Source organism: Canis lupus, chromosome 10 (assembly GCF_048164855.1).
Source record: "Canis lupus baileyi chromosome 10, mCanLup2.hap1, whole genome shotgun sequence".
NCBI lineage: Eukaryota > Metazoa > Chordata > Mammalia > Carnivora > Canidae > Canis > Canis lupus.
This window is the reverse complement of record NC_132847.1, coordinates 44662675-44806853: the sequence shown is the minus strand read 5'-3', so window position 1 is coordinate 44806853 and position 144179 is coordinate 44662675. Positions and strand designations below refer to the sequence as shown.

Below are 144179 nucleotides of genomic sequence, written 5' to 3'. Positions count from 1 at the left end.
GGCATGGATCTCATACTTTGCTCACTGTTATTTTCCTACCACCCACAACAACGCCTGATAAGTGGAAGCTCTTCGAGATTTGCTGAATTTAAGATAAATCAAGACAGGAGGGTGAACCTTAGGGAGCTGAGGAAGGAGAAATGAGGTTAGATTTGTGCTCACTCATAGCCTTCTCTGTCTGGCTACTGATTAAAAAAGAAAGATCAAATTTTGGCATTTCTAGCAAAGCTAACTCTGGATGCTATTTCCAAGACAAATATGAATTTGCTCCTAGGTGGAGAACCGTGCATTTCACTAAGTCCTAAATCTTATTCCTGCTTCTTTACTTTGGGCAAATCTCAAACTCAAACTCAGGAGCACCCCCACTGATCTACTCCTAAGTGTTGCCTTAGAATGGACTGTTGCAAGTTCCACATTGTGCTGGTTTAATACCAAGTCAGTCTTTGATGAATATTATTTTTTTAATTCTTTGTAAAAAGATATTTAAGGTTTCTAATACTTAAAAATACTAAGCTCTGAGACTGGCAGTGGCTAACTACAGGCCTTGGACTTGGAATTCTGTTTTCTCTTATTTCTGAAAATAATATTTCAATGTTGTGGCTTTCTGTAGACTTTAGATTTAGATTTCCTCAGTCTTCATCCTAGATCTGGCATTTACTAGCCTTGTAATTTCAAGTAGTATATTAAAGCCTTAATTCTCTCACCTCTATAATAGCCATGATAACATTACCTCCCAAAAATAAACTGCCGTTAGGGTAAAATTAGATAATGCACATGAGATTCAGTATGATTGGCAATTGTGTGTGTTCAAAAAGTATTACTGTTGTCATCAAAATTTTAACATATGAAAGATAATTTATATTTTCTTCAGGTCAAATAAACAATAAAAAGAATGCAGTGACAAATGTATGCATTAACTGTCCAACTCTGATTGCTGGCAGTCTCCTGATAATCTTGGTCAGCAAGCCTATAATTTAATAATGGAATAAATTGAACTAATATTAAATTTGCTGCAAGTTAAAGGAGTCCTGAGATAGTGTGAAGTTTATTTTTTAATGCCTTTTCTTGAAATTTCTGCATACATGTGAAATCATTTTCTTTTCATTTTCTCTAAACTCCTAGGTGTGAAGAGTAAGGTAAGCAAAGCCAGAGAGTAATCAGGAAATGATGGCATTGGTCAGGGGGAAACTTCCCTGAGGAAGGTCATGCCATGCCGAATTCTATAAAGAATGATGGCCATATCCACCATGGGGGAGAGGGGAAAAGGAAACTAGGGAATGGGCAAAGGAGTAGAGGTTAAAATTTCTCAAGGACCCACAAAGCATTATTGTTCCTAAGCTCAATTGGGTAATAGCTAAATCTTTCTGCCATTCTTCAATCATGTGAATTATTGTGAAGTTTGATTATTCTGAAACCAATTGTTGCCTTTGTCTGATACGACAATGAACTGGTGATAGATTTCCATGTTCAAGGCTCCATCTCTCAAAGCTATACCATATTGGATAGATGAGAAAAAGATGTCACATTATATCACTTTGTAAAATGGCATTCTATTATTTGAAAAGGAATAGAGGTTATCCATTTCCATAATCAAGGTCTAGTCCTCCACATAAGCCAATGGTAAATATTTAGCATCAAGCTCTTTGCCTCTAAAGCCACCTGAGTTCCCATCACCACATATAAAATGGTAGCTCCATCTCCCACAATTCCCTATCCCCACATCCTGCTTATGTTCCTTCATGGCATCTATTACCACCAGACATACAATAATTCGGCTGTATTTTCCATCTTCCCACACTAAGAGGTAGGCTTCATAAGGGCATGATTTTATCTATTTGTTCACTGCCCCCCTATCAGTACCTAGAAGTACACCTGGTACACAGTAGGCATTTAAAAGACATATAGACATGCATGAGTGAATAATTTCATGAAATAGCAGAATATTACTTCAATCTTTGTTTTAAGAAGGTAATAATCCATTAGCTGTCTCAATGTTTTATCTGAAGCTAGATAGTTGTATTTTTTTTTTTTTTTTTTTTTTGTTTATGATAGTCACACAGAGAGAGAGAGAGAGAGAGGCAGAGACACAGGCAGAGGGAGAAGCAGGCTCCATGCACCGGGAGCCGGACGTGGGATTCGATCCCGGGTCTCCAGGATCGCGCCCTGGGCCAAAGGCAGGCGCTAAACCACTGCGCCACCCAGGGATCCCCAGATAGTTGTATTAAAGAATTATTCTAGTATAAACTAGAATAGAGCCAAGAGTAATAAAAATACTTAGGAAATTTGCTTAAATAATACAAAACTCTAAACTAGAATGCAGGCTCCCTATCATTACCATCACTCAAATCACACATGGATATAATCAATTTCAAAAATTTCAGAGATGCCTGGGTGGCTCAGCGGTTGAGCATCTGCCTTTGGCTCAAGTTGTGATCCCGGAGTCCTGGGATCGAGTCCCACATTGGGCTCCCCACAGGGAGCCTGCTTCTCCCTCTGCCTATGTCTCTGCCTCTCTCTGTGTCTCTCATGAATAAATAAATAAAATCTCTTTTTTAAATTTCAAAAGTAAAGATCTGAACACCTTGTTTGATTTCTTATAAGAACTAGAATACCCAGATATTTAGAAATATCTGGAGTTTATGAAATCTCTAATTTTTATTCAATTAATGAGATTATTCAGAGAAAATGACTAGGACAACTGTTATAATACTTTTTACATTTAAAAAATGCATCTTTCTAAAATTGGTTACAGCAGTATATCACCACCAAAACACATCTACCTTTTTCTACATTTTTTCTTTTCCAAGAAATACCAAGTGGGAAAAAAAAAAAAAAAAAAGGCAATTTGTCTTGAGAAATGTTCTGGATTTGCAGAAAGAACAGTTATTTTAGCAAGATCAGTTCCAACTTGCTTTCCACAGAAGGCTCACACTCAACACCTAAATCTGTCCTTTATCAGTATAGTAGGATTTAACATGCACAACTGCATTAGAACTAATGGTTGTCATGCACACGTCAATCCCCAGGCTGTCAATGACTGAGTAGACCCAATAGGAGACACTTGTTGAATAGCTGAGAGGATCATGCCAAAGTTATCCTCTACAGCATGATTGATACCCTTTCATTTTTCTCTTTTGTGCTTAGAAAAGTCAATGGATATAATAGAGTCTTATTGCAACAAACATAGAGCAATAGGATCTGAGCCCATCTGACCTCTCCCAAGACAAATCTTCCAGAACATTTGGAAGAACTCTGTTAATACTTTTATAAACAATATGTTCCCAAATTGTTTAAGTATTTGGCTACTTGGAGAATAATGGACTTTTTCAAATGAGTCTCCAAGACCCAGATTTGTCTTTGATATTCTCTTTGTTTAATAAATATTAAATATTTCCATCACAGATTTTACCTCCATTCCTTTATTCAAAGAAACAAAAATACCACCTGCCACTCAGGAGACCTACATCTCAAAGGGATGATATACAGAAAAGCACTAAATCCTATTTTCCAGTAGCTACTAACAATAGTAAGAAAACCAAAACAAGGCTTTAAAATTATGTTTCTATTCAGATCTTTTGAGGCTAAACCTAAAATATGAATGTGAGCCATATAAATGAGACCAACTCTAAGAGATGTACACTAAAAAAACAAGCCCGTATTAAAAATCAGCCAAACAAAATAATTCATTAAAGAAATGTTCAGCATGCAAAATTTGAGCATATGTATACATCATATTTATTTTGTAGCACAGATTGAAATATACTTCAAACATTTACCTTGAAATATATATTCAACAAGAGAAGGTACATGACAGTATTCAAAGACTTATGATCTAGGTTAAATTCCTGGCTCTGTCATTTACGAGCTTTATAACCTTGGAAAATTACCTAACCTCTCTGAATCAGCTTTCTAACTAATAAAATGGGGATAATAGTATTATCAAAACTTCAAGTTCCAATTGCTGTCAGAGAGGACATTCCACACATGAAAGGCTTTAACATTCATTAGTCTTCATTAAAGTCATTATAAGTAAAATTTAAGTGTTTTAGAGAGAATAGTACATAAACAAAGGGTGAGTTTTTGCATATATGTCTATATACATGAAATAAAGACGTGTGTACATATACAAAGATATGCATAATCATGTAGCATGAGAAAATTGTTTTTAAAATATTTTAAGATCTCTTTTATAGGAACAATTAAATAAAATATGAGGAAATTATAAATATGTAAGTAAAAACTTCAAACTTGGACTCCTCCAAATATTAATCAAAATATTGAAAAAAAATTTACATTTAAATACTTTTTACATTAATTTGAAATAATTCTTCATTCCCCATGACTAGGAAAATAATATAGAGTCATTAATTATATTTTTATCTACATTTATTTCTATTCAACCTAAGAGACATCAAATTTGCCTTCTAACAGCAAGTTTCAGGGATTTGGGGAGTGTCTACTAAAACACCACACCAGGTAATTTCTCACATTGTAAGTCAGCCATTGAGCTTTCATAATTCTTTGCCCTAAAACTATTTCCCCATGTCAACCCCCATCCTGGTAGGTGTTTCATTCAAAACCATGCTCTCAGAATGGATCTCACAGAAAGCAATCTCATGAAAACCATGATTCCCCAGCGTAGCTGAAGGTCTGAGTACCAAAGTGCAAAATATACTGGTGCATTTAAGCCCATGACTGAAGCCTAGAATCCTATGATACTGGCCATCCTTCTGTAATTAACTCAGTGTTGGTTGATTTCCTGTGTTTGTCTTTCAACAGAAGGGGATATAATGCAATAGCTTGAAAAATGAAAGACCTTCTCATTTACACATGAAAAAACATCTTATGTGGTAGCTCCATGGGGCTGTCTGCAGAGCTCTGTGTATACATTGCATTTAAGGGCTTAGATCTCACTGCACCTGCTGTGTCACTACAGACCCCCACTAGTTTGAAGCCTGTTAGAGCAGGAGACTTTTCAGGCTGTGTCTACAGGACGCCAATACAGCTGGTCAATTCAATTTATTTGATGAGAAAAAAAAATATTTTACTCCAGTAGTGGAAAGTTCATCAAGCTATTTCTTTGGTGTTGCGTAGACAAACGGGTTACCTTCATTTTCCATTTTGCCACCTGTTCTGTGGGGCTGTAGAGACCCAGCTCCAGGCTCATCATTTGTTTTAATCACCCTAAATGCAGCACTGAATCAAGTTTCCAATCTGAAAGCTGCCATCTGCTCAACTCCAGAGAAAAGATTTAGAAGATGCTACCCAGTGGCAGCCCCACAGAGGCCTGAGGCAGCTTTTTCCAGTGAAAAATGCAATACTGGTTACTGTTTCTGTAAGACTGCCCTTAAGAGACAAAGTATTTTGTGTATTACTATATAAAGAGATTTATGTCACTGACCAGTTGTTTATAATGGGGATGTAGTGTTACTGAGCTGATAAAAGGACAGTAACCATTATCCAGTTAATAGAGTTATTAACTAGAGCCAAATTGTTTCAATAATCTGAAAGCAACAGGGAGTAGCTCAGAAATTCTTTGACCACCCACACACTGTGAAGGACTTTAAGGGTTGTCACAAAAATGGTCTACAGAAATGCAGGGAACATTAATAATACAATACACATTGTATTTACATCTTATGTGTTGGCTCATCTACAAGCCACTTGGAGAATATATCTCAGATTTCTTCTCAGCAGCCTCATTACTGGTATCAGCCCCTAGGAATAGGGAATTTATCCCTGGGTGCCAACACTTTAAAAAAGCAGAATACTTTTTTAAATTATATCTTTATAAATGTATATGATTACCTATGCTTCATAAATTACACAGAAGTATTTAATATTTGTGTAATAAAAGGTACTTTAGTATATATCTAAATTTTCTACTACTCTTATTTTCTACAAGAACCTATGTCCAATATCTAATCATTTGTTTTCAGTAAATCAGATCTTATAAGCATCCCTAAGTATGCTATTGTTTATGATATAATAGAAGGAAGAAATCAGTAGTAATTTATAGTAATTTATAGCATTACACTTATAGTGTGATTGAACAGATAACAATATAGTCCCATAGTCACAGCAATGAACCAAAATAGGAATTTCCAAGAAACTATATAGTCTATTCCCAAGAGTAGAAGGCTAACCTAGTACAATATTCAAGTTCAGTAAATGATCAAATTCTCTTCACATCCTTTACAGGATCCAAAGAGCCGTTATACTGCAGAATTTCCACCTCAGAAGACCAAAGTTGGCTAAAGTTATGAGTTGTCTGAAGTTAATTTTGAAATTACGGTCTCCTTTATTTTGCTTTCAAGATACCATGCTACATTAAGAAAAAAAACTTGTTTTCACTTCCAATTTGGAGCAACATAGAAAAAAGAAAAAAGAGAAGGACAGGGGAATAGAAAGAGAGAGAACACTGCCCAGTTGGTATAACAAAGCACCAAAAAGAAAAAAAATGGACTAAATCAAGGGATTTTACTCGGACATGAAGAAATTCATAATCGTGGGGGAATTGTTAAGTGTTGCAATGGGTCACATAGGGAAGAATAAATTTTCTTGTAAAAAAAAAAACAAATTTTAATTTGTCTAGAATATTTAAGTACAATCCTGTCAGAAGGTAAGAAGATGAAATCTCAGGGTCTTGCTGGCTATTTAACAATTTAACAAAAATGGCAAGAAACTCAGCAATATTACCCCTAAAATTTATTAAACATGAGGTATCCTGGATTTTTTAAATGGATAATCTAAAGGCAGAGTCCCTAGTTTCAATAAGCATGTACCCTTTAAATTGGGGGCAGGGCATAGAGTGAGGAGGGGAAGGCAATGACATTACAGCATTAGTGTTTTGTGATAGTCTAAAACAGTGACTACTTAAAATGAATGAATGCTTTATTCAATAAAAACATTCTACGAATTTGTTAAGTATAAAGATCCTGGTGAAATACCAAATAGAAATGAAGTATTTAAGAGGAAAGAACTAAAGGACTATAACCAAATATATGAATCAAGATCTTTTGGTGGACAATGAACTGAGCCATATATACTGATATCAACTGGCACTGCAATAATGAATGGAGAAAGGAATAGTGGATGAGATTAATGATGGTCGGTTTATTCAGTCCTTCATTTTTCTCAGGACCTATCAATAACCCCTCCGAACCTCTTCAAAAAAAACAAAAAACAAAAAAGCTCTCCACAATATTTCACCTACCAACATAAATTTCCTGGGAAATCTGTCGATTCTATTGTTTCTCAGCATTCTCCTCCCCATTATCTTCTGTCTGGTATTCTGGATGGATCCCTCTCTATGTGAGCTGCACACCTCTCCTACTGGAATGTCCTCTTTTATGTATAACTATAGCTTCTGTTTTCTCAATCTTATCTGTCATTCTTGTTTACTTTCAACTTTAGTAGATCTTATGCACAGTAGTTTTCTAAGAAAGGATACATAGGAAGTACATTTTTGTAATCATGTATGTCTAGAAATGTCTTGATTCTAGCCTCACATTAATTGAAAACTTAGCTGAACATAGAACTATTCATGGTGTTTTATTTCAAATTTTAAAGAATCATCCGTTTCCAATATTGCTACTAAAAAGTTCTATGCCAGTCTGATTGTGATACATCATATGTAACTCACATTTTTTCTCTTTAAGTTTAATTTGAAAGAACTTTTCTTCATTCCTTGAGTGTTTGATTAATATCATTTATTGCTGTTTTTAAATACATTTTCTCTCAGCTCTTTGAGAATATTAGTTACAGTTTTATGATGCATTCTACCATTTACTGCATAGACTGTTTTCACTGAGCTTTTGTCATATTGACATTTTTTAATCTAATTTCTAGTAACCTTGACTATTCACTAACAGTGAAATTTAAAAACTAATCTAGAACTCTGTGTATAGGATAGGCTCATGATTTCATGGGCTGTCTTTTAAGTTAATAGGGTTTCAAATCAAATTTATTTTTACTTCCATCATTTTATTTATTTATTTATTTATTTATTTATTTATTTATTTATTTATTTATTATTTTTTGGAGAGAGAATACACAAGCAGGAGGGGCAGAGGGAGAGAATAGAGAGAACTTCTAGCAGACACTGGGCTCAACATTAAACTTGATATTGGTGCTGTATCTTACAACCCTGCAATCATTACCAGAGATAAAACCAAGAGTTGGATATTTAATCAAGTGCACCACCCAGGAGCCCCTTATTTAATTTTATTTTTAAGTTTTAGCCAACATATAGTGCAATATTGGCTTCTGGAATAGAAACAGTGACTCATCACTTACATGCAACAATCAGTGCTCATCATGACAAGTGCCCTCTTTAATACCCATCACTCATCTAGCCCATCCCCCACCCACTTCCCTCCTTCAACCCTCAGTTTTTTCTCTCATTAAGGGTCTTTTATGGCTTGATTCCCTCTCTCCATTTTTTTCTTTTCCTCCTCCCATATGTTCATCTGTTTTTCTTAATTTCCACTTATTAGTGAGATCATATGGTATTTGTTTCCCTGACTTTTTTCACTTAGCACAATATACTCTGGCTCCATCCACATCATTGCTAATGGCAAACTTTCATTTTTGATGGCTGAGTAATATTCCATTGTGTATATGCACACTATATATATACACTATATATAGTATATATAGTGACTGATACACTATATATACACTATATAGTGTGTGTATACATATATATACATATATATATATATAGTATAAGTATACACACACACACACACACACACTACATTGTATATATTATGTATACTACATCGTCTTTTCCATTCATCAGTCAGTGGACATTTGGACTCTCTTGTAGTTGCGCTATTGTTAATACTGCTAAACATCAGGGTGCATGTGCCCCTTCAAATCTGTACTTTGGTATCCTTTGTCAAACCAGATTTTTTAAGAAGATCCTCCAAAGTTTGATTCTGGCAGTACACCACTTCTACTATAGGAGTTAGACAAAGTAAAGAGATGGGTATCATTCTCACCATTAAATACACAGACATTAGCTTAAGCCCCTTATTTTCAGAAAGGAAGCTCATACTTTCTCTGCTTTGCTCAGTATCCCTCATCCAAAATGCCTTCCAAGTCAGATTCTCTGGAAAATAGACTTAATTTCTCCTTCAAAGCTGGAAAAGAAGTAGCTGCCTGGCTGTCAGAGGTGAGAAAAACATTTGATGTTTCTATTTGCTTCTTGTTTACAAAAATAAACCAATGCCCCTTATTTTGTCTCCCCCAAATTTTGCTTTTCACAGAACCTGGTGCATCTAATGCCTTAGAACCTGAGGGACTTTCCAAGGTCCAGTGGGGCTAAAATGACCTTCTCCTCTCAGGTATCCTTCTCTATACTTACCTTGAGTTCCATATCTACCCTGTCAAATCATTCATTATACATCCATATGCTTTCCCCTAAAGTTTGATGTCCTCTCTCAGCTGCTATTGTCTTTGCTCTTGCTTGTCCCTGTAGCCTTTTACCCCGCTAATTCCTTTCTGTTATCTTAGCTGAGCTTCAGGAGGCAGTACATGCTTTTAATGCACCAAATTTAACCAGACTTCAACTCTGTTTGCTCAACTGTGAAATGAAGAGAGATGATGTCTACAGACTTTCAGATGCCAAAGTATAAATCTCAGAGGTAAGAGAACCTTATATGTAAGGAAAGCTTGAGTAGTGGTTATGAATGGGAACTGACGGGGGTAGGGGGAATCTAGAGAATTGATCACTGTTGTCCTACCGCTAAGAAAGGAGTAGCCAAAGTCAAGGAAGTTTGACCTCCAGGAATGTAAGTTACTCACAAAGAGGCAGGGTGCCAGCAGGGAGAAAGCAAGGGGAAAGATTCAAAGAAAGCCAAGAAGACAACACTGAATGCATTAGCATTTACAGTGTTCTGTCTAGCCCAGATTCAAGGACAAGGGAAGATCGAGGAGCAAAGGAAACACGTGATCTGACTAAAGAAAATAATAGAAATGAAGAGGTCAGGTGCATAAACAGTAGTGGCAGGGTGCTGGGACGATGGAAAAAAACAAAAAAACAAACAAAACTAAAGGAGACATCAATAAAGATCAGGAACAATCAATTCTAACTATCTTAAAGCCCAAAGGTTGCAGAGGTGGCCATTCAATTTTTAAGAGAAAGTCAAAGGATATTTTTTATTCTAAAATCTAAACAGCTAGTGAAAAGTAGATTTGACAACACTCCAAGGGCCTGCACTGGAAGAGTTCCATGTACTTATTTTAATTATATTTTCTCTTATTTTACATTACAAAGCATGCTCAATTTTGAAAACTCTAGTTGGAAGCATAAAATATTTCATGTAGTCCATTTTTTTGGCAACACACATAATAATTAACAAAACTCTGGAGAGGCAGCATTGTGTTATAAAAGTGTTATTGCTGCAGATTTGGGACCATTTTATTTACTGATGCATTCATTTTATCACACAACTAATATTTCTCAGTGCCTGCTATGTGCCAGGTACTGGGGATTAAAACATGAACAGAAAAAAATTTAAAAGAACTCACTGTAACTTTTGCAAGAGGAAAAAAACCCCCACAAAATAAGGATGTCTATAAAATGAGAGGTTAATTTCAAGAAAACCTAAAACTTGAAATATAACATTTCTTGTACCTAAAAATCAGGTATTGCTATGAAACTCCTTTATAGCACAGCTATAGGCAGTTCATTATAAGGAGATATTTTGCAGGAATCCTTTGCAAACATTTTCAAAATGCATACAATGGGCACTTTTGCATTTGAAAAGAGCCATGATTTTAGCAGATCCGATATAGACACAAGTTTATACAACAGCAAATTGAAAAAAGAGAAATAGCTAGAGAAAAACAAACTCAAGAGATGAAATTGTATATCAGATCAAAGAGCTATGGGCTTTAAATATGGAATATCTGGCAACTGCAAACAGAGTGATTCTCCATAATTAGTACCTTATCTCTGATACAGAAAGTGACCAGCACCTAGATATCTGAATCAAGTATTTGTAGAGTGAGTAAATTAAATACCAATGCAATAGAAATCTGTGTGGACCACTATGGGACAAATAAACACTTCAAGGAATCCTTCAAATCCAGAAACATAAAAAATCACAGGGGCTTCCATAGCTAGTTTTCTCTGATTTATTACCATAACCTGGTAGCTAACATTGAACCCACATCATTTGTAGTTGCTGCATATGTACTTATGTTTAACCAACTATGCAAATAATATATTTGTTCTATGATATGAGTTCCCTTTTTAATAAATTCTCTTATATTTATAAATATCCAAGTTAAAAATATCCTTTCAGTTACTGTTAACAGGGGCCATCTAACTGAGGAGGACTGCAGGGATTTGCGGTCAGGATTGAATGCACTGGAAATTTTTATTCAGATGGACTGTGATGGTGTCTAGAAATGTGCCGTTTACAACAAGGGAAGTCCGAGGACTAATTTTGTAGAACAATACCATATTGCAGGGATAATCCATTCCAGTGACCCTCTTTTTAAACTTACAAACTCCCTAAAATTTCTAATAAACACCAGCTCAGCCAAAATGCAAATAAGATGGTTTTAAGAATGAATTTAGTTTCGAGTTTTGTGTATACAAACACAGAGGTACAATTGGTAGACAGGGCATATACAACTCAGTAGGATCAAAATTGCTGGTTGAGTTAGAGCAGTATTTAATCTTAATGGTGCAAAAGTACTTTAGTATCAGTCTTTCATCTATCATGTGATGTCATTTCTATTTGTAGAGACAGGGATGAGGCACTCCTAGTGAGAAGGCATAGAAGAAAGTATAAGATAGTAATTTGAGCATAGAATCTGATACCAGTTTGTTTCCAGTTTTGACATTCTGACCAATGTAACCTCATTTTTCTTCTCTGTAAAGAAAATATAGTGTGAACTAAAGGAATATATATGTAAAATATTTAGCACAGTGCTAATACAGTGTAGCTAAAAATACTTCATCTTCTATGTACTTTTACTAGTCATAGTAATACTGTTTATCTTTTATAAATCAGATGGCAATTAATTTGTCAGAAAGAGGAAAACAAGGCCAGTCTATGAACTCCTAGTAAACAAAGTAGCAATCACATAGAATGTGAAGAAGGAAAATGGGCCTTCTTGAAATCAAATTATCAAAGAGAACAATGGATAAAGGCCAAAAAGTAGATCAGACTAGGCAATGAAGATTTAGCATTCTTTGTTAAGAGATAAACATAATGCTGACATGACCAAACAGTGTCAAGAACCTGTTAATCTCCAGAAATCCCAGAGTGCAGACCAGTTAAAAAAAATAAGTTTATCAAAATAACCTAAACTGCTGCATTCCCATAATATAATACATCACTGCTTACCACATCTCTGTAAATATTAAATCAGGCTTCATTCACTAACTTTTTTTCTAAAATATTACATATGAAATTCCCAAGCATTTTGCTGTTAACTCAGATACAACGAAGAAACACATCTCTGCCTTCCTGGGAGTTTAATTTTAGCAAGCAATTACACATGATTATCAAAATATTGCAAATTACAAGTAGAAATATAAGGATCCAGGATAGTGAGACAAGATACTATGGCTGGAGGTGGAGAGTGAGGATGAACAATGAAGTCCTTTCCAAGAAAATACTTTTGAGAGGAGAACTCAGTAAGGAGATCTTACCACATACATTAAGAACAGGGAGAGCAGAGCATTCCAGGACAAGGCCTGCAGGCTAGAAAGGGCAAGGACAAAAGGAAGCCATAATGCTTGGAGTATAGGAGAAGCAGAGTGACCATGAGATATGGTTGGAGAGAGAAGCTAGAGCCAGAATGGGGCCACAGAGATGTTATTACACAATTCAGATTTTATTCTAACCACAAACGGAAGCCACAAGTGATATTGATATATGCGTGTGTTATGTGCTAGTGGTGGTTACCATCTTAATTAACCTTCTGAAATAAAATTGCTAAGTGCTATAGGGTGATGAACAGGAGCAGTGCACTAGAAGAAGTAAGACCAGCTGGAAACTACCTGAATTAGTTCAGATAAGACATGGTTGTTTAAACCTAAGTAGAAGAGTGGAGATTAATATGAATAAATTCAAGGTAAATACTAGAGATAGATTGAGTAAAAATTGTTGTTAAACTCTATCAGGATTAAAAACAAGCAATAATCAAGAATACTTCCTACAATTTTGGTTTCATTAGGCAAATTGTTGTGACATTCACTGACATGTAAAAGACTGGGAAAAATAGTTTTGGGGAGATAGTAACCAAACACCATTTTGGACCCATAAAATTTTAAGTGCCTCTTAATGAAGATATCAAATTAAAAGTGAGATTTAGGAGAGTGGATCTCAGGGGAAAGCTCTGGGCTAGAGGTATATAATTAAGGTTCATGAGTATTTAAAGCCATATGAGTAGTTTAAATCTACCAGCGAATAAAAGAGGAGAGAGGAACCAAGACAGGCCTAGGACAAGCCAATCTTTGGAGGAGGAAGAGCCATCAAAGGGAGGAACAAGGAGTCATCAGTGCAAGCAAAAAACACCTCACAAAAACAAAAACAAAAGAGTATACCGTTGATTTTGTGATTACAAATCTTCCCTGGGACTTTCCATAACTTTGTATGACTTAGACTTTCAAGTTCATTATTTCCATTCCTTACCATCTAAAATACAGTCTGTTAGATGGAAAAAGCATAAATTTTAATTGAATTTTAAGACTGCAGTAGAAAAAGGCGCTTAAGTACCATCTTCCTTCCACTATAACTCTCCTTTAGCAATCTATTTAAATTCTCTGAAGTCCAAGTCTTCATCTATAGATTGAAGGTGAAAAAAATGGTTGGTTGTGAGAATCGAAGTGGAAAATATATGAAAATCACTTCAGGCAGTACTGAAGTGCTTATATGATAAGCACTCACTAAATAACACTCATGTGAATTTTTATTATTTCTCAAAATCTGTCTCCTATATTGATGACCATAACTAATCCAAATTTGTCACAGAAAAAAATACTTATATAATGACAAGATAAAATAATCTACTGAAATGAAGGACCAAGAAGTACAAATAAGAGAGGTATACATAAAGGTCCTATAAAAAAAATATGAAGGGCACTTACTTATGGCCTCTGCATAAACCTATTAATATGTTTCCAAAATAAAAGAAAGAAGAAAAAAAGGAGGAGAAAGAAGACAAGGGGTGGGGGAAGTATACCAGTTTTGTAGGGAAAATAGGACTGTGTCTCAAAAAAACTTATAAATGAAAACTTTTATTTGTTCTGCAAAAAAAATATTACTTTTAATAATTTTAAAAATATATAAAAAGTATACCTTTGAAATTCTAGACAAAGAAATTTTTTGAGGTATAGTATAAATAAGTGCCAATCTAATTCTAGCAAGACTGAAGAAAGATGGTACTCAAGGAATATGACTATTACTGGCACAAAGGAATTTATCCCAGAACTTTAGGTCTTAAAGAAAGACTTCAGCAATAATTATCAATGCAATTCTATTAAAAAAAAAAAAAAAGATTGCTCAATGACACAGGGTCTATTGATTATTGCGTTTAAAAAAGAGCAGGGCAAGACTTCAGAAATTGAAAGCTTTTAACACTATCAAATTCTGACCATAAAATATTTGTGGGGTTTTACTGCAATGTAAATGGTTATATTCACCAGAAAAATAATGTGGTATCCAAATTTCTGCAATAAAAAGAAAATGGCTGTCTAGTCTCTTCCATAGAATTGGAACTCATTAAAAGGGTAAGACAGTTCACTGTCCATTAACTCTACATTAGGAAAACACTTCTGACTAGAGACAACATCCTATATGTTAAGTGACAATATACAGATATGGGTAGCTATTCAAAGGGGTCAGACATATGAGAATAATATATAGCAAAGTAATGAATAACCTAATAAACAGGGGTGGAATTTATAGGAAATAAATAGCATACCTGTGGCAGGTACAAATGCATGGATATAGGCTTTCACTGTATATACTGGCAACAGATGAAGATGAACCTAACTTTTTAAAAAATTTTATTTATTTATTCATGAGAGACCCAGAGAGAGGGAGAGAGAGAGAGAGGCAGAGACATAGGCAGAGGGAGAAGCAGGCTCCATGCAGGGAGCCTGACATGGGACTCAATCCCAGGTCTCCAGGACAACACCCTGGGCCAAAGGCAGCACTAAACCACTGAGCCACCTGGGCTGCCCGATGAACCTTTTTATGCTGCATCAACCTTAAATGATTACAGAATACCACAAAGACATCAAAGCCCTGGAATCTTTGATAGAAATATGGTTGCCACTATTCCCTCCACATTGTAGACATTTTCTTTAATTTCCATTGCTTATCCAAGGGTGGATTTATAACCATTAGTCACATTTTTAGATGCCCAGATGAATACCAAGCATCATCCTTGGTCTATAGTATATATTCAAATATTTTTCTACAGTCACAAAGACTCTGGAAATTACAGCATCTTCTCTACATCTCTGGATTCCAGGCAGAGGCTTTGAAAGAGAGATACATGCTTCAGAGGTCTCTTCTAACTCAGAACTTTATCAGGTGAATTAAGGAGCCCCAAATATAGATTCTAGCACAGGACACAAGAAAACATCAGCAGTCTCTGACTCTTACAAAATACCTGAATCCAAAGAAGACCTGAGCAACAACAAAGCCTCTCAGGCCAACTCACTTCTAATACAAACAACCAGAATCCATTTAACAAACGGCTATTAGACATTTCATATCCATAATATGTTTTGTTTGAGAAACATCGTGAACAAGACAGCTGTTGCCTATAGCTTAGTTTTTAGTCTTGTGAGGTAAATGGACACCAGGGAGGAATTCTCAATGCAGTGTAAAACATTTCATAATACAGGTGATCAGAGACTGCTTTGGGTGCACAGAGGAAGAATCCTAACCCCAGTTTTGAGGGTCACAGAAGACTGTTCTTGGAAAAAAACAAAACAAAACAAAAAACCTAAGCTAGAACCAAAAGGTTGAAGAGTGAAGCAAATGAGACAGTAGAAGGAAGAGAAGAGCACCTTAAGAGCCTGTGCAAAGACCTGGAAGCAAGGAAAAGTGAGGTATATAAAGAGAACTGTAGTTAGTTTAGGATTACTTAAGCACAGTCTCAGAGGGGAGCTGAAGTAACTGAAGGGCTATGAGGAGTCATGGAACATCTTGAAATTCAAGTGAGAAATACTGTATTTCATAAATTTAAATATAAATACACAGACACACACATACACATCCTGATAGTAAATCAGCTTTTGCCTTCTGCCTCCAAATATCTATCACCTCACAGCATCTTGAAATTGTCATGTAGACTCTTTCTCTTGAGAGAGAAACATGACATCAAATAAACATCAAACTGAAAGACAAAATAGTTTTAAGTTCAATTTATTAAGTCATGGCTAAGACGGTCCTCTGAAGTAAATTATTTTAAAATCTTTTGGGATACATATACCAACTATTAAGTATCATATATGTTTTGAGTCTGTTTTTAGGGTTTGTGAAATTCAATTTAGCAGTTTCATTGACCAACATGGCACAGTTGCAGTATGAGAGAGGAAGAATACATACAAATATGAGGAAAGTTGAACTGTTATCACCCTTGTTCCACACAATTAGGAAATTGAGAATTAGAACCATAGATGACAGGTTCAAAACAGATGCAAAAAGCACACCCCCAAGATTCAAAGGAGACGTATAAATCATAGAACCAAGAAAAGATTCATGAAAGAGGGAACATTAGAAATGAACCAAAGGAAGGACAGATTTTGACAGTTTTAGAAATAACTGCACTTATAGAGTGACCAACTATCCAAGTTTTGTGTTTTATTTTGTTTTTATGTCAGAGATTCTTAAAGTTGTTAGTATATTTATATGTACCATGAAGCTTCTAGGTGAAGTCATAGCCTGATTTGGTCATGAAACCATGGATGCTTTCTCTCCTAATCATTTGTGAGGCTAGCATTTGGTAAAGTTGTTCTAGAGCTTTATTTCTCAAAGTATGGTCTATAGTCCAAGAGCATTTGCATCATAAGTGCTTGTTAGAAATTCAGAATCATAGGCCTAAACCAATTAAATTATTAAATCTTAGGTCTAGAGAAAGCATCAGCAAAAAAAATTTTTCTTTTTTGGTAGAGGGACAGATAAGTATTTGTGGCTTTGCCAGTCACACAATCTCTGTTTCAACTACTCAACTCTGCCATGTTAGCAGAAGGCAGCAAAGACAAGATGAAAATAAGTAAACTATGTTCCAATAAGATTTTATTAATAGAAACAGGTAGTAGCACAAATTTGGCCCTAGGTAGTTTGGCAACCCTTGCCTTAGAGCATAGGACATGCACAGTTGCAAAGCAAGAGCCATAAATGCGGAATCTATGAGGAATCTATTTAAGAAGTCATAGAAAGCAGGAGCATGACAAGTACTTCTCTCGAATGTTGCAGCAGTTAGGATAGAAAGAGAATAGAAATGGGGTGCCAGTTTTAGGGCCACTATGTAATGTGGGTGTTAAGGATCATGGGTCTTAGTAAGAATGATGGCAGGGAAAATATAAACCTGTGAATGAATAAGAAATACCAAGGTCAAATATGATTTGATATAGAGTTTATTTAAGGTTTTTGCATGCAAAAGGTCAAAGTTCTTTTTTTAACATGGGAAAATAGGAGTACCATTCCCAAGGGCAAATGCTGGCACTGTAGGACAAAAATGATGTTTCATATGTTGAATATAATTTGCTGATATTTTATCTTAAAAAAGATGTCTGGGAGGTAGTTTGAAAACTGAGTCAAGAAAGATATGTCAAATAGAGCTGGAAATTATCCATGTAAAAAAAGAAAATGCCCACTGAACAAGAGGAGGTCTACAAAAGAGCTTGGGGCAGAAGGAACTGGAGGCGGGGGGGCAGGTAAAGGAAACTTAATGAACCTTGCGGAAGGCCTACAGGAGAGGACAAAAAAGGCAGAAAACTAGATGTGGTTCAGGAAGAGCACACAAGCCAACAGAGAAGCTAAGTTCCAGAAAAATTGGGAAAATTAATATAGTAGATAATGTAGTAGATAATATAGTAGATAATATAGTAGATAAGTGCAATCTTAAGGTTCTTACATACATTTAAATACTGAAAAATAGCCATCAAAAAGGATGAAATCTTGCCACTTGCAATGACATATATGGAGCCAGGGAATATTATGCTAAGCAAAAGAAGTCAGTCAGAGAATGACAAATATTATAGGATTTCACTCATAAGTGGAATATAAGAAAGAAAACAAACATACAGGAAGGAAAAAAAGGAGAGAGAGAAGAAACCATTAGAGACCCTTAATTATAGAGAACAAACTGAGGCCTGATGGAGGGAGTGGTTGGGGGATGAGTTAGATGGGTGATAGGCATGAAGGAGGGCACCTGTGATGACATGTTAACTAACTAGAATTTAAATAAAAATTTAAAACAAAATAAGTAAGTAAATAAATAAATAAATAAATAAACTATTGAAAAAGAAGCGATGTCTGGGTTTTCCTATATATTGCTGCAGGAGTAAAAATGTTCTAACACTACCTCCCAAAGCAAGGGCCAGATAACACGGCTTTATATTTCTGGAAAAAAAAAAAAAAAAAAAGCCTAATTCTCATTTGCACTCTCACAATGCATTTTTTTTTTTAAACAAATCCTTGCCATTAATGGCTTTTCTATTTTGTTTCATTTTATTGACAGACTTCAGAATATTCAAAGGGGGAAAAGTTTGAGCAAGGGCCAGAGATGATATGATAGATACTGGAAGAAACCACTTAGGTCCATTTAGGAATGAGCTGTAAACATTGCTGAATAAACTTCTGGAAACCCCTTCCTATCTCTAGGATCAACAAATTTTCCTTCTGCAATACCATCTAGGAATTAAAAAGAATTGGAAGAAAGATTATCTTTACTGTATTTTCAATTTTGAGTTTATACTGAAAATGTGCATTTTAAGCAGTTAAGCTAACAGACATCAATTTATAAATGACAGTCAATTTATTCCACTAAATACTCTCTACTTTTTTCTTAGCAATATAATGTATCAACTAGTAAGCTGTGGTAGCTAGTCAATACTAAGTTACTCAAGTCAGGGCATGAGCATTCTTGCTTGGGATTTTCTATCAGATATCATAAAAAGCTGAATTCATCTTTATTTTTTACATTAATATATCTAGTTGACAACTGTATCTTAGTTTTAACCATATCAACAGCAAAAGGAATACAGTAAAAATATCTAACATTAATTAAGAGCTTATTATATGTGGAAGGAGCTCTTAGAAGAACTGTATGAGTATTAACTCATTTAAACCTTATTAGTTTTACAGATAGCAAGTGTTATCTGGAAGGAATCATAAAAATCTTCAAGTCCCTGACTCTCCTATTTTTGTTTTCCATGCTATATTGGCACTGTTTAGGAGATTCAGCCCAAGCAGTTTGAAGTCAGGGGCATGGCATTTGCTCAGCAGGATCTGACCAGCAATCTGAATGTTCTGCTATATATACGCTGATCAACTCAAGCTCTTGGGGTACAAATGCCATTAGCCAGACCAGCTTAAGATGTAATCCATTCACTTAACTAGTCTGGCTTGATTCAGGAGCAGCATCACACCTTTTACAAGTAGGGAAAGATACCTAGAAATAGTCAGCAAACGATAGTGAATGCATGGAACTTAATTTTTGTTTCTTAACCTTGCACAGTTAACAGTGTTAGTAAGTGCTAATAAACTTTAGAAGTCTCTACAATAGAAAGTTACTCTGAGGTTAACAAAGATAGCTAACTCTTCTTATGAATGGAATTTTACAACTCTACCCTAAGCATCAATCATTACTTTAAAACCATTTAAAAGATTTATTCTAGTTTGTATTTCACATTAACTAGCACCCCAACCCTTCTCTGTTTTTTTCTTACTGAGAGAATGAGCTTTATTGCCTCTGTTCCTCAGTCAGATAGTGTACACACCACAGACACTTGTTTCCTTTGCTTCTTTCTGCATACATATCAAAACCTGTAGTTGACAGAAACAGACTTTTGAAAAACATCACTGATCCCAAAATAAAATGCAGGTGATTTCTGCCCCTATATGACCCATTACACCTGTGATCTATTATTTCCCAGGTGTCAGTTACTGAATAAAGAACTAAAAATAATAACATTAAATGATGCCTTTCAGACTTAATTAATTCATAGTGCAAGGGAAAGATATTGGGTTAAAAGATCAGTTTCAATTTATATAGAACTTTGCTTCTCAACCACATTAAAGATACAAAAACAAAAACAAATGGCCTATGTATAATAAATGCAATTTTGATCGTCCTAGATACTAAACTGTCAGGGAAATTCAACTCGCTCCATAAATCATGACACAGTATGCAATACCTATAATTTCTAGTTTTCTTTAAAGATTAAAATAAGAGAAGCCAGCATCAAAATGCTGGGTGCTACACCAGGGGTATTTGCATTATTAGTTCACTTGACGCTTCAATAAACCATGAAAGGTTGACATTATAATCCTCATGTTACAAATAAGGAGAGAGAGTTTCAAAGAAGTGAAATAACTTGCTCAAAACCATAAAGTTGGAAAACAGCATGGACAGAATCTGAACCTAGATCTCCTGGTTTCATCTTTCCCCTTTACCATTCCTCCCATAGGAAACCACTCTCTCTGTGATGCACCTGAGCAAGCAAGGAAAGGATGGAAGAGGGGAGAGTGCCAATAAGTTAGAAATGGAGAGGAGAGGGAGACAGAAATGAGACTTGTGTCCTTGAACAAACAATACTTTCATTTTCCATTTTCTGCACTATTTAAATACAAACTCATCTCACTGGTTTCATGGGCAAAATTTAGTTTGGATGATTATAAAAACGCTTCTGTGGGGACTATGTAGGACAGCTGCTTTCACTCTAAACTCTTCCCTACTTGGTGGCAGATATCAGAGAAAAGTTAAGTATACGGCAGTCACTGACTCCAAATTAAGTGGTAATGAATGCAGATTTCCATGAAGATTCCACGAGTTAGTAATTACAGTTTTATTGCAATTTGAAATGGTGAAATAAACTCAGTCTCCACTGTCCCATACATGTAATTGATGAGTTAATTTGTCTTCAGCACTCTCGCTGTTCTAATATTTCTCCATCGATGCCATGAAAATTAATAGGATGCAAAATGTATAAAATTATACCCACTAAAAAAACCATTGTACAGTACCAGAGCGGCATATTTATTTCATCTGTGGATGGTACAGGGTCACCATCTTTTTCTTCCCCTTTCCCAGTGACATTTTCAGATTTGACATTCTGTGACATTTTCAGTTTAATATTGCTAATACCCTGGCTGCAGAATTAAAAGTACACCCTGAGGAAGGGTTGAATGCAGAAACATTCTGTGTGTCTAACTGCCCCCCCCCACAAGTGTTTATATGTAAACAACATATATATTAAGAACCACAAAACAACTCTCAACTTTTTGCTTTTGCAGGGTGGTGGGAGGGGTAGGGGAGAGTAGGTTGTCAGTTCTGGCTGCCCAGGGGTTGACTCTACATTGGAATCTTGATGTGCAATGAACCAAATGTGAGATCCTACCTGTGTATTGCCCAGGGACTGTATGATAAATGTCTGAAGTAGAGATTGAATGAAAGGTGCTCAACATACAGCAGGTGAGGCATCCTCACCTAAAGAGAGCCAAAGAAAGATCTCTACAATTATGATTTAGGAGCCACAGGAGTCCCTACACTCTATATCCCTAACTGATGAATAAGTCACAATGTTAATTGAATGTTGATGCTCACTGACATTTATATAGGGTTCTGTTTGATGAATGAAAGGTTAGATTCATTTTTTTTAAGTGTAGTTGATAAGCTCCACCTGACTTTCCCTTGGCAATACCTGTGGATTCCTATTACATTCCAAATAGGCTGCTCATCTCTCCTCCCTAACCCAGTCACTGCATACTTCCCTTCAACCATAAGCAATGCAATTTTTCGCTGGGAAGGGGAATATCCTTACAAGAGTCAACCATTACTATTGAGTAAAAGAAATATGGGAAATATCTGAGCTAAGGTATTTGGTTCAGTTTATCATCTTCCAAAGCCATATAAGACACTCCTCTCCAACTGATCCAGTCTTTCTCTTCCTAGCACTAGTCCATGATCTGTTTGAAGAACTGAACCTACCCCAACCTCTAAATATGAACACTTGATATTTGAACTTAGATGGAAACAAGGACCTGGGGTGAACACAAAGAATAACTGGATCTTCAAGATTAAGTGACAAAATGACAGCTTTTATGTTTGTCTTTTTGCAGCTTTCATGAGGTATAACTGACAAAATTGTACATATGAAAGGTATACCACGTGATTTGATATATGCATGTATTGTGGAATTATCACAATCAATCTAAATCACACAGGCATTACCTCACATAGGGGTGTGTGTCTGTCATGAAAACATTAAGTCACAGTCTTAACAAATTTCAAATATATAATATGGTATTAATAACTTTAGTCACCATGCTGTACATTAGATCCACAGAATTTGCCTTGTAACTGAAAGTTTATACCCTTTAATCAACTTTGGAAATAAGAGCTTGTACCTAATCTGCTTTGATGGTAGTTCTAGGCATCCCTGGCTTGCCTGAGAAGCTCTGCTCTAGGGTTCTCAAACCATACCTTGGTGCAGACCTAAGGTCCACTCAGGCAAAGTCAATATATGCCAAATGCTAAGCACCATCTCACAGAACTGCTGAGAGGCAAATAATACCACAAAAAGACTGCAGCCCTGGAGGGACTCAAGGCTGTTGTGGGATTTATTCTGTTGAAATTTTAGATCATAAGAGTCCTATAAACAAAGTAGTGACCTTTCAGTTTGCTAGAGGATGTGCCCTCTGGTCATAGAATTGTAACCAAAGATTCGTGGAGAAGAGTTGTAAGGATATAGATGAGAGTACGCAGCTCTTTGCCACTGTTAGTAAGCTGAAGTTTAGCATTACAGATTTTTTTTTAATAAATAATATCAAGCATGAGGCTCACTGTTATATTCCTTTGCTGTGTAGTTTCTATTTGTTGTAGTTGTTTTTTAATGGTTAAGCTATGTGCTTTGCTGAGAATAGGTTTGAAAAGTTCTCCTTTCCTATGTGATTTTTTTCCAGCATCACCAAGTAAATGATAGCTGGATTGTTCCCCTCAGCATTGGTCTTCTGTTTTCTTTTTTATGTGTGGTTCATATAACCTAACAACACATACACTTCCATATAATTTCATTATTTTGCTATTATTCTTTTGCACCTATTTAAGATGTATTTAGTGTTAAATTGCATAGAAAATGCATTCCTTAGAGATGTTTTATAAGAAAATAATTTTCAGGGTTCCTTTTCTCCTAAGTGCTCTGATATGCAGGAGTCAACTGGTAGATTTACATGTAAAAGTTAGAAGTGACCACCTTAGGCCATAATATCTTTCTCCTTTTCGTCTCACATTGTGTCACAGAGGTGGCTGCTATTAAGATTTACCTCAATTTACACTCCAGTCATATTGCTACAGTATACCTGTGGCTTATATGAAGAAAATGCATATTCATTTAAACATAAGCACAATATTGTCATTGATACAGTGGATACAAGAATTAACAGTTATGTAATCCAGGGAAGGATGATCTATCAAATAAGTAAATTGGTGACAATTATTCATAACCTGGTTTTAAAAATGCATCCTTTTTGTTTAGAGCACAAAGTTGCAAAAAAGAAAATAACATTTGTTGAAATAAGAGTAGGAATAGAGTAAACAGATGTTGGAAAAGTAAATGAAAGGAACATTTATGGAGTGTCTTCTATACAGCAATGTGCTCTGTTTGGCCTTCCAACATACATTACATGATGAAACTACATGTTTGTTTTTAAGCACCTTGATATGCTAAAGACAGTGAGGTATTAGAAGCCAAGTATGTAGGAGCTTTGTAGACCTAAGAGAAATATATTTGTAGCTTTCAATACTACATAAATGCACACACAGATAATTGTTTTATAAAACATACTATATATGTGATAGGATCATGTCTTAAACACTAAAATTAAGTTGACAAGGACATGAAGATTTCCAGGACCTCCTCTTTCAAGCTTTTCTCTCTCTTTTATGTCCTCTGGCTCTAGTTGGGCAATTCTATATGCTTATAAAGGGTTCATTATTATGAGGCACTGAGGAATAATAGATGCTTAAAATGTGATTCTTCACCCTAAGACATTTTTAATCTAGAGGGAATATCCAAAATAAAACCCTATACAGTATGTAGAAATTTAACAGAGAGTCACAGACAGCTAAGGAGGGAATGACTGAGAAGACAGATGGCATATAATAGCAATGATTAAGATTTCTGTAGGTGGAAGGTTAAATCAAGAAAAAAAGGAAAAGGAAAACCATAAATATCCAATGTCTATAATTTGAAGAGATAAGTAACTCTGTGTAAGCTGCCTCGAAATCTTTTTGTATACAAATATCATATAAGTTTAAAAAAGGAATAAAATGTAAATGATGACTACAAACTGAATTTGGCCGTGGATATAGAAAGCAAGAAAATAGGGACACCTGGGTGGCTCAGTGGTTGAGCACCTGCCTTTGGCTCAGAGCGTGATCCCAGAGTCCCAGGATCAAGTTCCACATCAGGTTTCCACCATGGAACCTGCTTTTCCCTCTGTCTATGCCTCTGCATCTCTCTCTCTCTCTCTCTCTCTCTCTCTCTGTGTGTCTCTCATGAATGAATAAATAAAATCTTCTTTAAAAAAAAAGGAAACAAGAATAATATCAAGGTTTTCCTTGGGGAAAGAACAAAAACTTAATGAGGTAGGTGACGAAGAGCTCAAACAGGAAGAAATTGATAAAAGTGAAAGGTGGTAGGCAGGTGGTAAGAGAGAGTAAGAACATAAACAGAATATGGTGCACATTAGAACAATTTAGCATCTTTGCATTCTCTCCTTTATTCCCATGCTTGGAAATAACTTAGTTCCAAAATTATTCTATCAGCAAAATCTATAATTAAAAAAAATCCCAATAAAGAGAAATCTAGCCTAAGAAATTATGAAAGTAAGAAGTGCATAAACAACTTTATTTTAGGAATAAAAAGAAATTGCCATAGATAAAAAATGCCCACTAGGGTACATTGCTTCAAGAAGAAATAATAAAATTAGAAAATATTTTAAAATTAATATATTTTAACATTCTACATATTAAAACTTACGGGACATAAATAAAATATTTTCAGAAATAATTTTACCATTTCAAATGTGTATTTTAGAAAAATGACTAAAAATCAGCTATTCACATATCCAAGTAAAAAAATTAGGAAAGGAATATCAAATTAAACCCAAGGACAGTAAAAAAGAAAAAAAAAAAAAAAGAAGAAAAGAACTAGGTGAAATACGTACAATAGAAAGGATTGATGAAGCTTAACACCGGTTTGCTAGAAAAAAAACTAATAGAATTGGTAAATCATGGTGAAAATACTAAAGAAAATAGAAAGAAAATATGAGATCCAAGACTAAAGATCCAACAGATATTAAGATAATCATAATAGAGTATCATTATACTAAAATTGGAAAATGTACATGAAGTGGACAAAGTCCAAGCAAAACACAACTCAGCAGATGAAAGTTAAAACAGAAATCCTGAGTAGCCTTATATTTTAAATATATATTTAATTCAAAATTAAGAATCATCCACAAAATAGCCTCAGACCAGCTTTCCCAGCATGTTCTACCACATATTTAAGACTAAAAAGAAAGTATGTCAATCTTTCACAAACTCTCTCAGAGAACAGAAAAAGAAGGTTATGTTGCCCAAATGATTTTATGAGAGCAGCATGATTTTGATATAAAAATACAATTAGAAGGAACAATTTATAAGCAAGTTTCTTTCATACACATAAATGCCAAAACATTAAACAAAACATTAGAAATTCAAGCCAATAATATATAAATAGCTAAAATGTCATGAATAATTTGTGTTCCAGAAAGGTAAAATGGATTAATTTAAAAAAAAATCAATCAATGTAATTTACCACATCAACAGAACAAAATGAAAAGTAGCACAGGATCATCATAACAGATGCTGAAAAGACCTTTGGTAAAATTGCACATCAATTCTTAATCTAATAAAAATGCTTAGTGGCAAAGATGTGAAGAAATTAGAACCCTTTTACACTGTTGGTAGGAATGTAAAAATGGTGCAGCCGCCATGTGAAATAGTATGGTGGTTCCTTAAAAAATTAAAAACAGAATTACCATATGATCCAGCAATCCTACTTCTGGGTATATACAAAAGAATTGAAAGCAGGGACAGAAACAGATGTTTGTATACTCAGGTTCATAGCAGTGTTATTTACAATATCTAAAAGATGGAAGCAATCCGAGTGTCCATAAATGGTAAATGAAATGTGGTATATACCTCCAATGGAATATTATTCAGCCTTAAATAGGAAGGAAATTCTGACACATGCTACAAATGGATGAACCTTAAGGACATTATGTTAAATGGAATGAACCAGTCACAAAAGGATTTCAAATACTGTAGGATTCCACTTCTATGAGGTTCCTAGAGTAGACAAATTCATGGACACCTATATTAGAAAGATGGCTGCCAAAGTTGTCGGGGGGAAAGGAAGCATTGGGAGTTATTGTTTAGTCAATACAGTGTTTCAGTTTTAAAAGATGAAGAGTTCTACAGATGGATGATGGTTATGGTTCTATAATATACCAATATAACTTAACTGTGCACTTAAAATAGCTTTTATGCTGTATTTTACAATATTTACAATTGCTTGTACAATTGTAAACAATTGTGTTGTATTGTAATGACAACATCTTACAATAAAAAGATTTGATGAATGAACAAATGCTTAGAAAATAGAATTCAAAGAATTTGATTTAATTTATAAAGGATATACAAAACCAAAAATTTTATATTTAATAGTGAAGTGTTCAAAGTTTCACAAAGAAAGACAAGTCAAAGGTATTGTTTGAATTGGAAAGGAAAAAATAAAACTCTTGTTCACATATAACTTAACTGTGTTTAAAGAAAAACATGCACATTCTACAACTGAATTACTAGTATAAATTACTGAGTTTACAAAAGTTGTACGATATAATGTCAATATATAAAAACTGATTGTATTTCTATGTGTCAACATCAAATATTTAAAAAAACATAAAAAGAGGTCATTTATAATAGAATAAAAATTCAAATAACTAGAAATTATTCTTTTAAAAGATATGTCATACCTCTACCCAGAGAATTATCAAATATTATTGAAAAATAAGACCTAGTAAACAGAATGAAGAACTACTACAAAGATTCAATGCTGCCAAAATATAAAACCTCCTGATAATCTATAGATTTGATCCCAATTAAATTCTCAATAGGTTGTGTGTCTGTGTAAAGTTTACATATTGGCAAGTGAATTCTAAAATATTTAGAAATGCCATTACCCGGAATATCCAAGATAATCTTTAGGAAGTTACTTACTGCACTAGATATTGCACTTATTTTAAAGCCACAGAACAAAGAAAACGTATTTGGGAAGAAATTTACAAACAGAAATAAGACGAGAGTACTGAAAAACAAATCTATGAAAATACAGCTATCCAGTACTAATAATGAAAACTGGTATAACCACTTTGAAAAATGATTTGATCTAATAAAGTTGAAGATATGCAGACTATATCACCTAGCAATTTTATGCCTGGTTATACACCCAAGGGAAAACTGTTCAACAGCGTATCTCAGGACATGAACAAGAATGTTCATTGCTGCATTGTTTCTAAGGGTCCAAAAGAGAAAATATTCCAAATGCTAATCCAATGGCATAAAGGACTTTTTAAATGCAGTATCGTCATATTAAAGAATATTACACATCCAGGCACTAGGTAGCTCAATCAGTTAAGCATCTGCTTTAGGCTGAGGTCATGATCTCAGGGTCCTGGGATCAAGTCCCACATCATCAGGTTCCCTGCCCGGTGGGACGTCTGCCTCTCTCTATGCCCCTCCCCTGCTTGTGAGTGCTCTCACGCTCTCTCTCTCTCCAATAAATAAAATCTTTAAAGAAAGAAAAAGAAAATTACACATCAGTGAAAATAAACTAATAGCTACAAGCAACATCATGGACAATCTCGTAAAGATAACCTATAGCAAAATAAGCTAGACACAAAAGCATACTGTATGAGTTCATTTAAATAAAGTTCGAAAAAATTGGCAAAGCTAAACTGTAGTGTTTAGTATTATGCACTTAGATGATAAAGTATAAAGAAAAGGGAGTCATTATTGGGGGGGGGAGACATAAGCTAATGATGGGGAAAAATTGTGAGTTCTGCTATCTTGGTAGTGTTCTACTACTTTTCATTGTTGATGTAAAAGGTGATGGCTTTGTATCAAACAAGGAGCTACATATCTGTTTAATTAATTTTGCTTTTACCATAAAACAGCTAAAAAATAATTGTAGAAATATATGGGTTATTCAAGTCAAATGAATGTCAAAAGAATGCTTAAAATGTGTCTGCAAAATATTGGGGAATGTTAGCTTCTTTTACTAAAACCTTTTGTTAGATTTTATTACTGGCCTTGCTGGCTATAAGAGAGGCTGAGAGACACTAGCAGAAATTTATTGATACCTGAAAAACACTAAAATCCTAAAATGCCATCAATTTTGCTCCAGGAATGGAGTTAGATTTCACAGCAAATGACTGGGCAGGAAGATTCAAATGTCTGCTGCTGCTTCCTTTTCAACTTCTTAATTATGAACAAACATTCCTTTCTCAAGGTCCAAACAGGTGATTTTGACAACTCCTGACTCCTCTTAAGTATTAAATAACATTTATCCCCATTATCACTTGAAGTGGGAGACACCATTCTTGGTTTGCTGAGTACAGTATTCAGAGGTGCACAGTGTTAGACATCTTAGCTTACAGAGAAGCATGCCAGTTCCACACACTAGTAACAGGGATGGGACAAGCCAGGCACCCCAGAAAAGTAGTCATAAACATGGAGCATTATGCTACCACTCCACACATATCCACTTTATCACACATCTCCCCTGCCAAGGTTAAAAAAAAATAGTTTGGATTATAAAGCAGATACTCTGCCCCACTATCCCTCTCTGGCCTCATCACTTCTGATACAGCTTGTATGAGTCATGCTCTGTTTAGCCCAAGTCCGATTTATCCTTCGCATCACAAATCTGCTAAAATAGATGTTCAGATATCATCATTCTGCTTTCCAAATGAAGAGAGGCCAAACACTATGTACAAACCAATTGGCTGCCTCCCGCATCAAAAGATTCATTGATGCTGTCCTAAGCTCTGAAGAGAAATAGGAATAGAAACTGTATCCTTTAGTCTACCAGAATAAATTAATAAAAAAAGAAATACGTGTGTGCAGATGCTATATGATATGATGGGTATGGCGCAGAGAAAGCACAAAAACAGAAGTTAATCACAGGCAACCAATCATACGGAAGCCAGTGGGTTATAATAATAGAAATCATTTTAGACAAAGTGGAGCAATGTGTGACTTAAATTTACAAACCCCAAGGTGTATGCTGTATTCTGAAACAATAAGAGGGTAAAGTCAAGTTAAGAATGCCTTCATTTGTTTAGCAACCAGAAATATGTTCCTTTCTTCTTGGCAACCCTAGAGAGGGTTGAGCTGATCTGCTATGCTGAACAACCAGAGGGCAGCTCTCCGACAGCATCTGCTGGGGACTTGAGAAAGCTGTTCTCTCTTAATAGATACCATTTTCCATTTTTATTTCTTCGGGTGTGTAAACTCCTAAAGAAATGATGCATTGCATGGAAATTCATCCACAGCTGAGAGTGCAAATAAGGGAAGAAAAACAAAATCATAAAAGACATTAAAAGGTACATTTCAGAAAGCAAGTTTACTCAGTTTCTTAGGCAATGAAGCATTCATGTTTTCAATTTTAAAAGAGAGGCAGAAAATATAAAAACAAAGTGATTCCTAGGGAAAAGATATGCTTAACATGGCCAAGAAAAGTTGGTTATTTTTAAACTTTTCCCCTTAAAAAGGGAGGTGGGGGAATGGTGTAGCTGTGGATTTCAGTTGTCTCCTGAGAGAGTCAGCATTCTTGCAGTTTGTGTGTAGGAGGGCAAACATTTGCTGAACTATTTGGGAAAGAAAGTGCATATACAATCAAGCAGCAGGCAGCATGTGTTGTACTTAGTAACCTATAGCTGTGAGCACCTTGTTATAACATGATACTTCCACTGTCATGCACTGGCCAGTAATGGTCAACTGTATTTTTGAGAAACCAGTGGCTACGGTCCAAGATTAATTCTCTGAAAAACAGAACGTGCTGCTGAAAATGCACATCTTCTTAATGTTTGTATATATTTAGATGTCTTATATGTAATTATAGCATGATGGTCTCAAGAACACTCATCTAAGCAATTCCTTTTTCGCTGGAGGAATAAGGTTGATGAAATTTCCAGACATTAAAGCATTTTCTCTGCACCTACTAACTGATGCATAATGATTTGGAATTCATTGATCTCAGCAAAGCTTAAACATAAAATGAAGAATGGTAAAATATCTCCTTCAATCTTTGGTTGCAATCTTTCATTTCAAGGTACATCAGTGACTTTTTTCTAACTAAAAGCACTTTAGAAACACACATTTGTGCCTTAAAGAACTAACGAGAACTCACTGATCTTCAAACTGGTTTTACTTATATCAGATCTAAATATATAGAAATATATGCCAAGGCAAATGTTCATTTTAAGTAGCTTTTACAAAAATTATATTTTCTAAATAAATTTTCCTATTATAAGAAAATGTATGGTTTTTATTTACATGATTAGTAATATCTTACTTAAAGCACTTTGTTGAATCTGCTTTTATTTCCCTTAGCTTGGGCACTTGGGTCAACTGAGTCCTTGTGATCCTATGTTAGACATGAAAAGCAGCATGTAACTAAGTAATAGCTACTAACAGTGACAGCTGATGTTTATTGAAGGCTTATTTTATGGCAGATACTGTGCTAGGAGTTTTATATGCATTATCTCAACAAATCTGCATATTGATATCTATTATTTTTCCCACTGAGAAAGTTTAAATTTCCAAGATCAACATAAAGCAGAAATAAGGTGGAATTTGAACCAAGATTAGTTAGATTCTAAAGCTTTTGTTCTTAAACTACATTTGCTATGGATAACTAGTTAAGAGAATAGAGCTCTTATTAGGGCAAAACCTTGCCCACATCATGAAAAGAGCCTGCATTAGAGGTGAGTGGACCCAAGCACCAATGTGATTAAAGCCAGCTTCATGTCAGTCAGATCACCAGAGATCACAGAGACCAAACTCTGCACCAGAAAGAGGAAGCCAGGAACATTTATAGTGAGGGTATAATACATCTGTCTGCAATAACCAAATGACCAACTATTTATTTGGAAAAAAATAGAATATTTATTCTTCTTGCAACTAGAGCAAGTGCCAAAGATGACATAGTCTACTCAGGGATTTGCTAAATGGTCCCCAAAGTGTCTGGTCTTGGCACAGATTATGAAATACTTGAAGCTTCAACAATATTCTGATTTCTCACTAGACACCTGAGTAAAATCTCAACACAACCAAATCCAAATTACCAAGGTAATTTGATGTCCTTCCTACTCAAAGAAGACAGTGATAGGGAATCAAATGGATATTAGAGATACATGTTTGATTCAATGCTCCATAAACCCTGCATCCTCTATTTTCATAGTCTTTTACAAGAAAAATCTCAAATATTTGAAGTAATGCTATATTATTTCTCTTTTTTGTACTTAAAAGCTAACTAACTCATCTCAGAAAAGATTACCAAGCCAATTACAAGAGCTATACAGATTTTTGTGTGTCAGTAGTTATTAGACACCTCTTCATAAAGAACACTTAGCCAGAACATCTCCTTTCCTACAAATAATGGTTATTATGTTTAAGATTTTATTGAAGTAAAAATATTTACAGAGAAGTATATAAGTAACAAACAACAGCTCAGTGAATAATCCCAAAAGGAATATATCAATGTAACTAATGCACAGGTCAAGAAAGAGTACCCCACTAATATTTCAGAGCCACTTCCAACTCAGATTATTTGGGTTATTTATAAAATTTTATATAAATGGAGTCAATAATATGTATTTACTATATCTGTCACTTTTGGCTTAATATTGTGGGATAATTCAATGTAGTGTTGCATGTTGTTCATTCATTTTTATTGCCATATGTTATTTCACTCCTATGAATGTACCAAAATCTCCTTATCTGTTCTAGTGACTGAAAATTTAACTGGTTTCCAATTTAGAGATATTACAATACTGATATAAATTTTATTATTCATGCCTATGGTACATAAGCATACCATTTAAGGTATACATATAAGAAAACAAAATTATGGGCACAGGATAATTGTTTTTCCGACTATACTAGATAACGCCAGTTTTTTCAAAATTCTTGCACCAGTTTATACTCTCCACCAAAACTTCATGACAGTTCCAGTAGTTTCAATTTCTCATTTCACATTGTTGTCTTTTCAATGGAGTTTAGATTTTATACTATTTTTAAATGAGCATAGATAAAAAGATAAATTTAGAATTCACAATTTAATGTATGAATTTATAGTGGCAATCTCTATGATAAAAAAATAAACCTTATAAGTATAACTTTGAGGGTCCAATGTTGTTTGACCCCTATCACGGCTGCTTTCCAATCTTTGTGATGGTCAAGACATTTCTTTCCCTGTCTAAGCCTCAGTTTCCTTATCTGAAATAATAAGAATAATATCTAAAAGAATTATTGTGGATTAAAATAGTCAAGCTTCTCAAAGAACCGGGAAAATAGAAATCATTTCAGAAATATCCTGATAATGCTACCTGAAAAGCATTATGATTTTGGCTGAAACCATTAAGAAACCATAATATTGCCTTTTGCCACCATATCCTCTGTGATTTAAAAACAAAATTGGAATTCAAAATCTTTTTGTCTTCTTACACTCGTGATTTATAAGATCAGAGCCATGTAGGATCTAAACAGACCGCAAGTTCCCTGGTCTATTATCCTTGTTTTCCAGTAGACAAATATCATTTAATACAGTTTATTTCCCACATAATACTATGTATAAATACACCTGTTTTCTCCACTAGATTATACTTTCTTATCCATCTCTCTCCTCTATCTAGCATTCAGACCTTTAAAAAGCTTCCATATGAGAAGCAATCAACAAATGTTAATTGAATTGCATTCATTTGTTTATATCACAAAACCCCATGAGTATCAATCAATATGAATAGGTTTGAAACAGATAAGTTTGAAACAGAAAGGGATCAATAAACCCTAAAATATAACCACTGTATTATGCACAGTATTTTGAAACACAAGGCAAATACAGAACCCTCTATAAATGCCAATGAGAAGTACAGTGGTAACAATAGCAATCAAAATAACAACATTCAAGAACCATGAGACTGCTGAGTCTTTTATAAATCTCTCACAGTTTTCCAAACTTCTTTATTTTCCTAAAAACTTGGAAATTGTGTTTTGCCTACGACAAACCAACATATTCAGGTCTGTTTCATAATTCTGTGCACATGAATTCTAAGCAGCTCAACACTGGCAGAACACATCCTTCTGTGTCTGATGCATCACTCCTGCTCAGTGAATGAAGATCCAAATAATCAAAAGAGAGACTTATGCTTTGCATAGAAGCAGAATCTGGAAGAAATCAACATGAAGAAGTACCTCTTCCTTCAGTTTTATACCTGCCCTTCTCTCTGTAATGAATGCTTTTTACACAACTATTACATTATTCATGCTTCTGACAGGTAGTGAACATCTACTGTGTCTAAGGTACTAAGCCAAGTAAGTACTGTAAGTATAGTTCAAATCTCCACGTAGACAATAGATATATAATCATATTCTAATGGATAGATAAGACATTTAAATAAGTCTAAGATAAAAACATATATATGGCAAAATATCATAGATAAAATGCTATAACAAATCAGAGAGATCATCTTTCACTGAGAAGACAAAGAAAGATTTGGAGGAGAAAATATTCAACGTGGGTCAAGAAATAGAGAAAAGTTTTTACATCTGCACTACCCTCCCCCAAAATGTGGATCACTCTCAGCTTTTCCATCCAAGTAAATAAGTCAATACTTTGATTTTCCAGCAGTGATCACAAGTGATGTTATGATTTGTGTGGGATTTTAATTTGACCCTGATGCCCACTTACAAGGAAATGTGTATTTCACTTAATAACTAGGCTTGTGTTTGGTGACTCTGGTCACGCACAGGAAATGCACAAATGAGTGTTTGGAACAAGACTATATTTGTGGAAAAATTACTTACTTAGCAATTAATGAGCCTATTTTCATTGATGCCTGAGGCACTTGAAAAAAAATGATAGGAATAAATTGAGGCAATTTATTTAGAAAATGCAAAATTGTTCACATTGATAGTATTTGTTATCTTACCTTTTACAATTGGACTCTCAGTAGTGGAAATATAGTGGAAAAGACTATATTTACAGAATGAAAATATCATAAAATAGTAAGAATTATTTTTTTAAAAAATGCTATTTGACCTAATGCTGAAAACCCAGAAGATATGATTTGGTATGTATGGAAAAAAAAAAAAAAAGAGTCCTGCATATGGTGTGATGTAATGAAGAAGGGGCTAGAAAAGAAATGAGAGGGATCCCTGGGTGGCGCAGCGGTTTGGCGCCTGCCTTTGGCCCAGGGCGCGATCCTGGAGACCCGGAATCGAATCCCACGTCGGGCTCCCGGTGCATGGAGCCTGCTTCTCCCTCTGCCTATGTCTCTGCCTCTCTCTCTCTCTCTAACTATCATAAATAAATAAGAAAAGAAAAGAAAAGAGAGAATTTGTAGGGAGAAGTTTTCCCCAACACAGATAAAATGTGTAGTAAGATACAGTGAAGAAGAAAGAATAATACAGAACAAAAATATTCTTAATCACAATTTTAGAAATATCCATGGATATTGACAAGATGGTAAAAGAAAGGTAATAGGACAGAGTCCATTGTTTTGCAAATGCTAATCATTTTTACATAGATTCCAAAAATAAAAATGGTTTGAGAGAATCATTCCTGTTGGCTAATCTAAAATCTAATACATATTTCTTTGTGTTGTTCCTTTTAAGGCCAGGATAGTCTTCCCAGAAGTTGTCATGAGGTAATTTAATTACACAATACAGTTCAAGGCTATAGCAGCCAGCAGCAGATACTGAAGAAAGCTTCTCAGAATTGAATCATGGCTTCCCAAGTTTATGTGTTTTGTTTTGATGTGCTTGTTAAACAGAGAGGGAAAGAACTTTTAACATTCAAAGTTGAAGTTGGAAGTTGAGGCTGAAGTACCTTGCCAAACTCAAGGTAATGAAGTGGCTGCTGCAGCAGAAGGAAAAGAGACCATTCTCACAGATTAGCCACCAAGTTGAACACCTGTCAAAAAAGCATTCACTTCTTAAGAATCACGTAATAATTTAATTTCAAGCACTGCATGGATCTAGGCTCTAAGAAACCTGAATGTAAATAACTAAAGGTCTAAATATAGAGCAGAAAAAAACCTCTTAAATTTGAAATATCAAGGAGAGGATTTGTGAGGCCTGGCTCTGATTCAAGAAACAGAATTGTTTCAACATGGATTACCAGAAAAACATAGGTTTGAAACACAGAAGAGTATCAATACACAAACTCCAGCCCTAGAATACTAAAAGCAGAGAATTAAGAATATCGAACTGACACTAGCCAGACATGTTTCTGTTTGTTACTTCTAGATAAAAGTTTTACCAATTTCTAAGACATGCTGGTAAAATATCAATATTGTACTGTTAACATATTTACACGTGAATTTTAATTCACTTAATATGCATGGAAACATGTTTGAAGATACATCCAACAGACAGTGGTTTAGAAAAGGATTATCTTAGGTCCATTTTCAAGACCCTCAAAACACACTAAGTCACTGCAATAATTACTGGCGGGAAATGTGATTCATGGGTGTCTGATTTATTTGCATGAAAATTTTAAGTTGAGGAAAGGATTTTTTCCACCCATATTGGCAAATAACTCTGTAAATTCTTAGTCCCATTTGGTTGATATTGAAATATTTAAACCTGTATTTTGTGATGTTTCAAATTATTGTGTGTGAACAGATGGTTCTGAAGGTTAAGATTCCTAGAAATTTGTCCTTTCTTCTAGACACAATTATGAATCTAACTATTGCTCTTATTTATGCAAGAGCTTTTAAAAAACGATTTTATTTATTTATTTATGAGAGACACAGAGAAAGAGAAGCAGAGACATAGGCAGAGGGAGACGCAGGCTTCTCACAGGGAGCCTGATGTGGGACTTGATCCTGCATCCTGGGACCACACTCTGAGCTAAAGGGGGACGCTCAACCACTGAGCCACCCAGGCATCCCTATGCAAGAACTTTTAGTTATATTTTATTGTCATATCTTAGGAGTTATAATCCACAGTGATATTTACAGATTTGTGTATTTATAAATGTTTAAAAGATGTATTGTTAAAAGCTTTCAAGAATGGTTAGGGTCATATAAGGGCATTATAGGTATATGAAATGCAAAAGTATACTTGTAGTCAACATTCTAGTGCCTAGACCTGGCTGACTAGGTGAGCAAAAACCTTTACAGAGTGTTGCTAAACCTAGTTTATTTTTACAACATTACTACTCATTATACTTTACTCAACCTCAAATAGTCTGGAATATCTTGAACCCACCACTTAGCAGCCAAAACAAGGAATGCATATGAATTCTTCTACTATTCTTTGTGCCTGAAAGTCTGGCACACATCATTTATCCACGCTATGAACTCAGTACTCTCTGCAAGAATAACCCGCCTCTGGAAAACAATCAGATAATGCCATGATACTCCAGCTGAAAGAATGCCTATATGCATTTACTGTGGCAGGCTTAAATTTTTAGATCCAGAAACAAATGATATAGTGGAGGCACCAGAGCAAGAAATGTTCACTCTCCAACAGCTGCAGAATTTGATGGTCCATTTGAACTTTCCCCATAAGGTTTTCATCCAAGCTTTTCATTGTGAGGAGGTTGAACAAAACAGTGATGTTTAGTTAAATTCTATTTAATTTAGAAGGATTAGTTCTAAAATGTGGGTGATATTTACTATATATGACCAGTACTACTTGCTTTTTCTTATACAGCTCTTTTCTTTTACCCACTTCATCTGTTAGGGAAAAAAAAAAAAAGAATGTTCAGGGGCTCAGGGGCATGTGTATATTCCTCTACATGAAGAACTCATCATGTACTTTTTATTGGTGACAAAGAGGGCCCTGGCAGGGCCACTGAAAGCCAAAGTATATTTGCACCAATCCCCTTCAGTAATAGTGATAGGAACCATAGTTGGTAAACAATGGGTTTCACTCAACTTCAACAAACTGGTTGGTATGGAAATTGTTCATAAGCTATCAGTGTGTTTCTAACTTGGTACTGTGCCTAGTGAATCTCCATGGTTATATTCTCTGTTAGGCAGTATCTAGTGTCATGCAGCACAGGTCTTTAAAAGGTCAAAGAGTCATTTCCATTCCAAAAAACAAACAAAAACCCTGCCTATTGACTTCTCATTACAAATGCAGACTCAAACATGTTCAAAATATGTTTGCCTTATTTTTCTTTCTTGCTGTAGCTAAGACATCTGTTTTCAGAAACATCCTTTTCTTTTCAATAGCTTTTGGTTCTGAAGGGGTTATCAAGAATTCCCTCCAAGCTTACATTCTAGCTGTCAACATCACCCAGAAAGATCTGACATCTAGGTACATGTGAACAGCTGAAATAGAAAGCATTTGGTTTATTGCTCAGATTCTTTCTCATAACACCAAAACAAAACAGAACTCGAATAGTTCAAATAAGCAACCATCACAATAGGTAGTTTGGACTAATTACTTCCCATATATCTCCAGTAGGTTTAAAGAGGAGAAAAAACATAAAACTTTAGACACCAGCAAAGTTCAATATTTATCCTACCATATTTCAAAATTATAAATGGAAATCATATCTGAATTCATTTGTCAAGCCTTAGAAAATTCATGTGTATCCAGACATCTGAAAAACTCAGACTTCTTTCCAGAGTCTAGCTTTTTTCCCTATAAGATGAAGTCGTACAAAAAATAGACACATGATGAAGTTTTTTTCATACTAAACATACATGTTTGATACAAAGAAAGCTGTTGCCATAATAAGTGAGATATTAACTAAATCTTAACATCCAGAGATACTAAGTTATAAAAATTATAATCTATTATCTAGACTACATTATTTACAAAATATGATAAAGAATTCTAATTGTTTATGAACATAATCATGTAAGAAGGCCTTTAATAGACCCTAGGAAAAATCTCAATTTATCTGCTGGTATTTCCAATTAAATAATCTACAGTATGAAAGAGAATGGCTTGTAAAGAAAATGCTTGCTTCAGATGCATATTAAGCCATCTTACCAAGATGAACTGTGTATCTAAGGGTCAGAATATCTATTTTCTCTCATCTGAAAAGATTTACAAATAATTCTAATTTAGTTTAAATTTACAATCACACCCTTATATTAATTTACTTTATAAAAGACACAGCTGAGTAATTTGTCAATCCTTTGAGCATTTTTATGTGACAGGTAATAAGTAACTATTTACTTTCTAACTGACAAAGAACTTCCAAAAATATATGTACAAAGATGCCCCCAGACTACAGTTGAAGATTAAAATTTTCCTTTAGATGAATACAATTACAGGGTGTGGTGAAGGAAAAAAGATCCAGTAATGTTTCAGGTGAGATGGTCAACAAGATATGCAAAGAAACCATCTTCCCTGATACATAGCAAATAATTCTGGTTAAATGTAGGAAATGTTTTTCTATAATACAGATACACTAAGGATAAAGAAAGTGTAAGGTCCAAAATTATAAAGTTTGATTCTACATGTAAAGTTCACTCTATATAAATAAGCAATTACTAGAGAGATGTATTTGCCTTAAAGGCATCTGCCTATTTCTTGTGACCTAGAATTTGACCTTTAGCTGGCCACAGTCATACAGGTTTAAGAGACAATGTCTGATTAAAGTTAAATAAGTGTGTGTGTGTGTGTATGAATATCTAAGAGCTGAGAATTTTCCAGAATTGTTAAAAGATACCAAACCTCTGATTGAGGAAAACCAAAAACTGTAATTCAAAAGCAAAACTTAAACAGCTTATATAATGGGCAAAGGTCTATTATCCTCCTCATATAAAGAACTCCTTCAATTCAATAAAACACAAACAATCCAAAAGAGAAGTGGGAACAAGGTATTTCACAAAAGATGAAACACAAAAGCCTATAAATACATGAAAAATATTAAATCTATTTAGGAACCAAGAATATTCCAAAAGAAACAAAATTTAGCTCACTGCTATTTTACTTTGGGAGTTAGAAAGTCTTGTACCTTTTGGAGAGGTTGTAGAGTAAGAGGAACCCTTGTACTTTGTTGACAAAGGTGCAAATTGATTCAATCATAGTTTGCCATTATCTAGTGATGTTGGATATAACCTACATCCAGTAATTATATTCCTGGATACTTTTAGGGAATTTTTTACCCATGTGCATTCAGAAATATGTGCATAATCTTTCAAAGCAGCATTGGTCATAACAGCAAAATCTAGAAATAATTTAAATATGCTACCACATACAGCAGGGTATATTCATACAATGGAATACTATACGGACAGTGAAGTTGAATGCAACACAACTACGGAAATCAATATTGATAAATATCAAATATGTTTAAAGAAGCAAATTGTAAAAAAACAAGCATTATGAAACTAAAATTTTAAAAACAAAAATATATAACCTACAGATATATCCATATGCGGTTAATTTATAAAGAAAAACAACTAAATCACTAAAAAATTAAAGAAGTTCTCTTTTCAACTAGGAAAGAGGAAGAATATGGCTGAGGGGAATATGATTACAAAGTTCATGAGAGATATCAATTTTCTATTATTTTATAACAAGCTGGGAAGGTACACAAATGTTTATTGTACATTAAACTATGTGTATGATGTATAATTTATATATTTTCTTATTATTTAAAGTAATAGTTAAAGACTATAACATTTGAGATGCTCATGTCTTTCCATTCCTTTTAATTTGGGGATTGCAAATTGTGATGCAGCATCTGAAAACACATGTATTTTATATTACTTCTCAAAAATACTGGCATTATGCACTTGCACCTAAAATCAAAGGCCAATATTTTATATAAGTATTTAAAATACATAGTGCTTGAAATTTTGCTGCACTTTGAGCTATATTGCACTGTTAATGATGAAATATACTCTGATACATGTAATTCTACATTTCCAATTCTAATACTTTGGCAATTACATATCTCAATTCACCATGTACTTTTCTAACACAAGAGCTCTACACATTAAAATATATTTTTGTTGCTGAAATTAAATATGAAGATTTCTTTATAAAAATTCCTTTTGAATTACACATATCCTAAGGCATATTCAATATAACTACCAACCCTGAATTCTTCTCTTATAGTCTAGACTTTTTTCTTAACCATCATCTTAGAAGAATCATGCTCTTCACTTGATGCTCATAGCATATAAAACTATTTCAACAAAGAGGATCTTAATGATAATGAAGAATCCACTCACCACCAGTATCAGGATTTTGATATTCATGTCTATAATTCATGGAGATTGATGAAGTAATATTTTTGTGTTTCTGTGTTTGTGTATGTATAATGTGCATGTGTCCATGTATGCAAGTGTACTTTACACTACACTATACGGGTCAAGACCAGAGCTTGACTTTTTCTGTAAAGAGCCATTTTAGGCTTTAAGGCAATGGAATTTCTTTTATGACTATTCAACTCTGCTGTTGTAGCACAAAAGCAACCATAGAAAATAATAAATGAATCAGCATGGCTGTCTTCTAACAAAGCTTTATTTTCTCCAACAGACCAGATTTGACCTGCAAGCTATATTTTGCCCACATCCTGATCTGGATAATTATCTAAAATTCTCACTTTGCAGAAAATATAAATATGATACATGTGAATTATGCACTGATTGGCTGCTAATTAAACTTTCCTGGGTTAGTTTAGCCTCTCACTAATTCTACTGCAACAAGGCTGGCCTTTTTTAATTCCTCAAATACAGCTAGTTGTTTCCTGATTCCTAGCTGTCATTCACAGACACTAACTGTGCTCTCTGATGGAATATCCTTCCCCCCTAACTTAATATCTAATTACTTCTGGTTACTAGGTCTTAAGGTTTTGATTTGAATACCACTAAGAGAGGGCATCACAGCATTCACTCCACTTTTTGTGTATATACATCAGTTGTTTATCGTCTAGTATCTTTTCCCTCCTATTTAACTGTAAGCTTCATGAAGGCAGGAGCCTTATTATTTTCTTGGCCTCCGTGTACCCAGTGCCTAAAATAATGCTTAGGGAAAACTAAGCAATAAATACTTATGGAATGAAAAAATAGACTTCTTTCAGAATTTGCTCTAAAATATATCATCTTTGGAGTTCCAGGAAAGACAGTGGAGTAAGAGGACCCTGAGCTCACCTCATCTCACAGATATACCTACATTATACCCATATCAGTATAATTAACCCAGAAAACAACCTAAAGAATATAGAACATGCTCTCTATAATTGATAGTAGAGAGGAGGTCATTTCAAAAATGCTAAGAAATTAACCTGCCAGATGAATCACAAAAGAGAAAGACACCACAAACATGGAGAAAGGAAAAGAAGAGAGCCCACACCAGGCACCTCTGATAGGAGGGACTTGCACTGGGAAGATGCATCTGCATAACATTTAGCTTTAAACTACAAGGGCCTAACATGGCAAGTTCTTACAATCAATGGGGCTTAAGACCAAGAACTTAAAAAATCAGTGGGCTTGGCTCTGGAAAAGCTGGATGGCAATGGTAAACTGAGTCCCCACCCTTATTGAGATAGCTTAACAACTGCTCTGAGTTATAGCACAGAAGCAGCGGTTTGAAAAGTGCCTGTAGTAGAACACAACTGCAATGAAAATTCACGCTCAGTCTGGAGTTTGTTACTCTAAAAACACTGGTCTATATTCAGGTTTTCCTTCCAGTGGGATGGGACCCACCTTGTACCCTAAAGAATGCATGGTATAGAGGAAGCATACAGCAAAAACAAAGGGCATTTCAGGGGGATAGGAGAGAATGAACTATGATAACATAGCCAAGAGCATTCATTCAACATTCAGTAACCTACAAGCCTGATTCTGGGAGAGGGGATTTTTAAGGGGATGGCAAATCTGGTGTGGTCAAGACCCAGGACAAGTAGGCAGCATGCTAGTAGTATAGGTTGGGGCACCTGGGTGGCTCAATGGTTGAGCATCTCCCTTTGGCTCAGGTTGTGATCCAGGGGTCCTGGGACTGAGTCCCACAATGGACTCCCCACAGGGAGCCTGCTTCTCCCTCTGCCTATGTCTCTGCCTCTTTGGGTCTCTCATGAATAAGTGAATAAAATCTTTAAAACAACAACAAAAACCCAAAACAAGTAGTAGAAGTTAAGTCCCAAAAGAGAAAGACTTGAAATATTCTCCTAGGGGAACTGGAATATATTCTGCAGGCAGTGGAGAATCAAAGGATTATCAACAATGGGATGAGTTTTATCGAGAGAGAAACATAGGCTGACTTCCAACTTGTTCAGTTAAAGTGGCAATGAGTTTTCATTGCAATTGTGTTCTAACTTTCTGTGTAACTTTGGACTATATTAAGCCTGGGTTTCCACATCATAAAAGGAGATTTAGCTTGGCTGAGAACTCATTCCACTGGACATCAATGAACTTTGGCTTCTTAAGTGTCCATGAATATCCTGCAGGTGTGGCTATTCCTGAACCTAGAGTTTCAAGCAGGCAGTTGCCTAATACCACTGGGCCTATATGAGGATACAAGTGTTTGGTGAAAATGCTCTGAAGATTGAGGGTCACAGTGACTGAAGCAACCCAGAATCTCCAGGCCAGTCTCCATTTCAGGGACTTGTGTCCTTTTTAGTTAATGTGACTTCTCGAGTATATATGTGTGTGATTTAATTTTTAAAGCTGTTGAGTTTTGTATTTGATGTGTAACTTCACTTTTTTCATAAAACATTAAAATGTCACCTTGGTTCATAAAAAAAAAAAAAAAGTGCCTGGGGTATATGGGAAGATTTATTTACTAAACTCAGAATGTGAACAGGAGGGAAAGGGATCCTTAGAAGACATTTCCAAGAATAGAAGAGTTGGTGGGCACCATTTCCTCCCCCAGATCCGAGACTGAGGGAACCTACCTAAACACTTGCTACCTAATAGGCTAATATCATGTGATCCACCCCTATGTTCTCCTGTTCCCTCCACCCAACCCATTCACTGGGCAGAAGTCTCTCCAAAGCAACTCCAGGTCCATCCTACAAGCAAACTAGTGATACCTCGCTAGTTCTATGGGTCCCGTCCCTGTGTTTTCCTACAGACTCCCCTGTCTGAGCCACCCCATTTCACAGGAGTTGATTCTAAGTGTGCCAGATGCATCTCATTCTGCAAGCAGCCCCTAGAATAATAAGCACCACTTCATCATTATGGAGAGGGAATTGCCCTGAAGACAGGGGAAAATAACTGAACATATCAGTTCAACTGCAGCCCCAACAGAGGCAGACATCTGATGCAGCCACTGGTACTGCCTACCCACAAAAACCTCACAGGGGGGCAACACACAAAGTTGGGTAGTCTGTGGTCACTGCAACTCTAATAAAGAGATTAGGGATAGACATCTGGTCTGACTGCAGATCCTGCCCACCAGTGAAAGCCCTATAGGGGAAATGTAGGGACAGCTCCCCACAGTTCAGAGCAATCACAGTTCTGGAAAACAAGCAGAGGGCGGGCATCTGGTCCGACTCAACTCAACCCCAAAGCAGCCCCTTAATAAAACAGGAACCAAACTCTGCCTAAAACAGGCAAAAGGAGCCATTGCAGAAGACTGGGCTGAAGGCAAATGTGGTTCAACTCCAACAGTAAGGTACATGCAACACATAGGAGATACCCCTGAAGCACAATGTTCCAGTAAACAGGGGACACTGTATTGTAGGGTACAATAGGGCTTCTTCCTCATAAGACCACTGCTTTCAAGATCAGGAGACATAGCTGACTTTCCTAACATAGAAACAGACACAGAGAGTAAGAGAGTAAGATAAAATGAGGAGACTAAGGAATATGTCCCAAATTAAAGAATAGGATATCACAGCAAAAGAGCTAAAAGAAATGGAGACAAATTGTATGCCTGATAGAAAATTCAAAGTAATGGTCATAAAGATATTCAATGGACTTAAGAAAAGCATGGAGAGCTCAGTAAGACCTTCAGTAGGAAGATAGAAAATACAAAAAAAGAACCAGTCAGAGATGAAGAACCCAATACTGAAATTAAAAATACACTAGAGAAAATAAATAGTAGACTAGAGAAAGCAGAAGAACAAATCAATGACCTGGGAGACAGAGCTATGGAAAACAACCAAACTGAACAGAAAAAAGAATATAAAATGACACTAGCTTAAGGAAGCTCAGTGACACCATCAAGTGTAATAACCTTCACAATATAGGGATCCCAGAAGGAAAAGAAAGTGAAAAGGGGGCAGAAAAAATATTTAAAGAAATAATAGCTGAAAACTACCCTAATCTGGGGAAGCATACAGAAATCCACATCCAGATGGTAGAGACCCCAACAAGAGTACCCCAAGGAGGTCCACACCAAAACACATAATAATTACAAAGGCATAAATTAGTGATAAATGGAATTTTAAAAGCAACAAGAAAAAAAAAGAGTTACAAACAGGGAAAACCCCATAAGACTATCAGCTGATTTTTCAGCACAAACTCAGCAGGCCAGTAGAAAATGGCATAATATATTCAAAGTACTGAAAAGAAAAAGCCTGTAATCAAGAATATTTTATCCATTCAGAATAGAAGGAAAGAAAGTTTCCAAGAAAAACAAAATTTAAAGGAATTCATCACCATTATACTATCCTTACAAGAAGTGTTCATGGGAATTCTTTGAGTGAAAAGGAAAGGCCATGATTAGGGGTAAGAAAATAAAGAAAGGAAAAAATGTCACAGGTACCTAAAACAATGGAAGTCGTAGACTAATCACTTATAAAACCAATATTGGAGGTTAAAGCACAAAAGCAGTAGAATCAACCGTATCTATCAAATCAGTCAAGCAATTCACAAAAACAGAATGTAAAGCATTATACTACAATTAAAAAAACAATCCCACTTACAACTTTACCCAAAATAATAAAATACCTAGCAATAAATTTAACTGAGGAGGTAAAAGATCTGTATTCAAGAAAACTATAAAACACTGATAAAAGAAATTTAAGACAACACAAACAAATGTAAAGATCTTTCATCTTCATGGATTGAAAGAACCAATATTGTTAAAATGTCCATTGTACCCAAAGCAATCTACAGATTTAATGCAATCCCGATCAAAATGCCAACAGCATTTTCATAGAACACAAACAATCCTAAAGTTTGTATGGAACCACAAAAGACCCCAAATAGCTAAGGAAGTCTTGAAAAGGAAGAGCAAAATGAAAGTATCATAATCCCAGATTTCAAGATATATTACAAAGCAGTAATAATCAAAAGAGTATGGTACTGGCACAAAAATATACACAGAGATCAACAGAACAGAATAGAGAACCCAGAAATAAACCCGTGATTATAAAGTCAATCAACTTATGACAAAGAAGGCAAGGATATATGATAGGAATATGTCTCTTCAAGAAATGATATTAGTAAAACTCTATGGCTGCATGCAAAAAAAAAAAAAGAAAAGAAAAGAAAGAAACTGGACTACCCTTCTTGCACCATACCCAAAAATAAACTCAAAATGAATAAAGACCTAAATGTGAAACCTGATACCATAGAATTCCTAAAAGAAAACATTGGCAGTAATCTCCCTGACATCAGCCATAGACACACTTTTCTAGATAGGTTTCCTTTGGCAAGGGACATAAAAGCAAAATTAAACTATTGGGATTACACCAAAATAAAAAGCTTCTGCAAAGTGAAGGAAACCATCAATGAAACAAAAAGACAACCCACTGAATGGGAGAAAATATCTGCAAATGATATATCTGGTAAGGGGTAAATACCTAAAATATATAGAGAACTTCTACAACTTCACACACAATAAAAAACAAATAATCCAATTTAAAAATGGGACATGAACAGACATTTCTCCAAAGAAGATATACAGATAGCTAACAGACACATGAAAAGATGCTCAACATCATTCATGATCAGGGAAATGCAAATCAAAATCACAATTAAATATCACCTCATACCTTTCTGAATGGCTGAAATCAAAAAAATTAGAAACATCAAGTGTTGGGAAGAACATGGAGAGAAAAGAACCCTCACGCATTGTTGGTGGGAATGGAAACTGGTGCAGCCACTATGGAAAACAGTATGGAGATTTCTCAACAAATTAAAAATAGAATTACCATATGATCCAGGAATCATACTATTGGGTATTTACCCAAAGAAAATTTGTTGATATATGCACCCCTATGTTTACTGCAGCATTAATTACAATAGCCAGGGATGCCTAGGTGGCTCAGTGGTTGAGCATCCGCTTTTGGCCCAGGGCATGATCCTGGGATCCAGGATCAAGTCCCACATCGATCGGCCTGTGTCTCTGCCTCTGTGTGTGTGTCTCTCTCATTAATAAATAAATAAAATCTTTAAAAAAATATAATAGTCAAAACATGAAAGCAAGCCAAGTGTCCATCCGTAGATGAATAGATAAAGATGTAGTTGGATATATATAATGAAATATTACTCAGCCATAAAAAGAATGAATCCTTGCCATTTGCAAAACATAGATGGACCTAGAGGATATAATGCTAAGTGTAATAAGTCACTCAAAGAAAGACAAATACCCTATGATTTCACTCGTATATGGAATTTAAGAAACAAATGAATGAAGAATAAAAGAGACCAAGAAACAGACTCCTAAACATAGAGGACAAACTGGTGGTTGCCAGAGCAGAGACAGGGGCAGGGTAAGAGGGAGATGAGTGAAATAGGCAAAGGGGATTAAGAGTATAGTTATCATAATGAGCACTGGATATAGAATTGTTGAATCATTATATTATACACCAGAAACTAATATAACACTGTATATTAATTATACTTTTTTTAAAGTTAATAAAATTTTAAAAAATAAAATTTTATCATGAGTTGTCAACTTACAATCTCCCATTACCTTGAATTCCTTACACAGTAACATGTAAATTCTTGAGTATGGCAATGACCAATCTCTGACAATTCTGCTCACCTCATGTCTTGCAACAATACCATCTCATTTCCCAGTCTTCACCCCATGTTTAGTCTGCAAATGCTAACAGAACCCAGAGTTCCAAAAGTTTCACAATGCAGGAAGCTTAACTCTTCTGCCCCTTCTACAAGTTAAGGTTGTATGTCCACTTTCCCAAATTGTCTTCCTTTCCTCCTGAAAAAAATTTAGAAAAAATTTTCTGTCACAACTGAATTCCAAGAAGAGTTCTTTCATATAATTGATCCACTGCCCAGAACCCACTATAAATTTCCCACTTTCCCCTTTGGAATCTCTTCTGTACTGCTCTCACACAGTTGTTTTTCTGTTAATTCAGACCATATTCTGTTCTTCAGAGGATTCCGACCTTCATTCACTAATTTGTGTAGCCCCAGCAAATTCATGGTATCTATCACACGTATAAGAAAAAAAACATTGTGCTAAGCCTCTCTTAAGGAAGATGTTAGCATTCCTTAAACAATTTTATGATGAACTTAATGGAATTATAAGACTTGTTCTGGGAAACTAATTATCCACCTGGCCCACTTAACTATCAGCCAAAAGTCTAATCATCTTTGACCAAACATACTCTTATTTTTGTATTTAGCTTAATTTTTACTATGTACTCATTTTCTTTTCTTACAAAGTGTTTACCAAGAACAAATCTTTGAATTGGCCCAGTAGAGGCCTTTATCCCTGCAGCAAGGTCATAATGATGTGATTTTAGTGTGTACTCAAAACTAAAGTTTCTGAAGTGTTCCTTTGTTGGAAATCTTGGTTGGATTTCAATAAATATTTATTGGACAAGTGAATAATATCCTTCTGAATTTATATATATTTTCGTTGACCAAAACCTCAAAAGCACATACAAAAATGTAAAAACTTTGCTACCTGCCTATCTCTCTCAGGATGATGAGAGGCTCTTATAAGAGATAAAGTATTAATTTCAAAATGACTGATGCTCAACAGCATAGAACATTGCACACACACAGACAAAACTCGATGTTCAGCTTAAATTCAAAGAGCATACCAATTCCAATTACTCTATTAACTTCCTCACCTTGTGAAATTATTCTTATCAATATTTTAATTTCACTGAGTCTGAAAGAGAGAGAAATGTGACTGCTTCAGCAGATGGCTGTCACAGACTGCATACCACAATTAAGACTTAGTATACAAGCAGAAGCAGCCTGATACACTATAGACAGTTCTGAATACCAATACCCCCTAAGTTTAGCCTTAAGGAATGTACAGACCAGTTGGGGATATAACACATCAGCCATTTTTAATGGTCATCTGAAAACCTTGCCTAAGTAAACCAATGCTGAATATTCCAGATAAGAGGAAAATATTTGCTTTCTTTGATTTCAAGTTTTGCCCATCTGTGCTGCCTGTGCTGTCACTGGCTGTGTAACAGTGTAGAGGCCCCCAAGGGTTGCCAAATGTTCCAGCATATGCAGTGATTGGTATATCCAAGGAAGGGCATTCCATTGACACAGCATGGGCTCCAATCAATACAGACAAGGTGCCCATAGGCTACCCCTGAGCTAAACTGTAATGTAAGAGAAGTACATTTTCTACATCACCTGAGTCACTATTCTTCACTCTCAGCCTCTCTTTAAAAAGCACAACCTCTGTCAATATAACCCTTCTCCCTCTTTAACATGCTTACAGGAAAAAAACTTCAAACCAGGCTTTAGAAATCTCAGCCACTGTTGTGACCTCCATCAGAAGTCTTTGTGTTTGAGCCTTTTCTCTAATATAGAATGAAAGAAAATTCCTCTGTGAACTTATGGTAGCATTATTTAAGGAATAGAAGGAATTTTTCTGATACCCTTAAAATATTATGCATCTAATCTGCTCTGAATAAATACCAAATTTTATTCTAGAATTTATTCCATTAAAGATTGAAGTTTAAAAGGTTCTCAGAGGGGCACATGGGTGGCTCAGTCTTGAACTTCCCTCTTGATTTCATCTCAGATCATGATCTCAGAGTTAGGGGATCCAACCTTGCGTTGGGCTCTACACTCAGCAGGGAGTTGCTGGAGAGTCTCTTTCTCCCTCTCTCCCTGACCTTACCCATACTCATGCGAGCTCTTGCTCTCTCTCTCTCTCTCTCTCTCTCTCTCAAGTAAACAAGTAAATCTTAAAAAAAAAAAAAAAAGGCTCTCAGAGACACCACTTTTCTTTAGGATGATAGACACAAATTTTTTGAAATAGTTGTATTACATAATGAAAAAGTTTGGTTCGTTGGTTGTTTCTTGTTTGTCGGCTGCAAAAGAACTGGAAGGCTGTGAATATGCAATTGTCTCTTTCTGGGGTCCCAGTTTACTTACCTGTGAAATGAGAATAAAATTTCCCTAATTGCTTTACAGTGCTCTTTGGTAATGCTCAAAGACAGAAAATTCATGGGAGTTAATTTTGAAATGGATAAATTACTAAGTAGGTATGAGATATCTTTATCATAGTGGCAGCTTCAAGGAAGAAGTAAAAAAAGTCAAGTTTGAAATGAAGCGGTCATGCCTCTGCTCTCACCCCCATCTCTCTATAAAGTGTGGTTTTCTTAAAAACCCAACTGAAGATCCTTTTTCTTATTATCCAGTGAGATCACTGCACTTGGGGGGAAGGTGTATTTTTCTCGCTGTGACCTTATGTCATTACACTCACTTCAGAACATAGCAGCATGCCATTAGGAACATCTCACGCAAGTGAGAGGTGGTAGCAGTCTTTTGGCCCTTAACAAAATGCTGGTCTCTGTCACGGAGTTGGTGATGAGAGGTTCTTCCTTCTAGCTGTAACATTTTTAACCCTGTTAAGGATCTGAGCAAGTAAGGTGGGTTTAGGTGACAAACGGAGAAGGGGGAAAAAAAAGGTACTAAGGAAGTGCATTCTCCAGAAATAGAAAAGAGATTTTGAGATTACAGGTTCAATAAACTGATAACCTTCACACACAAGCTGGCTGTACAGGCTTGGGCTTTTCCACTGCACATTACAATGGTTCCCAACGTCTAAATTTAGAATTCCTGAAAGAAAATTATAACTTTCAGAAGACCTTGCAGAAAGGATGTTGACATGACATTCTATTATCCCTCCCCACCCCCCCCATAGAAGAATTTGGTATTTAATTTCTGAAATTTTTCACAGAGGTATGTGGTGGGTGGGGGGGAGAGTTTGTGAGAGATAGTCTTAGTTTATTACAAAACATGAGTCCCACAGACCAGGTAATCATTTGCTAAAGCCTCTCTCTGCAGGAGATGCTATTCACAAAACTGCCTAGGCTCTCTTATCCAAATATTCGCTCTGATAGACAGCATTATCATTGTTATTTAGCATATATATTGCTCTTCACAATCATATATTGCCTAATCTTAGCAACACATCCCCAGTGAGCATTATCATCTCTATTTGCAGATGAAAAGAATACAGCACACAAAGGTTAAGTGACTTACCCATCATGAAACAACCATTCAGTGCTGAACAAGAAAGCGAGCTGAGGGCTGGACTATAAAACAACAGGCACCCCATCTACTAAATTGTAAACAGAGGACTCACTTCTTGAACATATGAGGAGGGGCTCAAGTTCACTTTTTTTAATGCCTTGTCTCAACGGGAGAATTAAATAATTAAATCTCAGCTTATCCTTTCTGCTTTTTCAAGATCTCTCGTTTTATCTCAGCCTGAGGAGTAGAGCAGTAAAGCTTTCAAATCTGCCACAGAGTCACCTGCAGGTTTAGATCAGACCTGATTCTAAAGGCAAAGTTTTCCTTCATTCCCTGCAAAACCCATTACTCCTGCCCTCCCTTCAAGGCAAAGTATTCTCCTTTCAGACTATACCCCACTAAGTCATAACTAAATAATGCCTACCATAAGAAATTGCTTTCGAACTCAAATACCCTTGTGTATGAGAACTTACATGAATATATTTGCATTTGTGCGTGTCCTTGTTGGGGGGGAGGAGGATAAGGAGAAGAGTATCACTGTTCTTATTTAACTCTTAACTCTCTGTATAAGACTATACAATTAGAAAATGTAAAAATTATACTTCTAATTACAGTAAATCCTTAAAAAAAAAGACTACAGATACAAAAGTAAAAATTTTCTATCTTTATTCAAGTGATTCTGAGGACTTAGTTTAACATTCCCTTTCAGTAGTCCTTCAATAACATCACTAAGTTTCAAACTCAATAACTAAGGCCACCATAGATGATTTTAAATTGACCTGGTATGCTTTGAGGAATAAAAACTTCTAGCTGTTTACTTTGTTTGGAAAAGTGATTCTGAGGAATTGTGAAGTTAAAGGAAATTCAGAGGTCATCTAGTCTATCTAACTTGATTAAGGCAATATACAGACAATTGTGATACCTTTAGTTTATCGCTGGGTTGGCATAAATTTTAATCTAACAGATAGCCTCCAATCTCCCTAATAATCTCTGTAAAAGGAAATGGTTCTTTAGGATGTCTAGACAGTATATAGGTCAATATATTTCACAATATGCATTTGTGGCTTATATTTTTAAAATTCGACCAACAGTTGCTGTAATATATTACATTATTTTTCTAAATGGTTTCCACAAATATATGGCTTTGTGATTTTTTCCATCAAACAACTACAGTGATGCTGGTATACTTTTGGCAGAAAGCCTTACTCCAAATCTCAGACTCCATATACATGCTTTTAAGTGGTCCCATTAGATAGTACGTATTATTTCCCATGAGAAATGGCTATTTCAATATCTATCTCTGAGTTTCAGGTAACAGGAACATAATGCTGTATTAGAAAAAAGGCATTGCCTTTTTTTTTTTTTTTTATCAAGTGAGAGGCTCTTGAATTTTCAATAGCAATTGCACAGTACTATTCCTCTGATAATATCAAGGAAACAATTTTAGTTTGTACCTATTGATGGAGTCAAGAATCAAGAGAAGAGCAAAATAAACATTTTAGGACCTGCCATTAATATAACAAGGCCACAATGTATACATCAGGGTGATAAAACCTCCAGCATGAAACACAAGTAATCCTGTATCTTTGTGTCTCAGTCTATCATATTTAATAACCGCTGATTTATCTGATTTCAACATTTCAGTTGCATCCTGATGAGCCCTAGAGGTGGTTTTATGAAAGGCTCTTTTTCCTCTGGGAAAGAGCAGACATACACAAATGGAGACTGGCCAGCAGACAGAGTGATCTGTTAAGTCTTACTGGCAATGCTTTCCCTACTCTTTAATTTCATAAAGGTCAGAAGCACTACTTTAAACAGAGGCCTATTAAAATTCTGAAGGATGGAGCCTGTTCATCTCAAATACCTAGGTGGTAGGTGACAGAAGGAATAGAAAAAAAAAAAAATCCCACCTCCCCATACAAGGTTAGATTAGACCCTGTGTACATATAGCTATCTGAGGGAAGATCGAGCCCTGAAGATTTTAATTTCAGTGAAGTCATACAGAGCTAATGGAGCCACTGGCGATCAATAGCTCCCACTCTCCTATGAGAAGAAGAGATTTATTGAGCTCTTCCCACTGATCCTGCATCAAGTACAGCCAGCAATGCTGATCACTGCACCCCTAATTCCGGCAGTGTGCAAATGACAGACTCCCATTCCGAGTAACAGCTCAGCTTTCACAGCCAGCATAGAGTTCTCTGATAATCTTTTAATATGTCCATTGGAATCATATCTTTATAACATTTAGGTTGAGAGATAAGAGAACCAATAAATCACTTACCTCTCTCCTTCCGAGTTCAGACCCAATTTAGGAAAAGATACAGGAGTTGGGATAATGGCAATCTATGGAATAGTTTTATTGCTGTGAATCTAAACCTATTGGCTCCCTGCTCCTTCTCTAGTCCCTTGGAGCTTACTCTACAATAAGATTTGGTCTGCAGCACAGATACCCACCTAGTTGCCTCATATTCAAAAACAAAATGTGGAACAATGGCCATTAGTCCCTCACCTCTCCAATCAGATAAAGCACTGTTCTCTGAGTAAAACTGAAAAGAAAAACTAAAAGCATTTCTCCAATACCACCTCTTCTAATTGTGGAAGTTCTCACATAAACAAGTTCTCCCAAATACTGAAATCAAATCTGTATGTTTGGTTTTATTGGATACTTTGTGGATATTTGGAATTATTCATTAAATGATCAATAAAATCACTTGTAAACACTAGAGATAACAGGAAGACTCATTCCTAGTCAGTTCATTATGACGATTATGTGCGCTGGTAATATACACAATTGCTGTTTTATCCACTGCTTCTAAAATTAGGAATTCCCTACCATCATCCACAGAGAAGCATTTTATGCTGGCAGATAAATTCAAGCGGTGCTTAGCTAGTGTTTCACACAATCCACAAGTTATTCAGGTAGTTTGCTGCTCTTTGCAAATGAAAAAGTTATCTTGGGTATTTGCCACCCAAATTAAACAACAGTTTTCAAGAGTGAAGCTAGAATTTGACAGTTCCTGACTTAAAACAGGACTGCAACTAATGCTGAGACACAAGAGGATAGCAATGGAAGTGTCTGTCAACAATCAAATGACTTCCAGATCCAAATAATTTGCTTTATCTGTTTTTCTTCCCCATACTTTTCCCCCTGCTTCTGAAGTCCTATGTTCAATGCTATGTAATCAACTAAGTCAGACATACCAATAAATTTCTATTTATTAACGAATTTCATCCCAGCTTTTGTACATCTAGAACGCTTACTTAACTCAAACTTAAAAAAAACCACTTCCCTAATCTTCTCAGAATCCTAGATCTCGGAAACAAATGAAATTAAAAGTTTCTTGGATTTACATACAAAATGACTGCTATTGTTTCTTTTTTATTTTTGCATTTATGAAATTTACAAGTTCAAATTGACATTTTAAAAGATTAAAAAAAAATCATATAGTTACCTTATGCTGTTCCCAACAATGTACTATCTATTCCTGAAATGAAATACTCAGATCAAGGGCAAGTTCACTGAACACAAGATTCACCACATCCTATGTGTGACAGCCTACAAAGACCATGTATACTCAAGTATATGAACAGTGTCCTTTTCTTACTATTTATAGATAAATACATGAAACAAAGATATGAATTTGCTAAGAAAGCAGAAGATAAACAGACTTAATTCCCAATCCACTAAGAAAGTAGAGTTTCAGTACAAACTCTTATCATTTAAGAGTGACTGTGTTATGTATGAGACACTGAGGTTGGTATTATAATCTCTATTTTGTAGATTAGGAAATTTAAATCCAAAGAGATTACATAATTGTCATAATAGCAAGAAAGTGTAGAGCCAATATTTAACTCCTCATTCTTTGATTTCAAAGTCCACGTTATACACCATTATATAAGGCTGGCCATTATCAAGGTACTGTATGGCTCATTAAGCCAGATTCCTGTTCTGTTTAATTATTGCAAAGGATGAATAAGTAAGACACTCTCAGACATGGTATAGACTGAAAATTAAGACACTTTTAAATAAAGAGCTATGCATATTCAAATATATAGTTACTTATACTTAAATAATTTATAGAAGCAAATTTATTTTTTAATATGTATTAAGTCATTTAGTTTTCAATCAAGGTCATGGAAAAACAGTTCATAGATGGAAATTTATTGAACACCAACAACATCCAGCTTAACTCTCATTATCTTATTTAATCTTCATTCAACTTTATGCTACAATGCATTCTATTTCTTGTTTAAAAAAAAAAAAGACAGGGGCACCTGGGTGGCTCAGCAGTTGAGCATCTGCCTTCAGCTCAGGGTGTGATCCCGGGGTTCCAGGATCAAGTCCCACATCAGGTTCCCAGCATGGAGCCTGCTTCCCCCTCTGCCTATGTCTCTCTCTCTCTCTCTCTTTCTCTCTCTCTCGCTCTCTCGCTCTCTCTCTCTCAAGAATAAATAAAATCTTTAAAATAAATAAAAATTAAAAACAGATTCAATGATTAAATTACTTGACTAAAAAAAAGGGGTGAGGGGAGGAAAAAAGGGTATTTAAATCCAACTCCAAAGCTTTATTCACTCCAGCATGCCAACAACCTCTAATAAGTACCAAATGTAATATAACACAAGCATGCATGTGCTTAAAATACAATACCATCACTGGTTTAAGGCTAAGAAAAATTTTTGTGGCTAATAGCTGATTTAAAAACTACTTACAATAAGTATTTTCTGAAATAGTTAAGACTTTGACCAAATTATTTTTAATGATACAAATGATAAAACTATAATGTCTCTGCCGTAGAAAATAAGACAATTATATTTCATTTGAAAAATATAATAGTTGCAAAGACAATAAGACTAAACAATATGTGATTAATTATGGGTAAACAGTACAGAACTGCATTACTCAAAGTATGGTACCAACACATGTTATGGCACTAAAATTTATACCAGGTAACACAAATATAAACAAAATTTTTACTTAAATTATGTTTTTATCTTGTGATTAGTTTTCTAATTATGGTCAGTGATATTAGTTTTCCCTTTTATAAAAATATTTAAATTTCTTTTTAAAAGAAATTTCTCCTTGATTAATCATTTTGGAAAACTATTTAATAATATTTACTAAATGTGAACATAAGTACAAAAATCTTTGGACCTAGCAATTATATTCCTACATATTTACCCAACAGAAATGTATATAAATGTACAACAAAATATAAGAATATATTCATTGCAGCATTATTTGCCATAGTCCCAAGCCAGATATTAACCAAATGGCTATCAATAGCTGAATAGGTAAATAAATCTTGATATAGTAATATAATGAGATATGATCCAGTAATTAAAATGACTCTGCAAAACAGAGATAAATCTCACAAATATTGAAAGAAAGCAGCCAGGTCTAATACTAAATATAATATAAAACTCCTAGAAAATAGTTAGCATTCAATATATATTCATTTGGTTTTTAAATATTATTTGTGGTAGTATTGCTATTATTTTTATTCATTCTCTCATTGTGTATGGTCAAATCCTTATTTTACTTAGAAGCAGCAGTATATGGTCCTCTTAAGACACTTCACTACCTTCTCCTACAAGGAGAGATGCTGCTCTGTAATGATAAATGGGTTTTATATCAGATATTGTGTTGAGTGGATTTAACTTAAATTAGCACATGTACCACTAAGGCCTTTTCTAAAGTTCCTACTAGACTGATAAGACAAGCAGAAAAACTTTTCCCTTTCCCCCTTGTGTCTTATTCTGCATTTCTTACATTAGAGAAGGAAAATCCAAGGTACAAATAAAAATGACAAATGATAACATGATTAATCCAAAGTAAGTGGAAAGAAGAGAATCATAAAGAGCATAAAACTGACAAACAAAAGAGAAAATTAACAAAGCCAAACATTGAGTCTTCAGAAACTAAAAAGTTAATTAACTAATAGAAATATAGATCAAGAAAAGAAATACAAAAAAAAAAAAAAAAAAAAAAAAGAAAAGAAATACAAATGACCAAAAATGTTAGAGGAGCTATCATTACAAACCTACAGATATTTTAAAATAAGGCAATATTATCAACAAATTTCTGCAATAATTCAAAAACAAAGTCAACAAATCTCTTAAATCATATCTTACTAAATTCATAAAATAAATTGAAAATCTATTTAGCTTTATGGCCATCAATGAATTAAATTCATCATCAAACATCTTTAGCAAAGAACATACCTGACAGACACAAATGCTTTCACACAGGAAATCAAACACTCTATAATGAAAAACAAATTCTACACAAATACGAAAGTTAAACAGGAGAAAATACTCCCAAACTAATTAAAAAAAAAAAAAAAAAACACAGGAAAAACATGACATGAACACAATACATTAAGAGAAAGAAAATTATAGACCAATACCCCTATGCACAAAGATTAACTCATACTCTCAATAAATAGTAAACTGAATTCAACAAAGTATAATAGTATAAAATGTTATCAAGTGACATTTACTCCCAGAATGCAAGGTTGGTTTAACATTAAAGAAAATAAAAAACCTTCACTCTATAATTCACCAACAGAATAAAGTAGAAAACCCTCTTGAAATGTTTGGTGCATTAAAAATCAGTTGACAAAATTCAACTCCTACTCATAATAAAATTTTCAGTAGACTAGGAATGGAAGAAAATTTCGATAATCTGGAAAAGGATTTCTATGAAAAATAAAGATCAGATATTTTCCACCTATGATAGGAAAGAAAGCAAAAAATACACTCTTACCACTTGTATTTATTATATTGGAATTCCTATTCAGTGCAATAGGGAAAATAAAAGGCATAAAGCTTGTAAAGGAAAAAATAAAACTACAATTGTGCATAAATGATATAGTAGTTTACATAGAAAATCTTCAAGAATATATAAAACAATTACTAGAATAAATGAATTCATGAAGATCATGGAATCCTAGGTCAACACACAAAAACCAATTGTACTTCTACATAGCAATAGCAAACAACTGAAAAATGAAAACTTTTTTTAAAGATTTATTTTATTTATTTTAGAGAGAGAGAGTGCAAGCAAGGGGAGAGGCAGAGGGAGAGAATCTTCAAGCAGACTTCCTGTTGAGCATGAGCCCAATGCAGGGATCCGTTCCACAACCCATGAGATCATGACCTGAGCTGAAACCAAGAGTCTGGTGCCCCAGAAAAATAATGACCTTCATTATCTCATTTATAACAGCTTTAAACATTAATACTTAAAATTAATTTCAAAAATATATAGGGGCGAGGTTCTCTTACATGCACCACCTAAGAGTCGTGCTGTAAGAAGCAACAACCTCTCCTCTTCTCCGCCATCCACCTGGCAGCCGCCAAGCAGCAACCATGCATGAGTGTATATCGATCCACGTTGGCCAGGCAGATGTCCAGATCGGCAATGCCTGCTGGGAGCTCTATTGCCTGGAACACGGCATTCAGCCCAATGGCCAGATGCCAAGTGACAAGACCACTGGGGGAGGAGATGACTCCTATCAACACCTTCTTCAGTGAGATGGGCACTGGCAAGCATGTGCCCAGGGCAGTGTTTGTAGACCTGGAGCCCACAGTCATTGATGAAGTTCACACTGGTACCTACCACCAGCTTTTCCACCCTGAGCAGCTCATCACAGGCAAGAAAGATGCTGCCAATAACTATGCCCAAGGGCACTACACCATTGGCAAGGAGATCATTGACCTTGTCTTGGACTGAATTCGGAAACTGGCTGACCAGTGCACAGGTCTTCAGGGCTTCTTGGTTTTCCACACCTTTGGAGGGGAAACCAGTTCTGGGTTCACTTCCCTGCTGATGGAATGTCTCTCTGTCGATTATGGCAAGAAGTCCAAGCTAGAGTTCTCCATCTACCCTGCCCCCCCAGGTGTCCACAGCTGTAGTAGAGCCCTACAACTCCATCCTCACCACCCACACCACCCTGGAGCACTCTGATTGTGCCTTCATGGTAGACAATGAGGCCATCTATGACATCTGTCGTAGAAACCTCGATATTGAGTGCCCAACCTACACTAATCTAAACTGGTTGATAGGTCAAATTGTGTCCTCCATCACTGATTCCCTCAGATTTGATGGAGCCCTGAATGTGGATCTGACTGAGTTCCAGACCAACCTGGTGCCCTTTCCCTGCATCCACGTCCCTCTGGCCACATATGCCCCTGTCATCTCTGCTGAGAAAGCCTACCATGAACAGTTTTCTGTAGCAGAGATCACCAATGCATGCTTTGAGCCAGCCAACCAGATGGTGAAATGTGACCCTCGACATGGTAAATACATGGCTTGCTGCCTGTTGTACCATGGCGACGTGGTTCCCAAAGATGTCAATACTGCCATTGCCACCATCAAGACCAAGCGTACCATCCAGTTTGTGGACTGGTGCCCCACTGGCTTCAAAGTGGGTATTAACTACCAGCCTCCCACTGTGGTACCCGGTGGAGACCTGGCCAAAGTACAGCGAGTTGTGTGCATGCTGAGCAACACCACAGCCATTGCTGAGGCCTGGGCTCGCCTGGACCACAAGTTTGACCTGATGTATGTCAATCATGCCTTTGCTCACTGGTATGTGGTTGAGGGCATGGAGGAAGGAGAGTTTTCTGAGGCCTGTGAGGACATGGCTGCCCTGGAGAAGGATTATGAGGAGGTTGGTGTGGATTCTGTTGAAGGAGAGGGTGAAGAAGAAGGAGAGGAATACTAAAATTAAAAATGTAAGAAAGGCGCCGCATTTACAGGGAAGCTTATTCTGTTTTGAACATTAAAAAGTTGTGCTCTGATCAGTTAATTTGTATGTAGCAGTGTATATACTCTCATATACAATTACTGACCTATGCTTTAAAAAAAACACTTTGTTACAGACCCAAGCTGTCCATTTCTCTGATGGGTTTGAATAAAGTATTCCCTGTCTTAAATGGAAAAAAAAAAAAAATATATATATATATATATATATAGGCGCTGAGTGGCTCAGTCAGTTGAGCGTCCAACTCTTGACTTTGGCTCAGGTCATTGTCTCAGGGTCATGCAGACTCAGCAGGGAGTTTGCCTGAAGATTTTCTCCCCTCTCCTTCTGCTCCTCCTCCACATTTGCACACATTCTCTCTCTTTCTCAAAGAATTTTTTAAAAATACACAAATGAAAGTCTTCAATAGTGTAAACTGTACATTACTGGACTCAATTAAAGACCTAAATAAATGATCATGATTTAGATCAAAAGATTCCATATTATAAATATGTCAATATTCTACAAATTATCTATAGATATCTTATAATCACAATCCAAATTAATAGGCCATTTTGCCAAATGGTCAAGTTGGTTCTAAATTGCATTATGGAGAACAATCTGTACTAGTCCAAATAAACTTGTTCAAAAATAGTGTTGGAAATATCAGAGAGGGAGACAGAACATAAGAGACTCCTAACTCTAGAAAACGAACAAGGGGTGGTGGAAAGGGAGGTGGGCGGGGGGTGGGGGTGACAGGGTGACAGGTACTGAGGGGAGCACTTGATGGGATGAGCACTGGGTGTTATGCTATATGTTGGCATATTGAACTCCAATAAAAAAAATAGTGTTGGAAGATTACTTCCTGATTATAAGGTTTACTATAAAGTTACAGTAATCAAGATGTGTTACATAAAAAAAATACACATAGATCAATGAAATAGAGAGTTCAGGGGAAAACACAAAAATATTAAATTTCCAACAAATGCTCTGAGGCTACTCAATGGGGAAAAAAAGATCCTTTTTAATGGTAGAGGAATAACCTGGTAAATACAAAGAAAAATGAACCCTGACTCCTACCTCACACTACACCTAAGACTTAATTCAAGATGGATCATAGAGATAAATATAAAAGGTAAAACTGTAAATCTCCTAGAAGAAAATCTGGAAGATGATTGTTGCAACTCTGATAGGCAGATATATTGAGAAGCTATTTTTTAAAACCCAATAAATATGAAAAAGAAAACTGTTAAATCAGACTCTCTCAAAGTTAGAGATTTCTGGTTACCAAGAGATATAATTAAAATATAAAGTCAAGCCAGATTGGAAGAAGATATTTGTTACAAATAATATCTGACAAAATATTTGAATCTAGGATAAAGAAATTCCTATAAATAAAAAAATACAATCCACTGTGTAAAAACTTGGACTAAGGCTTAAACAGACACTTTTCCAAATGATTTTACTTTAAGCTTATTAAAAAGGCATTCAACATCATTTTCATTGGACAGAAAGTCAGTTAAATCACAATATGATACTTACTGTTTTATATGCATGAAAATGGTTATAATCAAAAAGACAAACAAGATCAAAATTTGGCAAAAATGTGTAGCAACTAGAACTTTTTGCTATTGGTAGTGAGGTTTGAAAATGGTTTAACTACTTTGGAAAATTGTTTGGTACTTTCTTATAAAGTTAAACATACCTACCTTATGACCAAGAAATTCTTATCTAAATATTTACTCAAAAGTAACCAAAGCAGATGTCCTCAGAAAGACTTGTATGAGAGTTTTCATAGCAATTTTATTTCTAATAACCCCAAACTTGAAAGAATTCAAATGTCCATCAACAGTGGAAATGGAAAAGCAAATTAGAACATATTCAACAGAATATTACACTAAAAAAAATAATGCTCTGATACAAACAACACAGAGATGACTATCGAAATCATATTGAGCAAAAGAAACCAGACACAAGAATATCATTCCATTTAAGGAATATTCAGGAATGCTCAAAACTAACCAATGGTGACAGAAATCACAACAGTGGTAGTCTACAAGGGGGAGAATGATTGGAAGGAGGTATAGGGAAACTTTCTCAGGTGATGGAAAAGTATTATATCTATTATTTGAAGATTTTTTTACTTATTTGAAAGAGAGAGAGAGAGCATGTATTATTTGGGGGGAGGTGTCTAGGGAGAGGGAAAGAATCCTCAAACAGACTCCCTACTGAGCATGGGGAGCAGGGATTGATTGATTGATCCTGGAATCCTGAGATCATAACCTGAGCTGAAATCAAGAGCTGGCCACTTAACTGAAATATCCAGGTGCCCCAAAAAGTATTATATCTTGATTAAAGTTGTGGTTATACAAGTGTACACATTTACCACATTTTTTGAATTGTATACTTACTCTCTGTATTCCCCCTCAATCTTTTAATTTATGAGAAAAAATAGTAACCTGCTTCTGATACTCTACTCAACAAATTGAAAACTGGTACAAAGACTCTGAAAATTCATTTGGCAACCATACTGAAGCTGAACATATTCATGTACATAGATCTGGCAATTCCATTCCCAGGCATATAACCTGTAGAAAGGAGTCAAAATGCTCACCAAATACATGTACACATTTTTCACATTATTCATAATATCCCAAGCTCGAAACAATTCCAAGGCCTACCCAACAATTGGATGGATAAATTGTGGTGTACTCATATAATGATATTTTAAACATCAAGGAGAATAGAACTATTGTGAATGGATCTCATAATGTTAAGTGAAAGACAAAAAAAATACAAATTGTATGATTCCACTTCAAAACTAAACAAAATCAATGTCTAGTGATAAGCAGCAAGATAGTAGTTATACATAGGGGAGATTAGTGACTAAGCCATTAAGGATGCTTTTTCTTCATTGGATTCTAGTTACATAGGTACATTTACCTGTGAAAATTCACTGAGCTGTACATGAATGCTTCATGCATTTTATGTGTGTTATACTTCAATAAAAAAATTTAAAAATCTGTGGTGAACCAGAGAAATACACTCCATGCTTTGGTCATGACATATCATTCAAAACTGTCATGAAACAATGTAGCATGAATTCATCTGCCTGATGATGAGTCAAAGTGATAGAAGAGAGGCGTGATTTTAAAACTCCTGTTTTCCATGTACTTCAAAAGTAAGTTTATTTTTATTTGAGCATCTGGGTATTTCAGGTGCCCCTGGGGCAAGACCAAAATTTATAGTTCTGTAGTTATATAGGCCACTTGTTTATATAGAGAATTTTATAGCTTAGTTCTCCAGGCTTATGTCAGTATTGTTATTGGTGTTTTCTCTCTTAATTACCCTCCGGGACTTCAGTGTGCACACAGATGTCAATTCAGATGGGCCAGCGTGTATCTTTCTGGAAGCAATGGACTCTGAGTTTTAACCAGATGGTTGAGGCAAGTTCCCTTAAGGCCAAGCTCATTTTAAACTTTGTCTATGGATTTAATTTGTGAAGAGGGTTCCATTTTCAATGCCTAATATCATTTACCCAGTCATTAGCTCATTATATTCCTTTCTTAAAACATTTCTTTTTAATTTCATGATAAATGCCTAGTATAAGTACAAACTTTTTTTTTCTTTTTAGGAATTTACTATAGGCCAAGCACTGTTGTCAATCTTTTATATGTAATTCATCTAATAGTTACAATTAATCTATGCAATAGGAATGATTAAAATTATCCTCATTTAGATTTTAAAAAATGAAGCACAGAGAAGTTAAAAAAAAAAAAAAAGAAAAGAAAGAAAGAAAGAAACTTCACCAAGGTGACATGAAAGATAGACTTAACACCAGGAAGGCAAGTTCCAATGTGTCTGCTCTCAACATTAAATAATTCATAAGGCAAGGGTTAAGCATTTGTAAATGTGCAGAAAATGCACTGAATTCTCAACTTCCATTGCTGCAAATTTGTATTCCACCTTGATCAACTTATTTATATATGCAAAAGTCTCAGATTCCTTACATATAGCCTAGACAATAACAGTACCTAAATAATAGCATCAGCTTAAAGATTACATAAGATAATTCATGCAAACATTTCATCGAGGCCTGGAATATATCAAGAACTTAATAAATATTAACCATTATCCTCATTTATAATATTATATTATTGTTACTGGGAATAAAAATCTCTGCATTACTTATAAAAGAGGCAGCTAGAAATTTGAGTATGGAGCCCGACCAAAATGTCCTGAGGCATTAAAATATAATAAACACTGTGGCTGGGTTTCTGGTTTTAAAGTTCACCTACCACCAGACCATTGGCTGCCAACAGAACCTTGGAAACATTTAGTCCTGTGCATCCAGGTCCTCTAACCACCATCCTTGTGATGACACACCAACAAAATGGAAAATCTCAAGGATCTTTTACCAGAGTTGTGTTTTTTTTTTAACTTTTGTCCTTTGGATTATTTTTCAACTTCACAGAAATTAAAGACAAAGTACTATTGTCACAATTTAAATCCCACCTTCTGCACAGATAATTCAACATGTAAACTTATGTGTAAACATGACATCCTGACTCTTCTTTCCTATTAACTTTACTTCGTTGAAAAAAAGTAAACACACGTCAACTTTTTCTTTGGATTAAAAGTAGGTGACACTGTGAACTCACTTTTAAATGATGTGCCCTTGAAAATTTTTCAGCCAACTTCACAGTGAATATAAACGGGACTATTAGTAACTCTGGTGTATGGCTAGACAAAACCTGGAATTTACCTTGCAGGCTCAAGAGCCCACTACACACTAGCTATCAAAGAGCAATGGCAATGGTATGGATAGTTAACATTTTCTTCTTGCTGCCTTTTCCCTCCTGTTATTTTAAATTTCACTGAAAAGGGTAGTAAGGCAGGTAAATATACTTTCTTTTAAATATGTTCTTCAAATAGTTGCCATGAATAGTGTCAAAAATGGTATTCTTTACTCTTCTACAGAACTTGGTATCACAAAAGAAACCTCAGTGTTTTTATTATTGTGATTAATATTAGTATCAGCTGTTGGGTATATGTAATACTCCAGAATCTGTATTATAGGTCTACTTTATACACTTTAATATACATTCCCCATAACCTGAATAGGTTATTATCATCAAACATCTGAAGTAACTAATACTCAGAAAAGATGTGTGACTTTCTCAGATTGCATCAAAGTTAACTGGAAGAAGTGGGATGTCGACCTAGAACAGTCTGATTTCAGAGAATGTTTACCTTTCACACTAATAATCTCGTCTAAATTCCTTAAAACTGAAGTTTAAGTATCAATCATGTTGTTTGCATTAGAAAAAGGGGCTTCTAATTTTGACCAATATGGTAATAAGCAGATTCCTGTTTTTCTCTCCTCCTCCATTTGTCATTGTCCTTTGATCAAGTTGAGTGCAATTCTCTTTCTTCTTCCTTACAGCCCCAAGGGAGTATTACCAACTTGGGCTACCAGACCAGTACTGTGTCATACATTATTGCTAAATGATTTAATCAATGGTATTAATCTACCTTTATGCTACAGTCTGTGTCTCATGGAAAGGAGAAAAGAGAAAGGAGAAACGAGGAAGGGAAGGAGGGAAGGAGGGAGGGAGGGAGGGAGGGAAGGAAGAAAGGAAGGAAGGAAGGAAGGAAGGAAGGAAGGAAGGAAGGAAGGAAGGAAGGAAGGAAGGAAGGAAGGAAGGAAAAAGAGAAAGAAAGAGAGGAGGAGGGAGGAAAAAGTCAGTTAACTGAGCTAACTTTTTTTTAATCAGTTGCTTTGAATACAACAGGAAGGAAGCCATAAGTGAGAGGCTACCCCCGAGGAACATTATGTGGATATGAAGATAAAGGAAAGCTACAGAAAAAAGGACTACACTTTTGGATTATATAAGTTTTACTACGATATCCTTCAACAAGATTGGGAATTCAGGAAAAATGATCAAGAGATTAATGATATGGTAGTGAGTTCACATTTGGATATGCTGATTTTGAGATGCCTATGGGGCATTCAACAGGGTGGGAGTCCAATACATTTTGGAGCTTAGAATGTACATCAACATAAGTTATGTCTGAAAGAAGTAAACTGAGAATCGTTATCCCCAGAATACTACTGAAAGCTGGGGAGTAGATAACATGGTCCAGATAGAGGGAAAAGCAGAAAAGTTAAGAGCAGTGAGAGTTAAAATCTAAATATCTCATCTCCTGTTACAGAGTGCTTTCCACCAAGCTTTTCAAAGGAAATCTTTTTCTAAGACTAAGGCAAAGAATATACTAAATATTAAATGATTAATGATGGAATCTTCATTAGTGATGGAATCCGTGAGTAGCCAGCCAGACTTCAAAATATACGGCCCCTCCCTGCCATTGACTTTTATGCCAGCTAATCATCCCTCCTGCTCTATTTTTCTCCATAATATGTATCACCATCTGATGTACTACATATTTTACATAGTGCTTTTGTTGTCTACATTTCCCCATTTGAATAAGATTATAAAAGAATTTGTTTCTACCTTGTTCACTGCTTAAAACATGGTAGGTGTTCACTAAATATTTGTTATAAATTTTATAAAAAAAGGAAAAAAATTCTCTCTACCCTTGGGTGGCAGGGAGTACTGAAATGTCGTGTTAGGATTTAGCGAAACCAGTTTGTCCTGTTTCACTTCAACTAAAGTGTTAGGAAGGAGATAAACTGTAGAAGCAGTTAAACCACATCTTATTAACATTGAAACATACAGTCAAAAGTCATTCTATTACACAGTTTCTTTATTCTAATAGAGAAGCTATCAGAACATAGATAAAGAGAATTAACCAGCTTGTAATTAGACTTCTGGGACACTAAAGGATAACAGTTTCAGTTTCAACAGCCTAGACTGAATGCATTAAATATACCGTATTACATTGACAAAATGAAAAAAAGTGGCATTAGCATGCACTTAAGCAGTACATGTTTGTTAAGAATTTGCCTGTTCAGTGGTGGTACAAGCTGGTTTACAGAGCACTTCTGCAAAATATCCCATCATAATGCATAGCACGGAGAGCAGACGTTCCTTGACGGAACTTGCATTGTAGAAGCAATGCTTCTAATCGGTGATTATCCATGATATTGACCCATGGTGCTGAAATGTTCAGAAGCTGTTTCAGGTAATTCTAACACATTGATTGATTGTGGATGATTTGGTCTTTCAGTTCAATACAGTTTTCTTTGAAGGGTGCTCCCTGGGTTTGAGGATAATCAGACCATATTTTCTGACCTCATCACTCTCAAGGATTCATTCAGTGATCATTTCCTCTCCAACCTCAGAGCCCCAGGATCATACTCCCAGCAGCTTCAGACATGTATCCAAAGGCATTTCCAGAGTAACAACCATTCAGAGAATACCCACAAAGAGCTCAGAATGTTAGATTCCTCTCAGCTGGCTGAGAATGTACTGACATTGGGTCAGTAGAGCCACATGTCCACCACCTCCACAGTTGCCAACCCTGCCCAGGCCATCAGTGCCCTGTCTTTCCATGCTTCTGTTTTGCCACCCACAGAGAAGCCAAATTTGTTGCCATGTTCTACAAAGCCCTATGTGGTCACATCTGGATTTCTCCCATCTAAACCTCCTACAACAAAAGATACTTAGGACAGGCACTTCCAGCCTTCTTACTGTTTTTCAAATTTGAAGAATTGCATTCTTGTTTCAGACATTTCTACATCTCTTGTTCCTCCTCCCTGAATAATTAAGATTCCTACTACCTATTGTCCAATAGATCACATTGCATAAAATTACTCTTTACCTATCACTATTGCCTTGCCTTCTGTGCCCTATCCCTGAATCAACCAATCTCACAGGACGATGTCTTTCATCTGCTGCTTCCTAGGAAGGAAAGAAGAGAAGAAAGAGAAAAAAGGGAGGGAGAGATAGAAGGAAGTAAAGAAGAAAGGAGGGTAGAATCATTCCTTTTTGAGACTAATACTTAAATATTGTGTATTAATACATACACATTATATTGATATTCACATTAAAATTATGTAAACATTTATTTATAAGCCACAAAGTACACTAGAATTTTTCTTACAAAAGTCTTTTAAAATTTTTATTCACTTACTTTCAGAGAGAGAGAAAGAACCCATGTTCATGCCCATGAGTGGAAGGAGGAACAGAGGGAGAGGGAAACAAGCAGACTCCCCACTGAGTGGGAAGCCCTAAGATGTGGGGCTCAATCTCACAACCCTGAGATCATGACTTGAACTGAAATCAAGAGTCACTTAACCAACTGGCCACCCCAGCATCCCTATAAATTCCTTTTTCTTGGATATAATAATTGTCTGATTTCCTGTTTCCTTAATTTTCTATGTATTTATCTCCACTTATCCCAACCTCTCCAACAGAACATGGAGACTTATTTCCACTTGGTCAACACTTGGGAACATTTCCTCCCCTTTGGAACATCCACCATCAGTGGAATCTTTCCACATCCAGATAGGACTGCTTTCTTTCCAGACCTTCCACACAGTCATTATTCTTGGAGTTCTTGCTTTAGAATCACATTATAAATTCCCTTTTTTCTTCTTTGTTGGACTCCTGTTTATTGAACCAGCTCCCATGGAATTTACATTAAAATTCTAGCTTTTAAGATTTTATTTATTCATGAGAGAGAGAAAGAGAAAGAGAGAGAGAGAGAGAGGCAGGCAGAGACACAGGCAGAGGGAGAAGCAGGCTCCATGCAGGGAGCACGATATGGGACTCAATCCTGGGTCTCCAGGATCAGGCCCTGGGCTGAAGGTGGTGCTAAACCGCTGAGCCACCTGGGCTGCCCAATTCTAGCTTTCTAAAGACATTGCTTTATTGTTTCCCATTTTCCAATTTTACCATAAGCACAATGCCACTGTAACTTTAATCCTTCATATTAAACCATATTTTGTTTGTGTGATTGCTAGAACAATTTTTCTCTGTAATCTTTTTAGGGCTTCTCTTTTTTCTTTGTATTCTAAAATTTCCCAATGATGAAATCTGTTTGATCTTCACTGCTCTAGGCATTTAGCTGGCCCTTATAATTCTAGAAGCACAGGCCTTTCAGTTCTAGGAAACGTTCTTGAAGATTTTTTAGTTTTGCTTACATGTTTATGATTTAATGTAATCTTTAGTTTTGATTACATTTTATTCTAAGCCAAACCCTGATGTACACAGTGCTAGAAAACTTATTCCTATTCTGTCTACAGCTCACCCTGTTGCTCTGACATGCAAGAACTCCACAGTTTCCAGTTTCCTTTCTAGTCCTAAGACCTTAAGATGTCTCACACTTATTACTATCAATACAACATGCTGGGCTTTGAGCTGCTGGACTGCTAGTATAGGTAAAGTCTAGTGCTCTGAGTCCTTCCTAATGGCTTCCCTTCAAGGTCTTCTTGGTCTCAGCCCCATCTGCTTACCAACAGCTCAGAAGGCAGACAGATTTGCCTGTGAGCCATACAGCTAATTCACCACAGTACCACTCTTCCTAGCACCAAAGGGCACCACAAGGAGTCCCTTGTGTTTTGTTTTGGGTTTTGTGGGGTTTTCTTAGTTTTTATCTTAAATATACTGCTGTTTATATTTTAAGGGATTGATATAACTACATTTTTTTCAGATCCTCTTAGGCTTCTGACGACATTTATACTCACATATAAAATAGTATGACTTTTTTCTTGCAATTGTACAATCCTGTTTTTAATAAAACTTACACTTTACATTGTTAGCATAATTTGTCGATTATGCTGTTTCCCAAAATTCTCACCTGTTCTCAACTTCTTGTACTCTCAGATAAACTTACTTGGAAAGTCTTTTTTGGGTTCCAAAATAAATTCCATTTGGATTTTTATTTAAATATTAACCCTTTACTTAATTTAGGAAGTACTGCTATTTTTCAATTCTCAATTTTGCTATCCTAAGAATCATTTTTCACACACTCAAATCTTGAGTTCACTTAGTTATGATTTTTAGTTGGTAATTTCATGAGTAACAAATCTGTTTAAACCTATCCTAATGCTACTATGAGAGTTCAATTATATTTTATTAAGGGGTTCATTTATAAATTTGTCCATTCTAGTTACTTTGATTCTAATAGTTCTGTTTTGTTGTCTAGTAAGCAGTTATACTGCCTATACTGAATAATAATGCAGTGCCATCTCTCCCAATAATTTACTTATTTCCACATTCTAGGATTTCCAAAGTGACATTTCATAAAGGGTATGGTAGTGAGAATCTTTAACTTGTTCCTGAAGTTAATAGCAAATATTGTAGTGTTTCACAATTCTTGTAATATTAACTATTTCAGGGGATTTGGAGGATTTTTTTTGTTTTTTTCATTAACTTTTTTGAAGACACACTAGAAGGTAGGAGCCATGAGGGTAGATATTTTATCTTTTGGCAATTAAACGTTGTCAATCTATTATCTTGGTCTTATTTCTATTGTTGACTTTTATTCTATTTGCTTTTTCTGTTTTGCTTTACTTTGTTTTAGTGATCTACAGTGATTTAGATATGATAAATCATGCTTATGTCCTACTATTAATATTTAAATTTATCAAATAGATACCTAAAACTAAATTTCTTAATGTAAAATAACATGTAGCTACTATTAATTGAGCACTTGCTTTTTTGCTACTTAACAGACATTAACTCATTTATTCATCACAAAATCCTGTGGAGTAGGCATAATTAGTACAATTTTATACAGAAGAAACTGTAGTTTACAGTTAGTTTGAAATAGCTCTCAAATTATCCAAAAACTAAAATTCAAATCCTTATGGTCTGATTCCAAAACTATGTTCTTAACCAATATGCTATGCAGGAAAATTACTAACTTTTATCTACTCATTTTATTGTCAGAAAGCTCAAAAGAAATTTTTTGTTCTAACTATTCACTTTCCTTAGTTGTCCAGGTAATAATCAAATGATATTCTAATAATGGTAATTTTACCTTCATTTCCCAAACATGTACTCAATGCTTTTCCTGTTTTATTGATTTAAGTAGAATATTAATAATTTTAATAACTGGAACTTTTGCCATAAATTTGATTTAGTGGAAGTTTCTTTATTGTTTCATTGTTAAGTATCTCCTGGCTTATGGCTTGACAAAAATTATTTATCATATCAATGAAATATCCTTCTATTCCTAGTTTAAGAAGTTTTGTTTTTATTGAGATGCATATTAAATTTTACTAAATGTCCTTTTGGAATCATTCAAGAAAATGATAAATATCTCTTACATCTTTTAATACTAAAATAGATTAATAGATTGATAAATAGACTATTATTTCATTTCTCACACATTCAAAAGTCAACACAGCGTTAAGTTTACTTGCAAGTCTATTATTTGATAGTTACCCCCTTTTCAACATGTCAAATAAGTCCATAGTCTTTTCATTTCACTTGTTAGTTTTTGGTATTATGATCATACTAGTTATTTAAAATGAATTTTAAAGCCCTATTTTTTACTCTTCTGTGAAACAGTTCAGTTAAATCAAAGCATTGTCTGTTACTTTAAAATTTTAAATAAACCTCAAGTTCTTTAGATATTTTAGTTAAAAAAAAAACTGGTATTATACAGAAAAAAATAAATCAACAAAGGAATGATATGGACTCAGAACTTGTATGGAGGTATTTTTAGATAACCTCTTCAACTTACATTTACCTTTTTATTCTGAGAAGGCTTCCATATTTATCTTGACACAAGTTTGGTTATTTGTATGTCCTAGAAAATTATAACCTATTGTGGTAAGACTTCCAAAATGAGTACTACTGACCTATTTTTTTAAATCACTCCTGTGCCTATAAGTAATATCCGTTCTCTAAATTTGCATGTGTTTTATCAATATTCTTTAATAATTAGGAAAAGTTTTGCCTGTTTTTAAGAACTCATCATTTAGTTTCAATTATAATTTCTATTGTTTTTTTTTATTATTTTTTTGTCCTATTCTTATACTAATCATTCCCTTCATCATGTTGGTTAATGTCATAATTGTTTCATCTTATAATAGTGATAAGCTTTGGAAAGTTGTTTTTTTTTTTTTTTTTTTTTTTTTTTTTTATGATAGTCACAGAGAGAGAAAGAGAGAGGCAGAGACACAGGCAGAGAGAGAAGCAGGCTCCATGCACCGGGAGCCCGACGTCGGATTCGATCCCGGGTCTCCAGGATCGCGCCCTGGGCCAAAGGCAGGCGCCAAACCGCTGCGCCACCCAGGGATCCCAAGCTTTGGAAAGTTTTAATGCCTTATATCAATCTTTTAGATTTAACTGATAATCCTTATATAAGATGATCCATTTTATGTTTGAATTCTTATTGATTTCACCATATCCTTATTTCACCTCATATATGATCAATAATTTGCCTATTTTTTTATAGTCAACCTACCTTGGTCAGTGGGTTTTTTTTTTTTCTCTCTCTCCCCCACAATGTGAGATTCTATCCAATCTGAAGGTCTTGTTTTCACTTGGGGAATTTAATACATATATTCATATTCTTTGTCAAAATACATGTTTTTCATATTTCTTAATGCTTTCTTGATTGCTGTATTTTATTTTCTGTGTTTTAGTTTAGATTCCTTCAAAGTAGCACCGAATCAAGTTTAATTGGGAAATGATCAAAGAAAGGACAAGTATGGAAATGAAGTCAGAGAGTGAAAATGACAATAGTTCATTATTGTTTTAAGCAATAAGAGTCACATGAACGCAAGCAGGACAGGTATGAACAACTGAAGGTCAAGCCTACTGAAAATCCTTCAAGGAATATATACAATGGATCTCAGGTTGTTCCACTGAAAGAAGAATGGAAGATTTTATCTGCTGATTCCCTTGTTGGATGGCATTAAATCCTGGCACTCGAGCTATCTTAGGAGCAGGCTAAGAAATGTCCTATAGTTTCAGAGAAAATCCTTGGGCAATGGTGGAGGAGGATGACTCATAAAGATGTTTGTAGTGGAAAGCTATCAGCATGTGTGGAGGCTGTCTATGCAGATATGGTGAACCCAGCAGTAGGCCAAGAATATATGTCGTCCAGAATTAGGGAGGGCATCCCTACTTTACTATTATAAAACACACATGTATCGTCTCTAATTCTATAAATATATATCATTGACATTTTTAGATACCTGACTGCATAAATTTACAATTGTCATCATTGACAATAAAACGCTCACTTTGGATTTACCAGATTATAACCAAAATACTAAAAAGAACATATGTGAACTCCATCCACCTGCATCCTACTGCTACACCTCCGTTTTTCACAGGAAAAAGAGAATATAACCTGGAATTTTAAACCACTTACAATTAGTACTATTTTATAAACTCACTTCTATAATTATTTGTAATATGTATACTATGTTAAATAATAATTTTAACAATTCACTCTAATTCATTATCCTTTATTTTCATTTAGTGTTTCAGTTGGTAACAACGTGCCTACAAACACTTAAATGGCTTCTATGTTTTATAAATGTTCATATGTTTACATATAACAATTATATATTTTTTTAACAAATTATATATTTTTATCGCTGTTTACAGCACTAGTCCTTCAGTTCCTTGTTACTTTTCACATTTCAATTGTTATTAGAAAAAATCCACAAATTTGATTTCTTTTCCTTGATTTTTTTCTGCCTGCATAAGTATTAGGAGAGGTTTTAAAAAGAAAAAAAAATAGACATCTACATATTCCAGCAAAATAGGTCGAGGTTTAAGTAACTTTTTCACAAATCAGTATTGCCTGCCATAAGAGCTGCTTTCAGAGTCAGTTTTTTGTGTATTTGTTCTATAATTTTGACAATTTTTTGTATATTAGTTCCATAATTTTGACTGAGTCAAATTATAAATAAATAATTAATAATATATTTATATTAATTTATTAAATATATTAAATATAATTATTGTTAAAATAATAAATTATTATTTTATTTCTTCAAAATAAAATAATTATTCATGCTTTGGACTTTTATTACCTGTCCCCTTCCTAGTCTCCCCTCTGTTTATCTCTTTTACTCCTTTCCTTATGCAAAGCTCTACTAGAGTTTAACTTCTTTCCCTATGTAACTTGTCTGAATTCCTTTTTTTTTTTTTTAAGGTTTTATTTATTTATTTATGAGAGACACAGAGAGAGAGGCAGAGACACAGGCAGAGGGAGAAGCAGGCTCCAGGCAGGAGCCCAACATGGGACTCAATCCTGAGTCTCCAGGATCACGCCCTGGGCTGAAGGCAGCGCCAAACCACTGAGCCACCAGGGCTGCACCTGATTTTCTGATCTTAGTTTATATTGCATTCATTCTCTTATAGTTTTTTCTATTCTATTCTTAGCTCTACCAGCATTTTTTTTTTAAATCTGAGTTCCATCAGAGTCCATATTCCTATGAAATGTCTAAGAGCACAAAAATTTCTTTAAAAATAGTCATGCCAGGGCAGCCCCGGTGGCTCAAGCGGTTTAGCACCGCCTTCAGCCCAGGGCCTGATCCTGGGGACCTGGGATCGAGTCCCACCTTGGGCTTCTTGCATGGAGCCTGCTTCTCCCTCTGCCTGTGTCTCTGCTTCTCTCTCTCCTCCTGTGTATTCTCAGAAATAAATAAGTAAAATCTTTAGAAAAAAAAAAAAAGTCATGCCAGTATTTTTTTCCTCAAAACAATAGTCTTCCTCTACCCCAGGCATTACATTCATCCTCTTTTATTTGGAAGATTCCTTTCAGTGTCTTTTTTTTTTTTTTATTGTTTACACATAACTGAAGAGAAGGCACATTCTAAACAAGTAACTGCAAAGATGTATTTTACTTTGATTATGTTAGTGGGATTTTGGAAGCTATTTAAAACTCTTTTCAGATCTCAGACTAAAAACTGGCTTTATGTTATATTATCTCCTTTGTGATCTAATTCCTGCCTAATTTAGAACCATAATAGTCATGTTGTCATTGGTGAATCTACTGTGAGAAGAGATAACTTATTTTGGGAGGGGGGTCTATTCTCCATTTTCCACATGGTGTGACTACCCTACTTCCTAAGACTGCCATCTCCTACCCCTACTCCTTCCATGTCTGCAAATGCACTGTAATCATTCCGTTGTTTTTAAATATTTGAGAGAGAGAGAGAGAGGGAGAGAGAGAGAGAGAGAGAGAGAGAATATGAGCAGGAGAGGAGCAAAGAGCCCTGCACCAGGCTCCATCCCAATACCCTGAGGTCATGAACAAGAGTCAGCCACTTAACAGACTGAGCCACTCAGGTGCTCTATGTAATCATTCTGTTTAAAACAAGCATTCTTGTTTTACCTGAGTAACCCGATTGTGAATTTGATTGATCTGTATTGGTAAAGAATTTCTTTTTATTTTATTTTATTTATTTATTCATCAGAGACACACACACAGAGAGAGAGAGAGAGGCAGAGACACAGGCAGAGGGAGAAGCTGGTTCCATGCAGGGAGCCCGATGTGGGACTCCATCCTGGGATTCCAGGATCAAGCCCTGGGCTGAAGGCAGGTGCTGAACCACTGAGCCACACGGGTGTCCCTAGTAAAGAATTTCTAACAGATTTCTCTCCTATCCCACAGGAGATTCAACTAAAGTCTTACTATGACAGACTAGATAAATATTAGTTTCTTTCATGATCATCTTTAATTCTTGTAATCCCATCTACATTCTCTGGAAAAGTTTATAAGGAATCCCCCATTACCTTCATTTAACATTGTCCCATTTTTGATGTTCCTAACATATGGATGTCATCTTCCCACATTCTCCATTTAAAAAGCTGCATTTTCCTTCTACTTTTATATTCTTTTGTTCATTTGATGGTGATTTGGAAAAGAGTGAAGATTTATATAGTGATGCTCAAGTTGCTTCTCATCCATGATTCCTGTCTACTCCATATTTTAGATGTCACCACGCAGATGTCTCCTTAAGTCTCCATCTGCTTCTCATAAAAAGTCATTTTCGGGTATTTGCTTTTTCTCTCTCTGTCTTCACGGAAATGTTCTTTTTCTCTTTTGTTGCCGTATGGGTTTTTTTTCCCCCTTTTCTAGGCTCTTTCCCCACCCTTCTGAATGGGCAAAATCTGTATCCATCTACAGTCTGATGACAATGGTGTCGGTGAAGTGTCATTGGTTCATTTTATCTCCACATGGAAGACATTCTGATGGTCCATCTCACTTCTCATCTGAACATCAAGTTGCCTTGCAGAGCATCTAGTGCAATTGGTGATATCTAACAAACATTCATCAATTTTAATTCCACAGGACTAAAATTGGATATTTTCTTACTCAAAGTGGCAGTTTTCTCTAAGCTATAGAGTAAGATGCAGTTGGCTCCATCTCTCAGCAGCATAAAGCATGAAGACCTCTCCTGCCACACATAATCCTAGCCCTCTTCCATCCCATCCCTGCTAGTTTTTTGATATGTGACTAAACACTTAAGTATGCCATAGGCTTTCACTTATCCCCTTCTCTATTGTTTTTGTTCTGAAGGTTAATCTCTAAATGGGTGTACAGAGTGATGAACTGCTAGTAACGAACTAGAAGCCTTGGCTCCTACCAAGTTAGTTTCCACTGAATTAAAAGTTTGTAAACAAACTTTCTTAGGTTATGGATTCTCTGCATTTTGATCTTTTTCAGACCTCAGAACATAGTAATAAAACAACATGGTTTCTCTGTTTTCTTTTAAATGATCATTGTATTTACTTTAAATAGCTGCTAACATTTTTTGCTTACAAATATACTTTATTGAAAGTCAGAGATAATTTTATCACATCTAGTCTGCTCTTTGCAACCCAGAAGAGCTCAACTTATTGTTATGTCAGTTTGCCCAGTTAGTCATTTTTTCCAGTTTCCTGAAAATTTAATTAAATAACTACCACATATCCTCAGTACACTATGTTCTGTACATATTAGGTTAATTAAGCTATTATTTTTTAAGAGATTTAGTCTAGTGGGAGGAAAGGACCTGTATATAAATAAGATGCAATGTCTTAATGAATATTATGATATAAATCATTATATGCTACATTTTCAGGAAAAAAAAAGTGGTTACTTCTTTTAAGAAGCATTCAGGACAGAGAGTCAACTTCAGCTGAGTCTAAAAAGAGAAGTAGGTGCTTAAAGAAAAAATGACACAGTGGGGCAATTATGGTCAGACTCCAAAAGCATAATTCAGAAGTAAGAATAATGTTTGCATAAAACTGGTATATTAGAGGAACTAAGAGGAACATGGCATTACTGAATTATAAAATGTGAGACATACCCAGCCATTGTTAAGGTTGGAAAGGAAGTGGCCCCTTAAAAATATGAAACTATAAAAGTAGTCTAACATAATGTTATTACAATCTTTACCTAACACTGGAGTTTTTTGTACCTCTTCTCTAGAAATTAGTTTGTTATAATAATCTCTACCTCCAATTCAGGAAATATATAAATCATATTTAAAGAAACATTCTAAATATTACTAGCTTGTCATTTTATGAATGACTAAATTTTTTTTACATTATTCTTCTCTTACCATCCAAAAATCTAGAAATATTAAAATAATTTTGCGTTAGATAAAATAGGTCACAAATATTTAACACAAATATACAGTTTTTCTAGATCTTAAATAGCACAGATCACAGTTTCTCCCTGCACTGACAGACAAATGTTTTGCATTGACCAAAGTGGCAAAGCACAAATGTATGGCATATGGCATACAGTTGAGAAAATTAAAAGTGCTCACACTGAAAGGAGGTCATAACCCAGTGGGCATAACCAGAACTTGGAGGGTTCATTCCATTATTGGAATGTCAACCAAGAGAATGGCAAGAGAGTGTATTATACGTCGAAAATATTTACAATGTCAGGTCGATACAATTTGACAATGAAGAGTAAAATGGTTTTTAAAAATTACCTTAAAAATACAAGGAATAAAACCTAAAAAGGACAATGGATATCTGCAAAAGAGTATAAAAGGTGAATGACAATGAAAAACTGTTAAGTCAACACTTTATATACTCTAAATCGCTCTCGTATTCAAAAGGGATTTCCAACTCCTATATTTTTCTGAGGTGAATATAAATAATAGTGACAAACAAGCAATATCAAGGCATTCCTACATATATAGAAGATAACTTTATTACTCATAAAGTAAAATATCCAGAAAAAAGTGTTATACCTCTTACATAGCAGGAAAATAATATTAAAACTAGTATCCACAGGCTGCTATAACAGAGTGGCTTTAATGAAAGTATCATGGTATGCTTTTCTTGAGTGCCTACTATGAGCCAGGCACCATCCTAAATACTTGGTATATATCAATAACCAAAACAGATGAAGGCTACCCAAATAGAACTGAATGTTAAGCTAAGATAGGCAGAAAATAAACAAGTGTAATAACCATGTAAATTATATCTTGAATTAATAGTGATAAGTGCTATATAAAAACAATAGAAATGGAGTAGTTGGGACATCTGGGTGGCTCAGTAGTTGAGCATCTGCCTTTGGCTCAGGGTGTGATCCTGGAATCGAGGATCGAGTCCCACATTGGGCTCCTTGCAGGAAGCCTGCTTCTCCCTTGCCTGTGTCTCTGTGCCTCTCTCTCTCTTTCTTCCCTCTCTCCCTCCCCCTACCTCCCGGGTCTCTGATGAGTAAATAAAATCTTAAAAAAAAAAAGAAATGGAGTAGTTTGGTGGGGTTGGTAGAGTGTCAGGGTACGGGAAGAGGCAGTTTATACAATTACGTTTGTCAGTGTATGTTTTACTAGTAACATTGGAGTTGAGTAAATATGTGAAGGCTGTGGAGTCAACCAAGAGTATATGGGGGTCCAGACAAAGATTATCCGTGGCATCAAAGGCCACAAAGATATCATGATTGAGATACAGCACAGAGGCAAATGTTGTTGAAGCACAGAACAGGAAGAGAACATGAGGACAAGAGAATGGTGAGTGAGCCCCAGTGTCTTGTGGGCCACTTTTCAGTTTAAGATGAAAATGGAGAGCAACTAAAGAATTTTGAGAAAGGAAATGAATGATATAGACTTTTAAAGGATCAAGTGGCTCAAGTGGCTGTTATATTTATAATAAGCTATAGGTAGATAAGTTTGAAAGCAAAGAGAATCCTCAGAGGGCTATTATGGTAGCTTTAGGTGAATGGATGATGGCTCAGCCAGAAAGTAGCTATGGAGTTTGTGTTTGGATTCTAGATATATTTTGAAGGTGGAGTTAACACAATTTTCTTGTCTTTGGGGATGTGAAGGACAGAGATTAACATTTTTGGACAGAATGACAGGACGGATGGAGCTGCCATCACATAAAATGAAAAAGGCTGCAGAAACCTGAATTTAGGCCAAAGAAGTTACAAATACAAGGTTGTGATATACTGATTTTAAGAAAATTATTAGCTATTCCAGTAGAAATCTTGCACATTCAGTTAAATACAATAGTCTGGACTTTGAGATATGCTGGGTTGAATATATCATTTGGGCATATCCATAAGTAGGCAGCAATGACACAAGATTAGATCATTGAAAGAGTGTCCATAAAGAAGAAAAGAGGACCAGGGACTGAGCTCTAAGATACTCAAATATTAAGGGAATATAAAGAAGAAACCAGAAAAGGAGACCAAGGGGTAGCAATCAGTAAGACAAGGAAAAAAACAAAAAGTCTGTCATCCCAGAAGTGAAGAAATGTGCCAAGCAGGAAAAAGCTACTGATAGTTCAAGTAACACAGGACTGAAAATTGGCCATTTGATTTAAAAATGTAAGTATCACTTTTTACCTTGACTCAGTTATTTCCATGGAATGATAGAGATGAAAGTTTGGTTAAAGTGAGTTAAGAAAGAATATACAATTTGAAGAAACCAAATATAGACAACTCTTTCAAGGAATTTTGATCCAAAGAAAAGCAATGAAATGTGGTGGGGTTGCTGACAAATGGGATTTTTCTCCACCTTAATATTAGAGCAAAATAGTTATATGTTGCATTAATCAAAATTCGACTAGGGAGCCAAAACCACTAAGAGTATTATACAATAAGTGATTATAGGAATATGATTTTTTTGTGATAATTTTGCCACCTTGACACACACACCAATTTCTATACACACACACACTCACACACCTACATTTACACCCATGCCCACCCCTATACACACTTACATAGCACATGTCAGGATTCTCCAGAGAAATGGAATAATGCAATTGTATATATATTATATGTTGAGTATATGTATATTATATATATTCTATTGGTTCTATTTCTCTGGAGAACTCTGATACAACTGCACACATTTATGGGAGAAGCTTAGAAAGTAAGTGTCCAAAAATCCAAACAGAGGTGGAGTTAAACACTAATCAGCTTTCCCAAAGCACCAAAATAATCAAAGCTTGAGAAGAAATCTGGAAAGCCAAGGACAGCCAGGTGTCAGAGTAAGACCATAATGAAGAGCTAATGGAGAGACTATTAAACCTACCCTCTCCATCCAATATTGGGTCTGGAGGTCAACAGAGCTGACAGGAAGAAGCAAGAAAGGAAGACAAAAAAAAGCTGGAATCTATCAGAACTTATGCATCTATTTCACACCACAAGGGAAAACAAAGAAAATCTAGAACCTACCAGAACCTATATACCTGTCTCACACCACAACTGTTCCCGATAACCTCCAAAGAATGACATCTGCTGATCTATTTCAACTTTCCAAATCTCATACAAAATTCTCTAACCTGGAGCCATAAAAAGAAGAGATTTCTGGGAAACATAGCTACAGCCCAAATTGATCCAGTGCAAAACCACGCATATGCTGATCCAGTAAAAAGGGGAAAAAATGATGACACAGACAACAGACAGGAGACCTACAGCAATTTTCTTGAGTAGGGCAAAGGACATCATAGTTAATATACAAGTGAAGGATTTATCTTTACAACAAAGTAAAGATGTTTGGGTTTATGAAAACTTATTTCTAAAAAATAGCAATCATCTCTGCTGAATACGCTGATAACAAGTATTAAAGTCAAACACTGAAATTATCAGGTTAGAAAAATGTTGGTATATTTAGGGGATAATTACCACTTAGCTGCATACAAATCTTCGTAAGCGATCAGTCACTAATATCAAGAAATGTTATAATTGTTAGTGTAGCTCAATAATTTTACAGTGTATGAAATGAAAATGAAGGTGTAAAATTTTAAAATAACGTTTATTCCTAAAGATTAAAAAAACCTGATTTGGACCTGAATTTAACTGCCATCTATAGTCTCATGAATTCAATTTTGTTTTCATTTCTTTTCCCCTACAGTAGATCACTCTTATAGTCACTATATTCAATTGTCTATTTGACAGCTCTACCCCTAAATCCTCAAAAGCAGCTCTGATTCAACCTGGCCAAAACTTAATCCATAGTTTTCTGGATATCATAACCCCTCCCAATACTAATTCTTCTCTAATTGCAACAACCACTTTTTTTAAGCCAGAAATATAGTGCCATTCCTACTTTTATCTCTCTGCCTTTATTCAACCCTCCAAATAATCACCCAACGTTTCCTTTAACTCTTAACACATCTCTAGAATCTGTCCACTTATCTCAATTTACATAGCATTGTCATCCTAGTCAATGCAACCTAAAACTCCCAGATTATTAAAACAGCCTTATTGTAGATCCCCTTCATCCTATTTTTTCACTCTTATCCAGTCCATTCTCCTCACTGCATCTAATAAATTTGCTTGGTGTTTTGTTTTAATAATTGAATCATGCCCTTGTTGATAAATGACATTCTTTAATGTATGTTTTTATTGCTCTCAAAATAATTACTACACTCTTTAACAAGAACTACCAATCTATGTGTGATCCAACTTGTTTACCTCTCTAAACAGGAACAGTGGTAGAAAAATGAGGTTGCTCTATTTTGAACTCTTTAGTAAAAGATACAATCAAGTTGTGAAAATCTATTTTTATATTAACAGAAAGGAGAAAACATTATGTTTTAAAGTTTATATAAAATCACCAGGGATCCCTGGGTGGCGCAGCAGTTTAGCACCTGCCTTTAGCCCAGGGCTCGATCCTGGAGACCCGGGATTGAATCCCACGTCAGGCTCCCGGTGCATGGGGCCTGCTTCTCCCTCTGCCTATGTCTCTGCCTCTCTCTCTCTCTGTGTGACTATCATAAATAAATAAAAATTTAAAAAAAATCACCAATTTGGTGACTGAGAAAACACTTTTGTTTTAAGATTTATTTTTATTTATTTATTTATTTATTTATTTATTTATTTATTTATTTATGATAGACACACACAGAGAGAGAGAGAGAGAGGGGGGGGGGCAGAGACATAGGCAGAGGGAGAAGCAGGCTCCATGCAGGGAACCCGACATGGGACTCAATCCCAGGTCTCCAGGAACAGGTCCTGGTCTGAAGGCAGCGCTAAGCCGCTGAGCCACCTGCGCTGCCCTAGAGAAAACATTTCTTCACAGAATTCAAAAGTAGTAGATTCTAGAGTTTCAGAAGATACTATCATATGCCTTGAAAAGAGATCAGAAGATTAGAAAAACATTAAACCAAAGGCTTACAAAGTTAATGGGTTTGTTACAGGATATCTCTAATTTCATAACATACTAATATTTAAGTGTCATAGAGACATATAAAGTATGTAGTGCTTGACAAACCTTCTTAGCTTTGAACCTTTTTGTTACCAGAAGACAACACAGAATAGTTGTTCTATAGAACACTTTTGGGAATACCACCCTAAGCATTTGAGGAGGAAATGGTCTGAAGAAGTTGTTGAAATAGTCAAGAGGGTATCAAATAGAGCCTGAACTGCTCTAGGATATTAAGGGGGGTGGAGTAATCCCATATGAATTATGTAAAGAATGGTAGTTTGTTGAACAGGATAGTGTAGGGCAGCCCGGGTGGCTCAGCTGTTTAATGCCGCTTTCAGCCGAGGACATGATCCCGGAGAGCAGGGATAGAGTCCGACATCAGGCTCCCTCCATGGAGCCTGCTTCTCCCTCTGTGTCTCTGCCTCTCTTTCTCTTTCTCTCTTTCATGAATAAATAAAAGTCTTTTTAAAAAAGGATAGGGTAAAGGGGAGTAGAATCAGGTTACAGGGAGGAGTTGAAGATGCTCAACATAAATATCCTAGTCGTGAAAGGAGGAAAGAGCTAAAGGATAACACCAAGTAACCCATAGGTACTCAGTACTTATGAAAACAAAGTGGGGACGCCTGGATGGTTCAGCAATTGGGTGTCTGCCTTCGGCTCAGGGTGTGGTCCTGGGGTCCCAGGAGGGAGTCCCACACCGGGCTCCTTGCATGGAGCCTGCTTCTCCCTCTGTCTGTCTCTGTCTGTCTTTGTCTCTGTCTCTCTCTCATAAACAAATAAATAAAATCTTAAAAAAAAAAAAAGAAAAAGAAGTGAAAAGTTTTGTTTCTTGGCTATTTAAGTTTGACACTTGGTTTATGACTTACTCATCTATGTTCTACCCCTTATGTCCATTACTTTATAGCTAGGTTGACCAAACTCAAATTATGACAAATTAACTGAAACACCAACACACATTTTCTAAAGAGGAGTAGCAATGGAATACATTCTTCAAGAGGAGAAAGGACTGCAAATAGTAAGATATAATACAGAATTAAAAATAGAAAAAGGAATGTGGGCTTTTGAGGACCTTGTTTCAATACATTTGAAAGGAAAAAATGAGAGCAAAACCCCTTTATTTAAGCAGTACAATTCCAAAAACATTGCTTAAAAAATAATCTGAGAACTTTAGTCTTAATTCCAGATACTTAAGACAATAAAAATATATGTGGCACCCTAAGAAGTATAGACTATGTAAAATTCTAGTAGTCATCTAGAGAAAGGAGTTGAATAGCCTTCTAGAAGATTCTTTGATCATATTCCTAACTTTTTCAGTAAGAATATAATGCCATATTGTGTAATTATGAAAAAAAAAAGACAATTCAAAGAACATCTTCACAACAAAGCAGTCAATTCTGTGATTCAGGATCTAAACAACATTTAAAAACTTGTGCCCCATGTTTGTTTCCCATGTGACTTACATAGAAAATATGATAGGCACTGTTCTTGGAAGTACTTCACCATAAATTATCCCAATCAGTGTTCAATTCCCATTTTCACTATATATAGAAAGTTTCCACCTCACTGATCTTTTACATCAGAATGAGAAGAGATACAGGAAGTCCCTCCCCACCATCAGAACACAGGTACATGGATTCTTTTTATATTATTTTTGTATACACATAAAAAGTATGCTCCATCAACCAAAATATAGTATATTCATATTAATTGCCATAGGACATTAAGATGAAGTTATAATAGGAACTTACACATGATCAAACAAAGTTCCTTGAAGCAAAAGACAGATCTTCAGATGAAAATTTCAAACAATTCTATTTGGCTCATCATGCCCTCTGAAAAATGAGAGTAATCCTGCCACAAAAACATAGTATTTTTTAACTTATCAAATAGCATGAACTCAGTTGTACCTAATATTAAAGAAGGTACATTTATATGTGTTTACATTATTTTTATGAGAGAAAAATAGAAGATTTTGTCTCCTTGAACAACTTTCTTTGTGAGAAAACTCAAAAATTTCCAAGATAACTGATGATAGATGGAATTATAATTAGCAAAACCCACATATAGAGAGCATAGTCCAGACTATATCACACTAGTTTTCACTAATCACATCTCCCCCGAAATCTTTTATCAGGACTACTAACAAGTACCAAATGGCCAACCTGAGCTTCACCTTCATTGCCTTCTCAAAGTAGTTTTTTTTCTTTCCTCCAGACACTCTAATGAGCAGTGAAATGGTGCAAAGGTAGACATCAAGAAGTACGAAGGGAAGAGGTAATGGCCTGTATAACTTGAAAACTATAGAATCAGTTCCTGGGTAATTGAGTATTGGTGGGACTTGGCAAAAACAAAGCCAGTAGCTATAATTCATGTAGACTTAAAAGAAACTCTCCTTCCAATATCAAAGTATAATGAAGAACTGAGTGCAAAATTCATTGCCAACTTATGATTATAGCATTCAGTGATCCATCCAAGGACTAATGTTGTCCCATCATGAAAATGAGAGAAGGGCATATAATGGGCACAAATAACTGTCCTAAAGGCAAGTTTACAGGAGACAAGCAATTACAACCTGAATTTATAGATTGGCACCAAAAACACTTTTGTCTTTTTCTTTATGACAATAATCAATTCAATAGCGTCTTTCCTATTAATGAAGGCACTGTGCTTTGAGGGTACAAAGATGTACTTCTGCCCTTGAGATTTTAAAAAAAATATAGTGGGGGATGTAACCATGCACTTAAATAACTTCAGTAAAGAGAACATTGTGTAAGTTCAGAAGAGTAAGCAATTATTTCAGAAGAAAACCCTACTATGTACTTGCACAATTGCTTGAAGGTCCAAATATCTAGCATAACATAAGCTTTCATATAAAGCAGGAAAGGACTATATGGAGAAAAGTTATGAATCCATTCTATTTAAAAATATTTTTAGTTATAAACCCACTATGTACCAAGCATTCTGCTTCATATGATACAAAAGTAATAAGAGATCACTACTGATATCAATGCAGTTATTGTGTAATGGAAGATGAGATCGGCAGATATATAGGCCACTATATAAATAAAATGATTACAAATCCTAAATCATATCTTTTCTGCTTTTGAAATTTTTCTACATAGATAGGGATATGCTTCTCTCTTCTGCAGGCTAATAGAAGAGTAAATTTACAGTAATTCTTATGTTGTACAAGTAATTTGTGCTACAAAGTCTTGGAAATTTCTCCTGGCACCCAGACTTAGTTTGTAGTAAGCAGGAAAGAGACTTTATGGTCAGTGGGGCCCAAATGTGATTGCAAATCAGAGCTGTTTAGGGAACTTTTAAAAATTGTAGATTCCTGACACCTGCCACATCACTCTGTGGACCATTTTGTAAACCACTGATATAGACCACGTGGAGCATCTAAATTTTTAACAAAAGCAAAGGGCTGCTACTAGAAGAACTGCTTTGTGGATTAGAGAGGGTCAGGAACCACAAGAAAATAAAGGATATCATCACACATCATCTAAATTTTCTCACTTGACTCTTTCCCCACTACTTCTGGTCCACTTTCTGTACATTCCCTCCTCTTCTCTTCTTGTGGGAGATATGAGATATGCTTCATCTAGAATTAAAGAAGATGGCAGTCAGATTAAAATTCTATCTATACACTAAGAAATATCCCCCAGGGGAAACACCAACTACAGGAATTTATTGAGGGGTAAAAAATGAGCAGAAGAAGTTATTTCATACCTTCCACTAGCTACACTTGGAAAATCATGGACTTACTAAGCATGAACAAGAAAGAAACTGATTGATTGATTACTTAAGGGGGGGGGGGAGGAATCATCAATGTGATCCATGAGTTCCAGATTTTAAAATTCAATAAGTCAACAAAGATTTTGAACATCTCTCTATGCTGAATTAAATAATATTGAACCTTTAAAAAAATGGGAAGATCAACATTTCAATGCTAGCATGATATTAATCACTCCATATTTGATTTAATATTTGATTTAATTTTCATTCTTTCATTAAACAAGTAATGAATAAGCATTGATCTTGTGCCACGTTTTGTACAGGGGATAAAGTATTGAATAACACAGGCCTACTCCTTGCTCTTTTGGATAATACTTTCCAATAAGGGATAAAGACAAGTATGGCAACTACAACACAGTGTGACAAAAGTAGAAAACACTATGGAGGATCACTGCAAGGATACATAAAGCTAACTTCATGCAAGCAAACTAATACTCCAGGAAAAATACCTGCAAAATTTTGAATGCAAGGTAACATACATTCAAGAAACTGCCAAATAATTCAAAATTTAATTATTGAAAAAATTCAAACTAGAAGGGTCAGATTTTAAGTTGTGAGGTCATACTAAGAAATTGGATTTTACCTTAGTAAATAGCACCAGAAAGTCTTATCCATGAAGAGAATCAGTTTGTCTTTCAGTACATTCATTCAGCCTTCCAAGTTGAAACAGGTTAGAGAAAGTCAAGACTATGAGATACACCAGTTAGAAGACTAATCAGATGAGAGATGATGAAGGGGATTGCTTTGAGGAATAAACAGGAAAATGGAACAAAGTGGCTGAAACTGAGCAAGTTAAAGAGAAAAGAAGGTACTTGGTGATATTTTGGATATGTGTGTAATAGTTTAGATACAAGCATAATAGGAAGAAGAGATTAAAGAAAATATTTTGGACATGCTGTTGTTTCAGTGAGCAAGCAGCCATCTAAATCAGGTACTAAACAAGTAGTGGGATGTGTGGGTCTTAACTAAAGTTCAGGAGGGATAACAAGCTGCAAATATACAGTTGGGAAACCCTGATCCACTAATTGGAGTCATGGGAGCAAACAATATTACCCAATTTTAGTTTTTTTTTTTTAATTTTTATTTATTTATGATGGTCACACAGAGAGAGAGAGAGAGAGAGAGAGAGAGGCAGAGACATAGGCAGAGGGAGAAGCAGGCTCCATGCACCGGGAGCCCGACGTGGGATTCGATCCCGGGTCTCCACGATTGCGCCCTGGGCCAAAGGCAGGCGCTAAACTGCTGCGCCACCCAGGGATCCCCAATTTTAGTTTTTAAAGGATGTTAGCTAGAAAAACCACCAACAAAGGAATAGGATCCTCCAAAGGACTTAGGAGGAGTAGCCAGAGATAGATGGTAAGATAGATAAAAAATTCAAAGATATGGTATAAGAGAAGCTTATATTCTTCTATATTGTGCTATATTCTACTGAAAGCCCAAATGAAAAGACTAAAGAGTATCCATTCGATTAGCATAGCACTCATTCCCCTTTTCTGATACCTTGTAATGCATACCTATGCATCCTCAGGTCAGAATTTTTTTTTCTAAACTTCAAGTATGTTTTTTGCACAGTAGTAGAAGCTTTACTTTCTACCATTTTGAAATTGAGCTTTTAGTAATGTATATTCTGCAAGTAACTGAAAAGACATGGTCATGGACATAGGTGCTAAATAATTAATTATTTGTCCTCCAAAAAATTATATTTGTAATCACTTATACATGCCAAATCCTGGTGAAATCCTGATATGAATTTATAACATTACATTACAGATTCTATGAAGGCATGAAATGAATTTAGTTTCTCCACTATTTTATGTCAGCACTAAACATTATGACTGACACAAATTAGATGCTCCAAATATATTTTTGAATGAATGAATGAATGAATGAAGCACCAGAGGCAAGAACTAAAATTATCTGATATTTCCATTATATGGCCTGCAAAGTAGAAATGGATTCTGGAGAAAGAATCAATTAAAATGCTAAAATAAATATTAACTGATCATCTGAGAAAAACCAAGGCAAGTTTTTATACTAATTAGCAAAAATAAAAACCCTCTGTCCAACCCTTAGATGCATTCATGCATATATTATCCAACAAAAGTATTTAGCTGACTAAACTCTATTAAGGATTTAGAAAATACAAGAGAGCCAAAAATAACTGAACAAGTGACTAAGATGACAACAAACAAAATCAGCACCACCAAGGGTAAGATATTGCAATGTGGAAGCAACAATTTAAATGATTCATCCATAGTATTTTGTAAATTAATGGTAAGTCCTCAGTAAATCATCTTTAGTCACTTTATTTAAAGCACTGGTTACTAACCCCCACAGTGAATGTTACCTACTCACTTTTTCTTTGCTATAAAATATTTGAGATAACTCTATTGCTATGATTGTAATCATTACACTTCCTTAGTTTGTTTCTTTTATAGCATATTCAGTTAGGTGTTTAGAGTATATGCATATTCCAAGTGGACAGAACTACTGCCACAAAATATAACAGGAAGCAAAAATTGGAACTAAAAGTGTGCTTGTGTGCATGCACACACACACACACACCAACCACCCAGGTCCCTGGAGACACAACAACCCCACAGAAGCACCTACAAGTTTGTTGGAGGGAGCTTTAGGATTAAATGATGCCAAAGGGGAGCTGGTAGCTAGAGATGGAGGAATCTGCTGCAATAAAAAAAAATAGTCAACTAGATGAGTTTAAATGATAATTAAAATTATTTCCTTCAAAGCAAACCCAAAGGCAGGTAGTTCAGATATTGGTTCAGTGGCCTAGGAACATAGACTTTTTATTTTTCTGCTCTGCCATCCCATTGAAGTGTTGCCTTTATCCTTTGTCTTGTCTACTTATGTTATAAGACGGCTATCACAATTTCAGAGATCTCATGTAGTTCAAATATAGCCTAAGGGATTTTTCTTTCTTTCTGTCTCTCCCTCCTTTTCTCCTTCTTTCTCTCTTCAGGAGATCAATTATTTCATAAAAGCCCTCCTAAAAAAAGAATTTTCCTCAGTGCATTATCCAGGAGTAGGTCACATATCCATGACCTAGGTGCATCCTCAACTCAAGTTCTGCTAACAAGGACAGAGGGAGATGAGAAGTAGTAGCAAACAACAGCACCAGTCTCTTATTTTGGATAGACTACTCACAAGCTAACATACTTGCTATTTTCTTTCCCTATCCAATTTCTCCCAAACAACTTTTCTAAGCTGGCTTCATTGCTTTTTGTGTAAGTCAAAATAAAGGTAATGCTTTGTCTCATATCAAGTTCATATATACATGGTATTGCAATTTTCCCTTTGTAAAGTACCTTGCCCCTTGAATTTTAGAGTTTATAACCGATTACATTTACAAATAACATGAAAGTAAGAAGGTTCAACTGAACAAGCATAAATTAGAGTTGGATAAAAGCTATTATTGTACTTATAAACCTGATTTCTTTAACTGTTTGTTAAATGGACCATGAAAAATCGGTGATTTTAATAATATTTATAAAGTATTTAATTTCTGGTAGCATAAAGTAAAGTTTAATATGTTTGGAGTGTAGAAGATGAAAAATCTTACCTAGAGTACTGCTATTTTAAATTAATGACAAGAATTAGTCTATAGTTCTGGTACGTTAGCATTGCTCTATCTACTAAAAACTGAAAACTTCCTCTCATCTATTCTTTAAAAAGATACAGTCTATATAAAGCAGAGAGATTTTATAACATAAAGAATAGGATGTTGAAAGTGCTCTAAAGTCATGATTTTGTAATCTGGAAGTGACTACTAGTCTAACCCCCTTGTTTAATAGATATGAAGGGACTTGCCCAGAATTCCTGAATAATAAAACAGGAGTGCCAAGGTGATGGCAGAGCAGGAGGACCCTAAGCTCACCTCATCCCACAAATTCAATTAGTTAACTATAAAATCATCCTAAATACCCCAGGAATTGTCCTGAAGACTTGCAGAACAAACTCTGCAAATAAAGGTAGAGAAGAGGCCATAGGGAAGATGGTAGGAAGTGCAGACTTGGTTTGGGAGAGAAAGAGATATAGCTGCTGAGCTACAGTCATAGAGAAGGGCAAAAGACCAACTAATGAATAGGAAAAAATGAATTCCCATAGCAACTGGCTTTGAAAGGAGAGGGGCTGAATTTCCTGGGTTCTTCTGACCAGTGGGGCTTAAAACCTAGAGTTTTAAAGGTCAGTCAGCTTGGCTCTGAGAGAGCTCAGAGGACATTGGGGATGCTCTTGGAGAAAAACAAATAAACAAAAAAAACAGGGCAAACAGCCTGCAGACATACAGTGTATAAATAGCAATCTGAAGAGTGCCTATGGCACATAGTGGGAAGCTTATTTCCTTATCTGTGAACATATTCCAGAAAGACAAGATTCGTGGACTCTTCAGGAAGAAAGGAACTGGTGGGTGCCATTTCCCTCTCCTACCCTTCACCATTAACACAGAGCCACCTATGGGAACCAGTGGAGCCCCAACACTCACTACCTAACTTTCTCTCACCAAGCCCCCAAACTCCCCACTAGCTGCACTCTGGTAGAACCATTCCCAGGCATGCTTTCCTCAGTTCCAACATGGTAGGCTGCCTCTCCCAGAAGACCAACCGAAAACCCTGACAAAACCATGTTTCCCCACCCAGGGAGTTCTTCAGAGGTTTGGTTCTAGTGGCAAGATGTATCATTTCACAGACAAGAGCACACCTAGTTAAAACATGGCATGTCAGACCAGGGACCGAACATTGCCTACAACCTGCAAAGAGATCCTCTACAGATGACTGACCTGAAGGATAAAGTGGCCAGCACACAACAGCAGACATACACAGCATATGTTAGAAACACTTTCAGAAGAGCCAGGCCCTGAGGAATAGGGACACTACACTGCAGGGCACTATAGACTGTCTTCTTCATAAAGCATTACCCTCAAAAACAGGAGAGGTAGCAAACTTTCCTAACACACAGAAACAGGCAAAATGAGACTTAGGCAAAACAAGAAGACAGAATAATTTATCCCAAATGAAAGATAAAACAAGGCAATGGCTGGAGAGCTAAGCAAAATAGATGTTAAGTAACATGCCTTGTAGAGAATTTAAAGTAATGGCCATAAGGATACTCACTGGTCTTGAGAAAAGAATGGAAGACTTGAGACCCTTAACACAGAGATAAGAAATAACATAGCAAAGATAAAAGGCTCAGTACATGAAATGAACACGCTTCTTGACAGGACAAACAGCAGGCTGGAAGAAATAGAGGCATGAATTCATGACCTCCAAGGCAGAGTAATAGAAAGTAATCAAGATGAACCAAAGAGAAATAAAAGAATTATGCAAAATGAGAATAGTCTTAGAGAACTCAGTGACTTACTTCATCAAGCATATTAACATTCATATTAGAAGAGTCCCAGAAAAAGAACAGACAAAAAGCAGGCAAAAAAATCTGTTTTAAGAAATCGCTGAAAATTTTCCTAATTTAGGGAAAGAAATAGATTTCCTGCTCCAGGAGGCATAGAAAACTCCCGTGAAAATTAACAAAAGAAGACCCATGAAGGTATATTATAATTTAATTGGAAAAATATAATGATTATAGAAAAAATTTTTAAGTAATGAGAAAAAAGACTTACAGGGGAAAGTAATTTACAAGGGAAAACCCATAGGCTCTGAGGAGATTTTTCAGCAGAAACTTTCCAGGCCCAAAGGGAATGTCACAATATATTCAATGTGCTGAATGGGAAAAATCTACAGCCAAGGATACTCTATCCAGCAGGGCTAGCATTCAGAATAGAAGAAGAGACAAAAAGTTTCTCAGATAAAAACTAATGGAGTTCATGACTACTAAACTAGCCTGCAAGATATATTAAAGGGAACTTTGAGAGGAAAGAAGAGACCAAAAGTGATAGTATGAAGATAAAAAACAAGTAAGGGGATGGAGAAACATGTATTATGCAAATAGATGTCAAAACAAAGCCAGAGTAGCAAAACTTCTATCAGACAAACTAGACTTTAAACCAAAGACTGTAAGAAGAGATGACACAAAACAGTTAATAACAAACATGAAGGAACTAATGGATAATAATACAATTATTATTATGGAACTTTAACATTCCACTTACATCAAAAGACAAATTATCTAAGCAGGAAATCAACAAGGACACAATAGTTTCGAATGACACACTTGAACAGATGTATTTAACAGATATATTCAGAACACTCCATCCCAAAACAGAATATATATTCTTCTCAAGAACACATGGAATAATTTCCAAAATAGGTCACATCTTAGCCCACAAAACAAGCCTCAACAAATTCAAGAAGATCAAAATCATGTCATGCATAATTTCTGACCACAATAATAGTGGAAATCAACCATAAGAACAGAATCTGGAAAGAACACAAATACATGGAGGTTAAACAAAATGCTGCTGAATGATGAATTAGCCAAGAAGGAAATCAAAGAAGAAAAATTTTTTTAAAGGAACAGAAACAAGTGAAAATGAGAATAACAGTCTAAAATCTATGTAATACAGCAAAAGTGGTTCTAAGAGGAAAGTTTATAGCAATACAGTCCTACCTTAAGAAGAAAAATTCCAAATATGCTAAAATCAGGAACAAGAAAAGGATGTCCACTCTTGCCATCTTTATTGAAAAGAGTACTGGAAGTCCTTGCCACACAAATCAGACAACAAGATTTATAAAATAAATCTTAAAAAAAAAGAAGAAGAAATGGAATGATAGTCCACACTCATGAATTAGAAGAATATTATTAAAATATTTACACCAACTAAAGCAAACTACAGATTTAATATAAGCACAATCAAAATACCAACAGCATTTTTCACAGAGCTAGAACAATTCTAAAATTTATATGGAACCACAAAAGACTCCAAATAGCCAAAGCAGTCTTGAAAAAGAAAAAGCCAGAGGCATCACAAATCCAGACTTCAAGTTATATTACAAAGCTTTAGTGATCAAGATGGTATGGTACTGTCATAAAAACACACACAAAAAAAAAAAAAAAACACACACAGATCAACAGTACAGAGTAGAAAATCACGAAATAATCCCACAACTATATGGTCAAATGATCTTCAATGAAGTAGAAAAGAAAATCTAACAGGGAAAAGTCTCTTTGACAAATGATGGGAAAACTGGACAGCCACATGCAAAACAAACTGGACAATTTTTTAATATCATACACAAAAACAAATTCAAAATGGAATAAAGATCTAAACATGAGACCTGAAACTGTAAAAATCCTAGAAGAGTACATAGGCAGTAACCTCTGACATCAGCCATAGTAACTTTTTTCTAGATAGGTCTCCTGAAACAAGGGACACAAAAGCAAAAATAAACTATTAGACTACATCAAAATAAAAATCTACACAGCAAAAGAAACAATCAATAAAACTAAAAGGTGACCTATGAAAGATATTTGCAAATGATATATCTGATAAAACATACAAAACAGTGCAGCCCAGGTGGCTCAGCAGTTTAGAGCTGCCTTCAGCCCAAGGCCTGATCCTGGAGACCTGGGATCGACTCCTGTCTGGCTCCCTGCATAGAACCTGCTTCTCCCTCTGCCTGTGTCTCTGCCGTGCTCTCTCTCTCTCTCTCTCTCATATTAATAAATAAAATCTTAAACATACAGAACATATAAATAACTTCTACAATACTAAAAAACAAATACAACAATTTAAAAAATGAACAGAAGACATGAACACACATTTCTCCAAAGACATACAGATGGCCAACAAATGTATGAAAAGATATTCATCATCACTTACCATGAGGGAAATGCAAATAAAAACTACAATGAGATATCACTTCACACCTGTCATAGATGCTAAAATCAACAATACAATAAACAACAGGTGTTGGTGAGGATGTGGAGAAAGGGGAATTCTGTGCACTATTGGTAAGAATGCAAACTGGTGCTGCCCCTTTGCAAAACAGTATGGAGGTTGCTCAAAAAGTTAAAAACAGAACTACCCTATGTTCCAGCAATTGTACTACTGTGTATTTACCCAAAGAATACAAAAATTCAAAGTCAAAGGGATACATGCACCCCTATGCTTATAGCAGCATTATTTACAATAGTCAAGATACAGAAGCAGCCCAAGCATCCATCAACTGATGAATAGATAAAGTAGTGATACACACACACACACACACACACACACACACACACCATGGGATATTATTCAACTATATAAAAAGTTGTAAACTTGTCATTTGCAAAGACATGGACAGAGCTAGAAAGTATAATGCTGGGATCCCTGGGTGGCGCAGCGGTTTAGCGCCTGCCTTTGGCCCAGGGCACGATCCTGGAGACCCGGGATCGAATCCCATGTCGGGCTCCCTGCATGGAGCCTGCTTCTCCCTCTGCCTGTGTCTCTGCCTCTCTCTCTCTCTCTCTCTCTCTCTGTGACTATCATTTAAAAAAAAGTATAATGCTAAGTCAAATAAACGAGGCAGAGAAAGACAAATATCCTATTATTTCATTCAAATGTGGAATTTAAGAAACAAACAAGCAAAGAGAAAGAGTGAGAAAGAGAGAGGTAGAAGAAATCAACAGACTCTTAATTATAAAGAATAAACTGATGGTCACCAGAGGTGGGGATGGGTTAACTAGGTGATGGGGATTAAGGAATGCACTGGTCTTGATGGGCACAAGAAGATATATGGAATTACTGAATCACTATCTAAAGAAATATATTTAAAACAAGGTTGACATTTAAGTGGCTATAGGAAATTCCTACTTTTCCTACTATAGAACTGCCCTTTACTCTCGTACTTTCAATCTAAAAACTGAAATGCTCATGGATTAAAGCAATCTCGTTGACTGAAAATTAACCTATTTGTTTTAATTTTGACTACCAAATCTTTCCAAAATATATTTGTTTCCTTCCTTGACTTATTGCAAGGTTTAGACTGAATATTACTCCCTGCATTCTGGATTATTTCTGATCTGGAAGCATCTTGGTATTATCCTAATGAACACCAATTTTTATGGTTCTGTCACCAGATTTGAATTTATAAGAAAAAAAAAAGTGAATTTTTGCATTACTGGCCCTAGGTCATTTCTTGGGTAATATTGATTTGATCAGTTTTATGTTCATGTAGTTATTTGGTTTCTAAAAGAAAGATATGAGCTTTTCTTTAGATCTTCATCTTTATGTTAAACAAGATTTCAAGCACCAAAAAAATTCTGACTGGGGTTTTTTATATATTTTTATTTTGGTTTTTCCATAGTTCTAATATTGCCCAGGGTTTGTTTGTTTGTTTAAGAGGAAATGGCAGATTAATGATAAATGATTTGAGGCTACAAAAGATTTAGTCAATGTTCTAATCCTCTGATCTGATGATCCAAGACCAGCATTAAATAGGGATGTTGGGATGTCTTCTAAAGGTTTGTTGAGAGTAGGAAGAGAAGTTTTCTCTTCTTTTGCACAGGGAAACCAAGAGCATATTGAGTCCTTCAGCTCTGACTCCCTTAAAATTATGCCTGTTAGGTGAACTTTTGAGCATCCTTCTAAAAGTGAGTTATTCCTTGCACTCAATCTCCATCACTTTCTGTGCTTTTTGCTGAACCAGTCATGGAAATATCTAGGCTAGTAGCTTCAAGGGTTGCAGATTCAGAATTAATTTCTCTTTGCTACATCAATTCAGGGTGGTGTAGAGTCAGGATGGTTGGGACAGAACAAGACAGGGTAAGAGAGAATATAGGAAGACTTTCTAAATTGGGAAGTATTCCAATATTATGTTCTCAAAGCGTATAATTTACTCAAATAGTAAAAGCGTGATTGCGCTTATTTTAAATACCAATTCCTTGTTAAAATTTTGCTATGCATGTTTTTGCTGTGGGATTTACATATGGATAAGATTGACTTAAAATGAGGTCCTCTTGTTATTTGGGTTACAAAATATAAATAAAGTATGAGGTACATGTGTTTTTGATTAATTACAGCAGAAGATGAATACTGTTTTAGTAATAATTCAGCATATCCCAGCAAAGTGAGAAGGAGGATAATGGTATCATCATTTCCATACTATAGGTGATGTGACTAAACACCAATTGGCTGAATCATCATCATCAACTTAGATGACTGAATACCTACTGAGCCCTTGATATTATTCAAAATATCATAAGTTCTACAAACTATGTCTTTCCTACTAAGATACTGCCTTAAATGAACCGAGTTGCATTCATTGATGTAGAACTTCCATTAGCTTTAACTGTTTTGGAAGTTTTGTTCTACTTCATAAAAGTTCAAATTTCCCATTTCTAAAAGCAGGTGTTAACTCAGTAGTTTGTTCTGTACATACTAGTGCATTAAATATATTTTATATCTTTATAGCTATATCTTTATTTCTGTATGTTTGTATTTATGTCCCATATTTGAACATTTCCTAAGATACCATTTTTAAGAGATGTACATCAATAACAGCACAGGTAAAATACATACATACATGAATAAATGAATATTAGACCCAGTTTTAAAATATGTTCCTTTTAGCATCCTTTAAAATGCACTTTTTAAATGTACATCTTAGGAAAATGGTATATGATACAACATTATACTTCCCCATCCCATCTCCGGAACAATTGATTTCTGAAACAGTGGTAGAAGCAACTAGAAATCTATTAAAAAAAAAAAAAAAAAAAAAGAGAGTCTGAGGTCAAGTGACTTGATCTTTACAAAGGAACAATTTCTTCTCTCATCAGTTATTGATAACTCAAGACTGACAATAACCTTTTATCAACAATTTGAGGAAATGATATTAACAAGATGGTGGAACAAGAGGTTTCAGCCCTCATCACCACAAAGAAACACCGATTTTCGCAACCTCCTACAGACAAGAATACCTTCTCCAATAAACAGAATTGAAAAAACTGGATATCCATGGGCAAAACAATAAAATTGGACCTTTATATATAAAACCAACTCAAATTTGGGGCACCTGGGTGATTCAAGTCATTTTAAGCATATGCCTCCAGCTCAGGTCATGATTCCTGGGTCCTGGGACTGAGCTCTCTGCTCAGCAGAGATTCTGCTTCTCCATCTCCCTCCACTCCTCCCTGCACTTGTGCTTCTGCTCTTTATCAAATGAGGATAAAATATTTTAAAAAAACTCAACCTAAAGTCTTAAGTATAGGAACCAAAATTATAAAACCCATAGAATAAAAGAGAGGGGAAAAGCTCCTTGGCATTGGTCTTGGTGATATTTTGGATAAGAGACTAAAAATATAGGCAACAAAAGCATAGATTACAAACAAGTGGGATTACATCAAACTAAAAAGCTTCTGCACAAAGGAATTCATGAACAAAATGGAAAAGCAACCTACACATGGTAGAAAATGTTTATACGTTCAACCAATTTACTTATATGGCAAACCATTTATTAAATAAGGGATTAATATATAAATAATATAAAGAACTCAAATCAAGAGCAAAACAAACAAAAAACCCTCACACACACGAATAACCTGACTGAAAAAAAGCAAAGAACTTGGACATTTTTCCAAAGAGCCAACATGTATATGAAAAGGTTTTCAACATCAGTAACCATGAAAAATGCAAATCAAAACCACAATGAGATCTTTCACTCACATTAGGATGTCTATTATTAAAATTTTTTAAAAATCTCAAAGAGAAGAAGAAAACCCTGACATACATTAACAGGAATATCAATTGCTACAGCCATTACAGAAAACTATATGAAAGTTCCAAAAGCATTAAAAATAAAACCACCCTATGGTCTAGCAATTCCACTTCTGAGTACTCATCCAAAAGAACTAAGTACCTCAAAGAGATATCTACACTCTCATGTTTATCACAGCATTATTCACAATAGCCTGTATATGCAAACAATCTAAATGTCCATCATTGGATGAATGGATAAAGAAAATGTGGTATACACCTGCAATGGAATATTATTCGGCCTTTAAAAACAAGAAAATCTTGCCATTTGTAGCAACATGGAAGGGCCTGGAGATCATTATGCTAAGTGAAATAAACTAGACACAGGTAGACAAATACTCCATAATCTCACTTACGTATGGAATCTAAATAGTTAAACTCACAAAAGCAGAAAGTAGAATAGTGGTTGCCATGGTCCAGGGAGAGGAAAAGAGTACCTAGATTCAGTCATCTAAAATAAAGAAGTTCTGGTGATAGATTATATAGCATCATGTCTATAGTTAACAATACCGCATCACATATTTAAAATTTGCTAAGAGGGTAGATGTTAAGTGTTCTTACATACAAAAATAATAGTAATAAAAGAGGCAGGAGGAAACTTTGGGAGGTGATAGACAGACTTGCAGCCTTGATAATGATGATGGTTTCACAGGTTTATACTTACCCCAAACTCATCGAATTTATACATTAAATATGTAACACTTTTTATATGGTCATCTACCTCAATAAAATCGTTTAAAACAAAAAATGAAAACAGGTTAGCATGGCTATATCTATCTATCTATCTATCTATCTATCTATCCACACACACACACACACACACTTCAATTTGATAGAATTATAAGGTTTGGAGACCAATATTATGTGCAGCTCAGGGTTGATTTCCTGACTTTGCTTTTGCACAGAATTGACAACTAATGAGTAGTTGTCCTCACTACTATTTTACAGATTAAGTTAGAGGCTGGAGGGAAAAAAAAATAATCTCAGGAGCAAAGTTTTACTTGATGCTACCAATAATATTTTCTGATGCTTCTTTTCAGGGGAAAAGGGAGAAGTTATACATATTCTCCATTTATCTGATGTGGCTGTGCTTTCACTATGTTTCAAGCTATTTCCTCCAACATATTTCCTTGGTGCTGTCTTGATCTAACAAGATAACACAGAGGGTATTTTAACCATTGATATGGACCTAGTAGGGTGCCTCCTTTATATAATTACTTTTAGGTTGCTCAGAGGGCTTCCATCTTTGACACTTTATTTTATCCCGGCAACGTTTTTGTGGTATTCCAGCTAGAATGAAATTCCAAAACCAAGAAGCCCAAACATTTCCATTTTTAGAAGAAGCATCTACGACCAGCTCAGTGACTTTCACAGGGCTAAATCCAACAAATTCCTGGGACCAGAGTGCTCTCACCAACTCAAGGTCTATTTTTGTGACACCATATCATTAGAGAATTTAACTGCAGGCAACAAAAACCAATTCTGGCTACCTTCAACAAACAAAAGGAATTTATTGGAGGAATATGGCATAGCTGAGAAAAACAAAGGAAAAGCCAAAGAACAAGGTCAATAAAGGGAAGGAACAAAAGTAGTGCCAGTGATTGGGAAACAGGAACTAGTAACAGTATCTCTCAGCTACTTTCCTGGTGATGGAAGCACCAGTATCAGTTCTGGTCATTGTGTCTATCTAAAGTATGTATTTCCAGGGATTTATTTCTTGAAATTGCTTAAAAGAGGGAAAAAAAGGTGGGGCACATTTTTCTGACAACTGGCATCAAAACTGCATCTCACAGTAAAGATGTTAGACCTAAAAGGGAAAACAAAACAAAAATTAAAAAAATAAACCAGGTGCTGATACAAGAAGGAAAAAATGTATGCTGATTAAGTTAAAATAACACTTGCCCAAAGCAAAATTAACAGGTAATCCTACACTATCCCCATAGAGTATTCAAAGTTAACAAGGTTAAGAGGGAAAAGAGTTAGGAAATTAGAAAAATCACTGGGAATAAAACAGTAATGACAATTGTCATTATGATGCACTTTCCAGCATACGATCAGTTTCAATATATACTAATAATGCTTGGCACAAGCTGTGAGTACAATTCAGATTCTTAGCATCAGAACTAGAATAATGGGGGGGGAATATCATTAATCCAGGGAAGTCTACATTAGTGAATTGTCTATTTTAGAATATTTATGTTATTGTTAAATACACACATTTGATTCAGATCATAATTAATAAAAGTCTAAATTTTTCCTGTGATATTTAAACAAGGCCCAGAAATGTTTTATAGTATTAACAAGTAATACACTGCTAAAAAAAAACAATCTTTCAAAACCAGTTAAAACATTGAAACATCCCAAGTACGACTTAAACACTTTATGTGTCTTAACCCACTACTACTTACAATTCTATGACGTAGGCTTCATTAGTATCACCATTTAATGGATGGAGTTACAACATCCAGAAGTAGGTATCATCATCATCATCATCATTGTTTCAGACAAGAAAATTAAGATCACAACCAATAACTGGAAAAGTACAAATAATGATCTGGTAATGATTTTCAATTTAACAAATGTTTAAAATGCCTGTGTTTTTTCCGTCTCAAAATACTTTAGAAATCTTATTAACACTGTTATTCAGCTTAGCAATCTATTTCTTTGGGTGACAAGAGTAAGTAAACATCAGACAATCTCTTTGGAAATTGTCCCAAATCAAGAATCAGCAAGGTCAGAGGTAATGTATTGCTGCATTTGCAACCACCACCTAAACCACAGCACCAGAACAGATATAAAAAACAGTTCACATTTATTATAAAAAAATAAAATACAATAAAATAAAATGGGAAAAAACAGTTCACAGAGAGAAATACTGTCATCTAATGTCATAAAACAGTGCAAAGAAGGAATATTCTTGTCAAAGTTTTGTGGGGGGTTTTCCAGTTAATATAACAGTATATCTTTAAATACCACTGAGTCATCTCTTTAGAAGGGGGTTTCATCTGAGTCATCATAGCTAACAAATCACAAATCCTTAAAATTTAGAACCAAGTCTAAGGGCAATTGTGTGCCCTCCTGAAAACTTGGGTGCAAGCGAGGCTAAGAAAGCAGCTGTGAACTGTCATTTATTGGAGCTGATAGTGTTTGAATTAGGAGAAAAATCATATTCTTTGGCAAAAGTTCAGGAAATAAATTGTACAGAATGCCTTTGCATAATATCTAGTTTTTGAAGTGACAGTGAAAGTTGTAGAACTTAATGACCCTCAAGTTAGGTTTCTTAGAATAGTGCCCTCTTTGTAGGATCTTCATGGCTAATAGTTGTGGGCTTCAATCTGTTAGCCAGTGAATAAAGCACTGAATACCAATTATTTACCACGATACTGGTGCTACTAGCAATGCAAAGGACATGATTGTTTTCTACAGATGGATCATGTCTCCCATCAAAAGTTTTCAAGTATATAATTGGGTATGCTGGATTTCATTTAATGTAACTCTTAAATGTCCAGCCTTTCCTTGAGAAATACCCATACCCGATCTCACACACAGTATATTAAGGGACAGATAGAGGACACTAATAAATAATACAGAATATTTGTTTGGAAAGTTATTTTTTACCTCCAACAATCAGTCCCTGCTTTATCATTAAAGCAATGAGGATCATTAATTCAATAACATTGTAACATAGGATGTTCTTCTGGCAATTTTAGCCAACTTGAAAATAAAGAATGATTTTACTGCCAATGGGTACTTTTCCTTTTAATTGTAAATATTTCAAAATAAGTCATGTAGTTTGTCTGAGTGCCAAAAGCCTACAGACCTTGTGTTTTCTTTTCTTCTGTTATTTCATTTTTGCCTTTAAACCCTCACTGTGCTCCTGACATATAGTGCATTTCAAAAAGTGTTGATAAATGAAGATAGGAATATGAGGACACAAGAATGCATAGGTAAACACTCCAAACTTGTTATGCTCACACAAGGATCCAGTTCAGAGACAGGATGGTTGTTTTTCAACTCTCACTCCCATTTCAGGTAAATCTATTCCTCAGTAAGAGACTATTGAATAGTTAGAAGCTTCCCAATTTACTGGAATGCTCTATTATAGTGGCTGAATATTCTTATCTTATCCTTTTACCATCAAAATGTATAATAGGAAATATCACATTAACTTAGACATAAGTAAGCTCATGTAATAATCAGTGGAGACCACATCAATCTTTCCTTTTTTGCCTATACTTAACAATTAGAGAATTCAGATATATAAATTAGGGGTTCCCAAAAGGTGTTCCCTGGGCCCCAAGGAGACTGCCTCAGCAAGTCAGGAAAAAACTGAATATATGGTATCTGAGCTTCTCACAATTACCATCCCTCTCCACCAAATTTCAGCCAAAAAAAAGTAACTGTCTTTCATATCTTATATATAACAATCTAAATAATGTTTGGAACAAAAAAAGGGATACTAAAAATTGGCAATAACTTATCTAAAGGAGTTCTATTTCCTTAGTAGCAAAGTTGAACAGTCATTTATTACAGTGTTGTGGCCACTTAAAAAATTTTGGACACCTTTCTGGAAAATGCCTTTAGATAAGATGGTCCAAACTTTTTAGTCTCCTCTGATGGAAAATATTCAACTCTTGAAAGTGGACAGTCTTATAAAACAATTTATTCAGACTCATTATGATGTTCAAGGCAGGAGGTTAAGCTGAATAATTAATATGTTTTATCAAATGTGACAATAAAACAATGTGATGTTCTATTTTTATATGGATGATGCCAAGGAAATGTTGGAAGATGGAAAGGATATATCATTTGATGTTGCTTGTATATTTATGCAGATACAAATCTTGAACAGGAGTGTTTAATTATGTTTATATACCAAAATATTCTAAGTCTTTGTTTTTTAACATAGGTGAGAGAGAGAGAGAGTTGGGAGGTGGGAAGAGGGGGAAGAGGGACATTCCTATTTCCTTCTCAAGAACTAGAAAGAATTTAGCATATGTTCATTAGTGAAATACACAGTGAGGAAAACTAATTCTATTTTTCCTTGAATGGTCCTAAAAACCCACTGTATCTTGCCAGCGGAATCTTAATTTCACTGTACATGGTCAAGACCATAACTAATGACCCTCAGATATAAAAACAAAGTGAATAAGAAGATTTGCTATGTGCATTTGCTGCCAATCCCACAGGAATTTAACAAATGAAAAGCAATTTTTAATAACAGAAAAGTTAGATATGCTAAGGCAGTATTTTAATTATTAATCTGGGCTTTTTAATAATGTGTATTATTGGTAGCTCCCATTTTTTGAACCCCTACTCAATGCCATGCAGTGAGCTTCACATACATTGTCCCACTCAATCCCTACCACAAACCTTCCCTACAATTACATGGATTCTAACTAATAGAGACTCTTTAAGTGAACCTACTTTGATTCTTCCTTCATTCAGGTCTTTGTTCTAATCTCGCCTTCCTAGCCTGACATTCTCTTTCCTGTAAATGTTTTCATTCACAGTACTCATCCTTCCCGAAAAGATTATACATAGGTTTCTTGGTTTCTCCATTCACAGACGATAAGCATTGCATTTTTTTCTCTATTTTGTTTACTACTGAATTTCTAGTGTAGTTAATATAACAGTTTAACAGTTTGGAGCCCATAATAACTCTTTGACAAATATTTGTTAAGTTGATAAGTGGAGGGGCATCCCTGGGTGGCTCAGCGGTTTGGCGCCTGCCTTTGGCCCACGGCGCAATCCTGGAGTCCCAGGATCGAGTCCCACGTCGGGCTCCTGGCATGGAGCCTGCTTCTCTCTCCTCCTGTGTCTCTGCCTCTCTCTCTCTCTCTCTTTCTATGTCTATCATAAGTAAATAAATATTTTAAAAAATTGTTTTAAAAAAAATTGGTAAGTGGACATAGATTCCTTTCCCCTTCAAAATCTTAGATGTTTTTACTGTATCATACTTCTTCACAATTTCACAGATATTATTTCTAAAAACGGCAAATTCATTTCTGCATATTACCCTGAAATTCTTATTCCCCAATCATTGCCCACCCTGTTAATACTACAAGGTAGGAAAGCTAGCTCTCCACCTGGAGGGCAAGATCACCACCAGGCAGCAGAAATGCCCTGCTGGTGTAGAGAACCAGAACAAGGATTGCAGAAGCCAGCTGCTCCCTGAGTTCTCCTCAGGGTTCATAGGACTGAGAAACTACCAAGGGAAGTTGCCACATGATAAGAGCAGCACCTGACTACAAAGTTTGGAAAGCACACTCCTAATAGGTGAAAAAGGGGAATGGTAAGCACCAGTCTCAAGCTCACCAGTATCATAATTCTAACCCACCCAACAGATGGCAGACCAGGCCATCTGTTGTTTCCTTTCTAAGAAATAATTTTTCTCTGTAAGCAAATCTTTGAGAGACATTAAAGACATGAAAACTACTTTAGAAGACTACAGAGAAAAACTTTTAAAGGAGGAAAATGAATTCAAAGGAAGAGACAGTACAGAAATTTAAAACAAATTGAAAAAATAAGTAAAATATACTTAAAACAGAAAAGGGAACATATTTGCAACATGTAGCAAGATAATTAGACATTTCCAAAATGGAAATGTTGGAAAAGCAAGATATGATTTTTGAAATAAATAATCCAATGGAGTAGCAAAATGAATATATTCAAAATTACATTACTTAACTGGAATATTGGGTCAGGGAACTCTCCCCGAAGACATGAGAAAAAGGGGGGGCGGCAAGAATGTTGGAGAACAGAAATAGCTGTGTCAAAATCCATTTAGTTGGAAAGCCAAAAGAGAAAATAAATAGTGCAGGCAGGGGATAAAATATCTGATAAAATTATAACCAAAACTTATTCCAAAACTAAAAAAGTCTTTATATTAGGCTTCAATTTGATAGTGTCCTGTGGCAGAGAGGATTTTGTTTGTACCAAACTGTTTTGCTGACCTCCTGGGCACAAAGAAGAGTATACTTTCTTAAACTTCCCCTTGTATAATTTATTGATAAATTTTCAGTATAAAAATTCTCAGAGTTGTACCATTCAAGTATCATCTTTGAAAGATATCTTAAAAGACAGATTCCTGCAAGAAGAAAAATGAATGGAAAATATTATATTGAAAATAAGAACTTACAGTGTAACTAAATAAGGAATGACATTACAACCCTTATCATATCAACACAGGACCAAAGAGTTCCTTTGGATCAGACAATACTGATCGAGAAAAATATGTAGTATGGGTCTTAAATATAATACATAACTTTTGGGCCAAGAGAAATTTGTATAGGTAATGGTAGGAAACTCTAAAAACAAGAAACACGATAAATCAAAATCATCAAAAAATCATAGAAATAAGTCCTAACATAAGTGAGATTACAGTAAATAAAACAGGCTAAATACATTTAACAGAAGATGGGGATTCTCAGTGGGAGTTTTTAAAAATATACATAAATCAAGCCATGAAAAGACATAGAGGAAAGTTAAATGAATATTACTAAGCAAAGGAAGTCAATCGGAAAAGGCTACATACCGTATGAGTCCAACTATTGGCATTCTAGAAAAGGCAAAACTATGGGGAGACTAAGAGGCCAGTAATTCACAGGGGCTATATTAGCAAGGGGAATGAACAGGCAAAGCAGAGGATTTTCAGGGCAGCAAAAATACTCTGTATGATACTATAATAGTGGATATAGGTCATTATACATATATCCAAACCTGTAGAATACACAAAACCAAGATCAAACCCTAAAGTAAACAATGAGGGATCATGATGTGTACCCTTATGTTGAGTATACGGATGATGGGGAAGGCTATGAATGTGGAGGGGCAATGAGGTGTACAGGAAACCTCTGTATCTTCTCTCAATTTTACTGTGAAACTAAAACTACTCTTAAAATACATACGCATACATGATGCTGTCCAAAAGTGGCACATTTCTAAAAGGGCAGGGGCTTGGAACTATTGGGGGGGGAAGGCTTAAAAGAATGTATACATATATTGTAGTGTGCATTAGAATTTATATATGAAAGAGAGGGATATACATTCTTTTAAGCCAAATATGAACTAAAAGTTGAATATTCATTTTAACTTAGCCAAAATATAAATTTTAGCTGAAAGCAAAATCTTCCCTTTATTCTACTAGTATTTATTTAATGCTAGTATTATTTTTAATTTTAATTCCAGTATAGTTAACATACAAGGTTGTATTAGTTTCAAATATACAATATAGCAATTCAACAATCCTATACAGTATCCAGGGCTCTTCATAAGGCCAGATGTTGGTTGGTTGGTTATTTTGAGAGAGAGAAAGAAGGAGGAGGGACAAAAAGAAAGAGGGAGAGAGAGACTCATAAGTAGGCTCAGGCCCAGTGCAGAGCCTGATGTGGCCTTGATCTCACAACCCTGACATCATGACCTGAGCCCAAATCAAGGGTCAGATGCCAGGAATGCCTGGGTGGCTCAGTGGTTGAGCATCTTCATTCGGCTCAGGTCATGATCCCGGGGTACTGGGATCGAGTTCTGCATCAGGCTCCCTGCAGGAAGCCTGCTTCTCCCTCCACCCCTCTGCCTCCACACCTCATGAATAAATAAAATCTTTACAAAAGAGTCAGATGCCTAACAGACTGAGCCACCCAGGCACTCCAGACACTGTTTTAAACAATGGGCATATAGCAATGATCAAAACTGACCTACGCCCTCCTACAGTTATATTCTAAAAGGATACAAAGAAAAGCATGCCCTATAAAAGAAAACATGTAAGATATCATATGGTAAGGAGTACTTTTACAAAAAGTAAACCAGAATTCCAGGAATTAAAAAGCAAAGTGGCAGGACCCAGAAGAAGAGAGGTAAATAAACATGAAGCTATCCAAGACAACATGATTCCAGACAGGAAATAGTAATTACAAAGATCCTGAGATGGAAAAATGACTAGCATTTAATAACATAAAAAGGCCAGTGTGTCTGTAATGCAACTGGCAAGTACAGATGGGTAGATAAGATTAAAACAATCATACTTTATTGCAAGGATTTTTGTTTTAACTGTGAATGAGATGAAAAAACACACAAATTTTAAGCCAGATATTTTGAAAGGTTACTCTGTCAAAGAAGATGGCGATTAAGAAGCTATTGCAATGACAAGCAAAGACGGTGGCAGATTGGAACAGAGGGATAGTGGTTGAATGTAAGGAAGGTATCTGGATTCTGGATATATGCTGATTATAAAGGAAAAAAAAATGATGGATAGGTGGTAAGGTATGAGAGAATGCTGTAGGTCAGTAAAATTTTCAAGATTTTTTGCATGTTTAGTGATATGTGGAAAAACTGGTAGAGGAATAGGTCTTTTTGGAGGGAGAGCATAGTGATCCAAAGTTCACTCTTGGACAATCAAGATACTCATTGGAACCCTGCCTGTATACTTGGAAGGCATCAGAACATAGTGTCTCATCCAAATTGAGGATTTTAAAAATCAAGAGAGCGATTGTAGACTAAAAAGAGAAGATATTCAAATATTGAGCCTTTTGACACACCAATCTTTACAATTGAGGGAGATGCTAAGGAGGTAGTTAAGAAAACAGAAGAACTGGCTGGTGAAGAAGTGATTTATGGCTAACAACAATTATATAAAGCAATATTCAATCTCACTAAAAAGACATGTAAATTAAGGTAATGTGGTATTTTACAACCTTAAATAAGTAAAATAAGAGTATATCAAATAGTATGTTAGTGAATACTTGTGAAATCTTATCAGTGGGATTCAAATATGTGCAGTTATTTTGGAGTATAACCTATTCATACTCAGTAAAAATAGAGTATTACTATGCTATCAAAGTATATATACTTTGATATAATATTTAATATATATATATATATATATGTCTACCTGCCACCCTCCAGGCTGAGGGCATCTTGTGCCCCACAGGAAGGGGGCCACCTGGCAGCCCAGCCACAACCTCGCCCCACCCTTGGCCTCCTGGACCCCACTTGGAGGATTTGCGAGACTGGGTGTTCCTTGAGCCTCCACCCCAACTCCAGGGAGTGGTTGTGGGGAGGCAGGGAGGGACTAGCAGCATAGGCTCTGCGAACTCTGCCCCGAGGTGAGGCAGTCTGGTCCCTGCCAAGGTCTGGAGAGCAGCACAGGGAGCCGGCTCTTTTGCTTTGCCTTTAGTATTTCCTTGTTGGAAGAGTCAGATTGGCAATAAAACGAACTTGGACTGTTAAAAAAAAAAGGGGGGGGGGACGCCTGCGTGGCCCAGCAGTTTAGCACCTGCCTTCTGCCCAGGACGTGATCCTGGAGTCCCGGGATCAAGCCCCACATCCGGCTCCCTGCCTGGAGCCTGCTTCTCCCCCTGCCTGTGTCTCTACCTGTCTCTGTGTCTCTCGTGATTAAATATATACAATCTTTTAAAAATATATATAATATAATATAATATAATATAATATACCTGTTATATAGCAATCCAGGATTTGGGTTACATACTGGAGAAACAGAGATGCACAAGGAGGAAGGAAATAACATAAGGATATTAATAAATAATATATGCTATATTCATAAAAGAGGAAAAAGAATGAACTAGATCTACATAATGGTAACTAAAGTTTTAGGAACATCTTTTTTCAGAGAATTAGGTTCAGAGGACATCATTATTATGAAGATTAAATACAACAGTTTCATCCATATTTTCCAGATATACATATATGGAATAGAAAAGAAAAGAACACACATTAGATAAATGAGGGATAAGATATATAGAAGGAAGGCAAGGGAAATGGCTTGGTGAAAAATTCTGAGAGGAAATAATGATAAAATTGTATAAAGTGTTCTTACCTAAACTCATTATGATTTTGTCCCTTGAAATAATCATCCTAAATCTCTTGATCCATTTCCTGAGTAAAAGAAATAAAATTTTTAGTAGTATGCAACATTTACTGTGGTTTAAATATAAAGTTTTTCGTTGAAGGAATTTTTTTTTAAAAGATTTTATTTATTTATTCATGAGAGACACAGAGAGGCAGAGACACAGGCAGAGAGAGAAGCAGGCTCCATGCAGGGAGCCCGATGTAGGACTTGATCCTGGGACTCCGGAATCACGCCAAGTCAAAGGCAGACACTCAACCACTGAGCCACCCAGACATCCCTGAAAGAATTTTTTTAAATAGAAAGTGAAATTCTCTCTCAGTATCCTAATCATTTCATAATTAAATGGTAATAAATAGAAAATACACAATATCTTGAAGTGTGATACTTAAAATTTCCCAATCTTTTCTATGTCAAAAACCTTAAATAATTGGGATATCCAAAGAGCAAAATCACTGAAATCACTGAAAAGAGTGTTTTTTTGTGATACACATTTCCAGATATCTGAAAGATAACTTTTTATATAAAAGTTTTCTATTTTAACAATAACAGTCATTGAAAAATGCCTAATACCTACTATATTATTCTCTGCTTTCTTAAACAGAGGTCAGTGTATGGAACTTAAAATCCATTATCAATTCGTGTACTGATAACCAGTAAGTTAGTTAATAGGTCTATTTGCTACTACTCAGTAGGATTATTCCTCTGTTACAGATTTGATTATTATCTTCTATGATGATCACTATGGCCATGATCATTCTTATTATCATTTTTATTAGTGACCAGACACTTATCTTCTACTTTTCTTCTTTCTTCAGTTCTCTTTGAACTCTAGGCCCTGTCTTTTGTTTCAAATAAATCTGATTTCCATTTGGCCAGTAAACCAAACGATCAGATTCTCCTCGGAGTGGCCACCAGGTTTGAGTCTTCTCAGGAGAAGTGACTATTCAGAGCACCAGAATCGGAAATGGAAAAGAAATGGATGTTGCCATTCTGCAACTTAATAGCTGGGTAAGTTCAATCAAAATTATCTTCTTTAAATCTCCAGTTCTATTTCATCTTTAAAAAAGAAAAAGGCTAATAACAACACTAATCTCATAAGGCTATTTTGAAGATTAAATGAGACAAATACATCTAAAGCACTTACCTCAGTACCTAGTTCCTAAAACAGTTTATGTCCCCAATAATTTTGATACTTATTTTCAAATGTAAGTTATCAACTATGCTATTTTTTTCTGGATTCTATAACATCCTAAGTTTCTTAAACAGCCAGAAATCTGTCCAACCAATAAACGGAGATGTTCTAGGTAATTGAAATGTTGGTATTTTAGCCCTAAACTTCGAAATTTTTATGTTTTTTGACAAAATTTAAAAATGTACAGTTATCGTAAGCTACCTTTCAAGTCCTCTAAAATGTATTCACCAACATGAATAGGATATTGTAATTATGAGTAAATAAAATGTTATACTACCCAGATTTCACAAGGATGATACTATATCTTCATGAAACTATATAATTTTGAAATACTTTAGCCTAGGATCCTAAAAAGCTTTATTGCAGTGAACTCTATGTACATTTCTTCTAGTTATATACTCAAAATTATTTTTAATTTTAAAATGATACCTTCTACATAACACTTGAGAAAAACTGAAATCACAAGACAAAGATCTAATCTCAACACATAAAGGTTGGGTCTGAGAAGGAATTAGTGATGATTTGCAAAGCTGGCAACTGGGCCATCTCCAGTTGAAACTCCAGCTCAATTAAGGTTTATTTCCTCTCCACATAATCCTTAGGATTTCACAGAGGAGAAAACATGGTATGATTTTTATCAGACTTGATGCCATTCTATTGTTTGGGATGAAACTAAATTAAAATTTTTATGAAAATTTCCAGACATCTGAAATTCAAAATATCTTCCTCCAGCATTTAACTTCATAAGCAGTGTTTGTCCAAAAGTTCTTGTCGAAGTGCCAACAGAACAAAGGTCAGAGATGTACAAACAGAAAACCGAAACAAGATAAAAACGGATGATACAGCGTGCTGAACAGTCTATCTTGGGATATTTCTGGTTTCAATTTTGAGGAAACATGCCCTAATTAAATTCCAATACATTACTGATAATTTAAAAGAAGAAACAAGTTTGAAAGGGCCCATTTTAGTTCTGGTTTCCCCCAAAAAAAGCAGATCTAAGGCACAAAAGTTTATGTGTGAACAATTTCTTTGGGAATATAATCACAGATAATAGGAGTAAAACAAGGAAGTAAAGAGTGCTAATATCAGGATATAGTCATTTGCTACTAGGGGGAAACTAGTTACTCCATCCCTCAGTAATCTAAGAAGCATAAGAAATGTGTCTAGGAGCCCTCTACCCACAGGAAGAGAGAGGAAGGCATTTACCCATCTGCTTTGCTCCCTTGCACTCTAGGTTGTACGTGCACAGGTACAAAGGAATTACCATAGGTGTCCCACGATATCCCAGAGAGAAGGTCAGGACGGAAGCCAAAGGCACTTGATTCAGGCCTGAGGCTCTGAGGTGAAGTGACAATCTGCCATCAGGTTTATCCGTACAATGATGCTGGAGGCAGGTAAAGAACTGGTTGCTATAGCAGTGGTTGGAATGGACAGCATCGCCAGATGATTTAAATGGATATGCAAAAGGTGTCCACAGTATTTCCCATAGAGGAAATCTATGACTTTCCCATAAGAGATCATTACTTTTCCAATCTGTCAAGTCACCAACAGAATAGTTGCCAGGAACAATGTTCTGGGGATTTTTCTACCTGAGGAGGTTGGTAAGGGGGCAGTTAGGACCTAACCCTTTCTCTTGGAATTTTTGTTTTGTTATCATGGGAGATTATCAGTAGAATGAGTTTAGGTCCCTAGTCTTTGCTCAACAAAACAAAACTATGAGCACCTTTGTTAAACCAACCTTTAGCATTAGTTTGTCCCACATGTTAATTTATTAAATGACATTGCATTTTCACTGAAACTCTTTTGTGCTGTTAATTTAAATCAACATATTTGATATTGAATAGTTTATGTCATTTCTGAGTCACTCAGCAGCTTGGAGCAAAGTAATAACCAACCCCTACCAAGAAGAAAAATTAAATAAATAAAAAAGAAAAACAAAACCAAATAGTAATCCCAAGTGCCTCAGTTTCATAATTAATATAAACATGTTTAATCTGTTCTCAAGTGTAAATAACATCAACAGCATAGTCACAGCTCACAAATGCAATTTATGAAACAATTTAATAAAGGAGGAAAACAAGTTTATCACAGCATGCTTCATATTTCAAAAATAATAAGTTGCTATAACTTTAAGAAAGGCAATTCAGAAAAGTTACAATAGGAGAAATGAAATCAGCCTAGCTTTCCAGGAAAAATTGTAACAGTGATCCTATTTATTATGTTTTATGATACCTTTTTAAAATCTAAAGAAATTATAATTAAATATTTCTCCTCTTACTGCTTTTCTGTTAAAGACAAAAACTGTTTCAATGGAAAGAATGTATATATTCATATTAATTTGAAAGAATGACAAATTGAATTCATTAATGAAATAGTTACTATCACTATTACTGGTGATTGATAACATTTATTGGCATACTTTCAGTAAGAATTCAGCAAATATTACCTACTCCCAATCCATAAGTAGCTTATAGACTCAAATTCTTTTCCATCCTATTCCAGTAGACCACTCTAATTAGAAAACAGTTTCAAATAAAACTCTGCTTAGGGTAAGATTATCTTTAATGAATCTCCCTCTTTTTGTATGTTCTTAATCATTTTATACTTCTTTCTCTAATAAAGGACAAGCCAGACGTCCCTTTTCTTAGCTATACCCTACCTAATCAGTTTCATGCAGCTTTCAGACATCAGAATTGCCCTTCTCAAATACCCTCTCTTTAGGATTTAAAGAGATAGTTTACAATAAATTAAGAGATCTTTGTGTCAGATTAAAGATGGACACAAACTCTTTAACTCTTCTCTCATTGGGAGATGCAGTTTAATTTCCCTCCCTCAAATCTGGGCTGGCTTGTGACTGCTTTAACTAAAAGATAACAGAAGAAGTGATATTTGCCAGATTCAGGATAGTGCCAGACTGCCAGTTTCTGCCTCACAAGAGAGCTCAAGCACCACATGATGTTGAGCCACCACATATGACATTCAACTGCCTTGCTGGAAAGACTACACGAGGTCCTGAAACTATATGGAGAAAAAAAAAAAAAAGTTTCAGCTGTCCCTGTGGAGATGCCGGCATATGAGTGAAGCCATCCTATATACTCCTGATGAAACTAGCTTCTAGGTAATTATCACCTACTGGCCCTAATTAATTCGAGATGGTGTCGAATTGCCCAGTAGAAACCACTTGAATTCCTGACCCACAAAGTCATGAGATATAATAAAAACAGAGAGACACTAAGTGCTGGCAGTTTATTTTTCAACAACAGATAGCCCATATAATATGGTCCCTTTTTGCCATATCTGACTGATCTATAGCCCAACGACTTCAGTATAACATGCAGGAGGGAGTCATACATGTTATTGCTATTTATAGTGTTTATAACAACTCCATTTTTAGAATATTTAATGGGTCTACAGCAGAGCCCGGAAATATATGCACATCTTATATTCTAACATAAAAGCTTTCATGGAAATCTCTACAACAAACTTGACAGGTACCCATTCTCTGAACATTCAAACAATAGAGATATATCCATCTTACAAAGTAAACCCAGCCTTAATTATGGAAATGCTTTTGCTGAGGGTAGAAGAGAATGATTCATAGGTCAAATGTCTCTGAAAAACTCCATGGCAGGAATTCATGAGCCACTAATGCTGTGCTATTAATCGATTCAACTGCATCACATGCTTCTTTTGGTCCAGCTTTGAACTGAGACTCTTGGTTCAAAATCATAAAAGAATGAATCCATTTGGCTAAGTTCATCTATCTTTGGGCAGAGTACTTTATGCCAAACCTTGTCATAGGCAAATTGATCAGCCTAAAATTGGCTAAGTGCCCACCCTGGGTTTATCAGCTATGACCACAGAACTAGGTTATGTGCTCTATCTAGAACAGGATTGTTTACAGTGCTAGAGTATAGGGGCAGATAATCTCCCAGAAGGAAATGTAAAGAAACCAACTATGTGAGGTACATTTCATATATTTTCTTTCACATGCAAGCCTTTAATATTTGAAAAGATTAATTACCCATACTCCATAATCTACTCAAACCTGGCTATAATCATCAGGGCATAGTCAAAAGATAAAAACTACACAAGTTTGGGCACTGGGGTGGCTCAGTGGTTGAGCATCTGCCTTCAACTCAGGATGTGATCCTGGAGTTCCGGGATCGAGTCCCACATCGGGCTCCCCCGGGGAGCCTGCTTCTCCCTCTGCCTAGGTCTCTGCCTCTCTGTCTCTCTGTCTCTCATGAATAATAAAATCTTTTAAAAAAAACTACACAAGTTATTTTCACAGAATTTAATTAAAAGAAATGTCACCCAGGTATTAGAAAATTTCAAAGGCAAAAGGGAACACTAAGGTATCACAGAGTAACTGTAGCTTCTACCCTATGACTGGGAGAATAAAAGGACAGAATTATTAGATGCTGTGGGAGGGTTCTACAAAGCTAGGACTCAGATCTCTGAAGAAAAGAGGACAGCTTTGCTGGTATTAATGTCCCAGGAGCTTGAAAATGGGAACTTCTGGGACTTGGGCACACACCTCTAACAAGGAGGTGCTCTGAGCATTGCTACATTAGTGCAGCAAAAACTAAAATACAAATCTCAATAAAACTAAGACAATGGAACTACTACTCCATTTGTTCAGGCTACTGTATTCCTATCATAGACCAGGAAATAACCATACCACACTGTAAATTTTTATTAACCTTTCAGTGAACTAAGGAATCTGTTTTTTAATATGAATTCATACTATATTAGGTTTTATCCAGACTTCGTTTAGGTAGTTGACCCTAACTCTGGTGATAGATTATAATTTATGCACACAAATATTCATGTTTCATTCAGGGCATTCTACTTCCATTTGTTTTTCTTTTTTCATTCATCTCTGTCATCAAAAATACATACTGTCTCCCTCATTTTATTTAGAACTTTGTGCTCGTTTACAGGGTCCTCACCTACCCTACATCTTGACTTCTGTTTGATGATGACCAACAAAGTAGAAAGCCAGATGTTAGAGAATTCAAAAAGTTTTCAGAAACTTTTTCCATGATGTGGGCCTATCTTTTTCTTGTTCTCCCTCACTTCTCGGCAAAGCTTTAAAATATATTTGCGAGATCCTTACCATCTATCTCCAAGTCTACACCCCTTCTTGTTTATGGAATTCAGTGGTTTGTGCTCCTCTTTAGCCCTCATCTTTGACTAGACATCCTTAAATTCACATATCATAGTTATTAAAATCTGAATTTTTTTCTTAATATCATCTAGAAAGTGAACAGGGAGAATTATAACCATGAAGGTAAGAACACACTAAACTCAGTAAAGCTAGCAGTAAGTCACGGTCAAGTGTTTGAATTCATGCAAGACTCATTTAAGCAGAGGTATTTAACATAAATGGCATAAAGGATTTCTATAACTATTTGTATACTAAACAGATACCTGAGACCACCACCAAAGATCCTAGTTTAACTGGTTTGTGCTAAGGTCCTGCAATATGTGTTTGGGGGTTAAAAAACTTGTAGAGTCTGCTACGCACCCACCCCCAATTAAAAAACAGAATTTGAGTATCTCAAATCACCATTTTCAGAAAATCACGTTTTTCATATCTAATCTCAAAAACTCCCTATCCTAATAACCTAAGAAAAACACAAATTCTACCTTGTCAGCTAGTTTTTTTTTTAAGCTAGTCAACTGATTTTAAGTAAGCCTTTCTATCTTGGATAATCAATGAAATTTGTCCCAAAGTGGTTCCCTATTTGACAAAGTATTAAATGGAATCATTTTTATTATTAAAGTGACTGTGTATTCTTGCTTGGTTGTTTCGTTTAATAGTTCATAAATTAATGAGTATCTGTACTAGACACTAGATATGCAAGTGATTGGAATCTGTTATTCTGTTAAAAAAAGAATAAAAACTTCTGTAGGTTAGGTACTAAATGAGAATTATGAGAAAGATACTTAACAAATAGTAACTCCTTGCCTTCTAAATACATATGGTGGGATGCCTGGGTGGCTCAGCAGTTGAAAGCCTGCCTTCGGCCCAGGGTGTGATCCCAGAGTCTCAGGATCGAGTCCTGCATCGGGCTCCCTGCATGGAGTCTGCTTCTCCCGCTGTCCCCCTCTCTCTCCCTCTTTCTCTGTCTCATGAATAAATAAATTTTTTAAAAATCCTTAAAAAATAAAAATAAAATAAATACATATGGCTAAACAGAGTTGAAATAGAAGTCTCTAACAGATGCGATATTTCCTATTTTAATACTAATGACCATATATTAAGTAAGAAGTACTCCAGAAGCACTGCAGAAATAGAAATGGCTATGATGGGATTTTTGTCCCCAAAGAACACAGTCTCATATGGAATGAAAAGCAATGAAAGACTAATCTCTTCTCAGTTATGTTTTCATGAACTCCTTGGAATTCCTTAATTTTGGAATTGTAGTTAATGTTATCTGTAAAATATTACTAATCACACTTTATCACTGGAACAACCATAATTTATTTTCCCAGTCATTTTGGGGGTCAGAATGACCACAATTGCTGTCTGACCCACACCTCTATGAAATCATTTTCATGTTCCTGAGAGAGCCTGTCCACAGTTAGGATGGTAGTTCAGGTTACAACATAATAATTAGATAACTGCATATATTTCAAAATGATCACCACAATACACACTGCCAACTGCATGCCCAGGAAGGAGGAGGACCTGTACCTGAAGACAATCCAGAGAACAATCCTTAAGACAGGCTCTCATGTGGAGCCTATAGAGGACTTGCCTTGTAGAAACATCACACAGAGGTGACACTGCACAAAAAGAATAAGGAAGGCATGCACTTCCCCATCCGTGATGTGCACAGGACACCATCCAGGTCATCCCCACAGCCCAGCACTGCCTGTCCACCCATATGCTGATGCCCCAGTCCTGGCCATGGAACCTGGCTACCTTATGGCGATCCAGTGTTAAGTACAAGTGGTTGATGGCACATACTGTGTTCCTCTAGGAACATATCCTGCATGGGGCCATGTATTGGAGGAGTCCCAAGTGGCCAGCACCCCCATCTTTGTTGTGAGGGCCTACCTACCAATCAACAATTCTTTTGGCTCGCTACCAACCTTGAGGTCCGACATGAACAGCAATGCCTTTTGCTAGTACATGTTGGACCACACTGGCACATCCTGCCTGGAGACCCCTTCCACAGCACCAGCCAGGCAGTAGAAGAGGTCCAGAAGTGCAAAGGCCTTGAAAAGGCATTGCAGCCCCTAGCAACTTCAAGAACAAATTAGAAGTAGGCTTCCCAGCAGCTTCCACCACCTCAATGGGAGGTGTGCCCACCAACCCAAACATCCAGCACAGCAACAAGCCCTCACATTCTCTTCACAACACCTGGAGACTGTCCAGACACAAGGTGCTCTACCTGATAGGCCCATGGCCCAGTCCATGCCATTATTCAACATTAACACTTGATACTGTTTATTTTGCTATTTACTGCAAGATTTCAGGGGCAACATAAATGCCTTCACAGCAGGGACTTAGTGGGCTGGGGGGTGGTGTAGAGAATGGGACACCCAATACTTTTTTCCTTATTTCTTCAGAGGTAAGTTCAAATGTCCACCCCAAAATTTGAAATAAACACAATAAGAGGTTTAAAAATGGAGTTTCAGGTGTACCTGGGTGGCTCAGTCAGTTAAGTGTCTGCCTTTGGCTCAGGTCATGATCTCATGGTCCTGGGATCCAGCAGAGAGGCTCTGTGCTTAATGGGGAGTCTGCTGCTTCTGCTCCCTCTTCCCTTCCACCACCACCCCACTCCTACCCCCACCTGTGTGCTCTATCAAATCTTTAAAAAGTTTCATAAAAAATGATGTCCATTTACAATGAAACTAAACCTATAAAAAATAAACTTTTCTGCATTCTATTTTGTTTTAATGTATTCTTTAGCAGGTTTATGACTTTTACTTTTCAGGTCTTAAAGTCTTCTTTTGCTCACTTCAACAATTTAAGAGATTAATAAGGTGTCATCTTCCTAAAAGCTATTTTGGTATCTACTTTAAAAAAAAAAAAAAAAAAAGCTCTCAACTTTGTGGTTTCTAATGATTCAAATAAATTGTGAGCTCTGCCACTCACCATTCATCTTTTAAAAACTTTAATAAAATGTAATAATAATGGGAAAAGCAACAAAATAGCTAATTAAATAGTTGACTTAAATATACCAGACCCACTTCCATTCTTGGCCTCACTGGAGCCTTACTAGCAAAATGTGCGCTCAAAGTCAAACATTAAGTCAAGGAAATGTCTAAAGAAACCCACAGGGTGATCTGGAGATTTTTTTTTTAAATGCATGCTAAATATTTCTTTACTGTGTACTCTCTGGGAGGAGTTAGACACAACAGGATAATAAAAGAGTCCATGGGTAGTACTTTAGCATTTACTTATTCCTCTATCCCTCTGACTCAATCTTTTAGTCATCATCAAAACCTTGTTGGTGGCAATTTAAAATAGTACAGCCACTTTGGAAAACAGTCTGGCAGTTTCTCAAAATGCTAAGCAGAGTTACCATATGAATGCAAAATTTCCATAAGAAACAATTCTACTCCTAGGATTCTACTCAAGAGAAATGAAAACATATGTCCATATAAAAACTTGTACACAAATGTTCATAGCAGAATTATTCATAATAGTCAAAAAGTGGAAACAATCCAGATGTCCATCAACTGAAAAATGGATAAACAAAACACAGTGTGGCCATACAATGGAATACTGGCCTATAAAAATGAAGTATTGATACTATGTTACAACATGGATGAACCCTGAGAACCTTAGACTAAGTAAAAAAAAATGATATGAAGTTTATACAATAGGCAAATATATATTGAAATATAGCAGATTAGTTTTTACTTCCGTTGGAGAAAGGGAAGAAGAGAGTAAGGGGTAGTGACTGCTAATGCCTATGGTGATTCTTTAGGGTAAAGAAAATATTCCTGAATTAAATTATGGTGATTCTTGCTAAACACTATAAATATATTAAAAACTACTGAATTGTCTACTCTAAATCCATAAACTTTATAGTATGTCAACTATAGATCACGGAAATTGTTTTAAAAAATTTATTGTTAAGGTACCATTTTTGTGTACAAATATTCAGAAGTAGGTTTTGGTGTTTTTTTTTTTTCCCCAAATTTCAAATTCTAGAACTTGCTGCAACAGAACCTATCCTCTGTCTTCAAGTCTAATGCAGTTTCCACCTTATGAGCACTTTCTTCATAAACTGGAAGGAAAACTTATTCACAGAGATTACTTGGACATTGAAAGGATTTGCAAAACATTACCTATGTTTTAAATTTAAAGTACTTAAAGAATTACAGCAATATTAAATTACTTGTAGTGGTGTTCTTATGTAAGAAAAAGTAGAATTATTTTGTTTTACTGCAAAAAAACAACAACTAGAGTCATATAGCTTAAAGCATGGAACTGGACAGGGGAGCTAACACTATAGGGTTAGAAATGGATTTTGTAATAATCAAAAGTGAACTTGAAACACATACCCACCTAACACCAGGAAATTATATACTTAACATCTTTACTCTTCAATGGATTTGTCAAAAAATTTTTAACCTAATTCTGAGTAGAAATGTTCCTGAGTGGTCCTTTAGCAAGCTATAAAGAATGCTAAGTTCCAAGTACAAGACATGCCCTCCCAGGATTTTAAATAAAGAATCTGTATTGAAGATACTGCTGATCCCAAATATTGAAGGTCATTTTTGTCACTAATATGTTCCCACAGCACACAGGTGACCTTGGCCAAAATAATGGCACAGTGGTTGGCCCTTACAGAGATCTATGCTGCCCCTCAATAAAATGAAGAGATGGAAGAGGCATAGCATCAAAACAGTGGAAACTATCTTACTGTGAACCCTTCAATTGATAAAGCTTCATTAGAAAAGAAGCACACACAAGTCTAGGAAATACCAGGAAACCCACAGGACCTGGAGACTCTTTAAAATACATACTATTTCTTTTACTACTTGGTTTCTAGGATGAGTTAGATTAAATAAAGTAATTGTAAGGGGGAAAAAAGAGAGAGTAAACTTTGACTACTCATGAAGATGATCTCACCTTCTACTTTACAAATAGAAACCATCAGATATGATCCCTCCAAACTCCTACCCCAGATTCAAATAAACACTCCCAAGCACTTCATTCTTGCCCCCCATATATATGAACAGGATTCCTTCCTCTGATTGAAAATAATCTTTTCATGTTCTGATTCCAAAGCCATTTTTATCTCAAAGGAATTATTTCCTCTGTTTCTTTTCTCTCTCTGGTGACTCTTTCCTCATAGCATACATAAATTCTCAAGTCAATTTCCTGAAAGGGGAAAACATGCATTTCTATGTGCCTTCCCAGCAAAACTATTTGACAATAATCTTGTCTTCACTTACTCCCCTTCATTTCATTACATTCCTCATACCCTTAGAATATATTCACTACTATCACCAATAGCTTCCTAATTTTGTTAACAAATCTTTTCTTAACATTTATTTCTTTCTGCCCTTCAAACCTATTCCTTATCTCTATTGATAGCAAATGTCAACCATCCAATTACCCAAAAAAATTAAGCATCATTCTAGATTCCTTTCTTCCTCTATTTCTCCCTTCCAGGCAAATGATCCTGTAGCATTGTCAATACAGTATCTTAAATACATCTTGAATAGGTCTCCTTTTTTCCATTTCCACAGCCATAGCCTTAAGGACCTAATCAGCTCTCTTATGACCAATTACAGAAGGCTTTTAGCTTCAGATCTTAGCTTCCTCCAACAAGCATTCTAATCTATCCCCTTCAGTGATGCAAAAGGAGCATTTCTAAAATATAAATCTGATCACATTAGCTCCCTTTTGAAAACCCTCTCATGGGCTTCCAATGCCAATGATTAAGTCCTAAATTCTTAATATATCATGCAGGGCTCTTTGTGACCCTACTCTTTACCCTAACTCTACTCCCCATTACATACATGGCCCCATCCACAGTTTGCTGAGTGGGGCATACTTTCTCAAGACTTCCTGCTTTTTTAAATGCTATTTCTGCTGCCTAGGGTATGATGATTTTCCTTATATGTCTAGTGAAATATTATAACTTCAAGATTTTCAAGTCTTATCTCTCCTAGGAAAGCTTCCTTGGCAGCTCATGAAGGAATTTGGTACTCTTCTCTTGAACACATTTCTGCTTTATATTTATTGTAGAGTATTATAATATCTAGTTGTTTGTGGCTCATGTGATAATAGTAATGTCATTAATAATACTCAAAAATTTTTGAGGTGTAGGTTCCTGGCACCACTCTAAATGCCTTATGTGTACTAACTTATTTAATTCTTACATAAGCATTGAAATAACATTTATCATTATCCCTACTTTACAGATGAGATCATTGAGACATAGTAAAATAATTTGTCTGACATCTAACAGGTGGTAAGAACATATAAACTAGGCAGACTGATGACAAAATGCACACTATTAACCACCATTTCAAGCCTTAAGCTTGTGAGCTCTAGAAAAGCAGGGTCCATGTCTTACTCATTTTTGTAACCTGTGCCTAGCATAATGCCTGCCACATAGCTAGTGCCCTATTATTGACATTGAGTTAAAGGCCAAGCCCAAAAGAAGTTATATTAAATTTCAAATAGATTTTTCTACTGAATTTGATTTATGTATATCACCTATGAAACGAAGGAAAATGTTTTATATAAATAAATTTAAGCACCTATAGAAATATTTTTAAAATAATTTATAGTTTCAGGAGACAAAAATATATACATGTACGTATTAGTCATTGCACATCAACATAGTAAAAATGTATCACAAGATAAATGGCAACTCCAAAAAGTCATAGAATTATTGATCAGATAGGCACTGAAACAGAAACTCTGTTACTCCATTGGCCTTCAAGGACATGAAATAGGAGGTTGTGCCATGAAGCATTTCTGCAAATACACTATGAAATATGGTGTTCCTCTAAGTAGCAAGATGCTTCAATCCAGAATCATCATCTTAAATCACCACAGGGTCTTTCCTCCCCTCTTTTTTCCATCTTATAAGGCATTAAAATTTCAGAAATGAGAAACTGCTTCAATGGATACAATAGGAAAGGGGTGTTGTTCCTTATAGCAAAGAGCAAATAATGTTAAAGAAAATAGTGTTAGTGCCATCAAAGACCACCCAGTGAGAACTAAAACAATTGCTAGCCCTGGAAATCCTTTAATGAATAATATAAAGTTTTATTTCATTTCCAAAAAACTGTATCAGAAGAATGCATCAGTTGTGTAAATTTCAACTTGTAAAATTTCAAGTCACTGGAGGGTGGGAGTACATGTTTGGAGCAAAAGATCCTGCAACAATGGTTTGCAAGCACTGCAAAAAGAATCTGGAGATAGATAGATAGATAGATAGATAGATAGATGATAGGGATGTTCTGTCTCCTATTCTCTCTCTCTCTCTCACACACACACACGCTCACACACACACATACTTATAAACATATTTAGTGTACAGTGACAGCATATGATAATAGAGAGGGCACGGGCAATTCAGACATATTATTGTTACACAAAAAACACCACTGAGCTCATTCTAACCTGCAAAACTATCATATACAACTCTAGGAACATAAAAACTTTACCAGATATTCCTAAGGAAATAATGCCCTAAGCATCAAGACCCACCGGAGACATTACATACAGTGATTTGAATTTTAGACACAGCCTGAACACATTTTTGGAAGAAAATAATATAGTTATTAAACTACTCAGGTAAAGAACAGATAAATTCACCTGCCCAGATTATGTGGGGGGAAAAGAAAAACAAAAAGCCAAGGTTGTCAAGGTAGGTCAAAGAAAAAAGGAATTACAAAAAATAAAAGCAAAGTATGGTAAGCTTAAATCTTATACTGCAAATAAATTAATAATTGTGCATAATCAAAAATGCCCTTCATAATGCTGTAGAAATACTATTTTGGAAAGAAACATGACATGTCTCCATAAGCCTACCAAAGTCAGGGTTTTTTTTTCTCCAGCATTGGGACAAATCAACATTTAGTTAAATTAGCCTTAATGTGGGGCCATACAGCATTTTTTTTTAAAAAATGTGTTTTTAAACAATAGGAGCAAATGTAGTATGGGGAGATTCATCTGATCCCCAGATGAATCAGGATAGAAGAACTCCTTGAGTGGAAAGGTATATGTAATCAACTATGCTATTTAAACTCCTTAAACTCATTCATTCTTTCTCTCTTCCCATCATATACTTGTAGTTGAATTTATGTAAATTAAAAACTCCCATGATGGAACCATTATATCAAAGACAAAAATTGAAAAGGGAAGAAAAATCAGACAGTCTACAATTTACATATCCTTCATGAAATCCCAGAACATTTTGCTGTACCTACATTAATAGGACATTTATTGTAGCCTTTATTAAACTTTTTACTCATTTGCATATATACTGGATTATAGATCCTAGGAAAGCCACTGAGCATGATCACTTGTTGAGGGAGCCCTAGGTGTTGACTCTGGTAACTCAACAACATGGTAAGACAAGTATTCTCCTTTTACATATAAGGAAGCTCTCAGAATGAGGAGTGCTCCAGATTAGAGCTTGCCAGTGTCAAAGCAAGAATCAGAATCCATATCTGCATACACATTCTTCCCATTCCCTGAGTAAAGCAAGAAGCGCCCAAGCCATGCTCATAGCAGACACACATAATGGAGATCATTCTTTCCCCTCATCACAAATGTGGCCTTAAGAAATCTCCAAGCCTCCTTTAATGGTACATCTAAAGAAAAGCAGAAAAAAAATGAAACCTGTGGGTCATGCTATCATGCTGGAATGGTATTCATTTTAGTGCCTCGTCATGCCTAGGGATGCTACAAATATTTGTTGAAAGAATGAACTACTAATACTGAAAGAGATAGAAACAAGTTTGGGAATAAAAATGGAATAGAAAACTAACAATGCATACAAATAGAAAGGAAGTCTTTTGTTCATTTCATGCACATTGGGATTTGCATGAAATGAATAAGCTGAATAGACCAGCAAACTGAATTTTAGCACTGGTTTGGCTATTCAGAACAGAAACATGATGAATATTTCAAACTAAGGCTCACCACGTTTACTTGGAAGATGGCTCCTCTTAGATCACCTCACTTTCATGCTAAAAAATGGAAAGGTCAGAGTATTTCTGGAAACATTTTCCTCTAGGGAGACAACATTTCTTAAAATGACAGCCCAGCTAGGCTGCATAGAATCCCAGAAGTTTGGCGGCACCTGTTAAGTCCCCTTTCAGCTGGGTTATTATGATTTGCTTCCAAAGATCTCTATAAATTTGCTCATTGAGTCAGGATAAATACCTCTGAAAACTATACAGTTCTTTTATTCTTTCTAACCATTTGGATTGATGCTAGATATCCCAAGGGCTTGGGGAAAAAATGGAGATATAGGATTGAAATAGGTTGGCTAGTTTTTGTGCACAACTAAAATGAAAGAGCAATAGTTACCAGTGCAACCAGTAATTACCTACCGTATAGCTGCTATGGAATACACTAACATCAATGGGTTTGGGGCTTAATGTGAGAATAAGTGTACATTTCCAAAAATGGAGTGTAGACTTCATTTTACTGTAGAGTAAAATTTCTTCTTCCTTTCATAAATAGATCTCTATTAAACAATTCCAGGGGAAAAGATGTGCACTTCAGTCTTTGCCGTAGATAGGTTGTCATCAAACACAATCATTAGCTGTTATAATGATCAAGGAAGCTTAATACAAAATAAAGGGTTTACTTTTCTCCAGGTCATGGACAGGTATGGAATACAAAACGCATACATGACACATGAAATTGTAGTGTTTTTGAAGCTATAGTAAATATATTGCTAACTGTAATGAAATAAAATACCCTTCTCTGTGCTTAATATCCTAGAGAATAGAGTGGAGGAAAAAGAAACCGTAAGTTACAGTCTGCTGGCTCCTTCCCACTGATGGTAGTCCTCTTATTCCCTACCCACTCATTCTGTGCAATAAGCCACAGTATCACCTGTATCACCATTGTGCTTACTTGCTAATGTGTCTTTCTTCCTCTATTGTAAACATTACCAAGGTGAGACCCTGTCTTAGTCATCATTTTATTCGCAGTCACAAGTTCATAATTTATTCTCAGAAAATGTCAGTGGAACATTGTTTGTGGAATGGCTGCCACACTGAGGTCCCTAAAGCCAGCTGTGAATGTAAAGTACTGAATAAAGAATCTCAGTATTCTCTGTCCTTGAGTGTGAATATTGCACCAAGATCCCTAGGTCCTACCTTATTCCAATCTACAATAATTTCCCCAAAACTTCTGCTTTAGATCCTCATAAGAGGAAGAGTGTAACAGTAAAGAAAGCATATTCCTCTGGTGTGCTGGTTGGAGAAGGAAAGGATGGGTACAGGGACAATCTTAGGGCTGCCCTAGAAGGTGCCTCTTTTCCAAGACTCACTCTATCAGAAATCATCTCTGCTAAATCATCTGTCAGCTATGACAGAGACTACACACAAATCACTGAAGTCCACTATCACTATCCACATGTTGAACAGTGCCTTCTACTTTCTTTCTAAATGCCCATCCCATAAACACAGCACAAATTCCAAAAATCTCAAATTACTGTCCTATCACTGCAGAGTATTTTTAACAAGAAATAAAAATCTGACTTATTCTATTTACTTTAAAAAAGGAATATTCTTTTATTAAATTTCCTTAAATCCAAAGCATACTATTTCCAGAGATCTTTCCCCATTCATCAATATTCTATATATTCACTATCTTACCAATATTATATTTATATTTCAATATACAGGGAAATATCTCTTCTTAGGGTAGAAGGGAAATATTTTTATCTTTATGGTTTTATTGTTTTTTTACTAGATGATCAGAAAACCAAAGTATGAGCTTTATAGATGTCGGAGGCAATCCTGTTCTGTCATTTTTTTATGCACATGCTGACTCAATGTCATAGAATAACTGTGTTGCTTTCTGCCTTCCCTGACAGTCCAAAGAAAGAGTAATGCATACAAATCATTTTACTGTTTAAAAGTTTTGAATAAAACATGCTAACCTTGTCATACTAAGTGACAGACAGAAATGTCACCATTGTTTGCCAGGGACAAATAATCCATATACTTCATGTATAATTCATCTGATCTTTAAGAATGTTTAACAATATTGAATTTAGATAAATTTCAATGTTATGATGCATCAAACTTCCTTTATCAATTTACACATGTGCCTCATCAATTTAAGTCTTCATTTGTATTACTCTGTTTTTATATTAACTATGACAGATCTAGAGATTACACTTATTTCCAGGAAAAATTTATAGATGTATTGTCTATATTACTGCTGCCTCTCTATGTCCCTCTCTCCATAAGGTCTTAACTTGGAAACCTCAAATAACCCAAGGGTTGTAAATCTGCCTTAGAAGACCCAATTGCAAGTACAGGTATCTACAAGTCGTTTGACATAGAGCCTTTGGTCTCCAAATAGATTGAAGAACTCAGAGAGATAAGATTTCAATCCTTCCTAAAATAAGATTGCAATGGCTTCCAAAGCTTTTCTGCCAATCAAAGCTAACCAAGGGCAGGTCTGAAAATCAGATGGACAAGAATATTTTTAAGAGGCTTCAAAGTAAGCTGGAATTCCCTATGCGTGAATCAAGAGAAATGATGTAGCAGTCTACTGCTAAGTATGATTTCCCCAGCAGCTGTCTGTGCAATCTTGTGGTTCTTCTAAGTCTGAAAGGACTACTCTCCAACCTCTCCATGTAAAACCACTACCTTAGAAACCATTTGGTCGACAGTGCCCTCAATATGGTTAGAAAATAAAATATTACAGAATCATTTAAGAAATGATTCACAAAGCTTAGGAATAAATTGAGCAACTAAATGTAAACCAGATTGTTCCCAGAAGCATCTACTGAAAGCCTATTTCCTGTTTTAGAAAGAATAATCATTTCTATACAACCTAATTTTGCCAAGGACCACATTGTCCTCTTTTCCCTCACCTCATGATACTTCCTCCTTTGTGAGGCTTGGCAAATTGTTTCTGCCCTTGGAGATCATGTTACTTCAATTAAGAATGTTTGACAAGATAGAAAATTTCATGAAACAGAAGAGGTTTTTTTTTCCCCCAGAAGGATGTGGGGGCAAGGAGCTAGCATACACATACATATTACATTTAATAAATTAAAAAATTCATATATTCTCTTCAGTTTCTTACCTATACTTATGTGTGTGCCAATCCACCTTCTCTAAATTATACATCGGTGTGCACATGGGCACATACAAACATTTAATTATATTTTTTTCTTTTCCTGGTACATTGGAAAAGGCAAGCCATTTTTCACTAAACTGCCTCCTTGGTAGTTCATTCATAAAGTAGTAGAAAATTATGAGAAATTCATTTAAGTCTTCAAAGGGGAAGAAGCCAGTAAAATAAATAGAGTTGGTAGATAAACCTATGGGAAATTATTTAAATTTGTATGTTGGACTCTAGAAAGATCTTCCTTTTCAGAAATGCTAAATTCATTAAAGGACTCTGTAGAATCCCTCTTTCAAAAAACCATTTGGAATCATTTTTGTTTCTGTTTTGATTTGTTTTAAACTGCACAAGTTGCTTCTAATGTTTTGCATAGCATCTCTTTTCTGGGTTGAATGTGTATAGCTTTCATTTGATGTTCTAAAGGGTCATGATACTCACCAAAAATATTTAAGAACCACTTTTTGTCAGCATGGGGGCTCTTATTTCTTTAAAAGCATTTTAATTACTTCTACCTGGAGATAGGAAATTATATCAGCTATAATAGAAACTCGGGTTTTACTGGTCTAGAAGTTAACATTGGTCTTTAAATAAGTAATTTACACCAGTTATCACTGACAAATTTTCCCATTTCAGTCACAGTATACATATGCCCATAGATTTCCATTATTTTCCAACAGTTCTAATTTCATTGTGGAACATTTACCAGATGGAAAGGGTCCATTTTATGGGCTTTTGGCAGGTAAAGTTCACTCTGCTAAATGAAAATCCCATGTATGAGGAGTCCATGAAATTGGCAATAATTGACTTTTGAACACAGAATTTTAAACCTGGTTTTATTTGCAACAAGAGAATCCTTTGAAGAGATTTTTGTTAACCCTTTAAGCTTTTTGTTATTGTTATATCTGGGTCTTAAACTGGCACCAATGTGGACAGAGGATTTCATAAATGAGTTCCAGTACCAATTCTCATCATTAATGCCACCACTGCAATCATTACTTTGCTTATATTATTAAACAAATACTTAAAGGATGAAAACTACAATTCGTTGAATGATACTTTGGAAAATCCCTATTTAGAATACTTTAGAGAAGTGGCAGGATGGAGTGCACTTATTTTATATTGTATGTCATATACATGTAATGAATACTTACTAAAGTTATTTAATCCTACTTAACACGTAGAGACATTGCTTCTTACTAACCACAATTTACTTTCCTTTCTCCAGGTTTTGAGGTTTTTTAAAAAAAATCCTGTTATTTTAAACGTACCTCTTCTCCTACAGTCATTTTATTTTGAGGGTTCAGTAAAATATTTATCATTTAAGACAGTTGGATTTAGGATTTAGATTGGTATATTGGCCTAATGGAAACTTCCATTATTTTCTACTTAACACACTTTTGCTTAGCCTAATTTTTTCCACTTAGAACTAGCTGGTAGAAAAAAAAAAAGTGAGTGGGGGGAAAAAATTAACACCTAAGTTGGGGAGGGGTGGGAGGGCAGATTTACTAGGCAGGCCAATGCCAATGATCCAGAGAAAGCTGGATGGCCTGGACTGTAGGTTTTTGGCATGTAGTGTGTGTAGTCAACAAGGCAGTGGGGAGAAAAATATATTGTAGTTATGATTCTAATAAGTATAAACAAGCTTAATACTTTTTAGGACATCAAAGAGTCAGGTGGATAAAAGGTGGTAGCAGATGCTTCATAGCATTCTGTTTGTCATTTTAATGGAAAAATAAAGAAATGAAAAGTTAAACCTCTCCTTTCATTTGAAGGAATATTTCCTATTGACCAAATTCTAAGATAAATGTCCACAGGAGTGGTTATATCAAGAGTATGCTTTTCATCTACTATGGTTAAAATAAAGTTTTTTGAAACCTCATGCACCTCAAAATTTCATTATTAATAATTCATTATTTAAAGCTGGTCAAGAAACACTGAGAATGCAGTAGGCAGCCTTGCCTGACTTCCTCAGCGCCATCTAGGAAACCCAATGTCAAAGTTACATTTCCTGTGCTCACATTCTTTTGGTTTGGTTTAACAAATGTTTGTTACTAATTCTACCCTAATGAGGACTTCTGATTTTTCAGATGAGAATACTTGAACAGGGTGGGGAAGTGTAAAAAGTGAATCATCAAAAGAAGAATAAGAGGAGAAGAGAGAAGGAGGGCTGACAACTAATATAACAGTAAGTGGGCTACAGGAGCCTGCCATGTCCAAAGTAAGTATACAGTGCAGTGTTGCATGATCCTGCAGTTGAGGGGTAAAACTTATTCAGAGAAAACAGCCACACAATGAATTGAATGTTGAGAATTTGTTTTTGATACATGATACATACTGATGGGTAATTTCAGCCCAAGGAAAGGATGGAAGGTAAGGAAGAAAAGAGGGAAATCCGAGTGACTTTAGATCTAGAAATGAGCTGGACTTGGAAGTTGAAGCTTCGGGAAAGTTTTAGGAATCCTTAGCCAAACGTCAGGAAGATTTCTCCTTGCCAATGCCCTATAAAATTAGTTGATTCCTTTTATAAGGGATTGAGGAAGAGATTTAGAACTCTAAGACTCAGATACCAGGCAAAACATTTTTTCAATAAAAGTCTTTTTCGATAAACATTCTACTCAAATGAATATTAAAGAATAATTAGATACTGCCTATACAGCTGTCCTAGAAATATGCTGGGAGATTTCCTCATTCTCTCCTCAGTTGGAATTTATGTAAATTTATTTTTTTGGAAGTGAAACCATCTTTGTTCTAAGAACGTTAATAATAGTAGATCAAATCTGTGCATAGATGAAGGAGGGGTCATCATGCCTTAAACCTTAACAGCCTGCTTTTCCAAGAATTCACAAATAGGTGATGAAAAACCAAGAGGAGAGAATGAGGGATGGGGTGACTGGGTGATGGGCACTAAGAAGGGCATTTGTTGGGATGAGCACTGGGTATTAAACTATATGTTGGTGAATTGAATTTAAATCAAAAACATATTTTTAGGAGATCCCTGGGTGACTCAGCAGTTTAGCACCTGCCTTCAAACCAGGGCATGATCCTGGAGTCCCAGGATCAAGTCCCACATCAGGCTCCCTGCATGAGCCTGCTTCTCCCTCTGCCTGTATATCTGCCTCTGTGTGTGTGTGTGTGTGTGTGTGTGTCTCATAAATGAATAAAATCTTTAAAAAAAATTTTTAAAGACCCCCCCCCAAAAAAAAAGAGGAGAAAATGATAATTGGGGTCATGTGACACAATCTAAAAAGAAAGGAAGCTACCCTTCCAGGGAGAAAGGTGAAGCTCCTGAGAAGAAAGATAATTGCTGAGAAATACCTGTGATGGTAATGCATGGGGACTTCAAAAACAAGGATGTCTAAAATGTAGTTCATTTGCAGTGCTGGGAGACAACCAACTTCTGATGTCCTTAAACCCTCAATAAAATCTTGATGCACAAAAATGCTTTTGCTAATGTTACTTCAGCAAAAGCGCCAGGATAAACCTGATACAGATAAAAAGAAAAGTTTCAGAAAATGAGATAGGAGAGTTTTAAAAATTTAGAGGGAAATAAGAAATCAACACAAGGGTGTGGAAAGAGATTCCTGTTGTCCAGGAATTCTCAGGTGTGTGAGTGAAGAATGTGATTTCCATCAAAATGGGCATATCGCCAGTTGGTAATGTCAGTGGCAGGATTTTGTTTATTGATTTGCTTTACTTGCCTGCTTGTTTATAACACTAAACAGCATAGGGTTTCTAGTCAGTCAGTGCTATAGTAATGCACATAGAACAGGTCTCTTATTCTGATCATAGCAAGCCCACACTGACATAAGACAGATGACCAAACTGAGATATTAAATAGGAATATATTACATGCTATCAAGGAATGAATAAAGATGATCTCTTCTGATACATTGTTTTGGGTGGCTATCATACAAGGTGTTTAGTTGGTTTTGTTCGTTTGTTTGACCTTCTTATATTTTTGCCTGAGGTGATAAGTAGAAAAATCGCATATAGAAAGAGGAAATCAAACAAGAAAGCCTGGGGATCCCTCTGTGGCTCGGAGGTTTGGCACCGGCCTTTGGCCCGGGGCATGATCTTGGAGTCCCGGGATCGAGTCCCAGGTCAGGCTCCCTGCATGGAGACTGCTTCTCCCTCTGCCTGTGTCTCTGCTTCTCTCTCTCTGCTTCTCTCTCCCTCTCTCTCTCTGCTTCTCTCTCATGAATAAATAAATAAATAAATAAATAAAATCTTTGAAAAACAAAACCAAAAAAACAAGAAAGCCAAATGTCTAAAAGGAGATTTAGATAGAGACTAAGAATGAGGACTACAAGAAAACAAATCAAGCTGCTAATAAATTTAAAGCACTGACATGAGACACTTGGGTGGATCAGTCAGTTAAGTGTCTGCCTTCAGCTCAGTTCATGATCCTAGGGTCCTGGGATAGAGCCCCACATCAAGTTCCCTGCTTAGCAGGGAGCCTGCTTCTCTCTCTCCTTGCCACCCTGGCCCTACTTGTGCTCTCTCTTGCTCTCTCTCAAATAAGTAAAACCTTAAAAATAAAAAATAAATAAAGCATTGACATCATAAGTATGGTTCTTGAAATTCTAAAACCACTATTGTGTTTGGTCATTCATTTGCTTTAAGAAAGGAACATCCCTGAGACACACATTAAGGTGTCATGTGATCAATGTTCAAAATTCCATTATTCCTCAGAAAGCAGTTCTGTCTTTCATTCATCTCTGTGCAAATTTTTTTAAAGATTTATTCATGAGAGACACAGCATCTCTGCAAATTCTAAAGCCTTCACCCAAGTGCATTATTTAAGAAAGTAGTTGAAAGCAGGGACCCAAGAAAAGTACATCTCTAAGAGGTATCTAAACTCAGCCATTATTTAGTTCTGTGATGCTGATCAAGTTACCTACCTAACCTGTCTGGGCCTCAGTTGCTTCAGCTATGAATTGGGAACTTAGTCTCAAATTTGCAGTTTTTGCAGGGACTCATTGAGTTAATACATATGAACTGCTTAGGAATAGTGCCTGGCACATTAGAAAACACCATAAAAGTGTTAGCTACTATGATATTTTTTATTAATAGTAAAATAATTATCACACAGTAGTTACTTAGTAAAAAAGACCATCCCTTCTTTCCTACCACCTCTTTCCCTCACCCTCACCCAGTTTTGAACAAATATGGGGATCCCTTGATCTTCTCTTCCATTTGCAGTACCTGGCACATTCCCCATCTATGTTAACTCCATTAATATAGTTATGCCAGAACTCAAACATACATTATAGATTTATGGAGACCAGTGAGAAATGAATTGTAGAGTTAGTGAGCTCAGTACTACTTAGAGCCTTAGAGTTTAAAGGTCACTGATTCCAAATCTGTTACCTTCTTTCTCTGGTCTTTAGAGATCTTTATTTAGTTTAGCCCAATCATCTATACTAGTGTATACTTTGCCCCTACATCTAATTTCCCAACTGCTATAACATAGTAGTTCTCATTCCTGAACAGTAGAATCATGAAATTTTTAAAATACCAAACTCATGATTATAATAGTTTTAAAATACAGCTGATCATGGGGATCCCTGGGTGGCTCAGCAGTTTAGCACCTGCCTTTGGGCCAGGGTGCAATCCTGGAGTCCCGAGATCGAGTCCTGCATTGGCTCCTGGTATGGAGCCTGCTTCTCCTCTGCCTGTGTCTCTGCCTCTCTCTCTCTCGCTATCATGAATAAATAAATCTTTAAAATACAGCTGATCATTAAAATCACCAGGTAAGCTCTTCAACACCATAATTCAATTCTGGCCAACAGAATCCATGTATTTGTGGGGACTTAGAACTTTTTCCTAGAAACACTGAAAATAATTCTAATGTTCATCTTAGTTCAGACACCACTGTTCTATCAAGACACAGCATGGTGCCCTTCATGTAACATCAAGTCCTATCTAACACTTGAACCTGGACTTAGGGAAATAAGGAGCAAAAAAAAACATTATACTGACAGGAAAAAGACATTTTTCAGGTCTTCTTGATGTCTTAATATTCTTTTTGAGGTCTTAGATATAAAGAGGACATTTTAATACAGGTACTATCTGCTTGGGGAAGATCCCTTCTGGGGTAGTTTTCAGAGTAATTCTGACTTGTCTAAATTTCTATTTCTGGAATATCATCAAATATTCAGTCCATTGTCAAATCCTAGAAACCTATTAAACAAGTAGAATTCTCTCACTCTGACAAGAACACCTATAGACAGAAAAAATGTATGTAAAACTATGAAAATTGCAAATCAATAAGCCTAGAGCCATGATAAGTATGCAATGCAAACTTATGGTATGAAAAGGGAAAGCCAGTCTGACAAGCACTGAGGGATGTATCTATACCAAACAGGATGTTTTTTTCTTCAGACTCTCCCATTCCTTATCTCCTTCAAAGTTTGTGTTCATATCACATTCTGAAAGGAAATCAACTATCCTGCCAAATAGATACTTGGTAGCTTGCTGGTTGCCAGAAAATACTTCATAATTTTTGCTTTCATTTAGACTGAATAAGTGCTATTTGTGTGTATTCACTTCTTGTTCTTTTGGGGTAGTTGGTAGGGAAAGAGCAGTGGAAAAAAATCTTAATATGAACCATTAAAGATGTTAAATTCTGTCACACAGAGTCTCATAGATATATACTTGTTTCTCTCACCATGGCTGAGAATATTCAATTTAAAATACAATGAGTCAAATTTGCCCACCTACATTTTGTTTCAGGCTTAGGGAAGCTTCATCACTAGGGTCTGAATAGGAAAGTATTAGAACTCTCCTCTCTCAGGTTTCATTTGATCTACAGATCATAGTCCATGAGATAGCCCATCTGATTTGAACAATTCAAAGAACTAAGTAACAGAAAAAAAAATGTAAATGTGAGACTTTGGAAATCATAGGCTATTTAGGGCCTAGTGCCCTAACCTATATCATGACTTCTCTAAATTATTTAATTTTTATGGCATCAAAAAACAGAAGATATTCCCCTTAGAAAGAATACTCTTAAAAGCCTGAGTGTATAGGAAATACATTTCTTCTCCTACAGCACACTCTGACTACTGCTATCTGAGGATTTGTCACGCTGTTCACCTGCTGCCCACCTTCCCCATGATACTGAAGAGCTACTTCAGGACAGAGACATCTTGTCTTGCACACTGACCTCTAATACAAGCATTTGCTGAATCTATGACTATAATAATCCCCTTTCAGTTTAGAAAGAAATAATCCTCAATTTATAGAAAGGGAAAATAAAATTTATGATTCTAAAAAGGTCATAATAGCATTTACCCCATAGGGCATTTTTAAGAATTAAGTGCAAAATATATATGTAGCATTGCGAACAGGGCCTGACACCTATCACATACTAGAAGATTAACTATCACTATATGCTACTTGTATATGCTACCACAATCTTCCCCACAATCTTCTGAGATAAACACTATCAGCCTGCTTTACAGACAGGAAAGCTGAGGTCTAACTAGCTCTTAATTGGCAGTTATCTAAATTGATTATACCTATTTCCAAAGTCTTTGCTGTACTCCAGAGTGTCTCTCTTTTGAACGTCTATTTAACTCAGATCAATTTATCAAGATTCTAGTAGATACTATATGCAGTGCCACTTAGAACATAAAATGATGAACAAGGCATAATGTCTGTCTTCAAGGTGGAGGGGTAGAGTTAACATTGGAAGAAGATGTGGAAACTAATTTAGTACGAATTCAACCTCATATCCTTATTATTACAGGCTTTTTTCTAACATTCCAGGCTTCACCTCATAGGAAAATAAGATCACCTGAGTCCTCAAATGAGCCCCAAATCAACAATTAGAAGATAGTTTCATTCTAAATCTTAGGCTGACCATTATTTATCAAATATACTCTTTATAAATTGCATACCATTTCATATGTAAAAATTATAATTCATATACTGTATTCGAAAATTAGGATTGACTTATAGATCTTGCCAGTGGAAATTTCATGAAGCATAGAGCATTTGGGAGAACTCTTTTATGGGAAATACCTATTCATCAGATATTGCCTTGTTTTTCAACCCCATTAGCTATGTGAGATTTAGAAATACTTGACAAGATTTTTACCTTTTTATACTAAGATGCCATCACACTGTTAAAGCTGGTATTCATTGTGTATGTCAGGTCTTAGAAAGGGAACACCTGTCCTTTAATGGCTAGAATGACATCTGGAATTTTCTGTTTTGCAGACGTGCAATATTCACTCAGATTAAATTTTAATTTTCTAATTTCTTAAAGGGCAAATCTTAAAACTGGATTTTGTTCCTCACAATACTGAAAATGTAAAAATGTCAAGATCATTGATCAAGTAGCCATAATTACAGAAGGGTACGACTTTTGCTTTAAATCTAAATCATTTCGGGCTGAGTAATTGATGTTTGGATAATAGAACACCAGCAAACCACTCAGACACCAGAAGGTAAGGGCAACCATAGTTTTAGGTAAGTCTGATGAAAAGGCATAATTTTTCTGTGTCAGCTTATTTGGCCGTACTCTCCTCCCAACATTCAATCAATCAATCAAAGGTAGATTGTTGGAGCCTACCGTCTACTCAACGGTAAACAGTTATAAGATGACAAACTAGCCAAGGCACAACCAGCCACATAGTTCCTGGATGTTGAATACTACCATGCTGTGCTCTCTTTCTCCATATGAGCACTAGAAATGAGGAAGATGTACATACAAATCCATAGAGGAAAATGGTTATCACTCGTCAGACACCAAACAAAAACAGGAGCAAAGAAATCTCCACTCCCACAAACATGTCATTCGATTGATAAATCTGCCATCACTGGAAAACAAACAACAAAAAGTAATGGAAAAAACAACGAAAGTGGGTTCATCAGAAATAATTAAAGCATTCCTTCACAAAGAGGTCATATGACTGATCTTCCATCAGAAGCACTATTCACATATGAATTCCATGCAAATCAGTCCCACTTTCTAGACTTGTTCCTACTGTAATACACCACACATATGTATAGAATGACTGGCCTGGGTCAAGACAGGAGTATCCAATTCCAGAAAAGCAAGCAAATTGCCATAACCAACATCAGTAAATGCCTAAGCAGATATTAAGGAAGGGAAGGAATAACTTCTATTAGAAGGGGGAGAGAGAGAGCAAGGCCGAGGAACTGCAGTCAAAAATAGCAATACGGGGGGTGGGGGGGAAGCTACCAAAGAAACGTTCTCAGAACTCAAGCTAAGATAGAAAATATTTTTGAAAAAAAGTTCCCATATTTATATTTAAATCTGAACAATTCTACTCCAATACCATATTTTGGTAACTAAACACATCTTCCTCTCCAAAAAAGGAAGAAAAACAAAAAAAGAAAATTCATTTTCATTCTGAATCCATTTGTCTGAAACCAAAGATTTCTATACAGAACAAAAATGAAAAAGCTGAGGTGAGCACTGTCTTTATTTTTATTTTTTTTTAAGATTTTATTTATTTATTCATGATAGTCAGGGGGGGAGGGGCAGAGACACAGGCAGAGAGAGAGAAGCAGGCTCCATGCACCGGAAGCCTGACATGGGATTCGATCCCGGGTCTCCAGGATCGCGCCCTGGGCCAAAGGCAGGCACCAAACCACTGCACAACCCAGGGATCCCGAGCACTGTCTTTTAAAAAAAAAAAAAAAAAAAAAAACTACTAGGTTTCAGGGTGGCTTAAAATAACATGAAAGAAAGCTTTTTGTTTTACTTAAGTAGTGTATACTCACTGCTTTCTGCTTCTCACATCATTTCAACTGCATGGTATTCTCTTCTGCTTCAGGACCAGGGATGCTGTCAGTAACACAAATGGCCAATCTGGAGGAAACTAGACACAGACGTTAGGCTGTCCCACTGGAGCCAGACTGGACAGATGGAGAGGCTGTTAGGAAAAGCCTCGAAGCTAACTAAAGGAAGACTGGCCAGATCCAGAAGGAAGTTCAGGCAGGCAGGTGTTAAGCATTAAATAGGTCTAAAAGTAGACAACAGGTGGAGAGCCCCACAGATGAACAGAGTTTATCATCCTGTAACTGATGGCCAGCAATAAGGAGAGTTTCAATCAATCAGACAGACGGCATCTAGGGATCTAGCTACTCATAGTGGGAACACAACCACAGCAACAAAAGATCAGTAGCAAAGCCTAGCTAGGACATCCAGGTCCAAACTCAGAAGCAAAACTGACTCAAGGCTGACTTCATGCGCTCTGGATCCAAGACGTCTAATGTTTCCACCACTAGATTAAATATTTCCCAGAACTGAGGGTGGGGGATTAATATGGGACAGGATTAAGAGTCTCCATGAAGCACATGAAGCATCGGCTACAGTTTCTAAAAGACAATCCCTAAGCAGAAAATAATATCAGGAAATTTAAATGTGTGCACCTATTTGACCGACTAAGAAATAAGAAAAAAGATAAAAGAAAAAAACTATGCTAGGCTATCATAGGATTTAATTAGAAGAAAGGTCCATATTTTTTTTAGGCTCACCAATTGCTGACCCCCAATCCTCAACAGTAAAAAAGACTAACAAGGGTCTATTGATTACACCTGCTGTTCTGGAATCTGGTAATCAATAGCCAAAGAAATGAGTATAGGACTCATGAGCTGTCTTTTATTCAAACCAAGTAGCAGTGGCATACAGTGTTAAGACTTTAGCATCCCTGGGAACTCTTAATATTGAAGGCTCCACCCCACATAGTTTTAAACATAATAAAGCACAACTACAAATCACCATAAATAAAAGTTATAATACTTTAAGAGTTGTGTAAAATTGCATTTGGCTATATAGCATTGTTACCTTTTATATACCTATTTAAATATTTACCAACTTTGATTCTATAGGTTTTTAGTTATTTTCAACTGTCTTTCTTTTTTCCAATTACAAATACTTGTGTAGTCTCTAGGCTTGATGATGTTTTGTTTGCTTTTTTTTTTCAAGTGGCAGAATTTTGCAATCCTCCAATGAGGCATTTTAATGTTATATGAGAGAGATTTCGTGGGTAAAAAAGGACTCCTAGTAACTTACAAGTAAGCCTAGTCAAGGCTCAGTAAATAGCTCAGATGCTATAAGTAGTAAATTTCTTTAAAAGAATTGGTTAGCATTTGAAGATGGGTACTTATTCATTCAACACAGTGAATGTCCACCCTGAATACTATTGCTTGAAATTAGAAAGGTAACTGTGGACACAGGCATAAATTTTTGGTCATGAAGTTTTCAATCTAGCCACTCAGATACCCAAAATACATGATCCATTACTTAATTGTATCCAGTATTTCTCCTTAAGTGAAAGTGGTATTTAAAATGTGCAGAGCATGAAGCTTTGGTTCTTCTTAGGAACACTGTGAAAAACTATACATAATTTCAGAGAATCCATATAATTAGGCTGTAAAGTGCATCACAAGAGTAGGGCTTGAATCTCAGTTCTATCATTTTCTTGATGTGGCTTTAGGCAAGTTATTACCCAAACATCTTGAACTTCCTTTCTTATTCTGCAAAGTAGGTGCAATACAATACTGTCTACTTTGTGGGATTGTTGTAAGGATCAACTAACAAGTAAATGAAGGGCTTGGCAAATTGGCATAGATATTCAGTATGGACTTACAGCTACTGTCATTGATATTTTTACAGATGAAATTTATTTACCTAGTTCCAAGAAAGGGAAAATAAGAAACACAATGGAAAGGTATTTGAAACTATCCAATTGAAGAAAGCTCTTATAGAATAATCATGTAAGCTCACAGTTTTCTCCTTCCAAGACTCCATGGCAATTCAGAAAGAAGAATAATGTTACTAATCTCAAACCTTCAAAAGTCAAGCAGAGATAATGCCACTTTACAAATCTCTTTTAAGAATATAAATCAAAATATCTATGCACAAAACTATTCATTACAATGTTATTTAAAATGTTGAAGAGCTGCAAGCAGCCCAAATGTCCAACAATAGGACATGTTTAGGCAAATTATGCCATAGCTGTTACCTAGATAATATAATACGGATACTTTAAGACCTCTAAGTTATAATATAGGAGTATTTCTGAAATGGTACCAAAGAAAAATCAGTGTACAAATTTGTGAATAGAGCTATTTAAAAATACATGTAAAAATAATTTAGAAGAGTCCACATCAAAATGATACCAGATGTGTTACAGCAGTGGTATGAGTAATTTTATTTTTCTTCTTTTTCTCCCATTCCATAATGTCTCTCTGGTACTTCTACACTTAAGACAACAAAACTGATATTTAAAAAGTAGCACCTACACACCATGGTCCATTACATTAAAATTTGGCAACCTATTAGAAGGTTAAGGAATCTTTTGAATGTTTGAGAGGCTAAGGAGAATGGTAATTACCTCCAACATCACCGCATCCATAGTTACTATAGATTCCTTTTGTAGTTGATGGAAGGTAAGACCAACATATTACCCAGACTTAGCTCTGTGGGTTATACTGATGCCACTGGGTAGATTGGGCTGGAAACAATCAGATTAACTACACAGTGAACGGATGTATTCAGTCTCCAATAAGATTCTCATGCACATTGAATCCTAATTAGTGGAAGTGCTACTGATTTGTCAGTACTTTGAAAGTTAATTTTATTCCAGTCCACGTTTTATGAAGTATTAACTGACTGATAGCACTCATGCCAAATTTGTCAAATGAAATTCTTCCCCCGCAAAAGAGAAAAGGAGAGATCTCTGAGCAGCTTTTTTAATAGTCTACTGAGGACTTATTCCTCCTCTGAGTTAACTGGGGTGGCAAGCGGAGAATGAGGGAAGCAAGCTCTGAGTGCTTTGGAGCTGAAGGTGCAGAGCTGAGCAGATTTGGAAAACAAATGCACTTGTTAATTCCCAAAGTGATTTTAAGAGCAGAAACCTGGAAGAACTGCCAAATAAAATTAATCCTTTAAAATGATAATGCAAATTTTTAAATCACAAAGGAGAGCTGGAAGTTTAAAGAGAATATTTCAATATTGTGTCTATCTTAACTTCAAGCTAACCAGGCCATTTATGGGTAGATGCTTCCATTATTTCCTACAGTTGTAAGTTCAGATCAGGGAGTGAGTATACAAGGGTGGGACAGAGAAGAATGGGAAAAGGAGAGAAGCAGAGGAAGGAAAGGAGGATAGAGAAGAGAAAGAAAATTTGAAGAATCCATAGTTAATATTCTAAAAACTAAAGGAACTATTTATCTCTGTGTATGTGTGCCCTTGTGAAACTATATGTAACTTTATAATGTTTTATCAAAAGATTAATTCTAAATACCAGTAGTTTGCAATAAACAATGCAGACAACAGAAAGCAGTAATAACTAATTCCCATGCTTGGTTAATGGAGGCAACAGAAAAATCCAAACATGAAAACTGTTCTTCAGCTATAACATAATTAAGAATTCATTACTACATATTTGCTGTCCTTTGCAGATTTAAAAATCTGAAAAGAAAAAATAAATGTTAAAAGGCGGTAGAGTGCTACAGACAATACAAATTCTCAGTGTTTATGAAAATTACCTATTCAGTCAGCCAACAAATATTAATTGATACCACACGCCAAACACTCTGTTAGTTCCACAAATTTCTGTCCTTACAGATATGGTGTCTACCCACGTAGGGCTTTTGGTCTGGTGGGAGACAGTTACCATATGCACATTAAAAGGATCATTACAAACTGTAATGGGTACTGAGTAGAGGAATACATAAAAATATAAAATATGTGGCTAACAGGTGGATTTATCCTCACCTGGTGCATCAGAGAAAACTGTGAGAAAGTTTGATCTGAGATATGAAGAACCAGTAAAAATTCAGCAGGCAAAAAAAGAGAGGAAGAGCATAAGAATAGCTCAGGCATAGGCTCTATGCCTGGGCGGATTTTGGCCTTAAAGAATGTGCAATCAAGATAGGTGACATAATAACTGAGTTGGGGATAATGAGAGGTTATTAAGGAAAAAATAAAACTTAGCTTATCTGACATAAAGAAAGGCCATGATTATTTATCCAAAGGGCTAAGTACTCATTTTATCTCTACCTTCTTGTCCTTTTCCCCGTCTCCAACTCCATAATCAGGTCCATTATATGGTATCACACTGAGAGAAGAGATGAACTTAGGCATAGAGGTTTGGGGTTTGCATTATAGCAGAATCCCAGGTCTCAATTTTGCAATGTAGGATCCCTATCAAGATGAACAATATAAATCATGACCAGAAAAGCCGGAGTAAGAGTTCCTGTAGATGTAGGAACAAGCATTGAGGAGTTCCTGTAGCCAAGCACTGAGGCTATGGAGGTTGGAGACAGGCAGAGAGGACGGCCCATGGCAGCCTTGAAGATGATCTTCACTACCTCATGTACAACACTGTGCTAATATCTTTACTGAGATTATCTCATTGGATAATGACAACCATCTGTAAATTAAAGACTACTGTTGTCTCTATTTTACATATGAGGAAAGAGCAAGAGGCTTTAAGAGACAAGTAATTTGCTCAACACCACATGGCTTGTCAATTTAGCACTTGAGCGAAAAGAGTCTGACTCTGGCCTCCCTAATCTAAATCTACTACTATCTGAGACTGAATTTTCCAGGGCCCAAGGTGACTAGGTCTATGAGAAGATTCAATTTGTTTATAGAAATAAAAGTGTCCTTACCCTCTAGTGTTGTGGAGAAGGATCTATAGCAGCTTCATTTAAAAAGCTCATCTGGACAACGAATAGCAGAGGGGCAAGATTAAGTGTAGGAAAATCAATTATGACATCATTAAAAGTCCAGGGAGAGATTGGTAGCTTGGTTTAAGGTTAAGCCTAACATATCTAACAATGGACCTAGAGTGACATGGTCAGATTTTAGAGATGTTCAGGAAATAAAAATCATGGAGCAAGGTGATGTTATAGCAGGGTCAAGAATTAGCAAGTATCAGTACTGACATCCACCATTCTTGCTTATTCCTCTTCACATCTTCTTCTGTATCAGTATATATGCTCTAGAACTCAAAGGATCTGTCTGGCTGAAGATACAGATTGGGAGCCAATCACACAGTGATGAATTCCAATTCATATTTTAAAATGGTCCTTCCCAACTATAAAAATGTATTAGAGCAATTTTATAAAAATTTCATTGCAAAAACCTTCTGGTAAAAGAAACAAAATAGCAGGTCACATAATTCCAAATCTAATTTTAAGGTAAGAATATGGTAATATCTTTTTTCACACTAGAGTTATCTATGTATTTTTCAATGCCAAGATTGAAAGTGGAACTGAATGACTCATCAGCAAAGTGGGCCAATTGTCTGCAAACTGATGGGAAAATATCAGTACAGTTACACACCTAGGGATAGTCAGCTTCAAAAATAATTTTAACTGCATGAGTCTTATATCATTTTCTTAAAAGCCAAAAGACATGTCTACTGATGTGTCTTTTAAGATAGGATACTTTCTGTGGTTGATAGGCCTAAATTATTTACCATAATATTAATGCCCTCCTAAAATAACTTACTTCAGCAATCAATGCTATCCTTATAATACTGAGCACAGAGTATCACCTACCTGATATAATGTCAGGAAACTAAGAAAATTCCCTACCATATTACTTCATTTCAAATCATCTCCCCTTCTTTCTCTTTCATTTTACCAACTAATATTTAGAAAGAAGTTTGCTACCTAGTGCTTTTATATTCTCATCTATATGCATCAGTTTTTCAAAATAGATTTCACTTAACCCTAACTCTGTAAAGAGTTTCTAAAGGATTAAAGGATGTTTTGTGATAATAAATAAACAGACTGAGAGAAAGTTCAAGAAAATGATACCTGTATCATAATCGTCTGCCACATTTCAATATCAGAAATCTAGCTAAAGGAGTAGTTTAATTAAATTCTTCCATAAAAAGCAGATGTGTTTCCACACTATGGCTGACTAACGGGCCCAGTCCACATCCCTGGTACAAATTGCTCAGCAATACCCATTTTACTTGAGAATTACAGAGACAAATTCATTACTCAAAAGACACTTAAAAATAACTCACTGTCTTAGTCAATTTGGGCTGCTATAACAAAATGCCATAAACAGGTGACTTATAAACAACAGAATTTATTTCACAGTCTGAAGGCTGAAAGTCCAAGATCAGGGTGCCAGTATGGCCAGGTTCTGGTGAATGACCCCTTCCCCTTTACAGAGGGCCACATTCTTGTGTTGTCTTCACATGGTAGAAAGAGTAAGCTCCTGCTCTGGCCTCTTCTTCTAAGGGTACTAATCCCATTCATGAGGGTTCTACTCTTTTGACCTAATTACCTCCCAAAGGCCCCACCTCCAAATACTATTACATTAAGAATTAGATTTCTGCGTGCCTGAGTGGCTCTGTGGGTTAAGCATCTGACTCTTGATTTTGGCTCAGTTCTATCCCAGGATCATGAGATCAAGTCCCCTGTCCGTGCTCTGTGCTTAGCCTGGAGTGCACTTGAAATTCTCTCTCCCTCTCCCTCTCCCTCTGCTCCTCCCACCACTCCCACATATGTTCACTCATTCTCTCTCTAAAATCAACAATTAAATCTTAAAAAAAAAAAAAAAGAATTAGATTTCAACAAACTTTCAGTCCATAGCACCCACATTATAGTACATTTCTGAGATGGCAGATATGCATCACTCATGACCCAGCTCTCTACTCACATACAGAACAGACATCACTAGTCAATTACTGCACTCTTTCCCTCTGATACCAGATCCGGAGCACAGCACTGTAGACAACCACTAGTTATTAATCAGATATGGAATGTCTGACGAAATTCACTTACCATCCCAGAAAATCTGGAAAAGTACTAAGATGTTTGCTCTAAATTACATACTGCCACTTAACAGCGGGGTAGTTTTTGACAAGTTACATAACCTTTCAGAGCACACAGGTTCTCCCCACCTCACAAGATTGTTGTGAAAAACAAAGTAAATAATGTCTGTGAAAATGTTCTGTAAACACTTTAAAGTGTTGCATAAAATTATTTCTCGTTATCACTTTTATCTAGAGCTGCACAGGAAATGGAAATATAATGAAGTCAAATTTAAATTATTCTAAAAAATACTTTATTCAATGCTC

At 35.6% G+C, this 144179-nt stretch overlaps 1 long non-coding RNA gene and 1 pseudogene across 2 annotated transcripts; one reads left to right on the top strand and one right to left on the bottom strand.

Moving 5' to 3' along the window:
• The first annotated feature begins 58194 nt into the window (after window positions 1-58194).
• On the top strand, window positions 58195-59716 carry LOC140640944 (tubulin alpha-1A chain-like; annotated as a pseudogene).
• Window positions 59717-99192: 39476 nt separating this feature from the next.
• On the bottom strand, window positions 99193-141814 carry LOC140640945 (uncharacterized). 2 transcript variants are annotated; one of them, XR_012037541.1, is made up of 6 exons: window positions 141748-141814; window positions 136846-136943; window positions 108536-108594; window positions 108153-108186; window positions 100110-100233; window positions 99193-99508 (listed from the first exon to the last, which is right to left on the bottom strand). It is a non-coding gene; the product is annotated as an uncharacterized lncRNA (long non-coding RNA). The 2 variants fall into 2 exon arrangements; XR_012037542.1 differs by lacking the exon at window positions 136846-136943 and having other exon boundaries at window positions 141748-141801.
• Between the last annotated feature and the right edge of the window lie 2365 nt (window positions 141815-144179).